This window comes from Rana temporaria, chromosome 4, assembly GCF_905171775.1.
Source record: "Rana temporaria chromosome 4, aRanTem1.1, whole genome shotgun sequence".
NCBI lineage: Eukaryota > Metazoa > Chordata > Amphibia > Anura > Ranidae > Rana > Rana temporaria.
Genome location: NC_053492.1, coordinates 440,772,306 through 440,916,484, shown reverse-complemented (window position 1 = coordinate 440,916,484; position 144,179 = coordinate 440,772,306). Strand labels below are relative to the sequence as shown.

At 45.0% G+C, this 144,179-nt stretch overlaps 2 protein-coding genes across 2 annotated transcripts; one reads left to right on the top strand and one right to left on the bottom strand.

Moving 5' to 3' along the window:
• Window positions 1-77,664: 77,664 nt before the first annotated feature.
• MRPS10 (mitochondrial ribosomal protein S10) lies at window positions 77,665-109,006 on the top strand. The gene is made up of 7 exons (XM_040351510.1): window positions 77,665-77,816; window positions 81,770-81,834; window positions 102,434-102,509; window positions 104,594-104,733; window positions 106,550-106,658; window positions 108,418-108,507; window positions 108,591-109,006. Exons 1-7 carry the CDS (start codon window positions 77,754-77,756, stop codon window positions 108,648-108,650), a joined length of 603 nt encoding a protein of 200 aa, XP_040207444.1. The 5' UTR covers window positions 77,665-77,753; the 3' UTR covers window positions 108,651-109,006.
• Window positions 109,007-116,251: 7,245 nt separating this feature from the next.
• LOC120937945 (formin-like protein 20) lies at window positions 116,252-137,568 on the bottom strand. Its single transcript, XM_040351511.1, has 6 exons — window positions 137,369-137,568; window positions 122,571-122,631; window positions 120,915-121,034; window positions 118,052-118,225; window positions 117,847-117,966; window positions 116,252-117,557 (listed from the first exon to the last, which is right to left on the bottom strand). The coding sequence occupies exons 2-6, from the start codon at window positions 122,615-122,617 to the stop codon at window positions 117,467-117,469; spliced, it is 552 nt and encodes a 183-aa protein (XP_040207445.1). The 5' UTR covers window positions 122,618-122,631; window positions 137,369-137,568; the 3' UTR covers window positions 116,252-117,466.
• Window positions 137,569-144,179: the final 6,611 nt, after the last annotated feature.

The following is a 144,179-nucleotide window of genomic DNA, read 5'->3' as shown; positions in this document are numbered from 1 at the left end:
GATGTCTTCGGGGCGCAGAGCACTGCACCCCGATCTCTCCCACTTTTGATTTTAGCGAATCAATATTCACCATCGTGTCTCTTCTGGTTTCTGGCTTCCCATCCCAGCCAATCAGGAGACTGAAGATTTGGAAGTGGAACCCGAAAAGAAGACTGGGTTAACATGAAAGCCGCCGGGTATCAGGGGATCCGTGACCATGGTGAGTGCGGACCTGGAGGGGTTTATTTGCACCCCTCTTTTTTTTTTAGCAACTGCCGCCTCTGCATGAGATTGATTTCAGCACTATACCCACAGTTCTGACAGTCCTGAAGAAGGGAACAGCACTGATTGGGCTGCATTGATGGGCACTGGTCGGGCTGCAATAAAGGGCACTGATGAGGCTGCGCTGATGGGCACTGATCAGGCAATAATGAGGCTGCACTGATGGGCACTTGTGAGGCTGCACTGATGGCATTTGGTGAGGCTGCATTGATGGGCACTGATGAGCCGACACTAATGGGCACTGATAAGCTGCACTGATATGTGGCACTAATAGGCTGCATTGATGGTCACTGATAGGCTGCATAATGGGCACTGATCGAGTTGTTGTTAGTGTCATTTCATGAGATATTTTATTGAGGACATGTTTAGGGGCGAAATTAAAGGCGGGCAGGGCAGGGGTTGGGTGGGGCAACTGGTAGTGAGTAACTCTTAAGGCCTGGCTAGTAACTCAGAACTTTTGAGCCCTGTGTACAGTATCTCACAAAAGTGAGTACAGCTCTCACATGTTTGTACATATTTTATTATATTTTTTCATGTGACAACACAGAAGAAATGGCACTTTGCTACAATGTAAAGTAGTGAGTGTACAGCTTGTATAACAGTGTACATTTTCTGTCCCCTCAAAATAACTCAACACACAGCCATTAATGTCTAAACCGCTGGCAACAAAAGTGAGTACATAAGTGAAAGTGTCAAAATTTTGTGTGGCCACCCTTATTTTGCGGCACTGCCTTAACCCTCTTGGGCATGGATTTCACCAGAGCTTCACAGGTTGTCACTGGAGTCCTCTTCCCCTCCTCCATGATGACATCACAGAGCTGGTGGATGGTAGAGACCTTGCGCTCCTCCGCTTTCCGTTTAAGGATGCCCCACAGATGATCAATAGGGTTTAGGTCTGTAGACATACTTGGCCAGTCCATCACCTTTACCCTCAGCTTCTTTAGCAAGGCAGTGGTCATCTTGGAGGTGTGTTTGGGGTTGTTTTCATGTTAGAATACTGCCCTGCGGCCCAGTCTCTGAAGGGAGGGGATCATGCTCTGCTTCAGTAGGTCACAGTACATGTTGGCATTTATGGTTCCCTCAATGAACTGTAGCTCCCCAGTGCCGTCAGCACTCATGCAGTCCCAGACCATGACAATCCCACCACCATGCTTGACTATAGGCAAGACACACTTGTCTTTGTACTCCTAATCTGGTTTCCGCCACACACGCTTGACACCATCCCATCTGAACCAAATAAGTTTATCTAAGTTTATGAGACCATCAGACTACAAGGCAAACTGTTTGCGGGCTTTCTTGTGCATCATCTTTAGAAAAGGCCTTCTGGGACAACAGCCATGCAGACCAATTTAATGCAGTGTGCGGCGTATGGTCTGAGCACTGACAGGCTGACCCCCCACCCCTTTAACCTCTGCAGCAGTGCTGACAACACTCATACGTCCATTTCCCAAAGACAACCTCTGGATATGACACTGAGCATGTGCACTCAACCTCTTTGGTCGACCATGGCGACACCTATTTTGAGTGTAACCTGTCCTGTTAAATCGCTGTATGGCTACTGTGCTGCAGCTGAGTTTGAGGCTTTTGTCATTCTTCTTATAGGCTAGGCCATCTTTATGTAGAGCAACAATTCTTTTTTCTGTTTCTCATAGAGTTCTTGAGGTGCCATGTTGAACTTCCAGTGACTAGTATGAGAGAGTGAGAGCAATAAAACCAAATTTAACACACCTCCCCATTCACCTCCCCATTCACACCTGAGACCTTGTAACACTAACGAGTCACATGTCACCGGGGAGGGAAAATGGCTAATTGGGCCCAATTAGAATATTTTCACTTAGGGGCGTACTCATTTTTGTTGCCAGCGGTTTAGACATTAATGGCTGTGTTTTGAGTTATGTTGAGGGGACAGCAAATTTACACTGTTAGGCTTCATGTACACTGCTGCTGTGGACATTTAGGAGCAGTTGGGCATTTTTTTCAGCTGCCCCTGAAATCTCCTCTATGTTATCTTATCAGTACATGTTCAGGACGGATGTTCAGAGGCATTTTAAACGCCAAATGCCTGTAACAGCTTGTAAACATGGTAACTCGCGTTTAGCCGAGTTTTGTTTACAGGCCTTTTTAATTGAGATACACCTATTTAAAAAAAAAAAAAAAAGCCTCTAAACGTAAACGCAGCTAAACATTGCTAAACGTGGCAAAACGGATGTTTTTAAACGTTGGTTACTATCTCTCAAATGAAATTGTCGAAAAAAATGTACCGTGTACATTAAGCCTTATACAAGCTGAACACTTACTACTTTACATTGTAGCAAAGTGTAATTTCTTCAGTGTTGTCACATGAAAAGATCTAATAAAATGTTTACAAAAATGTGAGGGGTGTACTATCTTTAGGCAGGCGTAGCATATCTAAGATACACCACGCCGCCGTAACTTACTTTTTTTTTGGAATCCTCAAAGAATTTGCGCCGTAAGGGCGCGCAATTCAAATGGATGTGATGGGGGCGTGTTTTATGTAAATACATCGTGACCCGACGTAAACAACGTTTTTTTGGAACGGCCGTCCGTGGGGGTATCCCAGTGCGCATGCTCGGAATTAAACCGGAACAAGCCAATGCTTACGACGGTGACGTCATTCTACGCAAATCCCTATTCGTGAACGACTTACGCAAACAACGTAAAAAATTCAAAACTCGACGCGGGAACGACGGCCATACTTAACATTGAGTACGCCTCATAATAGCAGGGGTAACTATACGCTGGAAAAAGCCGAACGCAAACGACGTAAAAAAATGCGCCGGGCGGACTTACGTTCGACGGAAACGCCACCTAGCGGCCGCCGAAAAAATGCACCTAAGATCCGACGCCGTACTTAGACGTACGCCTGTCGAATCGATCCCAGATGCAGTCGTATCTTGTTTTGTAGATACAAAACAAAGATACGACGCGGGAACTTTAAAATTACGCGGCGTATCAATAGGCGTAATTCTTTTGTGGATCTGCCCCAAAGTATATAAATATATACACAGATACAGTCTATAACAAGATATCCAAGTAATTTTCTTCAACAGCATTGTAAAACTTTTAATCTAAATAAAACAAGAAATGACAAACAGAAAAATATAAAAGGAACACTGTGGTCAAGATTGTATTTCCTATGTGACAAAAATAGTTCGAATTGCCAAATGCATTTTTTAAAGATATTCTAAAGGACCGCAAGAAAAATAAAATGGATGGGGGAGGGTTTAAAAAAACAAGTCATATTTTTCAATAATAATAAGCATAAATCTTATAAAAGCACATTAAATGTTAAACTGGAGTGTTCCCCTTCTCCTCTTGGCATCACACTAATCCCAGTGGCATGCTTACACTAATTAAAAACATTTTTTTCAAATGAAATCCCATAAATATCTGGAGGAATGGTAATACATGGACTGGGTTTCAGTGTACACAAAGCCTAAGTGTTGGAATATTATTAAAATGATTTTCTTTCACAAAGCCGCCTCACAGAATCCAAGGGAATCGCGGGGCCCGGTTACTTTTTACAGCGATAATGGGGCATTTCAGAATGACACATCCAATGAATGTGACGTGAAATATCAACTGGCCGGTCCTGGATATTAAAGAGCTATTTAGTCAAATGTTCACATTCAGTTTGGAAATATGTATAAAGCAATATTACAAGAATTAAGCTTTATGTCCACCCAAAATGGTTATTTCAGAGCTGGATGGACACCAGCCTGCCCTTTGTCAAACTGAGCGATGGCCAAAACCCTTGCTGCATTCATGTTACATTATTGGGCCAGATTCACGAACAATTACGGCGGCGTAACGTATCCCCTTTAAGTTACTCCGCCGCAAGTTTTCGTCGTAAGTGCTTGATTCACAAAGCACTTGCGTGTAAACTTGCGGCGGCGTAGCGTAAAGCAGTCCAGCGCAAGCCCACCTAATTCAAATGGGGCTTGTACCATTTAAATTAGGCGCGTTCCCGCGCCGAACGTTCTGCGCATGCTCCGTTAGGAAATTTCCCGCCGTGCTTTGCGCGAAATTACGGCGCCCCAACGTGTTTTTTGAACGGCGACGTGCGTTACGTCCTTTCGTATTCCCGGACGTCTTACGCAAAAAAAAAATTTGAAATTCGACGCGGGAACAACGGCCATACTTTAACATGGCTGGTCTAAATCTAAGCCATGAAATAGCAGGTTTAAGTTTGCGACGGGAAAAACCGACTAGCGACGACGTAAGAAAATGCGATGAACTCGCGTATCTTAGTGGATCGCCATAAACAGCTAATTTGCATACCCAACGCAGAAAACGACGCAAACTCCACCCAGCGGTCGCTGAAGTATTGCATCCTAAGATCCGAAGGCGTACGAAGCCGTACGCCTGTCGGATCTTAGCCAAAAGCCGTCGTATCTTTGTTTGTGAATTACAAATAAAGATACGACGCGGCAAATTTGAAAGTACGCCGGAGTATCAGCAGATACTCCGGCGTACTTTTTCTGTGAATCTGGCCCATTGTTTCTAATGCAACCCTAGATTTTTCTTTGTGTATCTGTGTTGTTGGGGGACTGACCAGGATGTCTTCAACAAACATTCAGTGTGCTAGATTCAGATAGCCCTGCGTAATTTAGTGCGGGCGTAACGTATCTCCGATACGTTACGCCGCTGTAAATTAGGGCGCAAGTTCCTTATTCATAAAGAACTTGCGCCCTAAGTTACGGCGGCGTAACGTATGTGGGCCGGCGTAAGCCCGCCTAATTCTAATGGGGATGATGTGGGCGTGTTTTATTTCAATTATTGTTGACCCCGCGTATTGTACGTTTTTTACGAACGGCGCATGCACCGTTCATGAAAGAATCCCAGTGCGCATGCTCGAAACACCATCGTCATTGCTTTCGACGTGAACGTAAATTACGTCCAGCCCTATTCGCGAACAACTTACGCAAACGACTTAAAAAATTCAAAATTCGACGCGGGAACGACGGCCATACTTAACATTGGTTGCTCCTCATATAGCAGGAGCAACGTTACGCCGGAAAAAGCCTTACGCAAAAGACGTAAAAAATTTCGCCGGGCGCGCGTACGTTTGTGAATCGGCGTATCTAGGTCATTTGCATATTCTACGCCGAAAACTACGGAAGCGCCACCTATCGGCCAGCGTAAATATGCACCCTAAGATACGACAGCGTAAGAGACTTACGCCAGTCGGATCTTAGCCTAATTTCGTCGTATCTTGCTTTCTGAATACAGAAAGAAGATACGGCGGCGCAGCTTTGAATTTACGCGGCGTATCTATAGATACGCCGGCGTAAATTCTTGCTGAATCTAGCCCAGTGTATGTAAATGTCTGCTTTCTCCTTGTGTTTTCATGGGTTATTATTATTATTAGTATACAGGATTTATATAGCGCCAGCAGTTTATGCAACACCATAGGTGTGCGCAGCCTTTGGCCTTAGGGTGTGCACCTCAAAGATCCAACACATATGCGTGTGTGACATTTTTACTGACCTCTTCCCTGTTCTCCATCCTGAAATAATGGGGGGAGCAAGGGAGTACACAGGGGGACCCGGGCAGCAGAAAGAAGGGGAACTGGGACAGGAGAGGAGGCAGGGGGGGTGTAATTAAATGGAACCCATCTGTATTTTCCTCCTGTGGCAGCTGAATGTCGGCGAGAGGGAGAGGAGGAGAAGCCTACTTTCAGCTGCTGCAGGAGGAAAATACAGATCGGTTCCACTAAATTCCATCCCCGCCACCTCTCCTGTCCAGGTTCTGGGGGTCGGCAAGGAAGGTTCACGGTTTGCCTATCACCTGCCTGCGATCAATGGGTAGATCAATAGATTGGCAAGTTTCCAACCCAGGATTAAAGGAGTTGTAAATTAAAACTTTTTTTTGCTGAAATGACTGTTTACAGGGTAAAGAGACATAACAGTCAACTGATTCCTTTTAAAAACTATTAAAAATAGATAAAAATCAATCATATAATGTACCTGTAGTTTCTAGTTTAGTTTTTGCATATTTCCTGCCTCTCTGCTGTACAGAGCCACAGAGCCAATAGAGGGCAGTGACGGTTTGGAAAACGAAACTGATTGGTGCTGTGGGGTTTTAGACACACAGTAATCACACCTCCTTGATTAGTGACCACAGAGAGAAAGCTCCCAGTACTGTGGTCATCAGGAAACAGACAACCAGGAAGTGTGGAGATCAGAGAAGAATTACAGCAACATGAGAGCAAAAACGAGCAATGAGGACATGAAAACAGCACTGCATTAAGGTAAAGAAAGCTATTAAGATAAAAAAAATCCTTTACAAACCCTTTAAGGTGTGCCCAGGCACACCTGGCACACCCCTTGCGCACGCCTATGTGCAGCACAATGTAAAAGGGAGACAATACACTTACAATACCATAAAATACGAGAGGGTTAAGAGGGCCCTGCTCAGAAGAACTTGCAATCTAGAGTCAGGCAAATGGTACAAAAGGTTGTAACTGAGTGGAAGGAGCTGATGGAAGTGATAGGAGATTAGTTGGAGGTGTGATAGGCTTCCCTGAACAGATGAGTTTTTAGGGATCGCCTGAAGGCAGCGAGAGTAGGAGATAGCCGGACAGATTGAGCTAAAGAGTTCTAGAGAATGGGAGAGGCTCTGGAGAAGTCCTGGAGACAAACATGGGAGAAGGAGACGAGCGAACTTGAGAGAAGGAGGTCTTGAGAGGAGCGGAGAGGACCGTTTGGGTGATATTTGGAGATAAGATTGGTAATGTAGCTTGGGGTAGAGTTGTGAATGGCTTTGTATGTTGTAGTTAGGATTTTGAATTTAATTCGCTGGGCGATGGGAAGCCAGTGGAGGGATTGGCAGAGAGGGGTGCCAGACACTGAGTGGTTGATAAGGTAGACGAGTCTGGCAGCAGCATTCATGATAGACTGAAGAGGGGATAGCCTATGGAGAGGTAAACCTATGAAGGCAAGAGATAACAAGGGAGTACTAACTATCCGTCGTTAGTACAGTGATCTCCCCCTAATGTGCTATTATGTTCTGACATTGTGTTCTGACAATTGGCTGAGATCGCTGATTGAGAGCCAATCGGCAGACTTTTTTCAGTCATGTCCCTTCAACAGAAGCCGGCCGGACAGCCGGCTTCTATCAGACCGACTCTAGTACACACGGGTCGAATGCCAGGCGGCTTCTATTAAAATGTGTGTACTAGGCTTAAAGCGGAGTTCTGGCCACAATTTCACTTTTTAAATATAAATACCCCTGTAATACACAAGCTTAATGTATTCTAGTAAAGTTAGTCTGTAAACTAAGGTCCGTTTGGTTAGGTTGTTACAGCATTTAGACACTTTATAAAATAGAAATTGACTGGGGCCATCTTAAGTGTGGGCATCATGAAGCCAGATTGTATGACTTCCTGGATTTCAGCCTTGCAAATCTCGCACATGCTCAGTGCTGCACAAGCAGTGTCAGATCAGGTTTCGGCACCTGTGCTGTCCAAGTCACATGATTCTTTGAGACTGGGGAATGCACAGACTCCTGGAAAGTTACACCCACTACATTCCCAGGAGTCTGTGCGGTGTAGGTTAGGAAGCATTAAGCACCTAGGTGCAGGAAGTGGGAAGATTAACTATTCTGCCTAGCAACAACACTTTGAAGGCATCTAAAAAAAAAATTGTAAAGGACTAATGACATTTTTTTAAAACTACTGATGTAATGTTATATTTATGGGTGGAACTCCACTTTAACTCTTCCTTTATACAAAGATACTACTCAACATATTCTTCATCACAAGTGATGCATTTACGCCATTGTTGAACCCAACTCTTCAATCCTCAAATTCAGGTGTGCACAATTGTCGCTGTTGATAGTCTCTCACTGCATGGTTTGTCTTCAATGCTGATTTTCCCTTCTTTGCACTTCTTTAGCCCTCTGTTAACATTAATCTTGTCAATGGTGTAAACATTCTGTAGCTTTCTATGGATGTTGGACAGCCTGCACTTCTCCTTAGTCAAGAGCTCAATGACAGCCAGGGGCGTCCCTAGGGGGGGGCCAGAGGGGGCCCTGACCCCCCCAACATCATGCTGTGCCCCACCATGTGCCCCCCCAAAAAAAAAATTTTTTTTTTTGCAATTTTTGTATTTTGCTCCCCGGGAGGGAAAGCGTCCCCAGTCAGCTCTGCGGGGGATTCCTCCCCCTCCCTCTGCTCGCCATCACTGCATAATGCGAGCGCTCACACAACCAGATATTCTAGCCTGGACCGTGTTTAAGTGTGTGCACTGCAGACTGCAGTACACTGTAATCACTGAACTACATTATCTCCATCCCTTCTCTCCCCCCCCATCTGTCTCCCTCCCCCTCTCCTGTTCTTTCAAAACATTCACAATTTACTTTCACTTTCAGTTAGGCAGATAATATACGGTGCAAATTTCTTTCCTGCTTCCACAGATTGCAGGAAAGAAACTTGCATGATTCCCCCATCAACAGACAGTGGTGACAGGGGAATATCCCTCCTGCCCAGCAATCATATTCTCCCAACAAACAGTGATTATCACCAGTGGCTATACAGCAACCACTAGTGATAATTATAAGAGAATCTGCTCATTAATGGTTCAAATCTCAGCCAGTTTCTGCTGAACCAGCTGAGATTTAAACTGTCTATGGCTGGTCTTAGCTCTTAGGCAGCTCATACATTGATTAGCACTGTGGAGTGTCGGCTTCCTGGCAGGATCGGGCATGTGGGATTTCAAACACACCCGAGCCCATCTCTATTGGTTGTAGACAGTTGAGCTCCCTGCAGGTTGCTTAGCAGCAGTGGACCCTTCTCTGACATGCTGATCGGGATGCAATCCAGGTGATGCTCTTAGTCAAATCCTAGTCATAAATATCAGAGATTTTATTGATCAAAGCCCACACTTTACAGGCATAGAGCCCACATGGCTGCTGATCATACGGTTGATTATATTTATGTGGTTGTACTCTTGATGCTAATAAATACTGTGTTTATTAGATCTGACTGGGAGCATCACCTGGATCACATGCCGATCAGCATGTCAACAGAGAAGGTTATACAGCATTACTGCTGCTAGGTGACCAGCTGGGGGCTCAGCTCTCTATAACCAATAGTGCCAGCCTTCCCCTGCATGCACCCATAAGGTCACCAGCACTAGGTCCTAATAGACTGCCGCCGCTGCCAAGGAGACAGATGCCAGACCAGCGCTGTAAATAGCAGGGACAGGACAGCTGGGGATCCCCACTGTGGCAGAACACCAGGGCCCGGTGGCAAGACAATCTTTGCAACAATGATAGTTCTCCCACTGCTTTGGACCCTTATATTTTCTTGGTGTGCTGGTGACATATATCTCTTGTTTTCTGCCACCCTGGGGGGCCCCAGTATAGTAGGAAGGGAGCTCACTGCAGAACATGTGAAAGGGCCCATAGTGGGATCGTAGTAAAGGGCCCCAGGATATATATATATATATAATTGCATTTTATAGTTGGCCCCCCTACTTTTGTCCCTGTCCCCCCATGTGCCCCCCTAAATATGAAGGCTGGAGACGCCACTGATGACAGCACTTTACTTCTGCTTGGAATCCATTATTTATCTGCAATGAAAAGAAGAAGAGTTATTATAGAGGAAGAGCTATGCCGCGTACACACGATCAGTCCATCCGATGAGAACGGACCGATGGACTGTTTTCATCGGTTAACCGATGAAGCTGACTGATGGTCCGTCGCGCCTACACACCATCGGTTAAAAAAACGATTGTGTCAGAACACGGTGTTGCTAAAAAAAACGTTGTTCAATGCTTCCAAGCATGCGTCGACTTGATTCTAAGCATGCGTGGATTTTTAATCGATGGTTGTGCCTACTAACGATCGTTTTTTTCCCATTGGTTAGGAATCCATCGGTTAAATTTAAAGCAAGTTGGCTTTTTTTTAACCGATGATTAAATAACCTATGGGGCCCACACACGATCGGTTTTGACCGATGAAAACGGTCCATCAGACCGTTGTCCTCTGTTTAACCTATTGTGTGTACGAGGCCTTACTCTACCAACATGTGAAGTTTGAATGACCTATGTAAGTTAATAAAAAAAGGTATGCCCACTTTTTCATTACTCGGCCGTCACTCAGCCAGTCCAGGCTCTCGAAAGATCCTGACTTTAGCCTGACTAGCATCTGTCTCAGCCTCTCATAGTGGCGATGAGAGCTTGATCCAGTCACGCCCACCCCCTCCACAGCCCGGTGCTCCAGTGAGCACTAGAGGGGCAGACAGGGCTGGACTGGGACAAAAATTTGGCCCTGGACTTCATCCAGACTGGCCCACTTTAATTCAATAAAATGCTGCCCCCACCCCCCCGAAAAATCACGGCCACCAAAAGGCCCCTACATCCATTATTGTATAACATGAGAGGGTGAGAGAGAGAGAGAGAGGGGGTGAGTGTAAGAAAAAGAGAGTGAGTGTAAAAGAGAGGGGGTGAGTGTAGGCCCCCTTTTTACACTGAGGCATTTTTTAGGCGCTTTTGGGCTAAAAATAGCGCCTGTAAAGCGACTGAAAAAAACGTTTCCGCTGCAGTCCCAATGTGAAAGCCTGAGTGCTTTCACAATGGGGCGCAGCCAGGGCGTTACAAAAAGTCCTCCAAGCAGCATCTCTGTTTTAAAAAAACGGCCCACTGAGCCATCGGCCCACCGGGAAACTCCCTGTAGTCCCTATGGCCAGTCCATCCCTGGGGGCAGAGCAGAGAGCCGGTGACTAATAAAAATTGTTTACGTTTAGATAGGGGTTAAAAATCCCCATCCAAGGCTTTTTTAGAGGGATTTCTCATCACTTCCTGTCCTGTTCACCAGAGAAGAGATGATAGAGATAGAAACTCTCCAACAGCAGCACGGATAGAAAAAAAAATACATTTTTAGTAGAGTATATTCCGTGTTGCAGATTTTCCTAGTCCATATTAAAAGTATCCCTGTTGCAGATTTTCCTTCAGTAGATAAGCCGACCTAACTCAGAATCTACGCCGACTTATGTTTAAGCGCTTAAACATATCTAAGATTCGACGGCTTGCGCCGTCCTATTTTAGATTGCAATATTTTGGATGGCCGCTAGGTGGCGCTTCCATTGCGGTCGGTGTAGAATATGTAAATGAGGAGATACGCCGATTCACGAACGTACGCCCGGCCGACGCAGTACTTTTACGCCGTTTACGTAAGAGATAGGCCGCGTAAAGTTAGAGCTTAGCCCTAGTGGAATAGTAATGTCAAGTATGGCCGCCGTTCCCGTGTCAAAATTCGAATTTTTTACGTCGTTTGCGTAAGTCGTCCGTGAATCTGGATTTACGTCGTTTACGTCCACGTCGAAATCAATAGGCCCGTACAGCATACTTAGCCGCAATGCACGCTGGAAAATGTAGGCGCCCGGCGCATGCGCAGTTAAAAAAAAAACGTAAAAAACGTGAGGTCAAGCGCCATTAACATAAAACACGCCCCCATCGAACACATTTGAATTAGGCGCCCTTGCGCCCGCCGATTCAGGCTACGCCGACGTAACTTAGCAGGCAAGTACATTGTGAATCATGTACTTGCCTCGCTAACTTATGGCGGCGTAGCTTAAATTCCTTAAGCTACGCCGCCGCAAAGTTACGCGAACGTACCTGAATCTACCTATGGATCCCCAAACAAATATTTTTGGCTTGACATACACTTTACCTTCACGTGTTTGTGCTTTTTGAGCTATTTTATTTTTTAATTTACAGTCCGGCATTTACCTGAAACCTGAAAAAGCAACGAAAAAAAGGGCACAAAGGAGGCAATTTTTTGTTGCATCTGTCATTAATATTCTTATCGGCTCGTCTCACCACACTGCAGCTAATTAACGTCCCCAGAAAGCTTTATGGATGGGGTGTTTCTTCCAATTCAAAATGCCTTTAATGTTCTTTTTTTTTCCCGGTACATTTTATGAATTCATATATTATTGTAAATTTCGTTATTTTCCCATGGCTGTGTCTAGGGACTGCGCAATTAGAAACTCGAAATCGGAGTGCGGATGAGTGGTGAAAATATTTGATGAGCAAAATTTTCAAATAAAAGTAGAAGGCAGTAAATCAGAGCGCCAGGGTTCCCTGTGCAGAGCGTACATTAATATATTCCCTAGATGATAGAGGTAAAGTGTGCCATGATGGCTCCTTTCTAGAGCTAGATGCAAAGATGGAGCCGTATGTCACTGCAAGTCAGGCCTCACCTTAGTAATTGTCATACGACTTGGGAGGAAATGAACTGGGGTGTCCTGCAAAGGTCACGTTTTCAGCCTTTCTAGAGGCCTCTACAAAGGTCCCAGAACACTATACCAGGCTGAAACTGTTCTGTAGAGGCTGAAGAGCAAATACTGCCACATATCACCAAAAAAAGAAGCTTTAAAGGGGTTGTAAAGGTTTGTTTTTTATTTTCTAAATACCGGCCCAGATTCAGGTAGCAATTGCGCCTGCGTAACTTACGCCTGACTTGCGCCGGCGTAACGAGTTCTCCTGATTCAGAGAACTCGTTACGCTGACTGCAGCCTAAAATCTGCGTGGCATAAGGCTCTTATGCCACGCAGATTTTAGGCTGCATTCTAGCGATGACCGCTAGGGGGCGCTCCCATTGTGATCTGTGTATAGTATGCAAATTGCATACTAACACCGATTCACAACGTTGCGCGAGCCCTGCGTACGCAAATTACGTAGTTTGCGTACGTCGGGTTTCGCGTAAGATTACACATCCTAATATCAGGCGCAGCCAATGCTATAGGATACCCGGCGTTCCCGCGTTGCGACGTTCGAATTTTACGTTGTTTGCGTAAGTGAATCGTGAATGGCGCTGGACGCCATTCACGTTCACTTTGAAGCAAATGACGTCCTTGCGACGTCATTTGCCGCAATGCACGTGGGGAAAGTTTCCCGAAGGAGCATGCGCTGTACGCTCGGCGCAGGAGCGCAGCTGATTTAAATGATTTCCCGCCCCCGGCGGGATCATTTACATTGCGCGCGCTTACGCCGGGCAATTTTGCCGGCGCGCCCTCGCAATTTACGGAGCTACTGCTCCGTGAATCGAGGGCAGCGCAAATTATTTGCGGGGGCGTAGGGCAAAATCGTTGCCCTGTGCCTTCGCAAATAATGCGCAAGTCGTACCTGAATCCGGGCCACCGTATTTATCGGCGTCAACCGCGCACTTTTTTCCTCTTAAAATCATGGGAAAAGCGTGGGTGCGCGATATACGCCAATACTGCTGTTCCCGGGCGCCGCCGAAATAGACCGAGCCGAGACGAGTGTACTCGGCTAGGCTTGGCCACGCTCAGCTCCGCGCCGCAGCCTAGAGTCGATCCGAGTGTACTGCGGCTAGGCTCGGCCACGCTCGGCTCCGCCCGCAGCCACGCGAGTGGAGCTGAGAGAAGCCGAGAGGAGCCGAACACACAGGAAATCCGTCTCCACTCTGCAAAAGCGCCAAATCCAAAAACGGACACTCACAACGCTGGACGGACTCCGCGAGGAAGCCGCAGACGGACACCTCCAAAGCCGCAGACGGACACCCACAAGGCTGGATGGACCCCGCGCAAGGCCGCAGACGGACCCCGCGCAAGGCCGCAGACGGACGCCGGACAAGGACGCCGATGGACGCAGGGCAAAAATGTACGTTTTTATTTTTTTCCTTAAACTACCTTTCTAGGTTTGGGGTGCGCGTTATACGCCGGCGCGCGGTATACCCCGATAAATACGGTAAGTTCCTTTAACCGTTTAGGACCGCCCACGCCATATATACGTCGGCAGAATGGCACAGACAGGCATTATCACGTACCTGTACGTGGCCCTTTAAATGCCTGCCGTGTGGTCGCGAGCAGCGCGCTGGCGACCCTATCACCTTCCCCGTGAATCGCACCGCGGGTCCCACGGATTCGATCGTTGCAGGGAACCCCACGATCGTCTCACGGAGGTATAGAGCAGGGAGATGCTTGTGTAAACAAGCATCTCCTTGCTCTGCCTAGTGAGAATGACACTGATCTCGGCTCCGTGTACTCGAAGGGGAGATTGGTGTCATGTGACAAAGAGCCCATCCCCCCTACAGTTAGAAACACAATGCAGTGAAGACTTAACCCCCAACAGCGCCACCTAGTGGTTAACCCCTTCACTGCCAGTGTAATTTTCACAGTAATAAGTGCATTTTTATAGAACTGATCGCTGTGAAAATGACAATGGTCCCAAAAATGTGTCAAAAGTGTCCGATGTGTCCGCCATAATGTCGCAGTTGCAAAAAAAATCACTGATCGCCGCCATTACTAGTAAAAAAATATTAATTAATAAATGCCATAAAACTATCCCCTATTTTGAAAAAATATAACTTTTGCGCAAACCAATCAATAATTATTGCGATTTTTTTTTACCAAAAATAGGTAGAAGAATATGTATCGGCCTAAACTGAGAAAAAAAAATGTTTTTTTATATATATTTTTTGGGGGATATTTATTATAGCAAAAAGTAAAAAATATAGATTTTTTTTCAAAATTGTCGCTCTATTTTTGTTTATAGCACAAAAAATAAAAACCGCAGAGGTGATCAAATACCACCAAAAGAAAGCTCTATTTGTGGGGAAAAAAAGAACGTCAACTTTGTTTAGGAGCCACGTCGCACGACCGCGCAATTGTCAGTTAAAGCGACGCAGTGCCGAATCGCAAAAAGTGACCTGGTCTTTGACCACCCAAATGGTCCGGGGCTAGTGGTTAAGTTAGTGCATTGTTGGTTCACTTGATTGATTTCCCTTTTAAATGTTTTTTTTTCTATGTCTGAATTTCTTACTTCCTGTTCCTCCTTAGTAAGCTTGCCCCCATCATCCGAGTCATTCTGGCTGGGGGTTAGTCAGCATGCCCGCCCCCTCCATTGGGACTACATTCCTGCGGGGAGACGCTGTGACGTTCTGGCTGGGGGTTAGTCAGCGTGCTCGCCCCCTCCCTTGGGACTACATCCTTGCGGGGAGACGCTGTGACGTTCTGGCTGGGGGTTAGTCAGCATGCTCGCCCCCTCCATTGGGACTACATTCCTGCGGAGAGACGCTGTGACGTTCTGGCTGGGGGTTAGTCAGCGTGCTCGCCCCCTCTCTTGGGACTACATCCACAGCATCTCCCCGCAGGGATGTAGTCCCAAGGGAGGGGGCGAGCACGCTGACTAACCCCCAGCCAGAACGGCTCAGATGATGGGGGCAAGCTTACTGAGGAGGAACAGGAAGTGAGAAATTCAGACAAAGAAAAAAAACATTTAGAAGGGAAATCGAAGGAAAAGGTAAGTGAACCAACAATGCACAAGCTTAAAGGAACCAATTTAGAAAATAAAAAATAAACCTTTACAACCCCTTTAAAGGGAATTTGGTTACGGGGTGTGGAAGCCTCGGCCATGAAGGGTACTGAATGTATTTGGAAAAGAAGCCCTACAAGGGTAACACACCGATTCACACTAAAGCTAAATTTTTATAACTACAAAGGCTAGCATTTCTGACCTCTCCTTCTGCTTGGCTTTCATGCTGATCCAACAGCTTCAATACTGGCTGTCTACCAGTTTTATTTCACTTCCAGCATTAGAAAAACACAATAAGCATCTCCAGCATTTAATTTCTTGGCCAGCTTGTCCACATCAAGAAACGTAATACATTAAATAAATCTTATGTCTGGTTGTAACTACAATAATACAATTCCCTTTTTCTTCTGATGTTATGTCCAGAGCCACACAAAAATAATGGTTTTTACTTGCCATAGCTGCCACCACACAGTGGCCTAGATTTACATACATGGCCACAACTTTGCGGCGGCGTAGCTTAAGGCATTTAAGCTACGCCGCCGTAAGTTAGCGAGGCAAGTACATGATTCACAGTGTACTTGCCTGCTAAGTTACGGCGGCGTAGCCTAAAGCGTGCGGGCGTAAGGGCGCCTAATTCAAATTTGTCTAAGGGGGCGTGTTTTATGTTAATGGGGCTTGACTTGACGTTTTTGACGTTTTTTTTCAACTGCGCATGCGCCGGGCGCCTACATTTCCCAGTGTGCATTGCGGCTAAGTATGCCGCACGGGCCTATTGATTTCGACGTGGACGTAAACGACGTAAATCCCTATTCATGGACGACTTAAGCAAACGACGTAAAAAATTTGAATTTCGACGCGGGAACGGCGGCCATACTTTTACATTGGCTACGCCACCTAGGGCCAAGCTCTAACTTTAGGTGGCCTATCTCTTACGTAAACGGCGTAAATGTACTGCGGCGGCCAGGCGTACGTTCGTGAATAGGCGTATCTAGTGATTTGCATATTCTACGCCAACCGCAATGGAAGCGCCACCTAGCAGCCAGCAGAAATATTGCAACCTAAGATAGGACGGCGCAAGCCATCGTATCTTAGATATGTTTAAGCGTATCTCTGTTTGAGAATACACTGAGGCCCCATACACACCATAGAATCTATCCGCAGATAAATCCCATCAAATGGGTTTCTGCGGATAGATCCTATGGTGTGTACACTCCGTCGGATATTTATCCGCAGATAAATCTCCCCTGGGATGGATTTCCAGCAGATGGATATTTGCTGACATGCTCAACAAATCCATCTGCTGGAATCCATTCCAACGGATGGATCCGCTCGTCTGTACAGACTTACCGGATCCATCCGTCCAAAGGGATTCCCCGCACGCGTCGTAATGATTTGACGCATGCGTGGAATTCCTTATATGACAGCGTCGCGCCCGTCGCCGCGTCATAATAGCGGCGACGGCGCGACACGTCATCGGCAGAGGATTTCAGCGCGGATTTCAATGCGATGGTGTGTACACGCCATCGCATTGAAATCTTCTGAAATCCTCGAGAGGATTTATCCGCGGATACGGTCCGCTGGACCGTATCTGCAGATAAATCCTCTCGTGTGTATGGGGCCTTAAACATAGGTCGGCACAGATTCTGAGTTAGGTCGGCTTATCTGTAGATAAGCTGGCCTAACTCTTTATGAATCTAGCTAAGTGTCTCTCTACAAAGCAAGGATCTAATTAAAACTAAATAACGATTTCCATAATGTGAATAAGTTGTCAGGAAAATGTGCTCCACTGGTTCCTGTGTAAAATGTGTTCCACTCTGAATAAAATCATATACCCACCCCTTGTCATTAATTGCTTTAAGTGTGTGAACACTATTAGTCGTGGCAGCTGCATTATTAGTTTGATTTTCTTATTTTAGCTTTGTTGTGCCCTTGTTGAGGTTGGTTTTGCGCATTAGTTCCCCCCCGTTTTTATCTCTACAAAGCAACATGCCTGACTTTCTTGGTATATTGAGAAAGACCCTTGTGATGGTAACTCCATAAAGAGCAGTCACAGCCAGGGCCATCTTATTGCAAGGGCACTCCAGGGGCCCCAGGTACATGGGGGCCCCACAATAATTTTGCATTACATCATACTTGCCAACTGTCCCAGATTTGCTGGGACAGTAATGCTTTTTACTAAACTGTCCCGGTATGGTCGTGTTTCGGGAAGCGGAACCTATACTGTAACCTCCTGATCCCAGTATTGTGCCCTCCTGACCCCCCTGTACTGTGCCCTTCTTTATTTCCCCCTGTACTGTGCCCTTCTGTATTCCCCCCTGTACTGTGCCCTTTGTGTTGACTAGTCTTTGTTTCATGGAATGTTTTCCTTTTGTAAAATCGATTTTATTGAAAGTACTAATGAATGAGGGGTAGATTCAGGTAAGAGATACAACGGCGTATCTCCAGATACGCCGTCGTATCTCTGAGTGTGCGGCGTCGTATCTATGCGCCTGATTCATAGAATCAGTTACGCATAGATTTGACTAAGATCTGACCGGCGTAAGTCTCTTACGCCGTCGTATCTTAGTTGCAATTTTAGGCTGGCCGCTAGGTGGCGCTTACGTATATTTACGCATCAAATATGCAAATTCGGTAGATACGCCGATTCAGAAACGCACGTTTGCCCGGTGCATTTTTTTACGTCGTTTACGTAAGCCTTTTTCCGGCGTAAAGTTACCCCTGCTATATGAGGCGTAACCTATGTTAAGTATGGACGCCGTTCCCGCGTCGAATTTTGGAAATTTTACGTCGTTTTCGTAAGTCGTTCGCGAATAGGGATTTGCGTAATTTACGTTCATGTCGAAAGCATTGGCTTTTTGTGGGTTAATTTGGAGCATGCGCACTGGGTTACATTCACGGACGGCGCATGCGCCGTTAGTCAAAAACGTCATTTACGCAGGGTCATGTTTTATTTACATAAAACACGCTCCCACCTCTTCACAATTTGAATTAGGCGCGATTACGCCGGCAGATTTACGCTACGCCGCCGTAACTTAGGGCGCAGGTTCTTGGTGAATACAGAACCTGCCTCACTAAGTTACGGCGGCGTAGTGTATCTGAGATACGCTACGCCCGCACAAAAATAAGCAATTATACCTCAATCTACCACTATATGTTTAATTCTATCAACTATTCATACTTTATTTCTTGAAAGTAGGTGTGCAAATTGGGGCAAGCTGGTAAGGGCCCCAGATCATTACTTTGCCCAGGGGCCCATGATGCTATTAAGACAGCCCTGGTCACAGCAGATGCCTACTTGCCCTGTTTACTCCAGTTCCTTAGGAACTAGGGTTGTCACCTTTTCTTCAAGTCAAACCCGAACACTTTAGTGGCGCACAGCAATTTTTTTATTGTCCTTCAGACTCTTGGAGGGCCGGACTTTGGCCAGCAGGAGTGGAAATTTTCCTGGCATCATTGTTAGTAAACAGCTGGTATTAGGGGTAGGAATAGTGCCCCATTGCTGGTATTATAGGGAGGAATAGTGCTCTATTAGTTGTGTCAGTGGGAGAAATGGTGCTCCATTGTTGGTGTCAGATGGCAGAATAGTGTCTCATATCAGTGGGAGGGATAGTGCCCCAAGGGCCGGATAAAGGCATGCAAAGGGCCGCATCCGGCCCTTGGGCCGCAGTTTGGAGACCACTGGTATAGAGTAACTATACATATATTTTGCAATTAAATAACATTTCTAATCATATGAAGTTAATCACAAGAGTCCCCCTTTACACCAGAGTCCACAGAGTCCCACTTTTACATCTGAATACGCAGAGTTCCCTTACACTGTAAAGCGAGACTCTGCAGACTCTGATGTAAGGGAGAACTCTGGGGACTCTGACATAGGGGATGCTCTGGGAACCCTGATTTAAGGGGGAACGCTGAGTACTTGGATGATGGGGGCAAGCTTACTGAGGAGGAACAGGAAGTGAGAAATTCAGACAGAAAAAAAACATTTAAGCCCCATACACACTATCAGTTTTCCTGCAGGTTTTTCTCTTCAGGTTTACCAAAACCATCTAATATGAGGTCAAACCTTAAGGCCCCGTACACACGAGAGGATCTATCCGCTGGAATTTATCCGCGGATCACTTTCAGCGGATAGATCCGCTGGTGTGTACAACCCAGCGGATATTTATCCGCGGATTTTTTTCGCACCGATGGTTTTCCAGCGGATCAAAATTTCTTAGCATGCTAAGAAATCGATCCGCTGGAATCCAGTCCAGCGGATTGATCCGATGGTCTGTACAGACTCACCGGATCAATCCGTCCGAATCCATCCCTTGCATGCGTCGTAATGATTCGACGCATGCGTGGAAGTCCTTATATTACAGCGTCGCGCACGTCGCCGCGTCATCATCGCGGCGATGGCGCGACACGTCACCGCGGAGGGAATTCCGCGCGGATTTTGATCTCATGGTTAGTACAACCATGAGATCAAAATCCCCCAGAGGATTTATCCGCGGAAACGGACCTCCGGACCGTTTCCGCGGATCGATCCTCTCGTGTGTACTAGGCCTAAGAGTTTTAATTCGTATGCAACCAGGCAGGTCCTTGTACTACATGGTTTTGGTAAACCTGAAGAGAAAAACCTGCCGGAAAACTGATAGTGTGTATGGAGCTTAAGAAGGGAAATGGAAGGAAAAGGTAAGTGAACCAACAATGCACTAGCTTAAAGGAACCTATTTAGAAAATAAAAAACAACCTTTACAACCCCTTTAATATTAGCAACAAACCTTGTTGACCACCTCAACGTTCAGGGACCAGGACCACCTCCCCAATAATCTGGCCTCAAACCCATGACCTACTGTAAGGTGAGCAGATTTTTTAAATGAAATCCGGGGAATTTTTTATTTTTTTTACTAGTAATGGCGGAAATCAGTGACTCTCTGCCCGTCGCCACCCGCCTCACAGCCTGTCAAGTCTCACTCTCCAGACCCCGGCTACTACTGGATGGGATGTGGAGGAAGATCACTCCACCAGGGAAGGCAAGGAGATAGGCAGGCAGGCGGCTTTCCGGGACTTGAGCCAAGGCAGAAGAACAGAAGTGGAGCGAAATGGGCATTTACCCCGAAACCGAATAAATATTCCCTCCACTCCGACCAGTATATGATCATCAGAAAGGGGCACAGATAATGGAAAAAAATACCCCCCCCCCCCCCCCAAGCTAGTAGAAGTGTGTAATTCAGAATTTCTTTTTTATTCTGCACTGAATGTCTTTGAAATTGCCCCAGCCCCTGTTCAAATCCAATCCAGGGACAAAACCAGGGACAGACTTGGTCCGGGGACATTGTCCTCAATCCTGAAACCGGGGATGTCTGGTCACCCTACCCTACTGCTGTATTAGTGAAGGAAGGTCCCAGCAAGTGTTTACATCGCTCACTCTCTTATCGTCTGGCTTAGTCATCTTTGACTTAAAGGGATTGTAAAGGTAAAACATTTTTTTTCATAAATAGCTTCCCTTACCTTAGTGCAGTCCTCCTTCACTTACCTCATCCTTCCATTTTGCTTTTAAATGTCTTTATTTCTTCTGAGAAATCCTCACTTCCTGTTCTTCTGTCTGTAACTCCACACCGTAATGCGAGGCTTTCTCCCTGGTGTGGAGTGTCGTGCTCGCCCCCTCCCTTGGACTACTGGAGAGTCAGGACTCTCTCTACATTGCAGATAGAGAAAGGAGCTGTGTGTTAGTGGGCGTCCTGACTCTCCTGTAGTCCAAGGGAGGGGGCAAGCACGACACTCCACACCAGGGAGAAAGCCTCACATTACTGTGTGGAGTTACAGACAGAAGAACAGGAAGTGAGGATTTCTCAGAAGAAATAAGGACATTTAAAAGCAAAATGGAAGGATGAGGTAAGTGAAGGAGGACTGCACTAAGGTAAAGGGGACTATTTAGAAAAAAAAATTGTACCTTTACAACCCCTTTAACACCTCATTTTGGCATTTTGGAAGTTATGCACGCTGATGTACATATAAACTAGAAGATTACCGGCTACCACAGTAATGGTAACTATCTTTTAGCTTATGCCACAAAATACCCAGGCAGTGACACATGACAAAAACACAGAGAAGGAAGACAGCTTCCTGCGGTCCTTGCCTTGCCACCCCACCAGGAGATGACCCAAAGGCAGCTATGCCCAGTCACAAAATTCCAAACATTCATTTTCATGAAGACAATGCATGTACCTCTTAAAGTTTTGTGTAATTGTGGTTTTCTATTGAAAATAAATATAGTATTACAGTTACGTTTACATTTATTCCATCCTGACAAACAGCAAAGGAAGCATCCAAATTACAACCTTCCTTTCCTCCCAAATCATACATTTCAGCTGTAACTGTCAGCTTTAAAATATTTCAGAGCACGATGGCGGCAAAATACTTTCCAGTAATAAAAATATATAGAGGATGGAAATTAGAACGTTATCGTTGTGCGCTCTTGGCGTGGATGTGAATAGTTGTGTGTGTGCCATGTTTCTTTCATTCTTCTCCCTTTTTCATGTTTGTGTTGGATGTATGCGCACAGAAAGGCATTCTGCTTAAAGAGCGGCGTTTCCTCCTGCGTTTGGCAAGGACAGCCAAGAAGCCAGGCTTTGAGCTTTATCAGCGGAGGAATCAGCTTCAGACTTTGGAGTTCATAAGAAAAAAGATGCTTTATCTCATATAGCACCCGATGTATAATGAAGGAGATTAATTGAATGGAGCATATGGTCTCCCTGCCTTATACAGACTTAATCAAGAGGACAGAGATTAAAGTCAAATAGTAGTCTTTTCAAACCACCCACCCTTTGCCACCTTCCACGCATGCACTCAATAAATTAAAAAGGATATATATATATATATATATACAGTATATATTATATGGCTGTTGGTGGTGACAATGATGGGACATTATTGCTCCCAATGACACCAAAAATGGGACATTGGGCCAGATTCTTGTAGAATCTGCGGCGGCGTAGCGTAAGCCATTTACACTACGCCGCCGCAACTTACTGGAGCAAGTGCCGTATTCTCCAAGCACTTGCTCTGTAATTTGCGTCGGCGTAGTGTAATTGGCCCGGCGTAAGGCCGCGTAATTCAAAGGGGGCGGCTTGTATTTAAATTAAGCGCGCCCCCGCGCTGATCGAACTGCGCATGCGCCGGGCCTAAAATAGCCCAGTGCGCATGCTCCAGTTCTCGACGGAAAACGTCAATGACGCCGATGTGGGCGTCATTGACGTAAAGTCGTATTCGCGGACGACTTAGGAAAACGACGTAACCGACGGAAGAAGCCGACGCTGACCCGACGCCATACTTAACATGGCATATGACGGACCTACGTAAACTTGCCCCTCATATTAGCAGGGGCAAGTTTACGCTTACGTAAACATCGTAAATTCTCTGCGTCGTTCGCGCGTACGTTCGGGAATCGTCGTAAATTGCAAATTTACATAAGCGACGGGAAAAACGACGTCGGCGACACCTAGCGGCGGGAAAAAAAATGCATTTAAGATCCAACAGCGTAAGAGCCTTACGCTTGTCAGATCTAAGGGATATCTATGCGTAACTGATTCTAAGAATCAGTCGCATAGATAGGCCGGGCCAGATTAGGACTTACGACGGCGCAAATGGCTTTGCGCCGTCGTGACGCCTTTGAGAATCTGGCCCATTGTTTTTTTTTTACTGATGTCAAGCCCCCTAAAGTCTATAGGACAGTAAACTGATCCTTTGTTTAGAAAGTTTGGAGATCCCTGCCATAGAGGGACACCCAGTAGAGGCATTGTTAGACTCCGGAAGCCTCATGAAATTGGTCCATGCCAACCTTGGCTCAGACCGTATGGAATTATTATGTTTACATGATGTTATCAAAGACTATCCTACTGTGGTACAGTGGAGATGCCTAGTGGAACTGTAAAGCATTTCATGATAGTGGTTAAGAGAACATGCCTCAGCGTGGAATAGTAGGCAATGGCTTTGGGAGCGAGTTTGGGGTAAGGGAACTTGACTGGCCTGCACAGAGCCCTGTCCTTAATCCGATAGAACACTTTTGGGATGAATTAGAGTGAAGACTGTGAGCCAGGCCTTTCCGTCCAACATCAGTGCCTGACCTTACAAATGCACTTCTGGAAGAATGGTCAAACATTCCCATAGACACACTCCTAAACCTTGTGGACAGCCTTCCCAGAAGAGTTGAAGCTGTTATAGTTGCAAAGGGTGAGCCAACCCAATATTGAACCTGACGGACTAGGATGCCATTAAAGTTCATGTGTGTGTAAAGGCAGGCGTCTCAATACTTTTGGTAATATAGGCCCGGATTCACAAAGCACTTGCGCCGACGTATCTCGAGATACGCTGCGTAAGTGCAAATATGCGCCGTCGTATCTGTGCGCCTGACTCAGAAACTTAGAGACGCCTGAAAATAGCCTTCATCCGACCGACGTAATTTGCCTAGAGTGGGCGCATATTTACGCTGGACGTATTTGGTGCTCCTATTGATTTTCTATTCACATATGCAAATGAGGGAGATACGCCGATTCACGAACGTACGTCCGTCCGACGCAGTGCGTGTAAAGTCATAAAGTCCGGCGTGAAGTTATGCCCCATAAAGGAGGTGTAACTCAGCAGCATCCATGCAAAGGGCTGCACCAGGGAACACAAGCCGACGTATTTTACGTAGGACGTGAATATGACTAGGCGTAGGTTACGTTCACGCCGTAGGCAGTGATCCGACGTATCTTAGGCAGTTGTTCCGACGTGATTGTGAGCATGCGCACTGAGATGCGCCCATGGGACGGCGCATGCGCAGTTGGCAATTCGTATCTGTCTGGCGCTCGGCCCATCATTTGCATGGGGTCACGCCTCATTAGCATGGCTCACGCCCACTATCACTTACGCCGACTTACGCCTTGGAAACCCAGCGCAGATTTGGGAGGAAGTGCTTTGTGAATTCAGTGCTTGCCTCTCTGCGCTGCGTCGGTGTAGCGTAAAGGAGATACGCTACGTCGGCATAAATATGCGCCAGTGTCTGTGAATCCGGGTCATAGTGTAGGCTCAGATAAAATTTTATATTTTGGTGAGAGAAAGACATATATAATATATATAATAGAATAAATGGAAGATATTCATTACAAATGCCCTAAAATTGTCCCTTTGAGTATTGTACTGAGAGATCCAGTTGAATATTTAATATTCATCAGTTACAGCCAGCAGATATAGCTCTTCCACTTTGTCAGCTTAAAGACTTTACTCCTTTGCAGCAAAAGTATAATAAGTATTGAAAAATGAGAATTAGCATGGCAGCCACACAACTGTCATTTTCAGAAAGAAGGGGAAGAACAGCAGCACAGGATTTTCTCTTTTTTTTTATATTCAGCTTAAAAATGTTATAATTGTTATTTTTTTATAATAATTTGTTTAATTACATCTTATTTTGTGTATACATTTTAAAAAAGGAATATGAAAGGTAATCACTACGAGAACAGTAGAAAGACCATCGTTAACAATGTGGAACACACCAAAGTTCTGTATTTGAAGTGACGTCAGTCCTGAGCTGAAATACCAGCAATGTCAAGGACAAGACAAATGACCTTTTTATGCTGGCTGCTTTAAAAAACACACTGAGCAGAACTAATCAATATAAATTAATTTAGAAAGACAACAAGTTCAGCGCAAAGCTCAACTTGTTAAGGTCATGGCAAAAGTTGCCGTGAGAAAGCCCAATCATGCTTGAAAACGAAAGAGAAAAAAAAAAAGGATAGAAAGATACTACAAAAAAGGAATAAACTGAGGGAATAAATAATGAGGCCAAGTATACAGACATGTATTATTTGCAAGGCTACACATAAAAAATAAATACATTGGCCCAGATTCAAGTAGAATTGCGCGATATTTGCGGGGGAGCAGGGCAACGATTTTGCCCTGCGCCCCCGCAAATATTTTGTGCTGCCCTCGATTCACGGAGCAGTAGCTCCGTGAATTGCGAGGGCGCGCTGGCAAATTTGCCCGGCGTAAGCACGCGCAAGTTAAATGATCCCGCCGGGGGCGTGAATCATTTAAATTAGGCGCGCTCCCGCGTCGAGCGTACAGCGCATGCTCCGTCGGGAAAATTTCCCGACGTGCATTGCGGCAAATGACGTCGCAAGGACGTCATTTGCTTCTAAGTGAACGTGAATGGCGTCCAGCGCCATTCACGTTTCACTTACGCAAGGAAGGCCGGCTATACTTTAGCATTGGCTGCCCCTACTATTAGAAGGGGCAGCCTTGCGCTAAAAGTAGCCGTACGGAAACTCCTTACCTGGCTTGCGCGGGGCCCGCGCAAGCTTGTGAATCAGTGGTAGTATGCAATTTGCATACTACACGCTGATACACAATGGGAGCGGCCCCCGCAAGAATGCAGCCTAAAATCTGCGAGGCATAAGAGTCTTATGCCGCGCAGATTTTAGCCTGCAGTCGGTGTAACGAGGTTCCTGAATCAGGAGCACTCGTTACACCGGAGCAAGTAAGCACTTGCGCTGCGTAACCTATGGTTGCGCGGGCGCAAGTGCTTCTTGAATCTGGGCCATTGTTTTAAAATATTTTCAAATAAATACATAGGCCCGGATTCACAAAGCACTTATGTTGAGATACGCTGCGTAAGTGTAACTATGCGCCGTCGTATCTGTGCGCCGTGCCCACAATCTGAGATACGCCTAAGAATAGGCTTCCTACGATCAACGTAACTTTCCTACGCCGTCGTATCGTGGGCGCATATTAACGCTGGGTGCATTTTCCGCTCCCATTGATTTTCTATGCACATATGCAAATGAGGGAGATACGCCGATTCACAAACGTAGTTGCGCCCAGCGCACAATATACGCGGTTTGCGTAAGTCGTACGTCCGGCGTAAAGTTATTCCCCATATAGGAGGCGCAACACATACAAAGGTATGGACCAGGGAACACAAGCCGGCGTATCTTTTATCGTTTACGTTGTACGTGAATATGACTAGGCGTAGGTTACGTTCACGTCGTAGGCAGTGATTTGACGTATCTTAGGCAGTTGTTTTGACGTGATTCTGAGCATGCGCACTGGGATGCGGCCACGGGACGGCGCATGCCCTGTTCATTTTAAGTACTTCTATGGCACTTGGCCCATCATTTGCATGGGGTCACGCCTCAGTAGCATGGCTCACGCCCACTTCCACCTACGGCCTGCAGTACCTCATTTTGCCTGAGGTATGGGGCGCAGAAGCCGAGCAGAGACGAAAATAGGCCTGCAGTACCTCATTTGGCCTGAGGTACGGGGGCGCAGGAGCCATGAAAAACCAAACATTGGCCTGCAGTACCTAATTTGGTCTGAGGTTCGGGGGCGCAGGAAACGAGCCAAAGTGTCTTTGGGCCTTTTTGGCCGTTATCGGTGCTTTCTGGCACCCCCCCACCTCTGGCCACATTCGGTATTGCATCCCATTGAAGTCATTGCGGAACAAGTTATTTTAGTTTCCATTGACTTCAATGGGAACACTCGCTTTGATATGCGAGTACTTTGGATTATGAGCATTCTCCTGGAATGGATTATGCTTGTAATGCGAGGTTCAACTGTGTGTGTGTGTGTGTATATATATATATATATATATATATATATATATATATATATACATATATACACATACACATACACATACACACACACACAGTGGGGATCGAAAATTTGGGCACCCCAGGTAAAAATTTGTATTAATGGGAATAACGAAGCCAAGGAAAGATGGAAAAATCTCCAAAAGGCATCAAATTACAGATTAGACATTCTTATAATATGTCAAAAAAAGTTTGATTTTATTTCCATCATTTACACTTTCAAAATGACAGAAAACAAAAAAATGGCGTCTGCAAAAGTTTGGGCACCCTGCAGAGTTAATATCTTGTACTGCCCCCTTTGGCAAGTATCACAGCTTGTAAACGCTTTTTGTAGCCAGCCAAGAGTCTCAATTCTTGTTTGAGGTATCTTTGCCCATTCTTCCTTACAAAAGTCTTCCAGTTCTTTGAGATCTCTGGGCTATCTGTCACGCACTGCTCTTTTAAGATCTATCCATAGATTTTCAATTATGTTGAGGTCAGGAGATTGTGAAAGCCATGGCAAAACCTTCAGTTTACGCCTCTTGATGTAATCCCCCGTGGATTTTGAGGTGTGTTTAGGATCATTATCCATTTGTAGAAGCCATCCTCTCTTCAACTTCAGCTTTTTCACAGATGGCATTAAGTTACCATCGAAAATTTGCTGAAATTTTATTGAATCCATTTTTCCTTCTACTCGTGAAATGTTCCCTGTGCCACTGGCTGCAATACAACCCCAAAGCATGATTGATCCACCCCCATGCTTAACAGTTGGACCGAGGTTATTTTCATTAAATTCTGTGCCCTTTCTTCTCCAAACGTACCTTTGCTCATTCCGGCCAAAAAGTTATATTTTAACCTCATCGGTCCACAGAACTTGTTTCCAAAATGCATCAGGCTTGTCTATGTTCATTTGCAAAGTTCAAACGCTGATTTTTGTGGTGAGGACGTAGAAGAGGTTTTCTTCTGATGACTCTTCCATGAAGACCATATTTGTACAAGTATCTCTTTATAGTGGAATAGTGTACCACAACTCCAGTGTCTGCCAGATCTTTCTGGAGGGATCGCGCAGTCAAACGTGGGTTTTGAATTGCTTTTCTCACAATCCTGCGAGCTGTTCTGTCTGATATTTTTCTTGGTCTTCCAGATCTTGCTTTAACTTCCACTGTTCCTGATGACTGCCATTTCTTAATTACATTCCGAACAGAGGATATTGACATCTGAAAATGCTTTGCTATCTTCTTATAGCCTTCTCCAGCTTTGTGAGCGTCAACTATTTTCAGTTTCAGTTTTCTAGACAACTGCTTAGAAGAACCCATGGTGCTGATTGTTGGGGCTAGGTCAGATGAGTCTGGGCATTTAAAACCTTTGAGATTGACATCATCTGGTCTTTCCAGACGGTGATTGAGAACAATCCATGACACTGGCAGGTCTCAGCTTTGCAAAGGGGGCAGTGCATGCTATAAATTCTGCAGGGTGCCCAAACTTTTGCAGACGCCATTTTTTTGTTTTCTAAAAATTTTGAAAGTGTAAATGATGGAAATAAAATCTAACTTTTTTTTGACATATTATAAGAATGTCTAATCTGTAATTTGATGCCTTTTGGAGATCTTTCCTTGGCTTCGTTATGGACATTAATACAAATTTTTACCTGGGGTGCCCAAACTTTCAATCCCCACTGTATATATAAAAAATTTATGAATATAAAACAACATCTTCTTCAATATTAAGCCAGGGTTTGGTTTTGAGGGACGCACAGCAGCTGTTGGAAATCCATGTTTGTAGGCTTTATAAAGAGAAGCACACGCACACAGCCACACTTTGCCTGACCCGAGAGCTGAGGCAAGGAAGTTGGTCCAGCTGCGCATTAAATAGTGTGGATAATATGTCTATATTTGGTGTAAAATTTCACATATGTGGACGACTAACCTAATTATAATCCTATGGAGTTTTGCATTTGTCAAACATCAGTCTGATGTGTCATAAATATTTCTGTTTGAGGGCTTTCTTTAAATTAATTAATAGTATGACAGAGTGATTCATTTCCATCGGTGTTAAGTAATGTTCTTGTAGAATGATTGTGAAGTTCAGAAAGCAGATGGGAAGACATGAGATCCCGCGTCCTGTGTGTGTTTTTCTTATTACACTCTGCACAATACAGGGAGCCTGCCAAGGAAATGTTAACACATAAGAGGACTTATAGTTAAAGCTGAACTCCAGGCAAACAGTTAAAGAAATGGTTGAGCTACTTATACGAGAACTGTTTTTCCTGCCAAAGGATTTGTAATTCTGCCCACCCAGTTTTGTGGACGAGAAAACATGCCAAACAGCACAGCCAGGACCTGCGCCCCCCTGAGACCTCTCTGCAAACTACACTGCAGATAAGAAATATGGTACAGTGCTTCTCACAACTTTTATCAGTCATGGTACCCTTTGAAAGCATGGAAAATCTCAAGGTACCTTGGTCTAAAATGGGGTAACCCATCCCATCAGAGTTCTCAGCCCCCCGTTCCTTTTTATATCAGAGTGCTCAATCCCCCCCCCCTTTTTCACATAGGACTCCTCAGTCCCCCCCCATTTTCACATCAGAGTCCTCACTTACCCCCTCTTTCACATTAGAGTCCTTAGACTAGGGTTCACACTGGTATGACACGACAGTCGTAACTACATGGGATCCGACTTTGCCCTGCAACTTGAAGTCCGACATGCGTCAATATAAGTAGTGTCACACCGCGCACTGGTCATTAGAGCAGGAGAGAGCGTCGAGTCAACATTGGAAGAAGAACAAAGGAAGAAGACAGCGAAGAAGACCGGGCAAGAGCGAGCAAAAGAACAGAAGACAGCGGAGGAGGCCCGGCAGAAGACAGCGGACAGAGGGAGAGGAACCGGAGAGAGAGCGGAGAAGAGCCTGGAGAGGGGAGAAGAACCGGAGAGAGAGAGCGGAGAAGAGCCTGGAGAGGGGAGAAGAAGCGGAGAGAGCGGAGAGGGGAGAAGAATCGGAGAGAGCGGAGAGGGGAGAAGAATCGGAGAGAGCGGAGAAGAGCCAGAATGGGTAGCGGTACAATGTACCCCATACTCATTTACATGGGGGGCCGGGATCTGAGGGCCCCCTTGTTAAAGGGGGCTTCCAGATTTCGATAAGACCCCCACCCGCAGACCCTGACAACCAACAGCCAGGGTTGTCGGAAAGAGGCCCTTGTCCTCATCAACATGTAGACAAGGTGTTTTGGGGTGTTGAGGGCATGCGGCCTGGTATGGTTCAGGAGGGAGGGGGCCGCTCACCCTTTCCTGACCTGCTGGGCTGCGTGCTCCAATAAGGGTCTGGTATTAATTTTGGGGGACCTTCACGCCATTTTTTCAGCGTAGGGGTTCCCCTTAAAATCCATACCAGACCGAAGGACCTGGTGTGCTCTTGGAGGAGGAACTGATTAGACAGTATGGCAAAAATATTTCCTTTGATAAAATTTACACTCTTAAAAAATTATTCTAATGCCGTGTACACATGACCATTTTTCGGGTTCTAAAAAATGAAGTTTTTTTTTAATGTCGTTAAAAACGATCGTGTGTGGGCTTCAGAGCATTTTTCGGGTTCTAAAAATTTGCCAATTTTTTTTTCGAACATGCTGTATATTTTCACAACGTTTTTAACTTTGTCGTTTTTAAGGTTGTAAAAAATGGTCGTGTATGGGTTTTAACAACGTGAAAAATCCGCGCATGCTCAGAACCAAGTTATGAGATGGGAGCGCTCGTTCTGGTAAAACTACCGTTCGTAATGGAGTAAGCACAATAATCACGCTGTAACAGACAGAAAAGCGCAAATCGTCTTTTACTAACACGGAATCGGCTAAAGCAGCCCAAAGGGTGGCGTCATCCGAATGGAACGTCCCCTTTATAGTGCCGTCGTATGTGTTGCACGTCACTGCGCTTTGCTAGACCATTTTTTTTTTCACAATCGTGTGTAGGCAAGGCCGTTTTAATGATCGGGTTGAAAAAAACGTTGTTTTTTTCTAGAGCATGAAAAACTTCATTTTTTACAACCCGAAAAATGATCGTGTGTACGCGGCATTAGGTTCACTACACATTTGCAGTGAGTTGCACTGATAACAATGGGCCAGATTCACGTAGAATCGCGGCGGCGTAACGTATCGTAGATACGTTACACCGCCGCAAGTTTTCATCGCAAGTGCCTGATTCACCAAGCACTTGTGATGAAAACTACGCCCGCGGCCTCCGGCGCAAGGCAGGCCAATTCAAATGGGCGTGTGCCATTTAAATTAGGCGCGCTCCCGCGCCGGACCTACTGCGCATGCTCCGTTTTCTAACTCCCGCCGTGCTTTGCTCGCCGTGACGTCATTTTTTCGAACGGCGAAGCGCGTAGCGTACTTCCGTATTCCCGGACGTGTTACGCAAACGACGTTAAATTTTAAATTTCGACGCGGGAACGATGGCCATACTTTAGACAGCAATACGTTTGCTGACTAAAGTTAGGGCACCCAAAACGACGACTAACTTTGCGACGGGAAACTAGACTAGCGGCGACGTAGCGAACGCGAAAATCCGTCGGGGATCCGCCGTAACTCCTAATTTGCATACCCGACGCTGGTTTACGACGCGAACTCCCCCCAGCGGCGGCCGCGGTATTGCATCCTAAGACCCGACAGTGTAAAACTATTACACCTGTCGGATCTTAGGGCTATCTATGCGTAACTGATTCTATGAATCAGTCGCATAGATAGAAACAGGGATACGACGGCGTATCAGGAGATACGCCGTCGTATCCCTTTTGTGAATCTGGCCCAATGATCTTAGAATTCACGTATTTTCATGTAGAATGACAGTACATTGCAGGCTTGCGAAGTGATTCACACTGCATGAAAGAGACACGGGATTATGATTAGGGATAAACACTTAAGCTTTCATTTTTTGGCTGGTAACTTTCTCTTGTTTGGCTCAAATTAAACAACCGTCATTTTGACACAAATAATCCACAGAAAAAGATGTGGGATTCTTTGAAGTGGAATCAAATCAAAGTGGAGCGGTAATTAGCAGCAGATAATTGAAGCTCGCTATTTATTTGTATGCTGAGCCTTCTTGTGTGGCTGCATTAAAACAATCCTAATAGGCTGCATAGGATGATATTCAGGATTTATCTGTCTACAACTGACAGCTCAAAGTAATTAGGGAAAGGAATTTATAAAAAAAAAGCCAGTCCCATCTTCCAAAATGTGATAAGGCAGTGCAATGCCATTCTTATCTTGTGTGGACTTAAAGCCCAACTGTGGGAAACGTGGAAATTCCTCCTTGCAGTGGGGCTGTGCCTGTACTACGAGGATTACCTGCTTGTTTAGGTCTACGACGAGCCATAAGGCTACTTTCACACTGAAGCGCTGGGTGCGTCGGCGCTATTTTTAGCGGCGCTTTACCGTGGTTTTTGACGCAATTTTCAACTGCTAGCATTGCGGTTTTAACCCCCGCTAGCGGCCGGAAAAGGGTTAAACCCACCCGCAAAAACACTGCTTTGTGGGCATTTTGGAGGCGCTGCCCCATTGATTTCAATGGACAGGGGTGCTGTAGGAGCGGTATATTCACCGCTCCTACAGCGCCTCAAAGATGCGGCTGGCAAGACTTTTTTTACCGTCCTGCCAGCACAACGATCCAGTGTGAAAGCCCTCAGGCTTTCACACTGGATATAAAGGAGTGGCTCTTTCAGGGTGCTTTGTAGGCGCTATTTTTAGCGCAATAGCGCCTGCAAAGCGCCTCAGTGTGAAAGCAGCCTTAATGATTTGATTTTCTTTCCTTCCACCAAGAGTAGAAGGTAAACAAAATGATTCTCAAAAATGACACATTCAGTGTTGATAGGGGAACCCCTCTCACAATGCTATTGTATTCTGACGAAAGGGTCGGGCAGGGCTGTCTTTTCCATTGGGCACGCTGGGAAGTTGCCCGGGGCCCCACTTGTCTGGGGGACCCCATCAGCTGCCCAGCAACCCCAGTAAAAAAAATGGTGGAGAGCAGCGGGTCAGAACTGTAGAACTGTATCGTGTCTACAGTCTCTGAGGAAGAGTCTGAAGAGGAGTCAAGAGTGGGAGCGCCTCCACGATGGGGGTCACGGGAGAAGTCAGACATGAGGAGACTGTAGGATAAAACCAGAGCAGCCAAGCTGGAGCCATCTGACTGAGCCGTGCATGTTGCACCTGAGAGGAGATCAGTGATAGCGCCGCCAGGCCAGTCTAAGGGGCAGGTGGTTGCTGATGTAAGGGGGGAGTGAATACAAAAATATTAGTGACCCCCCCTTACCTTAGTGTATTTACTCTACAAGAGGTGTCCTCTGGTCACCAGAGTGCCCCACACATCAGAGTTCCTGGTGTTCCCCTTTACATCAGAGTCTGCAGGATTCCCCCTTACAGTGCACGGACCCTGATGTAAGTGGGAACTCTGATGTAAAGAGAAAGCAGTGAACTCTGATATAAGGTAGTCTCTGGTCACCAGAGTCCCCCTCTACATCAGAGTTCCCCCTTACATCATGATCTGCAGCGTTCCCCTTTACATAAGAGTTCCCTTTCACTGTAAGGGGGAATCCTGCAGACTCTGATGTAAGAGGAAACTCTGAGAAGGCTGGGTTATAGTAACCTAACCTTCATGTCAATGAAGAAATTTGTAAAACTGTAATTTTAGGTACTTTTTTTTTGCAGTGCCAGTAAAATAAATGTGGTTCTACCAGTAAATTTCATGATTTTTGTCAGTAAATTCTCGTGCACGATTGTGTAGACAGGGCCCCAGTGCACTGTATTGCTGGGGGCCTATAATTCTCTTAAGATGCCACTGGGTTGGGGAGTCTTCCTGGCCAGCAGAACTCAATGATTACTGCTAGCAGCTATAGCTTAATTGTATGTAAAAAATCCAACAGGCTAGTTGTACCCAAGTCGATTAATGGATCAACTTGGCTACAACCAGACAGCCCATAGATGGTTCCAATCTTCTTTTAACAGTAAAGTGTATTGAATTTCAACAAAAAGAAACTCCAATAATGGTAACAGAAAAACAGTCGGGACACACATATGCACAGCCATGAAAGGTCATCACATAATATACGGGTGACATAAAAATCTGGAAAGGTACTCTAAAATCAAAAAAGAAAGCAGAGAAGATGCAGTAGCACATATGCCAGTGTTAGCCATTCACGTCAACCATAGTGTCCTAACCTCAGCCATCCACTCTACTTCTCAAAAAAATCAACCCTCAAACGGAATAGGGAGAGGACCAGGAATAAAGTTGAGGGAGAGGACTAGGAACAGAGTCAAGTCCTGGAAAAAAAAGTGTGGTAACTCACCCAAGATCCCCCCACCTCAAAAATAAAAAAGTGCTTTTACTCAGGGCCCGTCCTCTGGCTGTCCCACCAAATGGCCGTCCCACCGAATCCACCCACAATGTATCCCCAATCCTGCCCAGAATTATCCGCAACCCCTTCCACAATGTATCCCCATCCCCGCCCAGAATTATCCGTTACCATTATACATTATAACAAATGGAAAGGAACAATAATATATATTTTTAATTAATGTGAATATGTAATATGAGAAATAGATATAGAAAATATATAGAAAATATTTTTTCTGATAATAAATAAAAAATGCATATATATAATATATTTCTAATAATGCCAATGTGTAATATATGAAATGGAAAACATATATAACATATACACACAGTATATAGATGTAGCCATGAGCTGGATATATACATATTCCTGCAATCAGGAGACACTGCGTGGTGTTGCTGCAGGGGGAGCCGTTTCCCTCTAGTGTTGAGTGTGACGAGGCAGAGCAAAGCATCTTGGGATATGTAATCCATATGGATGGGATTTGCCCTCTAGCTGAATCGATAGGAACTACAACTACCAGCTGTCTGATGGGGAAGAACAGACCACTGGGAGAGACTATAAGAGGGAGTGATTGAGGCCTAACGCACTCTCTTGGGACCCAGCATGGATCTGTGTGCAGGGATTCTATGATAGTGTGAGCTGCAGCTGAGTTGCAGCCTGCACCAACAGAACTATCCAGCAGATATCCGGAGGGACATCAACGGGCCGCTCCCCTTAGCTGCCCGGCACCAGCCTGGAGGCTGCTCCTGTTCCATTCATCATGCATCCATTCATTATCATCTCTTGTTCCAGTGTGGTGAGTGGGTGATAGCCCAATCTTATAGACACTGTATATAGACACCATTGTCTCCTGCACAATTTATCATCTTTAGTGCCAAGGATCTAAACCAAATATCATAGACACTATATACAGACATCTTTACTTCCTATTGTCCTGCTGAAGTTCCATAGAGAGCAACATCTTTAAGTCAGTGATCACAGTGAATCCAGTGATAATTTGCTTTACACAGGAAGATTGTTCGCTGTTCATTCACAATTTATTAATTCAGTTTGCTTTGTCATTCAAAAACCCCTCGCATGCAATTAAATCAAGGGCTAGCTGAAGATTAGAGATGAGCTTCGTATTCGAGTCGAACTCATGTTCGACTCGAACATCGTATGTTCGATCGTTCGTCGAAATACGAACAAAACGGGTCGTTCGCGCCAAATTCGAGTTACGTTTCACGGACCATAATTCACTGCGGCATCGCTGGCTGATGATTGGCCAAGCATGCACTATGACCATAGTGCATGCTTGGCCAATCACAGCTTGCAAAAAACGGAGAGCCATAATTGGCCAAAGCCAGGGTGGCTTTGGCCAATTATGGCTCAGGGGGTTTAGTACACGCCCCACACTATAAAAAGCCGCCTGCAAGGCGGCCTTGTGTAGTGTGTTGCGGTGGTTAATAGAGGACAGAGAGAGTGTCATTTTTTGCAGGTAGATAGAGCAGGCAGGCAGGCTAGTCAGTTAATGTTACAGTGTGTAGAGGATATATATGCATCCCAGGTGTTGTACATATATTTATACACTGTATAGTTTAGCTAGATCAGTTCTTCCTAATTTACTGGCAGGCAGGTGATTGTGCTAGCTGCAGTATTCTTACGTGGTTTATTGCCTGTGTCCTCTGTAGTTTGCACCTAAAACTACTTGGTGTGTACTGGAGTGGCCGTGTGCTCTGTAGTTTGCACCTAAAGCTGCTTGGTGTTACTGGCCGTGTGCTCTGTAGTTTGCACCTAAAGATTCAGGAGCAGTGATTTTAATGACATTAAATATTGTACCTGCTGGGTGTCTATAGTATGCCGGTGAAAACGTCTTTGAGAACCCGGGTCTTGCCCAAGAGAACATGTATTAATGGAAAAAAAGTTTTAAAAACGGTGAGTCCAAACGACCGTTTTTACAACTTTTTTTTTCATTGATACATGTTCCCTGGGGCAAGACCCGGGTTCTCAAAGACGTTTTACAACAATAACTTGCATATTAGGCTTTAAAATGAGCACTTTTAAATTCGAACGTTCGAGTCCCGTCAATGGGGTTCTAAATGTTTGCGCGAACGTTCGGTCCGTTCTAAGGTTCGGCTCATCCCTACTGAAGATCAACTGGACTGCCGCACAGTGATACCAGACTACCTTCCCCACATCAGGGATTTGTTTTACTGAGCTCTTAGACCTATAATTCACTAAGAACTCTCTGAAAGAGCTGGTTGAATTTGAATACAGTTAATTTATTGCTAAAAATGATAACTTGTTACTTACTGTTCTGATTTATGTGTGGAGGGGCAGTATAGAGGGGTCTGACACTCATAAGGGCCCTTCTCCTGCTCTCCTGTAGCCTGATCACATAGGCATTGAATGTGCTTGGTCATGTACACAAATTATAGTATTCATTGATAAATGTTTAAACCTGATTGGTGGTTGTCATTTAGTTGATTCCTACAGGAAATAGCTGTTTAAAGTGTAAACTTGAATTGACTCTCTAATTTCTTTTTCATTAAGTAAACAAGTTTTTTAATCCATTCTGGTGTGTTACTTCCTTCTTGTTGTCATTTAAGGAAAGAAAATGTACAAACCCAGAGTGTCAGGAGTGTCAGAGGACTCACAGGGGGGTACTGATATATCTTGTGACCCTCAAGAGGGCAGCGCTACATATATATAATATTGTTATTACATTTCCAATATCATTATACAACATAAGTTTACAAATAAACACATTATCACACCTGAATTAATGTAAAAAATTTAAACTGGGAAAAAGGGGGGGGGGGAATACAATTTCTAATAAATGTCAACATGTGATATAAAAAAAATTTAAATGTCCAAATTGGGCCCAAAGTGTCAATATTTTGTGTGGCCACCATTATTTTCCAGCACTGCCTTAACCCTCATGGGCATGGAGTTCACCAGAGCTTCACAGGTTGCCACTGGAGTCCTCTTCCCCTCCTCCATGATGACATCACGGAGCTGGTGGATGTTAGAGACCTTGCACTCCTCCACCTTCCGTTTAAGGATGCCCCACAGATGATCAATAGGGTTTCGGGCTGGAGACATGCTTGGCCAGTCCATCACCTTTACCCTCAGCTTCTTTGGAAAGGCAGTGCCCGTCTTGGAGGTGTGTTTGGAGTCGTTATCATGTTGGAATACTGCCCTGCAGCCCAGTGGGAGGGGATCGTGTTCTTCTTTATTATGTCACAGTACATGTTGGCATTCATGGTTCCCTCAATGAACTGTAGCTCCCCAGTGCCGGCAGCACTCATGCAGCCCCAGACCATGACACTCCCATCACCATGCTTGACTGTAGGCAAGACACACTTGTCTTTGTACTTCTCACCTGGTTGCCGCCACACACGCTTGACACCATCTGAACCAAAAAAGTTTATCTTGGTCTCATCTGATCACAGGACATGGTTCCAGTAATCCGTGTCCTTAGTCTGCTTGTCTTCAGCAAACTGTTTGCTGGATTTCTTGAGCATCATCTTTAGAAGAGGTTTCCTTCTGGGATGACAGCCATGCAGACCAATTTGATGCAGTGTGTGGCGTATGGTCTGAGCACTGACAGGCTGACCCCCCACCCCTTCAACCTCTGCAGCAATGCTGGCAGCACTAATACGTCTATTTCCCAAAGACAACCTCTGGATATGATGCTGAGCACGTGCACTCAACTTCTTTGGTCGACCATGGCAAGGCCTGTTCTGAGTTGAACCTGTCCCGTTAAACTGCTGTATGATCTTGGCCACCTAGCCTATGCCATCTTTATGTAGAGCAATAATTTTTTTTTTCAGATCCTCAGAGTTCTTGAGGTGCCATGTTGAACTTGCAGTGACCAGTATAAGAGTGATAACACCAAATTTAACACACCTGCTCCCCATTCACACCTGAGACCTTGTAACACTAAGAAGTCACATGACACCAGGAAGGGAAAATGGCTAATTGGGCCCAGATTTGATATTTTCATTTAGACATTAATGGCTGTGTGTTGAGTTATTTTGAGGGGACAGCAAATGATTGACTGTAGGCAAGACACACTTGTCTTTGTACTCCTCACCTGGTTGCTGCCACACACGCTTGACACCATCTGAACCAAAAAAGTTTACCTTGGTCTCATCAGACGACAGGACATGGTTCCAGTAATCCATGTCCGTAGTCTGCTTGTCTTCAGCAAACTGTTTGCGGGCTTTCTTGTGCATCATCTTTAGAAGAGGCTTCCTTCTGAGACGACAGCCATGCAGACCAATTTGATGCCGTGTGTGGCGTATGGTCTGAGCACTGACAGGCTGACCCCCCCACCCCTTCAACCTCTGCAGTAATGCTGGCAGAACTCATGTTTCCCTAAGACAGACTCTGTATATGAAGCTGAGCACGTGCACTCAACTTCTTTGGTCGACCATGGCAAGGCCTGTCCTTTTAAACCGCTGTATGGTCTTGGCCACCGTGCTGCAGCTCAGTTTTAGGGTCTTGGCAATCTTCTTATAGCCTAGGCCATCTGTATGTAAAGCAACAATTATTATTTTTTCAGATCCTCAGAGAGTTCTTTGCCATGAGGTGCCATGTTGACCTTCCAGTGACCAGTATGAGAGAGTGAGAGCGATAACACCAAATTTAACACACTTGCTCCCCATTCACACCTATAACACTAATGAGTCACATGACACTGGGGAGGGAAAATGGCTAATTGGGCCCAATTTGGACAATTTCACTTAGGGATGTACTCTTTTTTGTTGCCAGCGGTTTAGACATTAATGGTTGTGTGTTGAATGTACACTGTTATACAAGCTGTACACCCACTAATTTACATTGTAGTAAAGTGTAATTTCTTTAGTGTTGTCACATGAAAATATATAATAAAATATTTACAAAAATGTCAGGGGTGTACTCACTTTTGTGAGATACGGTATATATACACAATATATTTCTAATTAATACCAAGATTTAATACAAGAAAAATGAAAAAATAACCCAAGCTAATCATTTAAACCAGTTTAAAATGTATAATGGATATGCTGAAAAATCTATCCGTTGAAGGACACGGGCTGCTTACAAGATGTACAATGCTCTTTCTCCCCCATGTGGCTGTTATGAGAACTGCAGCCTTGCAGCCAATAGATTTCCAACCAAGCCCCACTGTTTCTGTAACACTAAATCCTAATGCATTTCAAGTGTAACAAATGAATGTTAAACAAGGGAAAAGAAACAGTAATACCTAAATAAATATTCCAAGCCAAATATTGTGTGCACGAGGGCTTGAAAATAAAAAATAAAATCTAGGAACTGATTTTACGTTTTGTTTTCCTTTTTTCTCTCTCTCTTCACCGCAAAGTCGAAAGTAGACGATGGGAATTTGTTATTGTTTCTGTTTTTAATTAGTGATATGAGGCTTTGAGTGGGATTTAAGCAGAAATTCTCCTAGCAAGTCTGGTGTTATTGACCCGGTGACCTCCCCGAGTTGAGTTACTCAGAGTCAAGTTACATTAGAAAAGCAACGCTACGCCATTGGTTTGAATGGTAATTCAGCCTTGTATCCTTGTGGCCAAACCAAAAGGATTTTGCGGTAGGCTACTGTATTCGGGAAAAGTCCGGCACTAAAACACGCTCACGTGATTAACGTAATCACCATTAAACGGAAAACTCCACTTCTGACTGTATTTTCCATAACCCATCTCTCACACTTACCATGAAATCTGAAATCCAGGCAGAGATCAAAAATACCTACACTTTGTTTTTGGATTTTTTTTTCTTTTTAGTACATTTTTATTATTATTTTAAATTATTATTTTAAGTGCAACTAGTGTAGATAACTGAATTTGAGATGATTTCACTTTTGCACAATCCCCTGTACAGCAGTCCTAAAGCCCTGTACACACGATCAGTCCATCCGATGAGAACGGACCGATGGACCGTTTTCATAGGTTAACCGATGAAGCTGACTGATGGTCCGTCGCGCCTACACCCCATCGGTTAAAAAAACGATCGTGTCAGAACACGGTGACGTAAAACACAATGACATGCTGAAAAAAATGAAGTTCAATGCTTCCAAGCATGCGTCGACTTGATTCTGAGCATATGTGGATTTTTAACCGATGGTTGTGCCTACTAATGATCGTTTTTTTTTCCATCGGTTAGGAATCCATCGGTTAAATTTAAAACAAGTTGGGGCAGATCCACAGACATCTGCACCGGGCGCAGCGTATCTAAGATACACTACGCCGCCGTAACTTATCTTTTTTAGTTTGAATCCTCAACGAATCCCCGCCATAAGTTACGGCGGCGTAGCGTATCTCTCGCGGCGTAAGGGCGCGGAATTCAAATGGATCTAATGGGGGCGTGTTTTATGTTAATACGTCGTGACCCGACGTAAACAACGTTTTTTTGGAACTGCGCATGCGTCGTCCCTGGGGGTATCCCAGTGCGCATGCTCGAAATTAAACCGGAACCAGCCAATGCTTACGACGGTGACGTCATTCTACGCAAATTCCTATTCGCGAACGACTTACGCAAACGACATAAAAAATTCAAAATTGTACGCGGGAAGGACGGCCATACTTAACATTAAGTACGCCTCAGTATAGCAGCTTTAACTATACGCCGGAAAAAGCCGAACGCAAACGACGGGAAAAAAAGCGACGGGCCGACGTACGTTCGTGGATCGCCGTAAATTGCTCATTTGCATACTCAAGGCGGATTTCGACGGGAACGCCACCTAGAGGCCGCCGAAAAATTGCATCTTAGATCCGACGGCGTACGAAGACGTACGCCTGTCAGATCTAGTCGAGATGCCGTTGTATCTTGTTTTGAGGATTCAAAACAAAGATACGACGCAGGAATTTTGAAATTACGCCGGTGTAATTTCTTTGTGGATCTGCCCCGTTGGCTTTTTTTTAACCGATGGTTAAATAACCTATGGGGCGCACACACGATCGGTTTTGACCAATGAAAACGGTCCATCAGACCGCTGTCCTCTGTTTAACCTATCGTGTGTACAAGGTCTTAGACTGGACGAGAGAGAGGCGGGAATTGGGCCAATCGGGTGACCTGACAGGGACCATGATGACAGGAGAAGATGAAAACAAAGCGATGACCTCATCAGTCTCCTGCTAATCCCTCTTTGTCCAATCATAGGCTGGAGCAAGGAGGTGAACAAGCTGTGTTGCATAACTACGGCACAGAAAAGTCAGATCACCAGGCTGGCTGCGCTGTATGGCACGTAAAGATGGCTTCCATATATAGATTTCAAATGGATGTTTAAAGGGGTTGTAAATGTAAAAAAAAAATTCACCTTAATGCATTCTATGCATTAAAGTGAAAAAACATTTTATTTACCTGACCCTTCGAAAGTCCAGCGCTCGTCCCCATCATCCCATCATAGTTGAAGCCTGGCCGTTGATTGGCTGCAGTGGATGGATTGAAAGCAGCGCAGCCATTGGCTGGCGCCGCTGTCAATCACATCCAATGACGCGGCGCGCTGGGGGGGCGGGGCAGAGTGATACAGCTGCGGTTATGGCCACTGTTGTATCACGGAAGCGTGCCCGCAACAGCTCCACACTATGCAAGCTCGCTCGCATATCTGTGTGGAGTTGTTGCGGGGAGGAGCCGAGACAGTCGCCGGACCCCAGAAGACGAGGATCGGGGCCACTGTGTGAAAAACGAACTGCACAGTGGAGGTAAGTATGACATGTTTGTTATTTTAAAAAAAATAAAAAAAAACCTTTAGTGACCCTTTAACTGTTTGCTGGAGTTCAGTTTTAACCGCTTGCCGACTGTATAACTTACATATACGGCAGTAAGGTGGCTCTCCTGCGCCAGATCTCATACTAGGTACATGATTCAGCACTGTATATACAGTGGAACCAGGGACAGTGCTACCACTAGGGAAACTAGGTAGCCGCCTAGGGTGCCCAGCCACTGATGTTTCTTCTCTGAATAGAAGCTAGCAAACATTAATTGATGGTCACTGGTAGGCTGCATTGATGGGCACTGGTAGGCTGCATTTGATGGGCGCTAATGAGGCTACATATGATGGGCGCTGGTGAGGTTGCATTGATGGGTGCTGGTGAGGCTGCATTGATTGGCGCTGGTGAGGCTGCATTGATGGGCGCTGGTAGGCTGCATTTGATGAACGCTGGTGAGGCTGCATTTGATGGGCACTGGTGAGGCTGCATTTGATGGGCGCTTCATTAAAACGGTGGGTTTTACATGGGCAGGGAAAAGGGGGTGGAGTCAGGGGTGGAGCCAGGGGGCGGCAAAATGAGGTTTCGCCTAGGGTGTCAAATAACCTTGCACCAGCCCTGAGTGGAACCTCGGATTACGAGTATAATCCATTCCAGGAGAATGCTTGTAATCCAAAGCACTCGCATATCAAAGCGAGTTTCCCCATAGAAGTCAATGGAAACAAAGATAATTAGTTCCACATTGACTTCTATTGTATGCAGTACCGCATGTGGCCAGAGGTGGGGGGCGCCGGAGAGATTCGAAAACACTCGGAGACTGCTGGGATGCACTCGAAAACCCTTGGAAAAGCTTGAAAACACTAGAGAATTGAGTATTTCCGAGTATTTAAGAGTGTTTCAAAGCAGCTCTGACCGGCTCAGAGTGTCACCGGCGCCCCCTCACCTCTGGCCAAATGCGGTACTGCACACAGCAGAGGCTTGAATCCTGTTCATTTTGAGAGACAACACTCGCAGACCGAGTCAGGATTTGCTCGTATTGCGAAACAATTTCTCTTCTTTCTCCGCAAAGCAGGGAATAAAATTCATTACTTCCCGTAGTAAATGCACCTCACTTAATACACCAAAACACTGGCTAGGCATACATTTAACCCTTTGATCACCCCTGATGTTAGCCCCTTCCCAGCCAGTGTTATTAGTACAGTGACAGTGCATATTTTTAGCACTGATCACTGTACTAGTGTCACTGGTTCCCAAAAGATGTAAAAAGTGTCAGTTAATGTCAGATTGTTCCGCCGCAATATCACAGTCCTTACTAGTAATTAAAAAAAAATTACAAATTTCAGTATACAGTAGATATAAAAAGTCTACACACCCCTGTTAAAATGTCAGGTTTCTGTTATGTAAAAAAATGAGACAAAGATAAATCATTTCAGAACTTTTTCCACCTTTAATGAGACCTATAAACTGTACAGCTCAGTTGAACAACAAACTGAAATATTTTAGGTGGAGAGAAGTAGAAATAAAAAAATGTAATAATATGGCTGCATAAATTTGCACACCCTTAAACTAATACTTTGTTGAAGCACCTTTTGATTTTATTGCAGCACTTAATCTTTTTGGGTATGAGTCTACCAGCATGGCACATCTTGACTTGGTAATATTTGCCCACTCTTCTTTCCAAAAACCCTCCAAATCTGTCAGATTGTGAGGGCATCTTCTGTGCACAGCCCTCTTCAGATCACCCCACAGATTTTCAATAGGATTCAGGTCTGGGCTCTGGCTGGGCCATTCCAAAACTTTAACTTCTTCTGGTGAAGCCATTCCTTTGTTGATTTGGATGTACGCTTTGGGTCGTTATCATACTGAAAGCCTGAAGGTTCTGTGCCAATATTGACTGGTATTTGGAACTGTACATAATTCCCTCTACCTTGACTAAGGCCCCTGTTCCAGCTGAGAAAAAGCAGCCCCAAAGCATGATGCTACAACCACCATGCTTCACGGTGGGTATGGTGTTCTTTTGTTGAGCTGAAGTGTTGTTTTTGCACCAAACATATCTTTTGGAATTATGTCCAAAAAGTTCAACCTTGGATTCATCAGACCAGAACACATTTTCCCACATTATTTTGGGAGACTTTAGATGTGTTTTTGAAAAATTTAGCCGGGCTTGGATGTTTTTCTACGTAAGAAAAGGCTTCCGTCTTGCCACTCTACCCCATAGCCCAGACATAGGAAGAATACGGGAGATTGTTGTCACATGTACCACACAGCCAGTACTAATGTTGCTGTAGGCCTCTTGGCAGCCTCCCTGACCAGTTTTCTTCTCGTTTTTTCATCAATTTGGGAGGGACGTCCAGTTCTTGGTAGTTTGTAGACGCTAAAACGTTTGCGCAAACCAATCAATATACTCTTATTGGGATTTTTGTTTACCAAAAATATCTTGCAGAATACGTAATGGCCTAAATTGATGAAGGAGTTAGTTTTTTTTTTGTTTTATGTTTATTTTATTACATATGTTTTATAACAGAAAGTAAAAAAAAATATATTTTTTTTTAATTGATTTTCTTTTTGTTTTGTTTTGTTTTTTTGTTTATAGCGCAAAAAATAAAAAATGTATAGGTGATCAAATACAACCAAAAGAAAGCTCTATTTGTGGGGGGAAATGTTTTTTTTATTTGTGTACAGAGTTGCATACAAGTGTCAGTTAAAGTAATGCAGTGCCATAACACAAAAAAATGGCCTGGTCATGAAGGGGGGCAAATCTTACAAGGGTCAAGTGTTTAAGGCAGAACTAAAGACATTTAAAAAAATGTAAAGGCACAGAAAAGAGAGAAAATTTTTTTTAAAAACGCAGACTATTGCCCTGTACACGCGATCGGTCCATCCGATTAAAGCAGTCTGATGGACCGTTGTCATCGGTTAACCGATGAAGCTGACTGATGGTCAGTCGTGCCTACACACCATCGGTTAAAAAAACGATCGTGTCAGAACGCGGTGACATAAAACACAACGACGTGCTGAAAAAAATGAAGTTCAATGCTTCCAAGCATGCGTCGACTTGATTCTGAGCATGCGTGGATTTTTGGTTAAATTTAAAACAAGATTGCTTTTTTTTAACCTATGGATAAATAACCGATGGGGCGCACACACGATCGGTTTGATCCGATGAAAACGGTCAATCAGACGGTTCTCGTCGCTTTTACCCATTCGCATAAGTGTGGTAAATTTTGTTGAAAATAAAGAGTAAAAAAACAAATATACACTTAAAAAAGATGTATTTCAAACAGGACTTTAATATCAGGCCAGTAGATGGCAGCCTCTCCCCAGACAAGGCAGATCCTGCAAGTATACTGCAAGCAGCCTCTGTAAAGAAACAGTATCCAGCTAAGAACTCTACAGGAACTCATAACCGAAGCTTGACAATGGGGCAGCTCTGCACCTGAAATGCATAGCCACGCCCCCTGTGACATCACCACAGCCTCCGGACACCAAATTCTGCCCTGACTTTTAACTAGCAATAGTTGGTTTATAAAAAAAAAGCACAAAAGTTTATAAAAAAATTAACTTCAATAAGATTAACACCCTAAAAATATTTGTTTAATGCCCCCCTGCCCCTATACTAGGTATGTATGTAAATGCAAACGTCTGGCACCATTATTCACTGTTAGCTCTTAAATGAACAAGCGGCAAAAGCTTTAATAGCATCGTCTATGGACAATATGGGGTTCCGTAGGTTTTTACATTTTACGGGAGTTCTGAAGCTTTGACATATTTGGTATCTACTCAACACAGCCTCATTTCGTTTTAGAGAGATCTGGTCACTTTTTCCATCCCAGATTTTCAGGGTGACGGGGTGCTACCCAAAAATAGGATTATGTGCAGGCAATGGCAGATAGATATCTATGAAATATCCCTCTGGTGGATGGCTGGGAGTGAACTTCTTTCGGCGCTGCAGCAGCTGGGGCAGGGAAATTTGCCTGGTACAATCTGCCGTCAGTATACCAATAGTAGATTGCCCGCAAGTACTTGGCTGTGACACACCTGAATCTACACGTTCATTCCTCTCAGTGCAGGTTTCAGAGAGGACTAAGTGGAAAAGTGGGGTTGGAGATCCCAGCTGATGAGGAGCAAGGGGAGGTCCGCTTTGTTCTTTGGTGTGGGTCTTTGAGGTACGCTTGCCAACAAACTGCATGGCAGGTCGACATATGTCTGGTCAAGCATGTGGTGTCCAAGTGGCTGATGTTTTGGCCACGCGAGATACCCTTGAGACATATGTTGCAAATAGCACAGGTGCTATCTGATCCACTCATCTCAAAAAAGGCCCACACCAAAGAACTTTTGGAATACCGCTTAGAAACAGCAGTGCCCTGCACATGCGGAGCTCTGCGGTGTGATGCAGTCTGTGTGCTGCCCTTAAGCTGGCCCCTGAAGGGCATCCTGTCTCTTTGGAAATGTGTCTGAGCCTGGGTGAGAGAAGATGAGGAGGATGAGGACGGCTTGGTCATCCACTCTACCAAGTCTTCGACATGTTGCGGCTCAACACGGCCAGCTGCCGAAAAAAAGGACAAGCGGCCACGTGCTGATGAGGATGCACCGTGTCCACGACCAGCACTGTTTCCACTAGACGCAGAGCCTGCTTGCCCTCTTTTATCGGCTCGTGACTGTCTGCCTCTCCTTGTTGTCCTTACAGACATACTAATGGCCTGCAGGGAGATGTAGCTGCACAAAGCTGGGATGTATATATATATACTGATTATACTGCAGCTAGCAGAATCAACTGCCTGCCTGTAGTATTATTAGTAAAAGAACACCAGCAATTGTATTCAGATAGCTTTAGGTGCACACTGTGCAAAGGACACAGTACACTAACTGACAATACTTGCAGATCCCTGCCTGTGGTATTAGTTTGAGAACACCAGCAGTTGTAGTCAGGTAGCTTTAGGTGCACACTGTGCAGAGGACACAGTGCACCAAGTGAAAATACTTGCAGATCCCTGCCTGTGGTATTAGTTTGAGAACACCAGCAATTGTATTCAGGTAAGCTTTAAGTGCACACTGTGCAAAGGACACAGTACACTAACTGTACTGCAGATCCCTGCCTGTGGTATTAGTATGAGAACACCAGCAATTGTATTCAGTTAAGCTTTAGGTGCACACTGTGCAGAGGACACTAAATCAAAATACTGCAAGTCCCTGCCTGTATTTGTATGAGAACACCAGCAATTGTCTTCAGGTAAGCTTTAGGTGCACACTGTGCAAGGGACACTAAAACAAAATACCGGAGGTCCCCGTCTGGAGTTGTATGAGAACCCTGGCTTTGGCCAATTATGGCTCTCCATTTTTTCCGCGCTGTGATTGGCCAAAGCATGCGGTTCATAGTGCATGCTTGGCCAATCATCAGCCAGCAATCCACTGCAATGCCGCAGTGAATTAAGGGCCGTGACGCGCCACTCGAATTTGGCGCGAACGGCCCATAACGTTCGAAATTCGGCGAACGATCGAACATGCGATGTTGAAGTCGAACATGGGTTCGACTCAAACTCAAAGCTCATCCTTACTACCTAGGTAGAGGGTGCTACATCAGTTTTGCTGCAGTAGGTTTTATACATGGTGTAGATGCACCAGTTCGCTGGCAGGTTCAGGGCATCCTCCAGGCTTTAAAGGAATTTTGCATTTTTTTTTGTTTCCCAGACATATTTAAAGTGCTGCGCCCTGCATAACTTATTTTTATTTTTATTTATTTTTTTCCTTTATTACATGTTCCCCAGGGAAGTGCCAGACCTCATGCCATTTGTTTGACAACCCCTCTATTAGCCTAGAACAGGGGTCTAAACAATGGGCCACTTTATTGTCCTTCAGACTTTAGGAGGGCCGGATTGTTGCCAGCAGGGGCAGAAAATGTCACAGGCTCAGCATCAGTGAGCATAAATATGGCCTCAGGGTTGGTGGTCAATAGGAGGAGGAGTATTCCCCCCTATTAGTAGAAGGAATAGTATCCCATTATTGGTATCGGTGGAAAATATAGAACCCCATTGTTGGTGTCAGTTGGAGGAAGAGTTCCTCATATCAGTGGAAGGAATTGTGCCCCAAGGGCCGGATAAAAGCTGGCAAAGGGCCACATCTGGCCCTCGGGCCGCAGTTTAGAGACCCCTGGCCTAGAAAATGGGCATTACTTATTTTTTTAATTCGGCTCCCATTGACTTTAATAGGGTTCGGATTTGGAACCCAAATTTTTGTAATGTTTTCCGCACCCGCCTTAAACTGAAACAAGGTACTTTCAGCTCATGCCTACTAGCAAGCATAGTAGGGTTGCCACCTTTTCTTCAAGCCAAACCCGAACACTTTAGCGGCCTGGCACACTTTGGAGAGTAGTAATGCAGTGCACATAGTGTGCCGCAGAGAACAGTGGGTGTAGCCAAATTGCTCTTGCTGATTTCATTGCCCTGCCCCTCAGTGATCCCAAACCAGCCCGCAGACAGCCACCCGCAGCTCCCGGGCGGCAACAGATTTGTGTGTGACTATCTTGGTTATTTGGGGAGCCACAGCCTGGTCTGAATAATGTGTCCGGGTTTCAGTCCGCCTGAAACCTGGACACGCGATTCAAAACCCGGACTGTCCGGGTGAATCCTTTAGCAACCCTAAAGCATAGGCCTATACTTCTCTGAGCTCAGAGAGTTCTGGCATGTACCCTCCACCACTGCTGCCAATGCACCTCATAAAGAGGAGTCCTATTGGACAGCAGAATCAAGCATGACGGGTTCACTTTAACCACTTGAGATCCACGCTATAGACAAAAGACATCCACAGTGCGGCTCTCAAGTGCCGAGTGGACGTCTTTAGACATCTTTTTCTGTGCATTACCCGCCCGCGCCACTGGGGGGCGAGCAGCGGGTAAACACTGTGCCGGCGCATCGCTGGGAAGCCGATGCGTGTACCTGGCGGCCGCGCTGTCCGCCAGGTACACGCGATCGGCGGTGACAGCAGGGACCGTGGAGCTCTGTGTGTAAACACAGGGCTCCACGTGCTGTCAGAGGAGAGGAGACCGATCTGTGTCTCTTGTACATAGGGACACAGCATCGGTCACCTCCCCCAGTCACCCCCCTTCCCACCACACAGTTAGAACACACCAAGGGAATACATTTAACCCCTTCCTCACCCCCTAGTGTTAACCCCTTCCCTGCCAGTCACATTTATACAGTAATTAGTGCATTTTTATAGCACTGATCGCTGTATAAATGTGAATGGTCCCAAAATTGTGTCAAAAGTGTCCGATATGTCCATCGCAATATCGCAGGCCTGACAAAAAAAAAAGCGCAGATCGCCGCCATTACTAGTAAAAAATAAAAAAATAAATCATAAATCTATCCCCTATTTTGTAGGTGCTATAACTTTTGCGCAAACCGATCAAATACGCTTATTGCGATTTTTTTTTTAACAAAAATATGTAGAAGAATACGTATCGGCCTAAACCGAGGAAAATGTATTTATTTATTTATTATAACAAAAAGTAAAAAATATTGTGTTTTTTTTCCAAATTTTCTTTTGTTTATAGCGCAAAACAATAAAAAATGCAGAGATGATCAAATACCACCAAAAAAAAGCTCTTTTTGTGGGGAAAAAATGATAAAAATATAATTTGGGTACAGTGTTGTATGACCGCGCAATTGTCATTCAAAATGCGTCAGCGCTGAAAGCTGAAAATTGGTCTGGGCACGAAGGGGGTTTAAGTGCCCAGTAATGAAGTGGTTAATTTTAAAAGTATGTAAGAAAGTGTTTGAGGAAGGGATTAGAAAAGGGGATAAAATGATCACTGTTATGGATATTCCTCGCTAAGAAAAGTCGGCTGAACGCCACTAACTACAGTGCCAGGTTCACGGAGGTCTCCTTGTAATCCCCAGGCAGGGAAGCGTATTTTTTTTTTGCCATGTGTTTAAGCCTCTATAAAAACCACCCTGGCTGTTTTATGGAGCTCTGCAAAAATAACTGCTCTGTTGTGGAAATCCTGTCTCTAAGCATCTTCTTTATATGCTTACAGCTTCCATGTAAGTGGCAGCTCCGGATAGCTTTTCCTTGGATGATGTATGTTACATTGTCTCACACCTGTGTTATGTGCCAAGACACATTTGGAAGACGGTGGCCAGACCAATTTTTCAGTTAAATTTAGACTTTGTCTTTTTTTTTTCAAACCTGTAGATCTGCCCAGATTATGTTATAACTTTCATATAAAAAAAATAAAAAACAGATCACGTATCAAAAATCACATCCTAAAAATCGTAAGACCTTTAGTTATCCAAATAGGTGGGGCTTTAAAAAAGGAGGTGTGGCCTGAAAGACAAACTATTTCTGTTCCAAGACATTACAGTGTTGCTGTATCGAGTCCAATACTTCATGATCTCATTTGGCACACAAGACACAACTGTCTGTAGATGTTTCTCTGATCTCTTGCAGGTCCGTGTTCATTGCTTTATCCACCTCGGCCTCTGTCATCCCATTCTACCTTGGTTTTCTTTTTCCAGCATCAGGGTCTTCTTAGAGTAGGGTGACCAGACATCCCCGGTTTCAGGGGACAGTCCCCGGATTGAGGACACTGTCCCCGGACCAAGTCTGTCCCCGGTTTTGTCCCCGGATTGGATTTGAACAGGGGCAGGGGCATAGGTGTGCATAGCCTATTGCATTAGGGTGTGCACCCCCAAAGCTCAAACACACCCTGCTGATCACTCTCAATGTTCATTCAGAAAGGGAAGGGACCGGTAAATTACATATTTAATGGCCCCTTCCCCCACTCATCCTAAAACATCCTGGCAGCAACAGCATTTTGCCGCCATTTTCTCTGCGCCAGCGCCAATTTTTTGTAGCCTGCTGCTTCCACTAGGAAGAGGAGAGGTGGGAAGCCTGCAGCGCTGTGGAGTAAAGGGGGTGGGGGCAAGGCCACAGGGCAAATCTGCGCTGCACAGGGTGATTAGGGTGTGCCCGGGCACACCTGGCACACCCTGTGCGCACGCCTATGGGCAGGGGCAATTTCAAAGACTTCCACACCCTCACTCCTCCGCTTCTACTAGCTTAGGGGGGTGTATTCTTTTCACTATCTGTGCCCGTTTCTGATGATCATGTGCTGGTCAAAGGGAAGGGAATATTTCTTCAGTTTCGGGTGCATGCCCATTCAGCTCCTCTCGCATTTCTTCTGCCTTGGCTCAAGTCCTGGCCAGCCGCCTGCCTGCTTATCTCCTTGTCTTCCCTGGCGGAGTGATCTTCCTCCGCTCCCCACCCAGTAGTAGCCGGGGGGTCAGAAAGTAAGACGTGACAGGCTGTGAGGCGGGCGGCGGCAGGGATGGGCAGAGAGTCGCTAATTGCCGCCATTACTGGTAAAAAAAAATTTCCCCGGATTTCATTTTAAAAATCTGGTCATCTTATCTTAGACCCCTTTCACACTGGGGCGTTTTTCAGGCGATTTAGCGTTAAAAAAAGCGCCTGTAAAGTGCCTGAAAGAAGCCACATCTGCAATCCCAACGTGAAAGCCTGAGTGCTTTCACACTGAAGCGCTGCGCTGGCAGGGCGTCAAAAAAAGTCCTGCAAGCAGCTTCTTTGCAGCGCTTTAGGATACACCGCTCCTAAAGCGCCCCTTCCCATTGAGGGTGCTTTTGGTTTTTTTTTTAACGCCAAAGCGCATGGAAAACGCCCCAGTGTAAAAGGGGTCTTAGCGGCGCTTTACCGGCGTTTTTCGGGCACTGGCAGTGTGAAAGGGCTCTGACAGCACTCGGACTTTCACATTGGGAATGAGGATGAGGCTTCTTTCAGGCGCTTTACATGCTTTTTATTAACGTCAAAGCACCTGAAAAACGCACGAAAAACGCCCAGTGTGAAAGGGGTCTAAAAAAGAGGAACTGCCCACTTATCATAAATATTACAAAAAGGCACTTTTTAAATGTTTAGTAATGGTGATCTACAAAAAAATACTTAGACAGGTCTATTTTTCTCAGAGAATAGGTGCAGGTACTCCCCCCTTTCCGAGTCACCACTTGTCCCCACCCCCTACCCACCTCCGTCCCTTGGTTCCTTCGAACCCACCTCCCAGTACTGCCGTTTTAGGGAATACAGAACCAAGTAAGCTAAGTAATTTGTATAGAATTTGGTAATCATAGATGTGCGCACAGGGTGTGCTGGTGTGCCTGGGCACACCCTAATCACCCCATGTACATTTACATTATCCAGGAATGGTGCCAGGTGGGTGGTTTGGGGTGCCAGTGGCCAGTGTAAATGCCCCCATTATATTAAAGGCTAGGTTCAACTATAGTACTTAGAGTGTAGCATAATATGCTCCCAATCAATTGTCTTCCACCATCAGAGCCTCCTCCATGTGGCAGCAGGTGGCATTCATGTGTGTTTGAGCTTTGGGATGCAATGCAATAGGCTGCGCACACCTATGTTGGTAATGATTACAAGAAAAGCAGTCAAATAGATCCCCTTCAGCCATCAACAATGGACCACCAGTAACAATTGACCCCCTGCAACAAAAAAGACCCCAACAACAGACTATTCAGTAGCTAGCAACAATAGACCCATTCCTCAAAAGTAGATTCTTCCCAGATTCTTCCCAGCAATATCAGACCCCCTACCAGCAACAATAGACCCATTCCTCAAAAGTAGATTCTTCCCAGATTCTTCCCAGCAATATCAGACCCCCTACCAGCAACAATAGACCCATTCCTCAAAAGTAGATTCTTCCCAGATTCTTCCCAGCAATATCAGACCCCCTACCAGCAACAATAGACCTCCTCAGAAACAAAAGACTCCTGCGGGCAACAGTAGATCTCCCAGTAGGCAGCATCAATAGACTCTTCAGTAGCTAGCAACAATAGACCCCTTCCTCAACAATATATCCCTGCTAGCAACAACAGATCCCCCACCAGCAACAATAGACCTCCACAGAAACAATAGATTTCCCCCCAGTGACAATAGATCTCTATATCCCCCCCTTCTCATAGCCGGCATCAATGGACCTCCACGTTTCCGCTGAAAAAGAGAGATAATTGCAGGTTTTTTTATTGTTTACATATCCTATTTTTCTTTTCCTCCCCATTTTTTTCACATTGGCCATTTTCACTAGGGTTGTCCCGATACCATTTTTTTAGGACCGAGTACAAGTACCGATACTTTTTTTCATGTACTCACCGATACCGAATACTGATACTTTTTTTTAAATGTGTCCCCAAATGCAGCCATGTCCCCCACATATGCAGCCATGTCCCCCACATATTCCAGCCATGTCCCCCACATATTCCAGCCATGTCCCCCACATATTCCAGCCATGTCCCCCACATAATGCAGCCATGTCCCCCACATAATGCAGCCATGTCCCCCACATATTCCAGCCATGTCCCCCACATAATGCAGCCATGTCCCCCACATAATGCAGCCATGTCCCCCACATATTCCAGCCATGTCCCCCACATAATGCAGCCATGTCCCCCACATATTGCAGCCATGTCCCCCACATATTGCAGCCATGTCCCCCACATATTGCAGCCATGTCCCCCACATAATGCAGCCATGTCCCCCACATATTGCAGCCATGTCCCCCCCACATATTCCAGCCATGTCCCCCCACATATTCCAGCCATGTCCCCCCACATATTCCAGCCATGTCCCCCACATATTCCAGCCATGTCCCCCACATATTGCAGCCATGTCCCCCACATATTGCAGCCATGTCCCCCACATAATGCAGCCATGTCCCCCACATATTGCAGCCATGTCCCCCACATATTCCAGCCATGTCCCCCACATATTGCAGCCATGTCCCCCACATATTCCAGCCATGTCCCCCACATATTCCAGCCATGTCCCCCACATATTCCAGCCATGTCCCCCACATAATGCAGCCATGTCCCCCACATAATGCAGCCATGTCCCCCACATATTCCAGCCATGTCCCCCACATAATGCAGCCATGTCCCCCACATAATGCAGCCATGTCCCCCACATATTCCAGCCATGTCCCCCACATAATGCAGCCATGTCCCCCACATATTGCAGCCATGTCCCCCACATATTGCAGCCATGTCCCCCACATATTGCAGCCATGTCCCCCACATAATGCAGCCATGTCCCCCACATATTGCAGCCATGTCCCCCCCACATATTCCAGCCATGTCCCCCCACATATTCCAGCCATGTCCCCCACATATTCCAGCCATGTCCCCCACATATTGCAGCCATGTCCCCCACATATTGCAGCCATGTCCCCCACATAATGCAGCCATGTCCCCCACATATTGCAGCCATGTCCCCCACATATTCCAGCCATGTCCCCCACATATTGCAGCCATGTCCCCCACATATTGCAGCCATGTCCCCCACATATTGCAGCCATGTCCCCCACATAATGCAGCCATGTCCCCCACATAATGCAGCCATGTCCCCCACATATTCCAGCCATGTCCCCCACATAATGCAGCCATGTCCCCCACATAATGCAGCCATGTTCCCCCACATATTGCAGCCATGTCCCCCACATAATGCAGCCATGTCCCCCACATATTGCAGCCATGTCCCCCACATATTGCAGCCATGTCCCCCACATATTGCAGCCATGTCCCCCACATATTGCAGCCATGTCCCCCACATATTCCAGCCATGTCCCCCACATAATGCAGCCATGTTCCCCCACATATTGCAGCCATGTCCCCCACATAATGCAGCCATGTCCCCCACATATTGCAGCCATGTCCCCCACATATTCCAGCCATGTCCCCCACATATTGCAGCCATGTCCCCCACATATTGCAGCCATGTCCCCCACATATTCCAGCCATGTCCCCTACATAATGCAGCCATGTTCCCCCACATATTGCAGCCATGTCCCACATACCTTGATGATGCCGCACGTGCCGCGTTAATCAGCGTGCGGGGAACATTACAGCTTTCGTTTGAATTGCTGTATCCCCGCCTTGCATAGACACTCCCCCTTGCTCGGGATTGGACAGATCATCCGTCCAATCCCGCGCAAGGGGGAGTGTCTATACGCGGCGGGGATACAGCTATTCAAACGAAAGCTGTAATGTTCCCCGCACGCTGATTAACGGCGGCGGCGGTTTGCGGCGGCGGCGGGGGGGGGGGGGCAAGTATTCTATTTCCGTATCGGGGGTATTTGCGGGAGTACGAGTACTCCCGCAATTACTCGGTATCGGTCCCGATACCGATACTGGTATCGGTATCGAGACAACCCTGATTTTCACTAAGGATAGTTAACCCCGTTTCCATTTAATTCCTGGTACGCTGGGTCTGCTTCCCGGGATCATGTGACAGGAACTTCCCAGGATGCATCTGTGAGGTCAGGGTTACATCACCAGTGCCTCACTCAACTAGGAAGTGGGAAAACAGTAATTGTAAGTAAAAGCAAAATATGTTTGTTTAAAGTGGTAGTAAAGGATACCTATAAATATTCCTAAAAATGCTGCCCCCTCCTCCTACCTATGCTGCATAGCCTGTATAAAAAAAGCCGTGTATATACAGTGCCTTGAAAAAGTATTCATACCCCTTGAAATTTTCCACATTTTGTCATGTTACAACCAAAAACATAAATGTATTTTATTGGGATTTTATGAGATAGACCAACACAGAGTGGAACATAATTGTAAAGTGGAAGGAAAATGATAAATGGTTTTAAAAAATGTTTACAAATAAATGTCTGAAAAGTGTGGCGTGGATTTGTATTCAGCCCCATTTACTCTGATACCAATAACTAAAATCTAGTGGAACCAATTACCTTCAAAAGTCACCTAATTAGTAAATAGAGTCTACCTGTGTGCATCCTAATCTCAGTGTAAAAATAGCTGTTCTGTAAAGCCCTCAGAGGTTTGTTAGAGAACCTTATGCCGCGTACACATGACTGTTTTTCGGGATGTAAAAAATTACATTTTTAATGGTCTAGAAAAAACTATTTTTTTTTCAACCCGATTATTGTTTAACCGGCCTTGCCTACACACGATCGTGAAAAAAAAAAAGCTCTAGCAAAGCGCGGAGACGTACAACACGTAAGACGGCACTATAAAGGGGAAGTTCCATTCGGATGGCGCCACCCTTGGGGCTGCTTTTGCTGATTCTGTGTTAGTAAAAGACGATTCGCGCTTTTCTGTCTGTTACAGCGTGATGAATGTGCTATCTCCATTACGAACACTAGTTTTACCAGAACGAGCGCTCCCGTCTCATAACTTGCTTCTGAGCATGCGCATTTTTTTCATGTCGTTAAAGCCTACACACGACCATTTAAAAACGACAATGTTAATAACGACGTGAAAATTTAGAGCATGTTCTAAATTTTTAATGGCCATTTTTTACGTCGTGAGCCCACACACGATCGTTTTTAATGACATAAAAGAAAACGTCATTTTTTACAACCCGAAAAACGGTCGTGTGTACGCGGCATTAGTGAACAAACAGCATCATGAAGACCAAGGAACACACCAGACAGGCCAGGGATAAAGTTGTGGAGACGTATAAAGCAGGGTTAGGTTATAAAAACACATACCAAGCTTTGAACATTCCACAGAGCTCTGTTCAATCCATCATCCGATAACGGAAGGCGTATGGCACAACTGCAAACCTACCAAGACATGGCCATCCACCTAAACTGACAGGCTGGTTAAGAAAATCATTATTCAGAGCAGGGGCGGATCCAGAGTCTAATCTCGGGAGGGGCACTGACAACATTTCTGCAGGCAATTTGTAGGGGCAATGGCTGGTGTTGGCGCTTCAATCATCACGGCACCGTGGTTAATATGGTGTCAGGATGATTGAAGCGCATAATTTCAATTATTACTGTGTGGGAGCAGCCAGGTGGAGGGAGGGGACAGAGGGATTGCAGCCAGGTGGAAGGGAGGACAGGGGGGTTGCAGCTAGGTGAAGGGGAGGACAGAGGGGTTGCAGCCAGGTGAAAGGGAGGACAGGGGGGTTGCAGCCAGGTGAAGGGGAGGACTGGGGGGTTGCAGCCAGGTGAAGGGGAGGACAGGGGGGTTGCAGCCAGGTGAAGGGGAGGACTGGGGGGTTGCAGCCAGGTGAAGGGGAGGACTGGGGGGTTGCAGCCAGGTGAAGGGGAGGACAGGGGGGTTGCCGCCAGGTGAAGGGGAGGACAGGGGGGTTGCCGCCAGCTGGAAGGGAGGACAGGGGGGTTGCAGCCAGGTGGGAGGGGAGGACAGGGGGGTTGCAGCCAGGTGGAAGGGAGGACAGGGGGGTTGCAGCCAGGTGGGAGGGGAGGACAGGGGGGTTGCAGCCAGGTGGAGGGGAGGACAGGGGTGTTGCAGCCAGGTGGAGGGGAGGACAGTGGGTTGCAGCCAGGTGAAGGGAAGGACAGAGGGGTTGCAGCCAGGTGGAAGGGAGGACAGAGGGGTTGCAGCCAGGTGAAGGGAAGGACAGAGGGGTTGCAGCCAGGTGGAGGGGAGGACAGGGGGGTTGCAGCCAGGTGAAGGGGAGGACAAGGGGTTGCAGCCAGGTGGAAGGGAGGACAGGGGGTTGCAGCCAGGTGGAAGGGAGGACAGGGGGGTTGCAGCCAGGTAAAGGGGAGGACAGAGGGGTTGCAGCCAGGTGGAAGGGAGGACAGAGGGGTTGCAGCCAGGTAAAGGGGAGGACAGAGGGGTTGCAGCCAGGTGGAAGGGAGGACAGGGGGTTGCAGCCAGGTGGAAGGGAGGACAGGGGGGTTGCAGCCAGGTGAAGGGGAGGACAGAGGGGTTGCAGCCAGGTGGAAGGGAGGATAGGGGGGTTGCAGCCAGGTGGAAGGGGAGGACAGAGGGGGTTGCAGCCAGGTGAAGGGGAGGACAGAGGGGTTGCAGCCAGGTGGAAGGGAGGACAGGTCGCCGAACTACGACCCTCTAAGCTCAATAGTTTTTCTTTCTTTTTTTATTTGTTTATTTTTTGTTCATGGCAAGTGAGGCTGTGCCTCACCTCACCTGCCTCCCCTGACTGCATGTCCCTGGCCTATAGCAGTGAGTGGGTTTATATTATCTAGGACTGTCCATAGGTGGTGCAGTTTTCTTTTCTGCTCAGTGTCCTTCTCCTGTAGGTGGCGCTATAAACCTTTTGTTATGACTCAGAATAAGCTGTGGCCATCAATGGAGAAAAATAATTTTGATGTATTAATGATTGCAGAGCGGCAATAATTTGTGTCTTTTATATCTGCCTAGAGTTCAGCTTTAATGTCATTCCTGTTGTTCCTTTTGTATTTTATTTGGCATGATAACTCCATCTTTCCAAGGGGTCTGTTTTTCCTAAAAGGAAACAGGTGACCGGTATGTACACGCGGTCTGCGTTGTGTTATTCGCACCCAGACCTCACATCGATAGAAACGTTTCCAGTCTAGAGTTTGTTTTCCAGAGGGATACGCCAAAACAGTCAGACACAAATGTCCGTGCCGTGCCAGCTCCAAATGGTTATCTTATTTCTGCAAAGTATGAGGCCACAGCCAACTGACTGTTCCCACCTTCAGCTTGTCAGCGCCCAAACAAGCAAGCTAGTAATGGATAGTTTAGTGACAGGTTAATCAATCTCATTAGTCATTTGCATTACAGCCCATTACGCTATTAAACTAATAGGATTAGCCAGAGACTCTGACATTGGAAAGTTTGCAGCACTCATGAAATGGCATCACTTCAAACAGTGTGAAAGTTATCTTGTATTCTACTTTGAAAAGCATCCATCGAATGAAAGACGATCTACATTCCACAGACTTTCATTCCAATCAAGTGAAACATAGAACTCCCTTTTTTTTTTTTTTTTTTTTTTTTTTTAGGGGAAATTATAGATGTTTTGGGTAAATTTTGAAGTAGAACGCAGCAAAAAATAATAATAATTGCAGACCCCTTTTCCCAGTATATACTGCTTGTTTAATCTCAGCAGTACTTACCTTACCCCTTGGTTCCTTTCTACATCCAGGCCCGGATTTCCCACAAGGCCACCAAGGCCAGGCCTCGGGGCGGCAGGGCACAGAGGGGCGGCAGCGGCATGGAGTCCCCCGACGGCCGGAACATACAGTTAAGGGCGGTAAGTTGCTTTCTAGCAGGGCTAAATGTAGTGTGGGCAAATCCGCTCGCTCGTTAACAAGTGATTGTGGTAATGTCGCCAAAATCACTTGTAAAATGTGTGCTGCCATCCGTCCCCGTCCCCCCCCCCCCCACATACCTCTCTCTGCTGGCTCTGTCTTCGGGACTCCGTTTTCCCCCTAGCCGCCGAGTCCGTCTCCTGTCCCTCCCCCGATGTACACAGTGAGAGGGGTGAGCTGTGCTCTTCCCATCTCAGCTGTGACAGGAGTTCTAGCACAGTGCTAGGACTCCTGTTTTGGAGGTAACAGTGTCAATAAAGAGAACCTGTCACCTCCAATTGCTATCACACAGGGAATTGTTTTCTCCTCTGTGATAGCAATAAAGTTAGGTGGAAAAAAATAATAATAATTCAATTAATAAAATAAAAAAGTAATTAAAAAGTAAAGAATAAGAAAAATAATATATATATAAGAAAAGTATACAAAAAAAAAGTAAACGACAAGCTAAAAAAAAAAAAGAAACAAAATATATTTGAACTAACCGTGCCGCCCCTGCCATCCGGTTACCATTCTCCGTTGATTTGGGGGGGGGTACATTGCGGAACCTGGCCTTGGGGCGGCAGGAAGAGCAAATCCGGCCCTGTCTACATCCAATGCAGGGCTGGTATGGGGGGGGCATAAGGAACAGATGCCCTGGGTGGTACAATTTGCTGAAGGGAGGGGGCGCAGGTGAAGTGTCGGCAGTGTGCTTCACAACTCTGTGTCACTAAACACACTAGCCGGCGCTGCTGTACCTGTTAGGCCTTGTACACACGGTCGGACCAAACCGATGTGACTGGTCCGTCGGACCGTTTTCATCAATTCACCTCTGAAGTGGCCGTACGGCCTGATATGTGTACACACCGTGGGCCAGATTCACAAAGAGATACGACGGCGTATCTCCTGATACGCCGTCGTATCTCTGAGATCCGACGGTCGGATCTATGCGACTGATTCATAAGAATCAGTTACGCATAGATCTCCCTTAGATCCGACAGGTGTAAGTGACTTACACCGTCGGATCTTAGGCTGCAATCTTCCGCTGTCCGCTAGGTGGCGTTTCGTGTTTTACTCGCGCCGAATATGCAAATGAGGAGATACGCCGATTCAGAAACGCCCGTCGCTTTTTTTTACTTTGTTTGCGTTCGGCTTTTTCCGGCGGATAGTTACCCCTGCTATATGAGGGGTAGCTAATGTTAAGTATGGCCGTCGTTCCCGTGCCGAGTTTTGAATTTTTACGTTGTTTACGTAAGTCCGTTGCAAATACGGATGGCCGTAATTTCCATTAACGCAAAACAAAACAATGACCTCCTAGCGACGTCATTTGGAGCATGCACACTGGGAAATTTCGCCGGCGGCGCATGCGCAGTTAAATCGGCGCGGGGACGCGCCTGATTTAAATTGTACACTCCCCCTAGCCGCGGAATTTGAATTCCGCCGGGGGAGTTACGATCCGCCGGCGCAAGTTTGGAGGTAAGTGCTTTGTGAATACTGCACTAGCCTCGCAAAATTGCACCGGCAGATCGTAAATCACATAGATTACGCGGATCTAAAGATCCGCTAATCTATGTGAATCTAGCCCCGTCAGTCCAAAATCCGATCGGGTCAGAACGCGGTGACGTCAAACACACGACGTGCTGAATAAAACGAAGTTCAATGCTTCCAAGCATGCGTCGACTTGATTCTGAGCATGCACGGGTTTTGAACCGATGCTTTTCTGTACTAACCATCGGTTTGGTCCGATAGGGCAGCGGTCCATCGGTTCGGTTTTGAAGCATGTTTTAAAATTTTAGACCAAAGGAAAACAGACCGATAACCTATACACATGGTCGGTTTGGTCCGATGAAACTGAACTTCGTTTCATTCTCATCGGTTCGGTCCGACCGTGTGTACGGGGCCTAAGACTGTCTGTAAGATGTGCCGATCGCTCTCCTGTGCCTTTCACCGCCCTTCTCTGTCAGAGTGCAGCGCATCACTCCCCTAGAGAGGCACCTCGTAGGCCCGGCGGCGAGACATCACACGCGGCCGGAGGCGGTGTGGGAGAACTCAGAGGAGCGCAGAGAGCTGCTGCCGATGTTCTGTCAAAATACTCAATTCAAAAAGATCTCCAATCACGTCACTTCCGGGTTCTTGTAAACCATCATTAATTGGAGATTTCGATGACTTGCCATTTTGACTACACTCAAAGACTTTGCTTTTTTGACACAACAGTGGGTAACGAGGAAAAAGTGGTTGCCGCTGCGGAGGTGGCCATTTTGTTGGCTAGTATCGGAGTGGGCTAACATCCGCTCATAATACCGTACATTGGGCCAGATTCAGGTAGAAATGCGGTGGCGTAACGTATCGTAGATACGTTACACCGCCGCAAGTTTTCATCGCAAGTGCCTGATTCACCAAGCACTTGCGATGAAAACTACGCCGGCGGCCTCCGGCGTAAGCCCGCGTAATTTAAATGGGCGTGTGCCATTTAAATTAGGCGCGCTCCCGCACCGGACCTACTGCGCATGCTCCGTTTCGTAACTCCCGCCGTGCTTTGCGCAAAGTGACGTAATTTTTTTGAACGGCGACGCGCGTAGCGTAATTCCGTATTCCCGGACGGCTTACGCAAACGACGTGAATTTTAAAATTTCGACGCGGGAACGACGGCCATACTTTATACAGCAATACGATTGCTGTGTAAAGTTAAGGCACCAAAAACGACGACTAACTTTGCGACGGGAAACTAGACTAGCGGCGACGTAGCGAACGCGAAAATCCGTCGTGGATCGCCGTAACTCCTAATTTGCATACCCGACGCTGGTTTACGACGCGAACTCCCCCCAGCGGCGGCCGCGGTACTGCATCCTAAGATCCGACAGTGTAAAACAATTACACCTGTCGGATCTTAGTGATATCTAGGCGTAACTGATTCTATGAATCAGTCGCATAGATACTCTGAGAGATACTCCGTCGTATCTCCGCTGTGAATCTGGCCCATACCTCCCAACTGTTTGAGATGGGAATGTGGGACACCTATCAGCAAAAGTATGTAGTCATAGGACACACCCCCAGCCACGCCCCCTTAAAGGAGAATTGTACAAAAAAAACAAGATTGGTTAAACCCACACTTTTGGTAGATAAAAAGTGCATTTTATACACATCTATATAGATTGAACCTAAATGAGGGACCGAGGGACATTGCTTCAAATCAGGGACAGTCCCTCGAAATCAGGGACAGTTGGGAGCCGTGTACCGGAGCGTATACGGTTGACGGTGTTGTTTCAAAACAGTAAGTTGTCAAACTCCAATTACTGGTGGTTTACAGTAACCGGAAGTGACATAATTGGAGATCTTGATGAATTGGCTATTTTGACGTAACACCGGCGCTGCGACCTGGAGGAGCCTGGCTCTAGCTGGAGGGTACACACACGGTGTGTACTTTCTCTGCAAGTAAGCAGAATAGCAGATATTTTTGATTGCATCTCAGATTAATAAATGACCTGGCTGTGTTGGGGGAGGGGAAAATGCTGAGGGGAGGTTAAAGGGTCACTAAAGGAATTTTTTTTTTTTTGCTAAATAGCTTCCTTTACCTTACTGCAGTACTGGTTTCATGTCCTCATTGTTCGTTTTTGCTTTGAAGTAGCTGTAATTCTGCTGTGATCTCCACACTTCCTGGTTGCCTGTTTCCTTATAACCATCATACTGGGAGATTTTCACGGTGGTCTAAGCTGTCATTACTGTGTGTCTAAAACTCCTCAGAACCAATCAGATTCATTTTAAAAACAAAACACTGCCCTGGATTTGTTTGTTTTTGTTCTGTGAGTCTTCCCGACTCACCTCTCACCCGGAACTTCATGTATGTCCTTTAAAACCGAAAGTGAAACTAGAGGCACATTACATGATAGATTAAATTAAATTTTTAATCATTTTTAAAAGCAATCAGTTAACTTTTATGTCTCTATACCCAATAAACAGTAATTTCAGCAAAAACAATTTTTTCCTTTAGTGACCCTTTAATAAACAATGTTATTTAAAGGAGAAGTCCAGCCTGAGCTTGTTTGGCTGTACTTCTCCTATGGATCACAGGAATGCAATTTGTTTTGCACTCCTGTGACCCGTTTTCAGAAAAAAGCGGGCTGAAGTACACGCTCTGTTGACGCCACCAATGTCAGGCTAGGCACCGCATTATCCCGACCACGGCATCTGGATCCGCCAGGTGCCTGGACTGACACCTGGCTCAGCCTCTCAGAAAGCCACCGAGAGCCTGAGACGGCCGCTCTGCCCCCTCCACAGCTCATTGCTCCAAAGAGCGAGGAGGGAGATAAGCAGAGAGATGTGACTGAGCATGCAGCTCTGCTCATGGAGCTGTGAAAACCGTGCAATCAGCGATGTTTGATCGTTCAGTTTTCAGTGCAGAGGCGGCATGGGACAGATGCAACATCAGGCCGATGCTGCATCCACCTAGGTAAGTATAAATCTGCCAAAAAATCTTTTAATTTCTGTAAAATGCAGCATGGACAGGGAATAGCAAGGTGTCCGCACATGGACACTGGTGTCTGTAAGCGGTCCCTGCAATGTCCCAGCCGCCTCTAACTTTTTTTTTTTTATAATAACTTGATTCTTGATGACTCACTGCTCTCTCCTCCTGTACGTGTGTACTGTATTTATTGTAGATCCGCCCAGGGTGTGGCGCTAGCACCGCCCACTAGACCTGCTGCGCGCAGAGTGATCTCTCTGTTGGAGGGAGGGATTGGTATTTTCTTGTTTTGAAATTACACTGACTCTTTCTTTACACCTGGTGGGGGGCGCAGTTTGCTATCTTCGCTCTGGGCACCAAATGACCTTGTCATGGCACTGACCCAATGCCTTTCCACTTCGTCAATCGTTTTGCCACCTCTAATGTCAACATGAACAATGCAGGACTAGCAGCAATGATGTTAAGGGACCATCCACATTCTGGGCCAGTAGAGGAGAAGACCAGAGATATGACTATTGCTGAATCAAGGTGTAAGGCAGCGCTTGACAAATTTGCTTTGAATCTAGGAGCCAGCTAAAAAAGTTAGGCGTCATTTTGATTATTCACTTGCCTACCGGGCGCTTTCACCCCCTTACTGCCCAGTCCAATTTTCAGCTTTCAGCGCTGTCACACTTTGAATGACAAGAAAAAAAAAAAAAAATTTTTTCACACAAATGCTTTCTTTTGGTGGTATTTAATCAACCCTGGGGTAGATTCAGAGAGCAATTGCACCTGCGTAACCATAGTTACGCAGCGCAATTGCTTACTTGCCCCGGCGTAACGAGTGTTCTGTATTCAGAAAGCTTGTTACGCCGACTGCAGCCTAAGATATGCGTGGCATAAGGCTCTTATGCCCTCATATCTTAGGCTGCATTCTTACGCAGGCCGCTAGGTGGCGTTCCCGTTGTGGTCAGCGTATAGTATGAAAAACGCGAGCCCTGCATACGCAGTTTACGTCGTTTGCGTACGGCGGTTTTTGCGTAAGGCTGCCCATGCTATTAGCAGGGGCAGCCAATGTTACGTATACCCGTCGTTCCCGCGTCGCAAAATTTGAAATTTACGTAGTTTGCGTAAGTGAATCGTGAATGTCGCTGGACGCCATTCACGTTCACTTTGAAGCAAATGACGTCCTTGCGACGTCATTTACCGCAATGCACGTCGGGAAAGTTTCCAGACGGAGCATGCGCTCTGCGCTCGACGCGGGAACGCGCCTAATTTAAATGATTCCCGCCCCCTACGGGATCATTTACATTACGCAGGGCATTTTTGAAGAGCGCCCACGCAAATTACCTGGCTACTGCTTCATGAATGAAGCGTAGCGCAAATAATTTGCGTGGGCGCAGGGTAAAAAGGGTACACTGCGCCTCCGTAAGGAGCGCGCAGCTGTACCTGAATCTACCCCCCTGGGATTTTCTTCTTGACTGATGTGCACTGATAAGACTGCACTTATGGGCACTGGTAGGCTGCACTAATGGAGTTGCACTGATGGGCACTGATGAGGCTGCACTGATGAGCACTAATGAGGCAGCACTGATGAGGCTGCACTGATAAGGCAGCATTGATGGGTACTGATAGGCACTGATGGGCACTGATAATCAGTGCAAATGTCCCCTGTCACAGGATAGCCTGTCATAGTCGCCCTCACAGAACTGTACGGCTATAGCATGGTCAGCAAGTGGGAGGCAGATGCGGGTGGCTGACAAAAGCCCCTAATTTCGAGTTGCCATGGCGACCTGGCAAATGGGATTTTTCAAGCCCTGGTGTAAGGTCTTTGTAAAAATGCATATACAAGCAAAAGAGAAGGCCTTCAAAAAATACAAGGTTGAGGATCAAGTATGTAAACAGTAAAAAAGAGAGGACAGACCATATTGGCCCCATAAAGAATGAGGAAGGACATCTTGTTACAAAGGATAGGAAGATGGCAAACGTATTGAATTTATTCTTCTCCTCAGGCTTCAAGGGAATCGGGGGGCTTCAGTAACCAGAACTACAGTGTTTATCCTCATGACACATCACAGGATGCACCCCAATGGTGAACAGAGCACGGAATTAAAATTGGGGACTTGGGGAAACTTAACAGTAATAAATCACCGGGACCAGATGGCTTGCACCCGAGGGTACTTAGGGGACTCAAGTAATTGCCAGACCATTGTTTCAAATTTTTACTGGCAGTCTACTGACTGGAATGGTACCAGCTGATTGGAGAAAAGACAATGTAGCACCAATATTTATAAATTGGCCCAAAATACATACTTGGGAATTACAGACCAGTTAGCCTAACATCAATAGTATGTAAGCTCTTGGAGGGCATGATAAGGGACTATATACAAGTTTTTAGTAAGGAGAACGATATCATTAGCAGTAATCGGCATGGATTCATGAAGAATTGTTATTGCCAAACCAATCTATTAACCTTCTATGAGGAGGTGAGTTGCCATCTAGATAAAGGAAGGTCCGTAGACGTGGTGTATCTGGATTTTGCAAAAGCATTTGACACAGTTCCCCATAAATGTTTACTGTACAAAATAAGGTCCGTTGGCATGGACCATAGGGTGAGTACATGGATTGAAAACTGGCTACAAGGGCGGGTTCAGAGGGTGATGATAAATGGGGAGTACTCAGAATGGTCAGGGGTGGGTAGTGGGGTCCTCCAGGGTTCTGTGCTGCGACCAATCCTGTTTAATTTGTTCATAAACAACCTGGAGGATGGGGTAAGCAGTGCAATCTCTGTACAATACTAAGCTAAGCAGGGCAATAACTTCTCTGCAGGATGTGGAAACCTTGCAAAAAGATCTGAACAAATTAATAGGGTGGGCAACTAGGTTTAATGTAGAAAAATGTAAAAAAAATACATTTGGGTGGCAAAAATACGAATGCAATTTATACACTGGGAAGAGAACCTCTGGGGGAATCTAGGATGGAAAAGGACCTGGGGGTCCTAGTAGATGATAGGCTCAGCAATGACATGCAATGCCAGGCTGCTGCTAACAAAGCAAACAGAATATTGGCATGCATTAAAACGGGGATTAACTCCAGAGATAAATAGATAATTCTTCCGCTCTACAAGACTCTGGTTCAGCCGCACCTAGAGTATGCTGTCCAGTTCTGAGCACCAGTCCTCAGGAAGGATGTACTGGAAATGGAGCGAGTACAAAGAAGGGAAACAAAGCTAATAAAGGGTCTGGCGGATATTACTTATGAGGAAAGGTTGCGAGCACTGAACTTATTCTCTCTGGAAAAGAGACGCTTAAGAGAGGATATGATTTAAATTTACAAATACCGTACTGGTGACCCCACAATAGGGATAAAACTTGTTCGCGGAAGGAAGTTTAACAAGACACGTGGCCACACATTAAAATTAGAAGAAAAGAGGTTTAACCTTAAAGTGGAGGTTCCATCAAAAAAAAATGTTGCTTTAAACTGTAGCTTACGACTAAAAAAGAAAAAAAAAAACGTTTTTTTTTTTTTTTACTCATCTGGAAATGCCTGTTGCTATGCGGTCCCACGAAATCTGCCTTTGAAACCACCTAGGATTCTGACATCATCTCCCTCTAATGCTCCTGGGAAATGTGTGTCATAATTTCCCAGGATGCAGTGCGCTGTCCAATTATCACTCCCTATCCAAGACTTCCAGGAAGTAAGTGCCTGTAGGCTTCACAATGCCCACAAGCAAAATGATAACGGTGTAGATATAGTTTTATAAACTATCTTTTTTTAATATCTATGGATCGGCGGCGGATTGTAAAATAGTGAGTGACCAGATTTATATTATAAAAAAGCAGCATGAAAGGACATAAATTAAAAAAATGCTAATTGTGGTTGGAACTCCGCTTTAAACTACGTAGAGTTCTTTACTGTAAGAGCGGCAAGGATGTGGAATTTCCTTCCACAGGCGGTGGTCTCAGTGGGAGGCATTGATGGTTTCAAAAAAACTATTAGATAGGCACCTGAACGACCACAACATACAGGGATATAAAATGTAATACTGACATATAATCAATACGTAGAAGAATATATATTGGCCTAAACTGATGGAGACATTTGTATTTTTTATTTTTATTTTTCGATAGTTATTATAGTAAAAAATTATTATTATTATTATCTTTTTACAAAATTGTCGCTCTTTTTTTGTTTATAACGCAAAAAATTAAAACAGCAGAGGTGATCAAATACCACCTAAGGAAATCTCTGTTTGTGGGGAAAAAAAGAACATTGATTTTGTTTGGGTACAATGTTGCACGACCGCGCAATTGTCAGTTAAAGCGACGCAGCGCCGTATTGCAAAAAATGGCCTGGTCATTAAGGGGGGAAATCTTCCGTAACTAAAGTTCTTAAAGGAATACCCTCAATTTTATTATTGAGACCTAAAGGGAACAGAGCTCCTAAGGTATAAATCCAGCAGCAGGATGGTAATGTTCTGTATTAATCCAAACAGCAAGCAGTGACGGGGCAGTGACACATCCATGGCCATGCAGCCACAGAGCACTGCAGGGGGGTTAAATCTTAAAATGAATGTATTACTTTTTTGACAGGTAGAGCAGTTCCAGTTTCTATGTGTTTAGATGTTAGACTGGAGTTGATATTTGACAAGAATATTTGGTTGATTAACAAAGGATTTGAAGTCACTTAGTAGAACTTTGGCTCGGACATAAACTTTGAATTTGTTTCTTTAGTCACAGGGTGACTTATCACAACCCAAATAAACATTTTCTCTCACATCCCTATTAGATGTGAAGGCAATCGGGGAAGATGAATTAACACAGATGTGGGTTCACTCAAAGGTTAGCGTCGATGGAAAATAATAAATTTGATGTTTACTTATAATAAAGTACCAGATAACAATCAAAGTATAACAGACACAAGGCCAATGTGATTTCTGCCCCTTGTACTCTGTAGATTTTCCCACGTGCCGATAATCGGAGAACTTCTAGACTCTTATAGCCAGATTCACGTAGTCCGGCGTATTTTTAGGCGGGCGTAGCGCATCTCATTTGCACTACGCCGACGTAAAATAGAGAGGCAAGGCCAGTATTCACAAAGCACTTGCTCCCTAAGTCACGTTGGCGTAGCGCGAATGGCCCAGCGTAACCCCGCCTAATTCAAAATAGGCAGGTAGGGGGCGTGCTCCATGTAAATTACCCGTGACCCCATGTACATGAGGGCCGTTGGTACGGCGCATGCGCGCGCATGCTCAGAATCACGTCGCAAATACTCCTTGCTTTCTACGTGAACGTAACCTACGCACAGCCCCATTTACGTACGCTTACGCAAACGACGTAAAATACGACGGCAGTTCCGACGTCCATACTTTGCATGGGCTGCGCCACCTACATAGGTGTTTTATCTTTATGCTGGCGTAAGTCTTACGTAAACGGCGTAGCTTACTGTGACGGGCATACGTACGTTTGTGAATCGGCGTATATTGCTCATTTACATATTCGACGTGTAAATCAACGTACACGTCCCTAGCGGCCAGCGTAAATATGCAGCTAAGATACGATCGCGTAGGAGACTTACGCTGGTCATATCTTAGCAACAGTGAAGCGTATCTCAGTTTGAGAATACGCTTAAAGATACGACGGCGCTCATTCGGACTTACGACGGCGTATCTACTGATACGCTGTCGTAAGTCTTTATGAATCAGGCTATTAATTTTGAATTCTCCATTGCAGCACATTTCATTCACGTGTTGTAAGAGAAGTCCGGCTAACAGACGCGCATTTGCGCACAAGCACGGGCACACCAGTGTGTGTACAAAGAGGGACTTGTATTGGCGCAGGCGCGTGCCAATACCAGCACGCACCAATGCACGCGCACGTGCACATATGGGCGCCAAGTAAGCCAATTTAAACTGAACCCGGACACATGAACATTGCTGAGTGGTCTTTCAGCTAGTGCCTGTTTACCTAATCTGTTCCAGCTTCCTGTGTTTTGACCCGGCTTCACCTGAACCTGCTCCTTGACCTCCGCCTGCCTACCTGATCCTGACTTGTGTTTGACTCCACTTCTGTCTGATGCTCCTGTACCTTGCAGCCCGTCTGTGTACGGAACCTTGCCTGTGTCCCGTCTCTGCCTCTCGTCTCGGTACCTGCTCTGTCCGGCTGTTGATGACCCCCTGGCTTACGTCCCGGCTATGCATCCATCTGCTGACCCAGCGATACAGAGCTCCAGTTCTCAGAGCCTGCCCAGCACTAGGGTGACCACATTTCCAAACTGCCATTCAGGGACACACCACCTCTCTCACCTTCCCCAAAAAAAGATAAGGGGGGGGAGCGGGGGGTAATGTAGTCTTAGGTTGATGGGGAATTTGGCGGGTTATTTGTCAGGTGAATGTTCTAACTTGCCACCAGATGCACTGCCGCTTGCCACTCATAGCCTGCCACCAGATGCAGTGCTGCTGTCACTCCCTCTGCATGAGCCACGTGCGTAGAAGGAAAGGGGTGCTTGCCGCTGGGTGCCGGAGAAGAAGGAGGAGGTGCCGAGGTGGGTGGGGACAGCAGTGCTGCACTAGGCACAGGCCTCGCTCCCGGTCTCACCGTCTGAGAGTAAATTGTCACTGGTTGCAAGATGCCTGGCAGTGCTGGCCCTAGCAACCAGTTACGGAAATGTAGTTATTAGTTAGTAGGGGGTGGCAGTGCCTTCTATTTCATTCCGGGACATTCTATCGTCCCGAAATTGCGGGACAGTCAATTGCGGGACAGTCCCGGGCAATCCGTGACACGTGGGCACCCTACCCAGCACTCTTCAGCCACCTGGTTCCTGCCAAGGCCCAGCCAGTTCCATCCAGAGCATCGGCCCTCGTGCCACTCTGTGTCCTTCACTCCCTGTCATCACTATCAGGGGTGTTGGACAGGAGGTGCAAGAGAAGACCTCTCTCCAGCTCGATCTCCACCAGGTACGTGACACGTGTATTCTTGGATAACGTCTAACTGAATAATCTTTCCTTTTTTTATTGTTTGTATTCTTGATAAACTCAATAATACTTGGTATAAAACTGTATGTATGAACCTCTTCCCTTAGTTATGTTCCTGTGCAATTCCATATGGGAGCTCCAACCCATTCCATTTGTAGTCAAAGCTGATCATAGATGCCTCAAATTTCAACCAATTCAGCAATTCAAGCCATGGCTGAACATGCAAGCACCACCCAGCCTAACAAAAGTCAATTAAAAAATTGGCTGATCGGGGTGGAGAATTGTTGGTGGAATCGTGACCTATCAGATGTACTCGCTGTTCAGGTAGCCGTCAGTGCTGCAGTTGCTGAATACAAAAACTCCATCCAGGGTAATTTCTACTGTCCTAATAGACATAGGGCATACAGAATAAAATGATGAGCGGCTGGTAGGCCACACTGTACCAAATCGAATCCCGCGTACACACGACCGTTATTCATGTCTTGCAAAAAAACAAAGTTTTTCTCAACGCGATTCCTCTCAAGCCTGCCTTGCATACACACATTCGTGAAAAAAAAATGCTCGAGCAAAGCGCGGTGACGTACAACACGTACGACTGCACTATTAGAATGGCTTCTCATAACTTGCTTCTGAGCATGCACGTTTTTTTCCCCCTCGTTAAAGTGTACACACGACCGTTTTTTCACAACGTGAAAAACAACGAGAAAAAATAGAGCAGGTTCTAAATGAAAATCAGCATTTTTCTCGTCGAGAAGAATGCCCTGGAGCCTACACAGGGCCATTTTTCACAAGCAATTTAAAAAATGTAATTTTTCTCATCATGAAAAACGGTCGCGTGTACGTGGCATAAGCAGGGCCGCTGATAAGCCAGTACAACTGGCCCTGTTGTAGGGGGCCCCGGGCCAGCAGGGGCCCGGATGGCAACCCCCTTTATAAAAAATATACCGTATATATTTTTTTAAATATATTTTTATTTTAATTTTTATTAAAGGGCCATTTTTTTTTTTTAGAGGTCCGGGGGTCCCCAGGGGTCCGAAGGCCCCCAGGGCCCCGGATGGCAACCCCCCTTTTTTTTACTTATTTTTTATAAAAAAATATATATTTTTTCTAATATATATATTTGTTTATTTTTTATTAAAGGGACAATTTTTTTTTCTTAGGGGTACGGGGGTCCCCAGGGGCCCGGAGATCCCCAGGGCCCGGGATGAAAACACCCCTTTTTTTTATAAAAAAATAAATACATTTTTATATATTTTTTTATTTCATATATATATATATATATATATATATATATATATATGTATATATATATATTATTATTAAAGGTCCCCAGGGCCCCGGATGGCAATCCCCCTTTTTTTATAAATTCTTTTTTTTTTTCATATTATTTTATTTCATTTTTTTTCTTTTTATTCCTTATATATATATATATATATATATATATATATATATATATATATATATATATATATATATATATATATATATATATATATATATATATATATATAATATATTAAAGGGCTCATGAGGTCTCCATGTGGCAAACCCCCTTTTTTTTTTTATAAATGTTTTTTTTTTTTTTTAATTAAAGGGCCCAGAGGTCCAGTTTCACGGCGGGGCCAGGGGTGGAGCTAAAGGCGGGACCAGGGGTGGAGCTGAAGGGGGCCCCGTCAGGTAGGCTGTACGGGGCCCCATGATTTCTATCAGCGGCCCTGGGCATAAGACTAATATAATTTTTGTAATTAAAGTGGTAGTAAACCGCTGCAGAATAAATAAAAAAAAGAGGAACAGAGAAAACACAAATATTGTAGTAAGTTAAAAACAATGCAGGTTTATTGAAAAAGCTACAAATGCAAAAGTGAGGCGGCAATGGACAGGGGGGGCGGCGCCCGTGCACCCTTAATGGAAGGGCCGCCCCTGCTGTGGAGTCTAGAAAAGGGAAGCCGCGTCTCAGGTATGTGTTTTGGGGAATCTAGCCCCTTCATTAGCTTGCCCAAGGGCTAACTGCTTGCATTTATCTAGGGGATTGAAGAACAGAGATATACTTACCAAATCTTCTGATCCTCCCTGTACAAAATCGATCCCTGTGGCTCCAGCTCCCCCGCGGTCTAGCGGTCTTGTGTGGTGGACTGATTTTGATGTCATCACGCCTATAGACCTGCTCTGCACGTGAGGAAGTCAGGAACAGTCCAACACTGGATCACGGGGGAGTGCAGTTTGCCAGTGAAGCGGAGGTTCAGATAAGTATACAGCTTTCTTCTCTCCCCTGGACAAAAAGAGCAGTTGACCTGTGCAGTGCGGGCACAGGCTCACTGAATGGGAAAAAACATTTTAGGCTTTAAATATCGTCTCTTTGGGGGGGGGGGGGGGGCTGTGATCAGGTAAGTATAGATTAATGCTGCAGTTATGGTGCAGGTGTTACATGCCAATGTTATATAAGAGTGGGGTCATCTCTGGGATAGGGTGCTGTGGGTAGGGTGACCACGTGTCTCCCGGATTGCCTGCATTTTGCAGGTCTGTCCCGGGTAGGGTGACCACGTGTCCCAGATTGCCCGGGCATTTTGCAGGTCTGTCCCAGGCACATTCATTCCAGGACAATACAGTGTCCCGGAATGAAACTGACACAGCCACCCCCCGGGCCAATCTGATGCCTCCAAAAAAGGCCGCCGCATCACCGCTTTACTCACTGACCTGGTGGTAAATGCCTGGAGGAGCACAATCCCCGCCCCCTGCTTCTGCTTGTGATTGGAGAAATCATAAATCCCACCTCTTGTGTCCAGCCACTTTGCTGCGATTCGTTACAGCACAAGCTAATTTTTGGGAAGGGAGGGTGTCCCTGAATGGTAGGTTGGAAATGTGGTCACCCTAGTCCCGGGCACCTTCATTCCAGGACAATACAGTGTCCCGGAATGAAACTACTGACACAACCCCCCCCCCCCCCCCGGGCCAATCTGATGCCCCCAAAAAAGGCCACCACATCACCACCGCTTTACTCACGACAGTACTTGTCCTGCCCGGGAATGCCTGGAAGAGCACAGTCCCCGCCCCTTGCTTGTGATTGGAGATATCATAAATCCCGCTTCTTGTGTCCAATCACTGTGCTGTGATTCGTTACAGCACAAGCTGATTTTTGGGAGGGGGGGTGTCCCTGAATGGTAGTTTGGAAATGTGGTCACCCTAGCTGTGGGTGATTGAAGCCCCCTTATTCATAGCGCTGGGGAAACAGCATCCAGCTCCTTAAAGGGTCACTAAAGGAATTTTTTTTTTAGCTAAATAGCTTCCTTTACCTTACTGCAGTACTGGTTTCATGTCCTCATTGTTCGTTTTTGCTTTGAAGTAGCTGTAATTCTGCTGTGATCTCCACACTTCCTGGTTGTCTTTTTCCTTATAATTATCGTACTGGGAGCTTTTCACTGTAGGTCTAAGCTGTCATTACTGTGTGTCTAAAACTCCTCAGAACCAATCAGATTCATTTTAAAAACAAAACACTGCCCTGGATTTGTTTGTTTTTGTTCTGTGAGTCTTCCCGACTCACCTCTCACCCGGAACTTCATTTATGTACATTTAAAACCAAAGTGAAACTAGAGGCACATTATATGATAGATTAAATTCAATTTGTAATCAATTTTAAAAGGAATCAGTTAACTTTTATGTCTCTATACCCAATAAACAGTAATTTCAGCAAAAAAAATGTTTTCCTTTAGTGACCCTTTAAGGCCTGGTAAAACCGGTATCTATAATGAGGCCCCTATGGGGGGAAGTCATCCTAAGAAGATGGGAGGGGTGACCACTGAGTGAGTGAGAAACTTATATAGCGCAACACATGCGAACTGAATCGCCTCTGGACGCTTCACTATACAATGTATTGGTCTAACTGTGAACCTTATTTTGATGTCATGCTCAGCTGTTGCAATTCTTACTTATGCCTCTGGGTGGTGCTAATGGCATGGAAAACACTTCTATATAGTTAAAAAAAAAAAAGAGAGAGAGAGAAATATAGAAAGTGAATTATGGGAGGACTACAAAATTCTGCAAAGATGAGAAACAAGCCATATGGATGCCTTAGTGACCCCCGTATTCAATATACTAGTACCAACCATCACTGCCGGCATATTGAAGGAAACTTTTACTGAGAAATTACTGGTTGTCTCTTCAATGGCTTCAATGGTTTGGGAGTCACTGAGCTGGAAGGAGTGGAGTTTCAGCTCAGTAACTCATGAAAAGTAAAGCTGTTGGATTAACATTAACAGCCAGGCAGCTAGCATTTTCAAAAACAGAGGTCAGCAATGACAGCCCAAGCAGGTTATCAGTACACATTTTCTTTAAAACCTATTATTCATGGATACCTTGCTGATGGGTTTAAGAATGTGATCTCATTGCACACAACATAATCCTTGAAGAATATGAAACACTTCAGTAATGTTTCTCAACCAGGGTGTCGCAGCAGCCAGGGGTGCCATATGGTTTTCAGCAGAGTGTCACAAGCACAAGACTCAGTTTGTCCTGAATTAGAGATGGATGAGAAGATTCTGTGATGAGAGGGGGGGGGGGACTTTGATGTGATGGGGGACTCTGACGGATAGCGGAGGATTTTGATGTGATGAGGGACTCTGATGGATAGGGGAGGACATTCATGTGATGGGGGACTCTGATGGATAGGGGAGGATTTTGATGTGATGGGGGACTCTGATGGATAGGGGAGGACATTCATGTGATGGGGGACTCTGATGGATAGGGGAGGACATTTGTGTGATGGGGGACTCTGATGGATAGGGGAGGACATTCATGTGATGGGGGACTCTGATGGATAGGGGAGGACATTCGTGTGATGGGGGACTCTGATGGATAGGGGAGGACATTCATGTGATGGGGGACTCTGATGGATAGGGGAGGACTTTGATGTGATGGGGGACTCTGATGGATAGGGGAGGACATTCATGTGATGGGGGACTCTGATGGATAGGGGAGGACATTCGTGTGATGGGGGACTCTGATGGATAGGGGAGGACATTCATGTGATGGGGGACTCTGATGGATAGGGGAGGATTTTGATGTGATGGGGGACTCTGATGGATAGGGGAAGACTTTGATGTGAAAGGGAGACTGATGTATAGGGGAAGACTTTAATGTGATAGGGAGACTCTGATGGATAGGAGAGGACTTTGATGTGATGGGGGGAATTTGATGTGATGGGGAGACTCTGATGCATAGGGAGGTTTGCTGTAATGGGGGGGACTCTGATGGATAGTGGAGGACTTTGATGTGATGGGGGGAATTTGATGTGATGGGGGGACTCTGATGCATAGGGGAAGACTTTAATGTGATAGGGAGACTCTGATGGATAGGAGAGGACTTTGATGTGATGGGGGGAATTTGATGTGATGGGGGGACTCTGATTCATAGGGAGGTTTGATGTAATGGGGGGGACTCTGATGGATAGTGGAGGACTTTGATGTGATGGGGGAATTTGATGTGATGGGGGGACTCTGATGCATAGGGAGGTTTGATGTGATGGGGGGACTCTGATGGATAGTAGAGGACTTTGATGTGATGGGGGAATTTGATGTGATGGGGGGACTCTGATGCATAGGGAGGTTTGATGTAATGGGGGGGACTCTGATGGATAGTGGAGGACTTTGATGTGATGGGGGAATTTGATGTGATGGGGGGACTCTGATGCATAGGGAGGTTTGATGTAATGGGGGGGACTCTGATGGATAGTAGAGGACTTTGATGTGATGGGGGAATTTGATGTGATGGGGGGACTCTGATGCATAGGGAGGTTTGATGTAATGGGGGGGGGACTCTGATGGATAGTGGAGGACTTTGATGTGATGGGGGGAATTTGATGTGATGGGGAGCCTTCCTATAGACTTCTATTAGATCGGGCATTTATGGTACATTTCCTGAAAGCGCACCAAAGATGCAGCATGCTGGACTTTTGGTTCAGTTTTCAGAAAACGCACCAAAACTGGCCAATTGAATAGAAGTCTTGGGGAACCCACAAGAAAACCATGGGTACACTGCGCTGCACCCGCGCTGCGGTTCGGCAGTGTGTTAACCGACCTAAATCAATTTGATTATGGGCAGATTCAATTGATTGACTTAATCACACATCGATCAGATAATAAAATGAAAGTGTGTGTGTGACCGCCATTAGACTATGATGTTTGTGATCGCTGCAGCCGTCTTCTCGATGTGCGACAAATAAAGTTTATTTACGCTAGGTTCACACCTATGCGTTTTTGCAGGCCATGTTTGCCCGTCAAATGAATGCATTGCCTTGCCTGCATTTCCTGGGGGGAAAAAAAGGTGCATGCGCCTTTTTAAAAACACGGTGGCAGGGAAATCACGTGGTCTTTTTGACCATGCAATTTTCCTGCAGTACCCACACACATACTGCGATTTTAAATGCGCGGGGGTGCGCGTTATTTCAGAGCAGTGTGTTTCCCCTGCGGGTGGTTGCACGTGTGGGAATTGCTGCGATTTCCACAGCCACACACAGAAGTGTGAACCGAGCCCAGAAGACAACTGTTATAGAATGCAGAAGGGGAAATTCTTTAGCCCCCCCCCCCCCTCCTCTTTCTATCTACACAACTATTAGTGAGAGAAAATATCTGCAAACTGAGACAGCTACCACCTGAAATGGAGGATTTTCCATCTATTCCTATCTCAGTGACAACTATACCATATTAGATATGACATCCCTTTCTGTTCTGCCAACAAGTTACCAGGAAAAGAAGAAACAGAGAGTACCTCCCCCCAAAAAACTAAATGGGTACAGTAGCTTCAGCTAGCCTCTGCCCGAAACAAATATGGCCGCCCTCACACAGAGTGTAAGGGCAGTGTGTTGTCACATTCTTCTCCCCATCACAGAATGCTCCGGACGTCACGTTTCGTCGCACACTGCAGGGGAATAGGAGGGCGGTGTGGGTCATATTTGTTTTGGATCCATCTTGCGCTCTGACACCAGAAGGTGACAGCTACGTGATGACGTCGTAATGTGCGCCGGAAGTGACCGCGGCGCTGCACAGGAGGGAAGATGAATGTGTGCCGGGGATTTGCCCTTCTGAGCCGCGGTGTCCGGGATGTGAGCCGCTGTCAGGTGAAGGGAGACACCGGGCACAGCAGATAACGAGGAGTCTGTCTACATTTGTGCAGTCAGCTTCCTTCATATGTACCTTTGTGCTGCCAGAGCCGTGTGCCTGAGAATGTCCTCTCTGTATATTCTGTGCAATGGAATTCCAGGCGGCTAGAGATCAGACATACAATTACCTGTGTGCAGGCACTGGGGGGCGCTGTGTGTAAACACTAGCTCTGTTACTATCTGCAGTGTCCTGGCTCTGGAAGGCTTCTCCTGGGGAGATATGGGGGGTATAGATTGGTCAGAACATTCTTGGCTCCTTGGTTGCTACATAAAATTGCCCCCAGGCTTCCAATGGTGCTTTCTATTGATTCCAGAATCTGTAGTGGCTGTTTGGGATGGGGGGGGGTGCAAATGTTTTATGCAGGTGTGGGAAAAAAATGCTTTAAATTAAAGCAGAGTTCCACCCAAAAGTGAAACTTCCGCTTTAAGCACCCCTTACATGCCACATATGACTTGTAATTTTTTTTGAGGGGGGGGGGCAGGTACCTGGTTTTAACAGGTACCCAGCTCCCACTTCTCTCTCTCCTCCCTGCAATCTTCTGGGACACTTCACAGGTCCCAAAGATTGTCCGGCCACGAAAAGGCGCAGCGCGACTGTGAAGCCGCAAGCTCTTACAGTTGGGTGCCTACACTAGTGATGCCGGCGCGCAAGGAGAGGAGCGAGGTTTCAACTGGCCGCATCGCTGGATCGTGGGACAGGTAAGTGTCTGTTTTATAAAAATCAGCACTTACACTTTTTGTAGTGGCTGTTTTTTAAAAACGAATGCAACACTGCTTTAAGAACACTTTCAGAAATGAAAGTGTTAATTTGTATCATTTAACAAAATGAAAAGTGAATGAAGAGAAATCCAAATCAAATACTTGGAGTGATCACCCTTTACCTTCAAAAGACCATCAATTCTTTTAGGTACACTCACTCGGGAGGTAGGTTGTTCCAAACATCTTGGAGGACTAGCCACAGAAAGCTCTATGTGTGACAATAAAAAAAATTATAAAACGTAATTTGGGTACAGTGCTGCACGACCGCGCAATTGTCAAAGTGCAACAGCGTTGAAAGCTGAAAATTGGCCTGGGCAGAAAGGGGGTGAAAGTGTCCAGTATTGAAGCAGTTAAAGCAGAGTTCCGCCTAAAAATGGAGCTTCTGCTTATCCGGTTCCCCACCCAACCCCCCCTCCGGTGTCACATGTAGCACCTTTCAGGGGGCAGGGGGAGCAGATACCTGTCCAGGGGCGGACTGACAACTTATGGGGCCCCCGGGCAATAGAAGATTATGGGGCCCCTCTGGCTTACAGATGGCCACCATGCCAGGAGGCAGTGCAGAGGCAGGGCAGCTAAAATCTTGGGATATTCACATTAAAAGCATGTCAGTTTCGGACATATCAGGGACAGATCTAAAAAAAACACAGATTTTTACATACTGTCCCTGGTTTTACTGAGCCTGGCAACCCTGATGGGGCCCCCTAGTGGCATGAGGCCCTCGGGCAGTGCCCGAGTGACTCAATGGTCAGTCCGCCCCTGTACCTGTCTAATACAGGTATTTGCTCCCACTTCCGGCGATAGATCGACGCAGATTCTGCACTGATCTATGCCATGTCCGGCTCCTCCTCTGTCCCCTTTGCTGTGTTCTGGGAGACACACAGGTCCCAGAAGACAGCAGGGACCATTGAGGACGCACATCGTGACTCGCGCATGCACAGTAGGGAACCAGGCTGTGAAGCCGCAAGGCTTTACTTCCTGATTCCCTTACTGAAGATGCCAGTGCCTCCACCCGGGAGCCGTGGGACAGATTGGCTTTGGGTGAGGACATCGCAGGCGCCCTGGACAGGTAAGTGGACTAATATTAAAAGGCAGCAGCTGCAGTATTTGGAGCTGCTGATTTTTTATTTTTCGGCGGAACTCTGCTTTAAGAACTTTCTTCAGTGTAAAGAAGAACAATAGTCCTGGAAGTAATGGTTTGGCCCCCACAGAGCCCTGATCTCAACATCATGGAGTCTGTCTGGGATTACATGAAGAGACATGAATTTGCTGCAGCCAAATATTTCACATTTTGCCTCATCAGTCCAGAGCAATGGCTGCCATTTTTTTTGCACCCCAGTTCCTATGTTCTTGTGCATAGTTGAGTCGCTTAGCCTTGTTTCCATGTCAGAGATATGGCTCTTCGGCCGCAGAGTTGGCACAGCAGATGGGTGTACCTGGGTCCCACTGGTTTCTGCCAGTTCTGTGCTGATGGCAGTGCTGACATCTTCTGATGTGGAATGTACTATGTAAGCATGATGTGTCTTTAATTTGCTGCATTTGGCCGACCACTGTGTCTACGGTCCCTCAACATTGGTTGGTCAACAGTGTCCTCAATGCTGAGAAACGCAAGCAGATACATATTCCTCGTGTCATACTATCAGGGAGGTGTTTGATTGGTCCCGAAATTATACAATTTTACAACGACCCCACACATACAACCAATACCATGAAGAACTATCTTCAGTGTAATGAAGCTGGAAATGGTGGTTTGACCCCCACAAAGCCCTAATCTGAACATCATGGAGTCTGCCTGGGATTCCATGAAGAGACAGAAGGATCTGAGGCAGCCTACATTCACAGGAGATCTGTGGTTAGTTATCCAAGATGTTTGGAACAACCTACCTGCTGGGGGCCTTAAAAAAAACTGTGTGCAAGTGTACCTAGAAGAATTGATGCTGTTTTGAAGGCAAAGAGTGATCACAACAAATATTGATTTGATTTAGATTTTTCTTCTATTCGCTCATTTTGTAATTTAATAAAAATAAACGATTAACAACTTGCCGACCAGCCGCCGTCGTTTTACGGCGGCAAGTCGGCTCCCCTGCGCGAGAGCATGTAGCTATACGTCGGCTCTCGCGCAGGCCACTAGGGGCTCGTGCGCGCTCTCCCCCCGACTCCCGTGCGTGTGCCCGGCGGGCGGGATCGTCGCCGGGCACACGCGATCGCTCGTTACAGAGCGGGGACCGGGAGCTGTGTGTGTAAACACACAGCTCCCGGTCCTGTCAGGGAGAGAAATGCTGATCTTCTGTTCATACAATGTATGAACAGAAGATCAGTCATATCCCCTAGTGAGGCCACCCCCCTACAGTTAGAACACACCCAGGGAACATACTTAACCCCTTCCCTGCCCCCTAGTGTTAATCCCTTCCCTGCCAGTGGCATTTTTATAGTAATCCAATGTATTTTTATAGCACTAATCGCTATAAAAATGCCAATGGTGTCCGAAGTGTCCGCCATAATGTCGCAGTACCGAAAAAAAATCGCTGATCGCCGCCATTACTAGTAAAAAAAAATATTAATAAAAATACCCCCTATTTTGTAAACGCTAGAACTTTTGCGCAAACCAATCAATAAACGCTAATTGCGATTTTTTTTTTTACTAAAAATATGTAGAAGAATACGTATCGGCCTAAACTGAGGAAAAAATGTTTTTTTTAATGTAATTTTGTGGGATATTTATTACAGCAAAAAGTAAAAAATATTCATTTTTTTTTTCAAAATTGTCGCTCTATTTTTGTTTATAGCGCAAAAACTAAAAACCGCAGAGGTGATCAAATACCACCAAAAGAAAGCTCTATTTCTGGGGAAAAAAGTACGCCAATTTTGTTTGGGAGCCACGTCGCACGACCGCGCAATTGTCAGTTAAAGCGACGCAGTGCCAAATCGCAAAAAGTGCTCTGGTCTTTGACCAGCAATATGGTCCGGGGGTTAAGTGGTTAAAATGTATATTTCTGAAAGCAATCTTACTTTACAGCATTCTCACAACGTTTGCATAGTACTGCATTATATCACAAATGAAGGGGACACTTTTCTCTTCCATTGTCTAATATTTTACTTGGGTTTTAGGGGGTAATTAATGCATTCATATTGTGATGTGTTTTTTTTTTTTGCAGGTGCTCAGAACAAGACTGTTTCCTTCTTGTGCTTGTGCCATCACACAGACATATCGCCATGTTGCGTAAGTATTACTACCTTGTTCACTCAGGGGCAAAGAGACTGATCGTGTGTGTACAATAGTCAGTCCCATCCCCCCTTCAGTTAGAACGGACATTGGGGAACACATTTAACCCCTTGATCGTCCCCTAGTGTTAACCCCTTCCCTGACAATGATTTTTTTACAGTAAACAGTGCATTTTTTATAGCACCAATCACTGTATACTGTATACACAATTGTCCGTTAAAGCAACGCAGTGGCAAATTGCAAAAAATGGCCTGATCTTTGGGCAGCCAATTCTTCCAAGACTGAAGTGGTTAAATGTGCTTTTTTTATTGAGCCATAAGAATACAAATAGGTCACTTACATTACAGTCCCAAAAGAGTTGGGACGCTGTGTAAAATCTACATAAAAACAGAATGCAATCCTCTACAAACTTTATAAACCCATAGTTTATTAACCACTTAAGCCCCGGACCAATAGTGATTTTCCTGAGCCCATGCAGTTATGTCCGTCACAGAATCACGCCTGTTTTTAATGAGGGCTGTCCGAGGACCCGAAGATCATGGGCATCCAATATTGCATTTCGGTCTTGTCCCTTGCGCACAAAGATTTCTCCAGATTCCCTGAATGTTTTGATGATATTATGTATTGCAGATGATGGTATATTTGCAGTTTTTGCAACTTTACATTGAGGAACATTATTCTGAAACTTTTCAGAGATTGGTGAACCTTGTCTCATCTTTACTTCTGAGACACTCTGACTCGCTACGATTCTCTTTATACCCAATCATGTTACTGACCTGTTGCCAATCAACCTAATTAGTTGCAAAATGTTCCTCCAGCTCTTCCTTGTTAGTACCACTTAAGCTGGCCATACACCATACAATTTTCTAATGACATTTTCTTTAGATTTACCTTCAACTATATAGTGTAAGGGCCTGCCTGATTGCATGCAAATGGAAAGTGTTTAGGTTTGACCTCATATTATATGGTTTTGGTAAATCTAAAGGAAAATTGTATAATGTATGGCCAGCCTTACTTTGCCAGCTTTTTATTGCCCTGTCTTAAGGGTTTTTTTTTTTTTTGGAACATGTTGCTGCCATCAATTTAACCACTTGCTTACTGGGCACATATACCCCCTTCCTGACCAGAGGACTTTATGCGATTCGGCACTGTTTCGCTTTAACTGACAATTGCGCGGTCGTGTGACGTGGCTCCCAAACAAAATTGACGTCCTTTTTTTTTTTCCCCACAAATAGAGCTTTCTTTTGGTGGTATTTGATCACATCTGCGGTTTATAGTTTTTGCGCTATAAACAAAAATAGAGCGACAATTTTGAAAAAAAAGCAATATTTTTTACTTTTTGCTGTAATAAATATCCCCCAAAAACATATATAAAAACATTTTTTTTCCTCAGTTTAGGCCGATACGTATTCTTCTACCTATTTTTAGTAAAAAAATCGCAATAAGCGTTTATCGATTGGTTTGCGCAAAATTTATAGTGTTTACAAAATAGGGGATAGTTTTATTGCATTTTTATTATTTTTTACTACTAATGGCGGCGATCAGCAATTTTTTTCGTGACTGCGACATTATGGCGGACACTTCGGACAATTTTGACACATTTTTGGGACCATTGTCATTTTCACAGCAAAAAATACATTTAAATTGCATTCTTTATTGTGAAAATGACAGTTGCAGTTTGGGAGTTAACCACAGGTGGCGCTGTAGGAGTTAGGGTGCACCTAGTATGTGTTTACAACTGTTTGGGGGTGTGGCTGTAGGAATGACGTCATCGATCGTGTCTTCCCTATAAAGGGAATGACGCGATCGATGCGCCGACACAGTGAAGCACGGGGAAGCCGTGTTTACACACGGCTCTCCCCGTTCTTCAGCTCCGGGGAGCGATCGCGACGGAGCGGCTATAAACAAATAGCCGCGCCGTGGTCCCGGATCGCTCCCCGAGCGGACCCGACCTCCGCATGTAGCGGGGGGGGGTCCCGATCGGACCCCCCACCCGCTAATAGGCGAGGACGTACGTGTACGCCCATGTGCCTGTACGTGCCATATTGTGGACGTATATGTACATGCGGGGGTCGGGAACTGGTTAACATAAGAAAATATATCAAATGTTTAAACTGAGAAATGTACAGGCATACCCCGCTTTAAGTACACTCACTTTACATACACTCGCGAGTAAGGACAAACCCGTGAGTGTATGTAAAGTGCCTTACAAGTACTGTACAGACATTTTGCAGCCGCAGTAGAAGGATCTGAAGCTCCGAGAGCATAGCCTGCCCTGTTCCAGTGTGCCCCTGACACCACTACAGCCCCTGAGACCTCAACTACAGCTCCTGACACCCTCACTACAGCCCCTGACCCCCCCCCCCCCCCACTACACCCTAGAAGTGAAAAAAGGTATTGTTTTACTTTAAGTACATTTTCGTTTTACATACATGCTCTGGTCCCACTGTGTACCTAAAAGTGGGGTATGCCTGTAATTTTGAAATTGGTGGTGGCAAACTTTTTAAAGAAGTTGAGACATGGCAAAAAAGCTGGCAAAGTAAATAATATTAACAAGGAAGAACATTTTACAACTAGTTAGATTAATTGGCAACAGGTCAGTAACACGATTGGGTAAAAAAAATGCATTTTAGAAAGTCAGAGCAACCAGTTGCTGGAGTTTTGGGAGAGGAATGTTCCCGTCCCGTTCTTGCCTGAGCATATGCTGCTCTAAAACTTAAATATATCATTCAGTATTGATGATGCTTTTCCAGATGTGGAAGCTGCCCATTCCATATGCAGGCAATTAAACTGAGCTCTGATTAAGAGGTTATAATAATATTAAGGTCCTTCTCTTTAGTCCAGAGGACACGGTGCCCATTATTGCCAAAAAAAAACATTGATTTGTGTGACCACTGAACTGTTTTCCACTTTGCAACAGACCATTTTAAATGAGCTTTGAAAAAAAAAAAAAAGCATTTCTGGATCATGTTCAGATACGGGTGCTTTACCTTGAATATTTGGATGGCACAGCTACAGTGAGGAAAATAAGTATTTGAACACCCTGCTATTTTGCAAGTTCTCCCACTTGGAAATCATGGAGGGGTCTGAAATTGTTATCGTAGGTGCATGTCCACTGTGAGAGACATAATCAAAAAAAATAAATCCAGAAATCACAATGTATGATTTTTTTAACTATTTATTTGTATGATACAGCTGCAAATAAGTATTTGAACACCTGAGAAAAACAATGTTAATATTTGGTACAGTAGCCTTTGTTTGCAATTACAGAGGTCAAACGTTTCTTTTTTTTTTTATAATTCTTTATTTTATATATCTTTCTCTCATCACCTTCCAGGACGGCACCCGAGAGATGATGGCTCCTCCCCACAGGAAACACAATCACTTAACAATTTAAAAGTCCCCACCCTTCCCCTTGATCCTCAGTATTGATTGTGTTTCTCCGAACACATCGTCACGTTTGTTTTGTTTGAAAACCTAGAGACCGGGGAGGGTCGAAGGTACCCCTGTTGAGACAGGTCTTAGGGAGGCCGGGGAGGGCTGAACTAACCTGTAGGCCTTCGGGTCTAACTCACAGGTCGCCCCAGGCGTGCACCAGCGCTCTGAGCTGCGGGGAGGCTTGCCATCGCTAGGGTGCAGAAGAAACGCCGCCATTTGAAGAGCTCTCTCTTCCCGGGTACTGCTTCCTACTTTTGGAAACATGGCGCTCCAAGCCTCTCTGAGTGAAGGTGGGCTTTTGCCTCACAGCGCAACCCGGAAGGGACGCCGGAGAGAAGCATGGCGGTGGAAGGGTCGGCTTGCGAATAGCCCTTACAAGAGGTACCGACAGCCGGGGACCCAGCCAAACCTCCTCATGGACAGGAGGAGATGAAGGCAAATGTGACTGCAGGCAGATCCAGGTCGGGGCGCAGTGAGTACATTCCCCCTTGGAAAGGGAGGAGGAAAGGGAGTGAGAGTCCTGGTCTTCAGGGTCTGAGTCTCTGGGGCCAGCCAGCCAGCACAGGACTGGTTTTTTACTTCTCACCCTTTCACCTCCCCAGTACAAACCTGCAGTCCTGGGGGAGGACAAAGTAATATTATGCATATATGTATATCTCTTGTCTTGCAAAAACCCCCCAGCGGATCCCAGGAGACCCCAAATAAACAGTCTCCTACCGCTACAGGGCATAGCTCCTCATAACTTGGCAGAGAAAGGAAAGACTTTCCATGAAGCCGCCAGGCAGTCCGTAACTTAAGGTCTGACATAGAGGAGCTTATCCCTAGAGAAGACATATCCTCCCAAGAAGGCCTCGTCTGAACGGAACCTAGTGCCCTTCCCCCGCCCTCACAGTCATTCCCTCTAGTCCAGGTAGAGGAAGCTTAAGGAGGACAGGGAGGATATGGTAAGCCAAGCTAAACAGGAGCCATTCACCCTAGAGGGTCTGGTTGGACTCCTGCAGGCAAATACAGGCCTCTGAGGAGATTATAAAATCCCTAGAATAATCTCATAAAAGGGGGCTGAGCAAGGCTCAATCCAGTTAGGGCCAGCCTGCCATGAATCTGACAGGCAGATCACAAGGGTGCAGTTAGGTTTTTTAGCCAAAAAACTGACCGCCTAAACTCTTAGGATAGGCCCAACAGGGGGCATACTAGTGGGTTTATTACCCTTGTGGGGGTTGTTTATTGGTTACAATATCTCCCAAGTTCCAACCGATCACTTCCTCCTTACACTGCTGGTATATCTGTCAGTGTGTTAGAGTTGATCTAAACCTCTTGTGGCTCAGGCAACAAACCATTTAGGTGGTGTGAGAAGCATAAAATGCTAGCCTGCAACCCTTAGTTGGGAGTTTCTCTGGTACAAACCCCTGTGTTAAAACTATGAAAATCAGCCATACAGGTGTCTGATTGCCTCCAGCCTGAGACTATGGTCACCTCTTCATGAGAGACCTAATTGATTTCTGAGTCTGTGCTCGTTAAGACCTTAAAGGCTTGGACTAGCTCCCACCTGTGTGTGGACCAGCTACACCTACTCAGACCTTTGCAATAGCAGGATAGCAGCTACCACTATTGTGGTATAGTCACTCACCTCGGATTTCCAGTATTTGGAACTACCATGTTCCTTCACTGGGATGAAGGATCAATATCTGAAACTCAGGTTATGCTAGGATAGAGCGTTGGTCTGTCCGCACATCAGAAATGCACAACATGGGTTTATCTTGGGTCATTTCTGAGATATATGTGTGTGTGTGTATGTATATATATATATATATATATATATATATATATATATATATATATATTTGTGTGTGTATATATGTAGACTGATGATCAAGGGATATCCTATGACTCACCAGAAATGCCTAAAATTGATTAGATAACGGTACTCTGTTCCTTATCAAACGCATAACACTGAATGGTGGTGACGCCTCTATGCTATATTCGCACACTATTGTTATTCAGAAACATACCACATTGAGTTACTGTCGGTGTAATTTCTGTCGGATACATGCATGTATATTATTGCTTATCAGAGAAGCATGACATTGATTTGTCGGTGACACCTCTATTATATAAACCGCACACTATGGTTATTCAGAAATATACCACATTGAGTTACTGTCGGTGTAATTTCTGTCGGATACAGGAATGTATATTATTGCTTATCAGAGAAGCATGACATTGATTTGTCGGTGACACCTCTATTATATAAACCGCACACTAGGGTTATTCAGAAACATACCACACTGAGTTACTGTTGGTAAAAATTTCTGGAGGTTACATGTTGGTACACTATTACTTATCAGAAACGCATGATGCTGAGTTACTGATAGCGACACTTCTGCTGGTTATATGACTATGCAATTTTGCTGATTAGAAACGCATAGCATTGTATTATTGTTAAGGATATTTATAAATTCAGATATGCACTGCTTTAAGGGTCCTTTTTTGCTAGTGACATTTCTGTTGATTAGATGACCCGACAAGGTTGCATTAAGTAACACATTGGGTTGCTGACAACATGCTGTTGGTCATATAAACTTTCCAAGTTTTTTTTTTTTTTTTCTAATCAAAATAATGCACCACTGGTATTGTGGGTTCATGACGGTATACTGTTACTATCCAGAAACGCACAGCATTGAGTGTTCTTGCTAGTGACGTTTCTATCAGGTATATGACTGTGGGTGTTGGAATACACAATGTTACTGTCTGTAACATTTCGGTCCCTTGTCCTATACCCTATTGTTTATCTGAAGTATGCTAATACCACTCTCTGCTAGTTATGACTGCAGGGAGTATAACACCAGCAATACACGGTTGAGGCCGCATATGTCCTTTTGGTCATACTGGCCATGCGACTGTTTGTTTTTTTCTATGATCATCAGAGATATACTATAGGTGCTAGTATTATTTTCTGTTGATTGGAAGACCGTACTGCGGTCAGTCAGGAATAGACAACACTATAGTGGTTCTTGTCCTCCTGTCCTGAATCTATTACCTTGGGTCGCTGCACATAAATAAAACACAGCAGTAGAAGGTGTCTGTGTCCTCTGCGTTCTTTATTACTCAGAAAAAACACCATATTGGCTAGTGGCCTCTCTGTTGAATGTAGGACCTATAAACCTATTAAGCATCAGAAGCTCACACTTGGAGCTTCTGTCCTTTCTCTGGGCTTAGGTTATATGGTATCTTACTACATATGAGAAATACACACCTAAGGTTGGTTGTGTCTTCTCTATTCTACAGGTGTCTGTATATCAGAAAACACAGCAGTGGAGGCTGGGGGTGTTTATCTGTCTTTCCATATTAAGTCTGAGCTTGCTGTCCTTCGGAGATACAAGATCTAGGACCTGTATATCTGGGACATTTTGGTCACTTCATTTCGGTCACTTTATTTCAGACCTTATTTTCCATTCACATGGAAGGAACAGGATTTCTGATTGCGGGCCTTTACTTCTAGGCATGCCAGAGACATTCCCTAGACCTGAACCCAGTAGGGTTATAGGACACTGGAAGGAGGTCATAAAATCACCTAGTAGGTTCTTTTTAGTAGGAAAGGGGTTACGCTGTTAGGGGCTGTTTGCCTAAAAAATTCAGCATCAGGATTCTTTCTGACTGGTTCTCCCGATCCGATCCGAGCTTTATAGCTCAGTGTATGTCCTTCATGTCACCCCCTTGGACGAACTGGATATGAATAACCAATATTCATCTTTTACTCCTACTATGGCATTGGTCCCTTGTGGTAGGGATCTGCTTAACTTAACACTCCTTGGTGCGTGGAGTGGATCATGACCTCAAACACTGGATTTTTACAGAATACTGTATTCTGTTGGCGTGTGGCACTCATGGGTTTACCCTGAGATTATAGGGTAAAATGTATCTGCATATTATACGCGGGGGGCGGTGAAAAGTTTTCTTTCCCCGACACCTTTGTTCTTTTCTGTTATATACCAATGAATGCAGTGGTTACTCGCAATTTCGTAACAGGCTCCTTTCTGCGTAGTTTAATGATCGACTCGCAGGGTTATAAGGAGCCTAGGGTATATAGAACAATCTCACATCTGACATGTCGGTATTCAGATGGGAAGGAACCCAGAAATGGGGAATGACCAGGATGGGACCTGCTTGTCAACCGGCTTGCAGAGCAGCTGTTTTTGTCCGGTCTAGCAGTGTACGTTGGAGACAGGAGTTTGTCCACGCGTATTGGCGGACGCACGAACGAGCCACGCCAAGGCATCCTGTGGTCCAGACACTGACCAATAAGTGTCCTCGCTATAAAGTCACATGCATTCCAATGAATGGAGGTGGACAGGTGGACTGAAGGGAGTGCAGGAGCACACCAAACGCCCTGCTTGGTCACATACCTGTCCAGTCATTTGAGTGAAGGGAATAGACTTCCCTTAATCTAGTATCCTTGAGTGGGTTTATTTCCCTGTTTCACCAGGACTATGGCAAACAAAAAGGGGGACCCACAAGGATTGTACGTCGGGAGACCCTGTTTCTTTCTAAACCATTCTCCTGTACAGACTAGTGGCTTAAAACCACATGTTGTTTTTTTCTGGGTTCGTCAAAGTAGGTCTTTGTTTCACAGAACAAATCTCTGACTAAACTTTGGATGGTCTTATGCAGCTTTGCAGACACTATCAACCACGATGGCTAGAATATTGGCGCAGCCAACCTTTCTATCCTAAAGAATACTCAAGCTCTCAGAATTTTTTTCTTTAAGAGCACGTGCCACCTAGACTCTGCATCCAAAGAGGAGACAGGAGCATAGGTGGAGCAAACCTGCAGGTCATTTTCATGATCCAGCTAGGATACCCTCATCACACACTAGGAAGTGGAAGTGGTGAAATAAAATTAGATTCTGACATCTAGCAAAAGACCTTGCAGGCAAGGGTCCCACCCTAAAGTAGGCCTGTTGGTTACTCGTCTATCCTCTCGGGTGCCGTCCTGGAAGGTGATGAGAGAAAACGGACGTTACTTACCGGTAACGGTGTTTCTATGAACCTTCCAGGACGGCAGGCCTACTTCCCGCCCTATGTGGAGGGAAAAGATAAGCTAAACGCTAGGTGGTAAGTACCTATACGGAACAATGTCCCTTGTGAACCAGTTCAGGACTACTCTAATTCATACTGAGGATCAAGGGGAAGGGTGGGGACTTTTAAATTGTTAAGTGATTGTGTTTCCTGTGGGGAGGAGCCATCATCTCTCGGGTGCCGTCCTGGAAGGTTCATAGAAACACCGTTACCGGTAAGTAACGTCCGTTTTTTCTTTTATCATATACAGAAAATAAAATACAGCCATTTCAATTTCCTCAATGACATATCAACCATGTTTAACATTAACTAAATATCTCACATTCCATATTTTTGAATATCTGCATTTTATATCATATCAATTTTTCCTTTCCTTAATTGTAGTGCATTCTTTTACCTATTCTTACTACCCTCCACTACAATCTTCGAGAGAGCATCTTTACCATCAAAGAGCAATAGTTTCCCCCCCCCCCACAAAAAAACAAAAAAAAAAAGGAACAGATTCTCCCCCCTCTCTCCAGCCCCTCCCGCCCCCTCTAGTTATCACAACCCCCATATTCAATATATGGGGTCCAAGTCCTCAAATACTCCTCCTCTCGCTCCCTGAGTCCCATGGTAAGATTTTCCATCAATTGAATCTCATTTATTCTGCTAAACCATTGTGTTTTTGTTGGAGGGATCGTGCTCTTCCATAAGATTGGTATGCACGCCTTAGCTGCCGTTAATAAATGTCTTAATAAGGATTGTTTATACTTTTCCAGAGACAGTGAAATATCGAAGAGCAAAAATGCTTCTGGTCTATCACCTAAATTTACCCCAGTAATCTCTCGAATCGTCTCCGAGACCATATCCCAGAATTCCTTTAATTTTTGACAGCTCCAAAAAATGTGTATCATGGTCCCTTCTTCTTTCTGGCATCTCCAGCACAAACTTGATGTATTCGGGAAGATCCGATTCAATAACTTCGGTGTCCTGTACCACCTGGTCAGTACTTTGTAACCCCCCTCCTGGTATCTGGATGCAATTGACGCTTTATGTATAAATGAAAAGATCTTGTTTTTCTGTTTCTCTGAAAACTTTATGCCCAAGTCCCTTTCCCATGCCTGTATAAAAACTAATTCTTGGGGTGCACTAGAGTCAATCAATAGATTGTACATATATGATAACATATGTCTCTTTGGTTCTTTCTTTAAGCAGATTTCTTCAAATTTCGACGGTGGTCCTATCTCCTCCTCTCGGATTTTTAGAGAACCTATGAAGGTTCTCAGCTGATTTCGTCTCCATAAGTCTAAATCCTCACCGTATGCTTGTTCCATTTGATCGTTATGCATCACATGATTATTGGTCATAAAGTGTGTCAGTCTGCTAATTCCCTTCCGTCTCAGATTGTTAAAACATCGGTCTTTAAGACCTGGCTCAAAGCTTGGGTTGCCCAAAATGGGTGTCATTGGACCGATGTGTTTCAGCAAATTTGTTTTCTTAGCGATCTTTCTGATCACTCTAAGAGTGGCATTTATCGTTGGGTGTTTTTTTATACTCTGAGGAATCTTGCTTTCTGCTATCCATGCCAATCCTTCTAATGGAATGTTGCACATCTCACGTTCCATATTAACCCATGGTTTGTCTTCCTGATGTGTGCACCAGTCTGCTATACGTGCTAGGTGCGAGGCGTCATAGTAGCCTATGGGGTCTGGAAGTCCAACTCCCCCCCTTTCTTTCGGTAAACTCGGTATGTTCCTCCGCACTCTTGCAGATTTACCTGCCCAAATAAATTTCATAAATCTGACTCTCATATCTCTTAGAAATCCCGTCGGTATTTTTATTGGTAAGGTCTGGAACAGATATAGTATTCTTGGCATTAAATTCATTTTTACTATATTAATTCTGCCGAACCAAGAAAAAATTTCTTTGTCCCACTTTTGTAGGTCAAGTTTAATTTGTTTTATCAAAGGAGCAAAATTTAATTCAAAGATCCTACTTATCTTCTTTGGTATCTTAGTCCCTAAATACTCTACATGAGAATCTGTCCATCTAAGGGAGAAATTAGCTGTTAATTGTTGTTTCATCCGACTCTCTACCTCCACTCCCATAGCTTCCGACTTGTTGTAATTTACTTTAAAGTTAGATATGTCTCCATATCTTTTTATTTCTGCAAATAGGCATGGTAACGATGTTATTGGGGCGGTTATTGTGAACAGTAGATCATCGGCGTACGCTGCTACCTTGTATTCTTCTCCCTTACCTCGTATACCTTTTATATCTGTGTTTGCTCTAACAACTCTCAGAAATGGTTCCAGTGAGAGGATAAATATAATAGGGGAGAGGGGGCATCCCTGTCGGGTTCCGTTCTGAATGGAAAAGCTATCCGATTTTATCCCATTTATTTTTACCCTTGCAGTAGGGCAAGAGTAAAGACTCATAATCCAATTCTGTAATCCCCTTCCTAATCCTATATGTTGCAGTGTCGCTTTTAAAAATCCCCAATCCACTTTGTCAAAAGCTTTTTCCGCATCCGCCGAAATAATGATTAGTGGCTTATTAAGTTGTTGGGCTAGATGTATTGTACTTAAAACTCTTTGGGTATTTTCTCTACCTGGCGTGAACCCAACCTGGTCTGCGTGTATCAGGGCGGGAATATACGTCAGAATTCTATCGGCCAATATCCTTGCGAAAATTTTTAAGTCCACATTTAGCAAGGATATTGGGCGGTAGCTCGCGCACTGAGCAGGGTCCTTACCATCCTTGGGAATTACTGCTATTTCTGCCATTAGAGTTTCCGCCAGCATCCTATGTCCGTCACGAATTGAATTGTAAGCCGAGATAAACTTAGGCGCAAGCTTTTCTGCGAATATTTTATAATATCGTAGTGTGTATCCGTCAGGGCCTGGGGCCTTTCCCAGTTTTAATGATCTGAGGGCACCTAAAAACTCCTCTCAAACGTTTCTTGTAGTTTTTCACCAGGTTTGCACACACTGGAGGAGGGATTTTGGCCCACTCCTCCACACAGATCTTCTCTAGATCAGTCAGGTTTCTGGGCTGTCGCTGAGAAACACGGAGTTTGAGCTCCCTCCAAAGATTCTCTATTGGGTTTAGGTCTGGAGACTGGCTAGGCCACGCCAGAACCTTGATATGGTTCTTACAGAGCCACTCCTTGGTTATCCTGGCTGTGTGCTTCGGGTCATTGTCATGTTGTGGAAGACCCAGCCTCGACCCATCTTCAAAGCTCTAACTGAGGGAAGGAGGTTGTTGCCCAAAATCTCGCAATACATGGCCCCGGTCATCCTCTCCTTAATACAGTGCAGTCGCCCTGTCCCATGTGCAGAACAACACCCCCAAAGCATGATGCTACCACCCCCATGCTTCACAGTAGGGATGGTGTTCTTGGGATGGTACTCATCATTCTTCTTCCTCCAAACACGGTTAGTGGAATTATGACCAAAAAGTTCTATTTTGGTCTCATCTGACCACATGACTTTCTCCCATGACTCCTCTGGATCATCCAAATGGTCATTGGCAAACTTAAGACGGGCCTTGACATGTGCTGGTTGAACCTTCCGTGCCATGCATGATTTCAAACCATGACGTCTTAGTGTATTACCAACAGTAACCTTGGAAACGGTGGTCCCAGCTCTTTTCAGGTCATTGACCAGCTCCTCCCGTGTAGTCCTGGGCTGATTTCTCACCTTTCTTAGGATCATTGAGACCACACGAGGTGAGATTTTGCATGGAGCCCCAGTCCGAGGGAGATTGACAGTCATGTTTAGCTTCTTCCATTTTCTAATGATTGCTCCAACAGTGGACCTTTTCTTTATCGTACATCACGGGACACAGAGCGGCATTCATTACTATATGGGTTATATGGAGTACCTTCAGGTGTAGACACTGGCAATCTCAAACAGGAAATGCCCCTCCCTATATAACCCCCTCCCATAGGAGGAGTACCTCAGTTTTTACGCCAGTGTCTTAGGTGTTAGTCATGGTTTAGCTTGCCTCCGCATCCTTGGGATTAGGTGAGCTACCGGTTCTGTCCAAAAAAGCCTCAGCGCTAAAGTGGTCAGTAACCGGACCCCAAACCCTTGGGGTATAGCCCATAATGCTTTTCTTTTTAGAGAGCTGGACCCTGGGCCCAGAACTTAGAAACCTTTGCGTACCTAAAGTTTTCTGTTGCCAGGGTGCTATATGGGCCCAGGACAGTGGATCCTTCATAGGAACCCAGGGCCTGAAGGTCTAGACATCCCCACGGAGATGGGGGAAGATTGGGCCTCTTGCTTGGCAAAGTCCTGCGGCATGGAGCAGGTAAGTGAGGGGAAAACTTGCGGAACTTGGTTCTTAGCAGGTTTTTTTCTGGGGGGTCACAGGGGACATGCCTAAAGTTATGCACTGCATCTGGCAAACTAGTCACATATCATAAAGATAGGATGGCTCTCTATGTATTATTCCCCATAAGATGTGACCTCCCTTGTAGTGTTGGAAAAGCATTGAGTGGGGCCTGTGTTATATAAAAATATATGTGTGTGTCAGAGAGCTTTGCTTACCTGCAGGCCTCCAGGCGATGCTCCATTCAGTCTTCCTCCTCAGAGCCTGCAAGCAGGCAAAACGCTGGCCTCCTCATGGTTCCAGGCTGCAGGCTGCAGTTTGCTGGAACAGAGAGGTCCCTTCCTCCCAAAATCCCCCCCCCCCTCCCCCTGTCGGGAGGGGCATTTCCTGTTTGAGGTTGCTGGGGGGGAAGGGCGGGTCAGTGGCTTAAAGGAAGGGGCGGCCCTTCCTTGTTTGTTCCATCAATACTTTGGAACTGAGGAGAAAGACCAGAGCGGTAGCACGGGGCGCATAGGACACACAGTGGCCAGAAAGGATATTGCAGTCTTCAGAGGACTGTTTTGTCAAGCCTAGAAATAGGCTGTTTCTTTTCCATCTCATAGTTTTTCTTTGCAATACTACTCAGGGGGACAGAATGTTTTTTCTTTCCTGGATTTGAAACAAAAACGAAAAAAAAAAAAAAGTCATCTAGGGGAGAGGAAGCATTTTTTTATCCCCCAAACAGGTGTTTGGACAATTAACTTTTATAGTTCCAAATACCAATAGGTAGCAGGTGTACCTCGGTATTGTACCATGGTATGCCGCTGTTTTCCCTACAGGGAGCCTTGGGGCCATCGGGATCTGGGGCTGGAGCTGACGCGGGTCAGTCCAACCCTAAGATGGTCACGGAGGAGGTATTACTCACCTCTTTAAAAGAGATGCAGAAAAGCATGGGAAAAATGATATCCGCAGCTATGCGGGGCAGTAAGCGGAATAGATCTCCGTCGCCCGAGCGTGGACCCTCAGAAGAGGAGGTCCTTTCCTCAGGGGAATTGGACGACCTCTTGGACACGGACCAAGTAGGTTCAGGGATCGAAGACCCGGATACAGAGGAGTCTGGGGCAGTCTCCCTGAGGGAGAGCTGGTGGATTCAAGGATTGTCGGACTTGGTCCATAGGACATTCAACTTGCCAGTACCAGATCTCCAGGTATCGACGGTTTCAGCTTTGGGCTCACTGAGGGCGCCTCAAAGCAATGCTGTGTTTCCGATCCATCCTCTATTAGAGGGAATTTTGTTCCAAGATTGGAACAAGCCAGATAAGATCTTCTTACCACCTAAAAGGTTCTCTGTCCTATATCCTATGGAAGAAAAATTTTCCAAAAGATGGGCTACTCCTGCAGTGGACGCAGCCATCTCATGTGTTAACAGATCGTTAACATGCCCTGTAGAAAACATACAGGTGTTCAAGGATCCAGTTGATAAGCGCTTGGAAGCACTACTTAAGAACTCCTTCACTACTGCAGGGGCAGTAGTACAGCCAGCTGTGGCTGCGATTGGGGTCGCTCAAGCATTATCGGATCAATTTAAGCAGATGCTTAAACTTATTCCGGCCCAGCAGGCAGAAAAATTTTCGGATGTCCCTAAGGCCATATGTTTTACGGTAGACGCAATCAAGGATTCTATCCAGCAAGCGTCACGTTTATCGTTATCCCTTATCCATATGAGAAGACTCTTATGGTTAAAAAGCTGGGAGGCTGAGCCCCCATGCAAGAAGCTCCTGGTAGGGTTCCCCTTCCATGGAGGACGACTCTTCGGAGAAGACCTAGATAAATACATTCAGACCATTTCAAACGGCAAGAGTACTCTCTTGCCAACTAAGAAGAAGGTTCAGGGACCTGCGTTTAAACGACAGTATTCCCCTGGGCAGGGGCCCTCTAATGCCAAGCAGTATCGACGGCCTCCTGCAAAAGCAAACTTCGGCTTCAACAGCAGATCACAAGGACAGGCTGTTAGAGGCAAAAGGCAGTGGTTTCGCAAACCAGCAAGACCAGCCCCCAAGCCAACCTTATGAAGGGGCGCCCCCACCCACGAAGGTGGGGGGAAGGCTGCGACTCTTTTCAGAGATTTGGGAAGCCAGCATTCCCGACGAGTGGGTACGGTCTTCCGTGGCCACAGGCTACAAATTAGATTTCCTAAGGTTTCCTCCTCCTCATTTCCAGAAGTCGAGGATTCCAAACGATCCGGAAAAGGGAGCCGCATTAAGATCGGCATTAGATCATCTACTTTCCCAGGAAGTAATAGTAGAGGTACCAGTCCTGGAACAGGGGCTGGGTTTCTACTCCAACCTATTCATCATCCCAAAATCCAATGGAGATGTCAGGCCAATTTTGGACCTAAAGATGGTAAATGCATATCTAAAGATCCGCTCATTTCGGATGGAATCCGTGCGGTCAGCAGCTGCCACACTCCAGAAGGACGACTTCATGGCGTCCATAGACATAAAGGATGCCTACCTTCATGTTCCAATTTATCAGCCACATCAAAGATATCTACGCTTCATGGTGGCTTCGCGTCACTTCCAATTCGTGGCGCTTCCCTTCGGGTTGGCTACGGCCCCCCGGGTGTTCACGAAGGTCCTAGCTCCAATCCTAGCCAAACTAAGGATCCAAGGGGTCACGATCCTAGCATACCTGGACGACCTCCTAGTCATAGATCACTCGTCTCCCGGCTTGGAGCGAGCAGTGGCCCTCACGGTCCAATACCTCGAGAGGTTCGGCTGGGTCCTAAATCGAGAAAAGTCAGCTTTCCAGCCCACAAGCAGTTGGAATATCTCGGCATGAGATTAGACACAGAACAACAAGGAGTGTTCCTACCTCTGAGGAAGGTAAAAGCCATCAAGGAATTAATCCTACTGGTTCTAAGCAAGAAAGAACCGACTATTCGCCTATGTATGAGGTTACTAGGCAAGATGGTGGCCACATTCGAGGCGGTACCATACGCCCAGAGCCACACTCGCATCCTACAGGCAGCCATCCTGTCAGCATGGAGCAGAAGGCCACAGGCCTTGGATATCCCGTTGCCGCTCTCATCAAGAGTCCGACAAAGTCTGTGTTGGTGGTTAGACCCTCAGAATCTACTGAAGGGGAGGTCTTTCAGCCCAGTGGCTTGGAAGATAGTGACCACAGACGCCAGCCTGACGGGCTGGGGAGCAATTTTGGATGGTTGCACTCGCCAAGGTACTTGGGCAAAGCCAGAGAAGCAGTTGCCCATCAACATCTTGGAGCTCAGAGCTGCTCGACTAGCCCTCAGGGCTTGGACGTCAAAATTGCAGGGGTTCCCGGTGAGAATTCAATCAGACAATGCCACGGCCGTGGCACACATAAATCACCAAGGGGGAACCAGGAGTCAAGCCGCTCAGAGAGAGGTGAGCTTGATTCTTCTATGGGCAGAGGCTCATGTGCCCTGCATATCGGCAATATTCATTCCAGGAGTGGACAACTTTCAGGCGGACTTCTTAAGCCGCCAGACTCTATGGCCGGGGGAATGGTCTCTGCATCCACTAGTCTTTCAAGCACTCTGCCAAAGATGGGGAGTGCCGGACGTGGATATCATGGCATCGAGACTCAACAAGAAACTAGACAGGTTCATGTCCCACTCAAGGGATCCGATGGCCTGCGGAACCGATGCGTTGGTTTGCCCTTGGCATCAGTTCAAACTTCTTTATGCGTTTCCCCCGCTCCAGTTACTACCCCGCCTGCTCCGCAGGATCCGGGTGGAGCACATACCAGTCATCCTGGTAGCTCCAGCATGGCCCAGAAGGGCATGGTACTCACTAATCTTAAGGATGGTAGTGGGAGACCCTTGGACTCTTCCTCTACGGCCAGACCTGCTATCGCAAGGTCCGATCCTCCACCCTGCCTTACGGCATCTAAATTTGACGGCCTGGAAGCTGAATCCCTGATTCTCAGGGGTAGAGGTCTGTCTCAGAAAGTAATCTCTACCCTAATTAGAGCCAGGAAACCGGTCTCTAGGGTGATTTATTACAGGGTCTGGAAGGCCTATGTAGGCTGGTGTGAGTCCAAGCGATGGCTTTCTCGCAAATTTACCATCGATAGAGTATTAAGTTTTCTCCAGCTAGGAGTGGATAAAGGATTGGCATTAAGCACAATCAAAGGACAGATTTCTGCTCTGTCAGTGTGGTTTCAGCGGCCGCTGGCCACCCACTCGCTGGTTAAGACCTTCCTTCAAGGGGTCTTACGTATTAGACCTCCAGTTAAATCCCCGCTTTGTCCGTGGGATTTAAATCTTGTTCTGTCAAGTTTACAGAAACAACCGTTTGAGCCGTTGGCTGATATTCCTTTGGTTCTACTGACAAGGAAGTTAGTATTTTTGGTTGCCATAGTTTCCGCAAGAAGAGTTTCGGAGCTGGCAGCCTTATCCTGTAAGGAACCATATCTTGTTTTTCATAAGGACAGGGTCGTTCTCCGCCCTCATCCTTCCTTCCTTCCGAAGGTCATATCCAGTTTTCATTTGAACCAGGATTTGGTATTACCATCCTTCTTCCCTAAACCTACTTCCAGAAAGGAAGGGTTGCTGCATACCTTGGATATTGTCAGGGCCATGAAGGCCTATCTTAAAGCTACAAAGAAGATCCGGAAGACAGATGTGCTGTTCATTCTACCGGATGGGCCCAAGAAGGGGCAGGCAGCTGCAAAGTCCACCATTTCTAGGTGGATTAAGCAATTAATCACTCAGGCCTACGGCTTGAAAGGGTTGCCTCCTCCAGTATCATTAAAGGCTCATTCTACTAGAGCCATGGGCGCCTCCTGGGCAGCACACCACCAGATCTCTATGGCTCAAGTTTGCAAGGCGGCAACCTGGTCTTCTGTCCACACGTTTACAAAATTCTACAAGTTGGACGTAAGAAGGAATACTGATACTGCCTTCGGGCAGGCAGTGCTGCAGGCTGCAGTTTGAGACCCTCGGATTCCGGGGGCTCCTCTTGTTCGAGTTAAATTTAAAAATTTTATTTTTCTCAACTAAGTTGGATTTATTATGATTTGAGTATATCTCTAAATTAAATCCTTTTTGTCTTGGAGATGTTCTCCCTCCCCTCATTGTAAGCATTGCTTTGGGACATCCCATATAGTAATGAATGCCGCTCTGTGTCCCGTGATGTACGATAAAGAAAAAGAGATTTTTAATACAGCTTACCTGTAAAATCTTTTTCTTGGAGTACATCACGGGACACAGAGCTCCCACCCCTCTTTTTTGAGGACCATTTTGGGAGGCATACTGCTTGCTACAAAACTGAGGTACTCCTCCTATGGGAGGGGGTTATATAGGGAGGGGCATTTCCTGTTTGAGATTGCCAGTGTCTACACCTGAAGGTACTCCATATAACCCATATAGTAATGAATGCCGCTCTGTGTCCCGTGATGTACTCCAAGAAAAAGATTTTACAGGTAAGCTGTATTAAAAATCTCTTTTTTTCACCAAGCTGCTTGGCAATTTCCCCGTAGCCCTTTCCAGCTTTGTGGAGGTGTACAATTGTGTCTCTAGTGTCTTTGGACAGCTCTTTGGTCTTGGCCATGTTAGTAGTTGGATTCTTACTGATTGTATGGGGTGGACAGGTGTCTTTATGCAGCTAATGACCTCAAACAGGTGCATCTAATTTAGGATAATAAATGGAGTGGAGGTGGACATTTTAAAGGCGGACTAACAGGTCTTTGAGGGTCAGAATTCTAGCTGATAGACAGGTGTTCAAATACTTATTTGCAGCTGTATCATACAAATAAATAGTTAAAAAATCATAAATTGTGATTTCTGGAATTTTTTTTTTGATTATGTCTCTCACAGTGGACATGCACCTACGATGACAATTTCAGACCCCTCCATGATTTCCAAGTGGGAGAACTTGCAAAATAGCAGGGTGTTCAAATACTTATTTTCCTCACTGTAACTGTATTAACAGGCGGTGATTTTCCTGAGCCCATGCAGTTATGTCCGTCACAGAATCACGCCTGTTTTTAATGAGGGCTGTCCGAGGACCCGAAGATCATGGGCATCCAATATTGCATTTCGGTCTTGTCCCTTGCGCACAAAGATTTCTCCAGATTCCCTGAATGTTTTGATGATATTATGTATTGCAGATGATGGTATATTTGCAGTTTTTGCAACTTTACATTGAGGAACATTATTCTGAAACTTTTCAGAGATTGGTGAACCTTGTCTCATCTTTACTTCTGAGACACTCTGACTCGCTACGATTCTCTTTATACCCAATCATGTTACTGACCTGTTGCCAATCAACCTAATTAGTTGCAAAATGTTCCTCCAGCTCTTCCTTGTTAGTACCACTTAAGCTGGCCATACACCATACAATTTTCTAATGACATTTTCTTTAGATTTACCTTCAACTATATAGTGTAAGGGCCTGCCTGATTGCATGCAAATGGAAAGTGTTTAGGTTTGACCTCATATTATATGGTTTTGGTAAATCTAAAGGAAAATTGTATAATGTATGGCCAGCCTTACTTTGCCAGCTTTTTATTGCCCTGTCCTAAGGGTTTTTTTTTTTTTGGAACATGTTGCTGCCATCAATTTAACCACTTGCTTACTGGGCACATATACCCCCTTCCTGACCAGAGGACTTTATGCGATTCGGCACTGTTTCGCTTTAACTGACAATTGCGCGGTCGTGTGACGTGGCTCCCAAACAAAATTGACGTCCTTTTTTTTTTTTTCCCACAAATTGAGCTTTATTTTGGTGGTATTTGATCACCTCTGCGGTTTTTATTTTTTTGCGTTATAGACAAAAATAGAGCGACAATTTAGAAAAAAAAAATTTTTTTACTTGTTGCTGTAATAAATAGCTCAATTTTTTTTTTTTTTTTTTTTTTTTTTTTTTTTCAGTCTAGGCCGATACGTATTCTACATATTTTTGGTTAAAAAAATAAAAATAAAAATCGCAATAAGCGACTGGTTTGCGCAAAAGTTTTAGCGCCTACAAAATAGGGGACAGAATTATTATTATTATTTTTTACTAGTAATGGGGCGATCTGCGATTTTTATCGGTACTGCGACATTATGGCGGACACTTCTGACACATTTTTGGCAACCATTCACATTTATACTGCGATCAGTGCTATACATATGCACTAATTACAGTATAAATGTGACTGGCATTGAAGGGGTTAACACTAGGGGGTGCGGGAGGGGTTAAATGTGTACCTTAGTGAGTGTTACTAACTGTGGGGGAAGGGGACTGACTGGGGGAGGTGACCGATCTGTGTCCCTATGTACAAGAGACACAGATCGGTCTCCTCTCTCCCTGATAGGATGTGGATCTGTGTGTTTGCGGGAGCTTGGTGGACATCGCGGCCACCAGGCACGCGCATCGGCCACCCAGTGATGCGGCGGGCACGCGCCGCGCTCGTGCCCCCCAGTGGCCAGGAGGAGTGGAGGCCGTAAAAACACGGCGGCTCAGAGAATTAGAACCACCCTGCGGCCGTATAAAGTCGTACGGCCATCGGGAAGTGGTTAAAAATTATCTTGGTACATTTGATTTGTTTTCTATTTTGAATAAAATATAGGTTTATGAGATTTGCAAATCTTTGCATTCCGTTGTTTTATGTAGATTTTACACAGCGTCCCAACTTTTTTGGAGTTGTATATCAAGCAGGTTAGTCAGACTATCCAATAAGGATGAAAAGAAAAAACACTCAGGTTGTGTGATACAATATTCTCCAATCTGTTTTCAACCGATGGTTCTCTTTGTAAACAGGGATACAACCACCGCTGGAAGTGCACCGCCTGCTGTCCCCCAAGCAAATGACATACATGCCAATGTCCGGAAGCTGGTAAGTTGCCGCCATTCCCCTGTAAATGATGTTCCTTGTGTTATGCAATACACGGCTAATGCATTGCTATATACGCTAGCGATAATCATTGTGTTCTGCTGGCCTGGAGGAACCCCATGACCCTCCACCAGCAGAACATAATTGCGCTGCAGAAGGCATTCCTCCATCAGTGCTGCCTGTGTAAATGGGGGAATTAAGAAATCTTGTTACCTTTCACCTGTGATGGAAGGAAAGAAAGTCGAGTAATCTATACGCTGCCTTAGACCTAGGGTTGTCACCTCATCCCTTTAAAACAGAACACATATTAATTACACAGGTTCTGTGGCTAATTAAGGTGGTAATTAGACTCATTTGGTGCCTTACCTGCATTAAATTAGCCTCAGAACCTGTGGAATTCATATGTGTTCTGTTTTAAAGGGATGAGGTGGCAACCCTACTTAGACCCCATACACACTATTAGATTTTCTGCAGATTTTTGTCTTCGGATTTACCAAAACCATGTAGTGCAAGGGCCTGCCTGATTGCATACAAATTGAAACTCTTAAGGTTTGACCTCATATAAGGTTTTGGTAAATCTGAAGACAAACATCTGCAGAACATCTAATAGTGTGTATGGGGCTTTAGTTTGATTATATTGTCCTGGGCTCCTCCTCAGACTTTCCTGTTCTGTTGATTGGATGGATCAGAATGATGTAGTTCCTGTGTGTACTTAAGTAGTGGGAGCTGTGTAGGTGTGGTTCAGTGTACAGTGGAACCTCGGATTATGAGCATAATCCGTTCAAGGATAATGCTAGTAATCCAAAGTACTCCGCATATAAAGCGAGTTTCCCCATTGAAGTCAATAGAAACGAAAATAATTAGTTGTGCATTGACTTCAATGGCATGCAATACCGCATGCAGCCAGAGGTGGAGGGCGCCGGAGAGCCTCAGAAACGGCCCGAGGACACCTCAGCAAACCTCGGATAGACTCCGTTCCCGAGGTCAGCTGAGCTGTCCTCGGGCCTTTCCGTGCATTTTTGAACGGCGCCGTTCGGCTCCAGCGCCCCCCACCTCAGGCCAAACACGGTACTGCACCGCTTTGGCTTGAATCGTGTTTGTTTCACGAGACAACATTCGCAACCAATTTAAGATTTTTAAAAATACAGTGCTCGTATTGCGAAACACTCGTTAACCGCGTTACTCAAGTCAAAGGTTCCACTGTATATGGTTTGCAAGCTTGTGAGGAGGAAGCTTTTATTGTCGCAATTTTTTGTTTTTAAAGTTCCACTTCAAAGATCGTATCCTATTTACCATTTCCTTTTTAATTCAATAAAAAATAAAATGAAGAGTTGTTTCCCAGAATCCCTGGGGTGAGAACTGAGTGCAGAGAGGGTTACCGATTGGCTGCCTCTGCCTGAGCATCCAATCAATAAGACTTCCTGCACACAGACTCCACCCTGTGCTGTGTACTGAGAAGGGACATGAGCTGAAGAAAACCCATCCTAGAGATACTTTTAAGTGAGTGTAAAACAGGTAATCATTGGGATTGGCGACACTTAAGTTAACTTTCCTGAAATAGCTGGACTGTCTCTGATGGCCATATACTGTATGGGTACATATAGTTGGTACAAGAATCTGTAATCTAGAAATAAGTCAAACAGTTCCTCTTATGTAGATTGGGTGGGTCTACTTCCTGAATCTGTGTTGTCACCAGTCGGTTACAAACATCCAAAGCAGGTTTGAATTTGATTTATGCCCAAAAAGCATTGCAGACACTTCTATATGCAGTGGGTGAGTGTGGAAATGCCCATCCTGCATTACTCACAGGAAGGCAAAAGTGTTTCCAGTCTAACTCACTAATGGCTGAATTAAAAGCTGGAGCACTGAGCAAGAAGGCCGTGTTTGCTGTATGCAGATCAAGGTGTAGTATTTAACTGGAATGTACCTTTACAATGATTAGGAGGTGCTGTTTGTGCCCTTCTCGGTGTGTGGCGTTCTGAAATTGCACCAGGGTTATATAGACTCTTTCATCTCATACTGCTTGCAAATGAAGACGGCAGGACACCATAAAATTGTTTCAGAATCATTTATTTTTCTATGTACAGATAAGCAGAACTGATGAACCAGACATCCTGTATAAGAAGATAGAAGTGTTAGCAAAAGGCCATGACAAAACTGTTCTGGACAGCTATGAGCAGTTTACAGTCCTCGCAGCTAAAGAACTTGGCATCGGTGTGGAAAGGGTGTAAGTATTGCAGTTAAATAAAGCTTTTTGCTATAAAGCCTGTGCAGGTTAAGTGCTTTACTGTAGACTTCAGTAGCTTTAAATAAAGAGGTTGTAACCCCCCCCCCCCCCCCCCCAAAAAAGGTCCTGTTCCTTTAAAGCAGGTTAAACAGCACAGTGCTTGTGCTGTCTAATCTGTCCCATTCTATGCTGTAAAAAAAAAAGGGGGGGGTAATCCTGCCTGTTCCTGTGTCCCCCTAGGTGAAATGACCACGATAATCATGGCTGCTGATCCATGATACAGTGGTCAGTTTATGTGCCTCCATCATCCTGCTGTATTCGTCTCTCCCCCTCCTTCCCTCCCTGCCTGTCAGCTCTTGGTGTGTTGGCAATCTCCTCACCGTCCCTCCTGTCTCTTAGTAGCTGGCAGTAAAGTGAGAAAGTAGGATTTTTGACAGTCCCATGTTCTAATAAGGAATACTAAACAGTGTTAATGTTTTTTATATATATATATATATATATATATATATATATATATATATATATATATATATATATATATATAAAAATTATGCTACTAAATGCCTTATTTCAGATTGCCTATGTGCAGTCAGGTGACCTCCAGCCGCTCTCCTCCCCTGATCGAAGGGCTGCATGGACATCACAGGGATCATGTGACCTCCCAGCTCATGTCAGAGGGAAATCTCAGCACCTACTGCTGTAGCCCTTAGACCACTGACCTAATAATATGATCGAGTTCCCAAAAGAAAAAATCAGGTACCAGTAACAAATTTAAACGAAATTAAGCAAGCATCCTTTGGTGTCTTCACTTAGACAGGACTTGAGAATTAAGTTTAAGGCTAGACTTGCATTCTACAACTCCCTAGATTGGCATAAGCCCTCATTCATACTGAACACGGGTTTTAAACCTGCGATTTAAAAAGACATCTCTGCGGGTCCATGCACAGATGTCTATTGAAATCGCCAAAAGTAGTGCAGGAACTACTTTCAGAAATCGGTGCACCGTTTGAGACAGTGCTATTGCCAAGAATAGGCTGCGATTAGACATGTCAAATCACGCCAATGTGAACGGGGGCCAATAGACATATCTGAGTGACAACTAAAACATTTTTCGAGTCCTTTTTAACAGCTTTAGTTTGTGTGTTAACTGTAATTCAGGAACCCAAATGGTGACACAAAATAAAGATCAATGGTCCACAGTTTGATAAGAATATTCATTTATAAAGGTCCCAAAATAATGGCCAATAGTTGAGGTGACCGATTGAACACCTCTGATCTACACTGATATTGGTAAAACACCTTTCCTCTAAAGATGGATGTTGCCTGCACTGCTATGACTTTAGCCAGTATTCTTCCTCTTTTTAAAGCTATCTTTTGGATGTTTAGAAGTCTTTGAGTTTTAATGTGCATGATTTTCAGATAATTTTATTTTTTTTAAATGTAAGGAGAAAATGTCGATGCTCCAAAAACAGCAATTGCAGTTAATTAGATATCAGTCAGCCAATATAATTGTCAGTTTAAATCTGTTTTTTGCCCGATACGTTTTCTTAACGGAAGAAAAATAGAGCTTTGATCAGTTTCAAAAAACTGATGGCGGATGTAAATGGATGATCATCCATTTACATCTGTTTTTCCAGAGAGATGCATTGATGTCCAACTTTTTTCATCCATCAGCATGTGTGAAAGAGGCCTAAGGGTTGCATTCTTCTTTTCTACTTATTAAATGTCTTTCTCTGTCTGGCTTTTACTGTTGCTTGAAGTTGTGTTGAGCCTTACTTAATTAAAAACACTTTTTTTTGGGATGTGTGTTTTTAAGGTATGAACCGAAAAGAAAAATGGAGAGATTCACTCTCTTAAAATCCATACACATTTTCAAAAAGCACAGAGTGCAGTATGAAATGAGGACACATTACAGGTGCTTAGAGGTGAGAATTGTCTATTGTAAATTTATAAAGAAAAACTAAAAATTTAAATGTGAAATTACCACAAAATTCTGTTTTTAAAACCATCATTTACTCTGAGGTAGACAACACCCAGCATCCTTTTTTAATTGTGTATATCCGCTAACTTGATTGTGCATATTCAGTAAATGATCTTGCTGCTCCCCGAAAAAAAATGTTTTTTTGCAGCCTCTAATTTAGTTTATTGGCAGGAAGAGACTTTATAGCCTAGGCAGAATTCCCACCGGTGTGAATGACAGTGGCAGGAATCTGCTGATTTCTGGCACCTGTGAGCAACTAGCTGCAGCCACCAAGCCCTGTACATGTTACACTTCAATGGCAGATCTCTGACAGCAACAGCTAGCCATCATCAATCACTGCAGGTAATAGCTGGCTATGCAAACAGCCGCGGATAACTGCAGCTGCCAGAGGCCAGTCATTGAAGTGTACAGGGCTCAGCGGCCGCAGCTAGCCATTCACAGGTGGCAATAACATCAGCAGATCCCAGCTGCATCCAAAAATGCTGCCCTAAAACCTGGCAGCAATGCCATACAGAGCAGATCCCAAAAAAATGTACCACTTTGGTTCCAAACCTGTATATACGTGGTAATGGGGCTTTACTCCCGAATGGGTTTGAGACATGAAACTTCCTGTATGTTTTCAAATATTTGATTTGACACGTTTGTGTTGAAGTGTGATATAAGCCAAAGGGCCCCTTTCACACAGGCGCTTCCACTAAGTAGAATCCGCTTGCTCATGGGGGGGATTTGTCCACTGGGCAGGTAGATCACAGGTCTGTGTCTGCTCTGCAGGACCACCATGCGTTTGTTTTTATCGGATCAGATGGTGGCAGGTGTTGGCAGACATCCACCGCTCTATAGAAGAGACTGAAAGGTCCGATCAGGTCCACCTGAAAAACTGACAGGCGGACCTGATCAGACAACCTGTGTGAAAGGGGCCAAACTTTGACGAAACCATGTATACTTTTTTTTTTTTTTAAGGCCACAATGAAAAGTATGCCAGTTCTTCCTGATTGTACTGACCATCCTGTTGGGGCCCTAGAAACATGTTTTTTGTGCCCCATATTGCCGTGTTGTTACTGCTGCAGAGCAAAATCTCATGCATCTTCAAAGAAAAACTGCTACATGCGCTCTCCCCCCCCCCCCCCCCCCCCCCCCCCCTTTTTTTTTATGTGTCTGCATCATCATGGCAATGGCCATGCGACGCTTTGCAGAAAGCACGCTGTAAACACAGAAGTGGCAGTGGAGGAGGGGTTAGTGCATCACAGAAGGAGGAGCAAGGCAAATCACTAACCCTAATGTGATGGGTTTCCTTAAGTTTTAAACCCCACTGCTGCCCAAAAATATACATTGCAAGACAAAAAAATGGTCTTTAAATATGTATCTTAAAAACTGTGATGTTAACAGGATGTTTTTTCAGCAGTGACAGGGTCTCTTTAAATGTACTTATAGTATTATATACGGTGACCTCTGCTAGTTGCCTGGCTGTCATGTATGGTTTCAATATTTTCTTGATTGCTGCCCCAGAACCAGCATGGGCAGTAACTTGAGCCTACTGGATACACTGAATTAACACAACAGCCAGTAAACTAGCATCTTCAGGAAATTTCACCAGTGGCATATTTTGACACAGGTTTACTTTTATGATGCTCTGTGCATGTATATTAAACAGTTCTTAGTGCTTCTCTCCTGCTGTTATATGGTTTCCTCTTCCCTTATTTCAGCTGAAACACCTGACTGGGAGCACCGCCAATCTTTACTTAGAATATATAGAGCGCAATGTCCCAGAAGGAGTTGCTTTAGAAATCACAAAAGTGAGTATTGATGTTTTTATATGAACAAGACTTGTCAGAATCGGTAGAAGTGCACTAAATGTATGTATTGTTTTCACCCACAGACTAAGATCGAGAAGATACCAGATCATCTGAAAAGTCCAGTATGGGATACAGTGAACTGAAGAGTAGGAAGATCAGTATTGAGTTTGTGAAGTTGTATTTATATTGTAATAATAAATCTTTTCCCATTTATTTATTTTTGCAAGTTTTATTTATTTTTAAAAGGCCACAGTTCTACTTTAAAGAGGAGGTCCATCACTTTCAAGTGCAGCGAAAAGATTTTACAAATGTGACCTGCACAACAAATGAGGACTTTCATTCAGTCACAGGAGACCATGATCCCTTTTGGTGTTGCAAACTAACCCCTCTTCATCAAGGCCTGTCACTGTTGGCTTGATGAATGGGTCCTTATATGTCAGATCGTCTTCTCCAGAGACATTAAAGTGGATGTAAAACTGATTCATGAAATTTGACCTGAGCACATATTTGTAGTGTTTTCTTATCCCTCTCCAAAGCACTGTGTCCCGTGTCTTTCTGCTGTTTCATTCCTCTGTTAGCATAATAACCTCTGACAAGTTCTCCTACAACTAAGATAAAACCAACCCAAATTTGTGTTGGGGTGGGTGCTATAAATAGATTAGCAGAGAGCTTGTCTGTTCACAGCACATTTCTTCCTTCCTTTGCCTATGTGGAGGAGGGTGGGGGTGTCTTTTCTCCAATCAGCTCTTACAGTGTATGTCAAGAATCCACTCCTACTGCTGAACGAGGAAGTAAAAATTCTAACACGGTGTTAGAACTTTAAAGAATATACAAAGCTTAACAGATTTTCATGTAAAACTTATGTAGGGAGATTTGTTTTATCTCTGTGTATCATCTGAGGCTGTTCACTTCACTGGGGTAATCCATTTCTTAAAAGATCTTCCAGTATGGCTGATGATGAGAAAACCGCTGTAGAAGCAGCACTCGCCTTCCCAAAAAAGTCAAGTTTATTTGTTTTTAACAACAACGTCAAATACTCAGATTTTATTGTTTATGCTCAACTCCTTTAGGCCCCATGCACACGAGACGCTATTACAAACGCCTCTAATCTCAGCTTTTCAAAGGCAAAAACCGGCATTTAAAACGCCCGTTTTTGCCGCGAATTGCGCGGCGTTTTACCGCGATTTGCGGCTGTCAGCGTTTATCTCAAACACTGTAGACCCTCCCCAAGCTCAGAATCAAACTATTTGTGCCGCGTTTTGCGTCTAAAACGCAAAAGCTGAAAGCTTCTGAACCCAAAATTTTGGGTTTGGAAAAACGGCCCTAAACCCAACTGCTTTGAAACGCCAAAAAAACGTGATCGTGTGCATGGACACATAGGATAACATTAAAATGCCCAAATGCCTCTGAACTCGAGTTTAGCAGCATCTCGTGTGCATGGGGCCTTAACCCATGATGGTATACGTGTTTTATTATGGTGTTATTTTTTAAATTGCAGTGTCAAGCTTTTAAATCCTATATCCTATACCTATACCAGCTGCTGGACACGTCTCAATGGGAGCTAAAATGCACTATATTTAATCTAGAGGATGCCATCTATAATGATATGTATGGCTAAGCCACCTTGTATTCAGAAAAACTGTGAATGCGATTGAAATGCAAGCTAAAAGCCATTCTGATGCTCTCAAGTTGTTTTAAGTAAAGGCAGCCTACAGACAAGCGTTATCACCTTTTGCAAAGCTTAAAGGAAACCTGTAGTGAGAAAAGTATGGCGGATGCCGTTGCTAATGAGAGGTTGGCAATGCAGCTCTTGCACTTTTCTCAGCCCAGGTTTCTTTTTAACACAGGGGGAAGAATCACACATTGGAGGCATACATTAAGAGTTGACAGCAAGTCTCTGATCGCGAAGCCTTACCTGATAGTGAAAGCCCAGAGGATGAGCACACAGATTAAAAGAAAACAAATTAGTCACTCTCACCTTAAAAAAAAATGTCTCTGGCAAAGATCTTCAATGGTCTGCATAATATCTTCAATGTGCTTCAAAGGGTGACAATAATAGCAACAATAGCATCATTTTTTTTTCATGTTGACAGGGTACTAACAATAAGGCTTGATATCAATTTGCACAGCAGAGTGGGGGACACCACAGAAGCTAAGGCAGCCTACTGCAATAGGGACACGGCTGGCTCTATTTATTCTTATTGTAGATTAGCGTATGCCCACACAAGAGGCAGCCAGTCATGATAATGCCCTCTTTTTACTTCACCAGGAACATGACTGAGACATTCAGCTGGGTATTCTATAAAAGTGGCACAAAGAAAACAAAGTGTGCCCATTGCATTTTTATCGTGTTTACTCTTAAAGAGCAACTCCCCTCCTCTGCCCACAGCCCTGACCATAATCAGTAGTTGTGCTCATGGCAGCCCCCCCCCTCCCTCCCTCATATTGCTTGGAGTACAAGTCTCCCTATGAGGATGAACGGGTCACAATGAGTATTGTACAAAATGAAAAGGTAAAAAGGAGCCAATTGGGGTCAATGTTTGAGGTATGATTGCCGGATCATGCCTGAAGTGTGGGTGCAGGCAGTCTGCACTCAAGACTTAAAGCGGATCTTCAGTTTTTTTTTTTTTTCAACTCTCCATTAAGGCTGCATTCACACCTTAGCGCGGCGTTTTTTACCGCGATTTGCCACAACAAAACGTGGCGTTTTTCGCTGGAGGGGTGATTTACACATTGTCGGCTATGCCGAACGCCGCAGCCGTCTGAAAGAAAGGGTCAGGGACTTGTTTTGAGCTTCAGGCGTACGGCGTGGAGATGTGAACCATCTCCATAGAGAACAATGTTAAATCACCCCTCCAGCGTATTTTAGGCTGCAATAGCGTCGGGCTTCAGGCGTTAAAACGCCTAGGTGTGAATGGAGCCTAAATCTTCTGCCCTTGTTTATTTAACTTGGGATAGTAAAACTATTTTTTTCCAGTAAATACCTTTTATACAGCCCACTTCCTGTTTCTTGTCTGGCCCAGAGGCGATTTAATTTGCATGTGCTGCACTATATAAGTTCTTCACTCACTCACTCATTAGCCCAGGCCTTATAACATCATGCATAGCTCTCTCACTCTTGTGAGAGTTTGGCAAGAAGGGGGGTAAGTCATAAGAGGGCAAATGAAAGCTGGAGGGTTGCCTCTTTGTAAATCCAGGAAGTGAACAGAACAGGCAGCCGCTTCAGCCAGACTCAGTGGAGGGAGATTTCTGCAGCATATTTGGCAAGTACAGAATCACAGTATATATAAAATCTGCAAAGTGGTTGGAGGGAAGCTTCAGAATGGCAAGGGTGGGGTGTTTTTATTACAAATTGTGAGCAGACTGCAGTTACTCTTTAACCAATGGTAATGTTAGACCCAACATTCCTATTCCTGATATGTACCTGCTGTACAAAGCAGCATCCCATTCCTTTGTGTGAAATTGCTGTTGTTCCTGACCAGGCCTCCGCTTTCCAATTAATAATGTTTACCTTTCAATTCTATTTTAAACAGAATGGGTTGTTTTACAAGGTGAGGTTTTTTAATGTTTGTACCATGTTTCCTTAATGGTTTATATACACTATCTTTAAAGAAGTTACCCTAGAGGGTCATCTGTATTTCACTGTAGTCATTGAGCCTGCTGTGAGTAGCACAATAAGGACTAATGTCTGATCTGCTTATGTAATAAGATGATATTGCTGCCGCCACCTACAGTTATAATTGTAATACTATAAGTAGAAACAAGACATTAAAGGGGTTGTACAGATAAAAAAAAAATGTTTTCCTAAATAGCTTCCTTTACCCTAGTGCAGTCCTCCTTCACTTACCTCATCCTTCCATTTTGCTTTTAAATGTCCTTCTTTCTTCTGAGAAATCCTCACTTCCTGTTCTTCTGTCTGTAACTCCACACAGTAATGCAAGGCTTTCTCCCTGGTGTGGAGTGTTGTGCTCGCTCCCTCGGACTACGGGAGAGTCAGGACACCCACTAACACACAGCTCCTTTCTCCATCTGCAATGTAGAGAGCGTCCTGACTCTCCTGTAGTCCAAGGGAGGGGGCGAGCATGACACTTCACACCAGGGAGAAAGCCTCGCATTACTGTGTGGAGTTACAGACAGAAGAACAGGAAGTGAGGATTTCTCAGAAGAAATAAGGACATTTAAAAGCAAAATGGAAGGATGAGGTAAGTGAAGGAGGACTGCACTAAGGTAAAAGAAGCTATTTAGGAGGGAAAAAAATTACCTTTACAATCCCTTTAAGGCCTCATGTACATAGCATGTTTTTTTTTTTTTTCCCCCTCCCCTGGCCGCTTATGTTCCAGGGGGGAAAAAAAACACATTTAGGCACAGTAAACACTTGGGCATTCATTCCATTGGATGGAATAATAATTTATTCTGAGCACTGGAATAAACCCCCTAAGAGCTTGACATGCCTAATACTAAAGCACATTTAAGCACATCAAACACGCTTTGATGCTGGAATGCTCCTCTCCTGAAAGTGCTGGCCCTGGGGGGGGGGGGTATTTCTGCCTCTATATGCCTGTGTGCGAATCTGACAGGCTGGTTGTACCCAAGTAAATTGATGGATTAACTTGGGTACACTTAGCCGGTAATACATGGTTTGAATCCTGACTGGTTCCTGCTGAATTCTCCCACACCAAGACTGTGATAAAGGCATGGGCCAAACACTAACATTCTAATCACTACAAGCTTCCCTTGCCATAAGAAATGGTGGTGTTTTCACCTGGAATTACTTCTATAAGTAGGGAAAAATAAAAAAAATTGAATGTAAACACATTTTAGTTAATCAGATTTAAATCTCTCTCTGTCCCCAAGTTCCTTCATTGTTAGTAGTGAAAGGTCAAATCTACTGTTAGGTTATTCATGGAATGCTGTGTGCGAGATTACTCCGAGCTGAATGTCCTCTTTCCCCTCAAGGGAATGCTTCTGCTTAGAGGTCGACTGATATGGGTTTTTCTCTGGCCGCTGCTGCTATTTAGAAATCAGGCGGCCGATATATGATGCCGATTTTTGCAGCTGATATTTTGGACCAATTTTTGAATGGGGATGCATTGTGGAGAGGGATGGATGGTGCTGAGGATGCGTTGGGGAATGGGGATGAAGATGAGAGTTCCACCTAGAGTCATCCTCATCCATTTTCTCAATGCCAGCTTGTCAGCCTCAGACAGGTTTCCCTTTAAAAAGAGATTCAATAAAGTCTGCAGGGGTGCACAGTAGCACATAGGGTTGTCCCGATACAATTTTTTTTTTTTTTTTTAAGACCAAGTACAAGTACCGATACTTTTATTTAAACACGTGTCAGTATTTTTTTTTTTTTTTTTTTTTAACAATGCTTTTAGTTTTTTAAGGGAGTTGGTGGGGACAGTGTCAGTGGTTTTTTATTTTATTATTTATTGGAACTATTTTTTTTTTTTATATCAGCCCTGCTGTGGGGGCGCTATGGTGAGCTCTTTTTCTCAGCAGCCTCAGCTGAACTGAAAATGAATGGAGAGAAGACATTCATTAACTGATACATTGTAATCACAGCAGGTTACAATGTTTCAGTTATGTGAATGGACAGAGTCCGTAAAAACACTGACTCTGTCCATTCAGAAAACAAAGGAGCCGGGTTTACTGGCTCCTACCTCCGCTCTCCATCCTGGCAGATCTAGGGGGACGGCAGCACAGAGGGGACAGCCGCATGGAGAATTACACAGCAGAACGGAGGGGGACTGGAGGAGGATAGGGGACAGTCAGCCGTGATCCTGTGTGGAAGCGAAGCACCGATCACCGCTGAAAGCCGTGGGGGTTGAGAGAAAGGACCGGCTGTCAGACTTTTAAATCTATACAGGGTGATCAGTGCTTGTAACTCCCCCACCGCACTGATCACCCTAACTGCCCAAGTATCGGGTGAAGCATCGGAGCATTTGCCCGAGTACAAGTACTCGGGCAAATGCTCGGTATCTTTACCGATACTAGTATCAGGACAACCCTAGTAGCACACATTAAATCTTTGCGACTTACGCTCCATCCATGCTGGTATCTATCTGCATGCACCCGATAGGGCTAGATGCATGCAGATAGACACTGATCAGCCAATCACATAACAAGAAAAATAGACGCAGCCAGCCAACTCCTCCTTAGCAGGGAAGGAAGCGCTAGCTAGTGTTGGCCACAATCACCTGCTGGGGGGAGTTACTAGTCGGCTTTTGACATGCTAATGAAGTATTATTGTTCCTCTGCTACAGGCCGCCGGGGGAGGGGGGGCAGCACGGTGCCAGTGAAACTTTCCCCTTCCCTTTGATATAGTGACTGGCATTGTGCGGGTGAAGAATTAATTTCACATGCGGGAGCGGGGCCCTGGTCAGTACTGCTGGCAGCCCTGCGGGCCGGGTAAAGCCGCAAATCGGCCTGGTTTACACAAAAATCAGCCAATGCCGATTTCTTCAAAACGGCCAAATATCGGCCGATACTTCTGCTATATATTTATTTGCAGAATCCATCAGACCAGGGGTGTATTTAGGTTTTGTGCTGCCCTAGGCCTGACTTAACTCGTGCACCCCCTAATTTAAATATGACCCACCCCTTCCTGTCAAGGCCACACCCCTTGCATTTTAAGACCGACCCTGAAATTTTCAAGTGGGGACATTAGTTCTGATTGCCTGGGGGGGGGCAGGCAATGGATTCCCTTAATTTGCATAAATTCCTCTCACTTCATGTTTGGCTTTGGGATAGGGACTCCCCCAAATGAATGTAGAATGCACTTCAGAGAAAAAAACAGAAGAGTTCCAATGTAAGTGACATTTGAAAAAATAAGTATTTATAGGCCCTGTCACAACATTTTTCCAACAGAATACACAGAGGCTCTGTCGATCCCTTTAATGCCAAGTTCAAATTGTGTGTGTGTTTTTTTTTTATATATAAAAATATATTAGTGTGCATTATCCCCCCCCCCCCCCTAAGGATCCTGCAGAGCATTTCATCCAAAATCAGCAGATCATAGTTGCAACATCTGCCAAACTCAAGTTACCTGAGAAGCTGTCAGATGCAATGGTTGAAGGTACTTTTCTATTCATTCACAGGAAACTGAATGAATGATGTGGCTGTGTTGGTGGAGCCCCACTGTTTTCAAATTGTGACAGTGGGTATGGGTAGAGATTTGATGAAGCCACGGGGACTGGAGCACAGTAACATGTTACACCTTATATAGCATTTTTATGTCAAGAAATTACCACTTTTATAAAATACCCATGTGTCCCACACAGAACAATGAAATCTGCCTTGCTAGCCTATTGCGCTGCCTGTTACTTTACGAACACTCTTGTACCTTAGTCATATCACAGGATGCAAGTGAATACCCAGGCTGCATTCTCATGGCAGTGTAAATCTGACCAGAATACATCTGCATCCGTTTTGTGTAGACTGCAGGGCCACTTTATATGGGGCCCGAACTGTGAAGCCAGTTTCCATACAAATCAGCAGTTATGCTACAGATTAGTTTCTTTACAAATAAGCTTGTAAAATACAAATTTACATATCTCTAGACCTGTATTGATGATAATAACATGACCATTCTTAAAATTTTCTGTCAGCGGTGTATTGGTAGAAGCTTGCAACACAAAAATCTCAGACACACATCAGTAAAATGCTATTAAAAAAAAAAAATGATATATAAACTTGCTAGTTGAAGAAAAAAAAAATAAAAACTAAAAACACGGAGTCCAAACAGTTTTACATTTGTATTGGTGTAAAAAGAAAAAAAAATATATGAAAAAAGGTATTAAAACATGAAATAAATACTGTTTTCGGCAGGAGCATACATTAGTGTTACAATGTAAACATTGATTGTTAACTGCAGGACTAAAGAAATTTTCTTTTAAGAAATATCAAGTCTTTTATTCATGTGAACGGCTTATATCTGCTTCTCTCAAATTTTATTATTCTGATCGCAGTCTATGATCTGTTTATCGGCTTTGGAAATATAAGAACAAAGCCAAACTAAACGGCCTTCACCTGCGGTTCAGCCCTCGGCATTACGTATAAAGTGGGGCTCCCTTCAGAACAATGTACAGTTTACAATTTAACAGTACTGCTAAAATAAATTACATTTAAAAAAAAACAACTTAACACGTTTTATCTTGCTTTTTTGCTCACATTATAAAAAAAAACTACTAGAGGCAGTTTTACAAGCATACAAATAACTCTGTGTGAACGATTTTAACTTTAGCAACAAATGTTCACTCTTCCCAATAGTTGGAAGTAATGCAAATAAATAAAACATGACAGAGCCACTGTAGTATTATTACAGGTTACAGTTACACTACCCTATACAGTCAACCAGGTCAAGCTTTGTATACATTAAATTAGGAAGAGTTCTTTTGTTCTACTCCTAAAAATTGCTCACAACATTCCAGATAGTTTTCACATAGCTTAGCGTTAACATTTATCATTACATTTAAAAAAAAAACTTATATATGACAAGTGTAGGTTTTGGAGTGCTTAGTTCACAAATAAAAACAATGAAAGCAACCATTAAAAAAAGTTGCAGAGAAGTCCAATATTTAATTAAAATTACATTAAAAAGCTTGACCCATCCTGTGAAGTCCGATATTTAATTATAATTACATTAAAAGCTTGACCCATCTTGTGAGTTCTTTTCCCGTTGTGCAGTCAACGTCCACACTTTTAATTATGAAATACGTTTGGTGAATTGTCCAAAAGAGAAAAAACTTATATAATGCCGTTTGGCCTTTTTTTTTTTTTTTTTTGTATGCCGTTTTAACATATGAGGGCTGTTGTAAAAAAACAAATGTTCCTTTCCGAAACTCAACTAAAAATGCTCATTTGGCAATAAAAAAAAGACAAAAGCAAAAAAAAAAAAAAAACTGTCTCGCTCTCCGATCAGTTAAAATCTGTAATTCATTCTACAAAGTGTGTCTCTTTAAAAGCGTCTGCCACCTGGCGGAACGGGCCATCGCTGGCCCCGGCCAGGTGGCGGAGGATGTGCTGCAGCACCGCGTCCATTGGGAAAGCTGTGTGGGAGGATACAAAAATCACAAGTGTTTGCTATATAGGAAACTGGATTAAATAGGAATAGAGATAGAAATAAAAACAAACTGAAATGTGTACTATGTATTATATAGATATATATTTTATCAAAAATGGCATGCAAGGTTAATATGGCATCTATACAGTTATCTAAATCTGTGCCTATAAATATAAAACTAAATATAGCATCATATAAAAAAGGTAATAGTAAAGGAAATATAATTTAAGTATGGGAAGGGGGGTGTGGGGGGGGGGGGCATAGTGTGTTCTTACCCTCTGGGTGGGCCGAAGTTTCCTCTCGGAGGTGGTGGCAACATACCCCGGCCACGTGGAGGTGGTGGCATCCCTCTAAATCCCATAAGTCCTGGTGGGGGAGGTGGATGATGGCCGCGCCTATACAAACACAAAAGAAAAAAGTTGCTAAAATGCATAAGAAACCATTAGCAACCATGAAAACAAGGAAGTGAACTCGGAGAACCTCATTGGATGGAAATGCGGAGGAGGAAGTGGAGGTGGAGGTGGTGGTGATGGTGGAAAGGGGTCTCCCATGTCCCTTGGAGGAAGTGGTGGTGGCATAAATCCTGGAGGTCGTCCTCTGATTCCGCCACGTCCTCTGGGGTCCATATATGGATGCATCCGTCCCATGCCACGTCTGCAAATAGACATAAATACGTCATAGTGGTCAACGTACAATTTAATGTAATGATCCTAATTTTTATCTCCAGTGCTGGTAAAGGTTTATTATATGCAATTACTACACAAGCTGTTGCCCATTTTAGTCTGGTCTAAAATGCTCATTTGAAAGTCTGTAAAACTTAAAGGATCACATTTCATAACATGTTACACTCTACACTTCTTTCATCGCTAGCTGCCACAATAAAAAAAAAAGGGGGCCGCTCCACTCATTCAGTGTTCTGGGAATGCAAAACTACAAGTCCTGACAGCCTTAGCGGCTGTCTGCTTGTAGTTCTCAATGATATACCACGGCGCTGTGAGCGCTGTGGTAGTTCATCGATTCTTCCTGTCAGCGTGTATGTGCTTGCTTGTATGAGGTTACAAGCAAGCCCATACACTGAGGTGATTGCATGGCATCAGTGATCTGCTGATTGTAGAAGCCTGTAAAGCATTACACCTGCAACAACAACAAAAATAAAATAATAAATGTGCATTTATTGTTTTTTATCAAAAGGTAAAACTTCTCCTTTAAATGTCACATTGCAGGCATCTTATTGTATGGCATATGGCAGGGATTTGCAATTAGCAGACCTCCAGCTGTTTGCAAAACTACAAGTCCCATGAGGCATAGCAAGACTGACAACCACAAACACGACACCCAGAGGTAGAGGCATGATAGGACTTGTAGTTTTGCAACAGCTGGAGGTCCGCTAATTGCATATCCCTGGGATTTTGGCATTCCTGGCAATCTCTTTAGGTTAACAGCAATGGGGAAAATTAAAAAAAAAAAAATCTGAAAGCACATCATTTAGTGACAATTAGCGACCAAGCTGCAAATGAGAGCAAAGATATTGATAACAAACCTAAGGGCCCTTTTATACAGGCTTTTCAATCAGGTCCGCTTGTCAGTTTTTCAGATGGACCTGATCAGACACTTCATTCGCCTCTATGGAGCGGCGGATGTCAGTGGTGACATGTCCGCTGACATCCACTGTGAGCCGATCCGTAAAATCCAGACAGATGGTGACCCTATTTTCCAACCATCCAGCGGGTCGGATGGGATTGGATGAAAACGGACAGGGGGTCCGTTTTCATCCGATCTCCCCATAGAGGGGAGAGGGGCTCTGACAGGTCCATCTCTGCACAGTGAGCAGAGAGGGACCTGTCATCCGCCTGCTCAGCGGATCAACCCCCGCTGAGCAAACAGGATTCCACGGGCAGACCGCCGTGTGAAAGGACCCTAAGCCCTGGTTCACATTGCAGCGATTTGACATGTCAAATCGCATTCCAAACCGGAGGCGATTGCCAGCAATGGCACGGTGTGATACCGCATTTGCGGCGCCGCACGGATTCCCAAAAGTAGTTTCTGTACTACTTTTGACGACTTCAGGGTGCGATTTCAATAGACATCTGTGCAGAAACCCGCACAGATGTCTCTGAAATCGCCCCCGAAGTCGGGACTGACATGTGGGAATGAAACCTGTGCGAGTTAAACTCGCACAATTTCATTCCCGATGTCAGTGTGAACCTAGGCTAAGACCCTTTTCACAGATACAGACCGTTTGTCTGTTTTTTTTATCAATCTGTTGACAGATGAAAACAGACATCGATGCATCTCTATGGAAAAATGGATGATCATCCATTTACATCTGCATCTCTCAACATCCATTTTTGGAAATTGATCAAAGCTCTATTTTTGTTCCGTTAAAAAAACGGAATGGACTAAAAAAAACAAAAAAAGGGGACGTACGTAAAACGGACAAATGGTCAGTTTTTTATGTTGAGAAACGTTATTCATTTTTTCTTTGGGCCCTTTCACACAGGCTTTTCCATCAGCTCCATCTGTCAGTTTTTCAGGCGGACCTAATCGGATGCTCCATGTACCTCTGTGGAGCGGCGGATGTCAGCGGTGACAAGTCCGCTAACATCCGCCGATATCCGATCCTGTCAGTGAAATCCAGATGGATGGAAATCCTATTTTGCATATGTCTGGAGGATCGGATCAGATCAGATGAAAAACGGATAGGCGGTCCGTTTTCATCCAATCTCCATAGACAGTGGGGCTCTGACAGACTCATCTCTGCATAGTGAGCGGAGACGGACCGGTCATCTACCTGCTCAGCAGAGCAATCCCTGCTAAACAAAGCAGAGTCCATACACGGACAAGCCCCTGTGAAAGGGGCCTTTGTAAAAAAAATACATGACTGAACTGATGAAATGAACAGTCAACACGTGTGAAAGGAGCCTGTGTTTCTTTGCTCCAGTCTTCCCAACAGGTCATGTTTTCAGGTTTTCTTTCAGCATCCACAGGAGACAATCAGTATCAAGCTGCATATGGATCAAAAATTCAGCCGGTTCAGCATTTTAACAAATCGATTTCAACCGAACGGGAATGTTGGAAAACGTATCAATCAGCACATGCAGCCAATTGGCTGCAGCTGCTAATCACTGAATTTTGACAGATGTCCTGCTGTCAGAATACAATGGCACAGTGGGGAGGATTCCTCCATCCACCTCGCATGTGTAAATGGGGGAGTTAGATTTTATTTGAACCGGAAAAAAAAAGTAAGCCATTTATGGCCAGCCTTCATTACAGAGGGCCAGCTCTACAAAAAAAAAAAAAAAAGGAATAAGGGGTAGGAGACAGTTACTTTAGCTAAGATTACCTCATTGGTATAATTCCATTCATTGGTTTATCTTGCATCTTCCCTCGGCCAAAGGGCATCTGTCCTTTCATCCCACGATTCCCTCTTCCAAAATTGCCTCTGCCACGATGTCCTCGCCCCCTTATAAAAAGGATTTCAAAGAACAAGTTAATTATCTGTATCAATAATAAAGCTGCTTCCTCTACACATTTCCCTAATTTGTCTATTTAACCACTTGCTTACTGGGCACTTAAACAACCCCCCCCCCCCCCCCCCCCCCCTGCCCAGACCAATTTTCAGGTTTCAGTGCTGATGCACTTTGAATGACAATTGCGCACTGTACAACACTGTACCCAAATTACATTTTTATCATTTTTTCCCCACAAATAGAGCTTTCTTTTGGTGGTATTTGATCACCTCTGCAGTTTTTTATTTTTTGCTAAAATAAATAAAAAGACCCAATTTAAAAAATAAAAAATAATTTGTTTTAATAAAATTTTGCAAACACGTCATTTTTCTCCTTCATTGATGTACGCTGATGAGGCTGCACTGATGGGCTGCATTTATGGGCACCGATAAGGCAGCACTGAGAAGTGGCACTGCTAGGTGGCACTGATGAGGCACCACTGGTGGGCATTGATAGGTGGCCCTGGTGGGCATTATGGGCACTGGCAGGTGGCACGGATTGCACAGATGAGGCAGAAATGCCTCTTCCTCTTCGGGAACAATATCCCTTGCACTTAAGCTGGTGATCAGCTTTTTTTTTCTCCTCACGCTGTCAGCTTGAGGAGAAGAAAAAAAACGATTACCGAGCTCTTGTTTACATCACATGATCAGCTGTCATTGGCTGACAGCTGATCACGTGGCAAGGGGCCAGTGGTGATCTGTAATCACCCGAGTCTCAGTGACTCGGGTGATCGCAGGGGCACGCGAAGGGGAGGACGTCTATTGACGGTCTCCCGGCAATTGGGGTCCGTGCTGTGGGCGTAATCTGGTTCACACCAGTGCGGCTATCAGTGCGATTTCATGTGCAGCTTGACTTTGCAAATTGTGGGAAAAAAATGACAACTTCAAAAAACTCACCATGCCTCTTACTGAATACTTTGGAATGTCGAATTCCAAAAAAGGGGTCATTTGGGGGGTATTTGTACTTTCCTGGCTTGTCTCAAGAAATGATAGGCCATCAGTACATGAGGTGCAGTCAGTTTTCAATGATTGGTACCATAGATTGTAGACTCTAGAATTTTCACAAAGACCAAATAATATACTTGGATTTGGGTTATTTTTACCAAAGATATGTAGCAGTATACATTTTGGGCAAAATTTATGAAGAAAATATTACCAAAATGTTATAGCAGAAATGAAGAAAGTTTTTTTTTTTTATTATTATTATTATTATTATTATTATTATTATTATTAACAGAATTTTCAATCTTTTTTCATTTAAAGCGCAAAAAAAAAAAAAAAACAGCAGTGATTAAATACCACCAAAAGAAAGCTCTATGTGTGAAAAAAAATACAAAATATGGGTACAGTGCTGCATGACTGAGTAATTGTCATTCAAAATGTGAGAGCACTGAAATCTGAAAATTGGTCTGGTTAGGAAGGGGGTTTAGGTGCCCAGTGTGTAAGTGGTTAAAGGTGCAGGGTCTCATTAAGCAACAGTTTAAACAATACCTTGGTCTTCGGGGCTCTGTAGCATATTCATAATGGTCTCCTCGCATCTTTTGATCAGCTTCTAAGAATAAGAATAAATAAATAGATTAAACCCTTTGCCACTGACAACTGATTTTTTTACCTGTGAAGTTGCCTAAAGTGTAAAAGATAATAGTCATTCTTCCCTTCACAAACCCCTTGGGCTAAAAGCCAGAACAACCTCATATAAATATGCATTTCACTACTACTAGGGATTCCCTTCTAACCATGCCCTCACTTACAGCAGATCATAAACTGACTGTGGATGAGGAATAAAACGAGGAAGATCACAAGCTGATCATGACTGGAAGGGAGAAGGGACTAGAAGACTGGATAAAGAAGGTGGCGATAGTGGCCTGAGAAAGGGGGGGAAAGGGTGTGGGGCCTTCATGTTTCAGGATAGGCAAAGTGAAAACTGTGTGATGGAGAGAGACAAAGCAGGGACTAATCATGACAAGTTAATTGTAGCATGGGATGGCAGAGGGGGAACAGATAATCTGTGTGGTGTGGATTGAGGGTTAGCAAAGGAAAATTCTGTTATCTCCATTTGTGACACACAAAGTGGACAGGGAGGACATTTTAGGCTGGGTTCCCAGCATGGGGTCCGATGCGCGTCTGTTCACTGGTTCAGGCGCAATTCAGGTCTGAATTTGCACCTGAACTGGACCCAAGGGGACTCTTTTGAAATGCAGACCGTGGCCGGCCCAGACATGCGAGAACTGGCTCCATTAAAGTGAATGGGACTGTCGGTGAGTCAACAGGAGGAGGAGGAGCCGCTGCAGGACAGAGATGACAGTTGCTCTTTAAAAACTAGGATTTAAATCGAGTTGATTTAAATTAGGGATGTCCAGATACTAGTATTGGTACTGAGCATTTCCCGAGTACTTGTACTCATGGGAAATGCTATGATGCTTCACCCGATACCTGGGCAGTCAGGTATCGGGTGGTGGAGGGAGTTACAAGTCTTCCCCGTGCTGTCTTCTCCCCCCTCCGTGCCACTCTCCCCCGTGCCATCTTCTCCCCCCTCCGTGCCACTCTCCCCCCATGCCGCTCCCCCCCCCCCCCCCGTGCAATTCATTCACAGCGGGACTAGTACATTGATGTTAATCATTCCATCACAGGACTCTCATTGTGGACTTGTTTTATAATAATTTTTTATATACATGAACATGATATTCAAATTTTTATATTTGCATGTGCCAATACCTCTGTTCTTTTTCATTTTAGACTATAAAGTGTGTTAATAATTTTACCCATTGTGCGCTGCTTCATTGTTGTTTTTTTCACAATCTGAGAGGCAGCTTCTATGTCTTCCAGTTTCTCAGACTCCTATTAGCCTCCCCCAGCTGTGAAAACAAAGCTTGCAATCTGTCTATGCTACACAGAAGGATTGAAGCTCACATGTGTCATGAGCAGCTGGTCAGGGTGGAGACTAACATGTGCTGTGAGCAGCTGGTTGGAGATCATCATCGAGATCCAGGCTAAAGCCGGCCATACATGGGCCGAATTCGGAACTTTTGAAAATTGCAATTATGAATCTTCTTTTGAATTTCGCACTATAAGGGTACTTTGCACACTGTAGCCACTTCGCGTTAGCAGTAAAGCGCCACTAGTTTTAGCTGCGTTTTTTGGACGCTTTCAACCTCCGCTAGCGGCTGAAGAAAGGGTTAAAAGCGTCCATGTTGCAGCGCTGCCCATTCATTTCAATGAGCAGGGCGTTTTGGGAGCATGTATACAGTAGGGTTGTCCCGATACCACTTTTTTAAGACCGAGTGCAAGTACCGATACTTTTTTTCAAGTACTCGCCGATACCGAATACCGATACTTTTTTTTAATCTCATGTGACAGCAGCACATGTGTCAGTAGATTTTTTTTTTTTTTTTTTAATCTTTAACAATTTGTTTTACATTTTTTACAATATTTTTTTTTACAATTTTTATTTTATTTTATTTATTCCTTTTCTTTAAAGGGGGGGGGGGGTGGACCGTGTCAGTGTGTTTTTTATTTTATTTTTTTATTTTCTACAATCATTTTTTTTTATTCCCTTTTTTTTTATTATTCTTTATTTATTTTTTTCAGCCCTCTGACATCTCCCCTTTGAGACAGAGAAAGGGACTAGGGACACATGTTCCCCTGTCCCTTTCTCAGCAGCATCAGCTGCGCTGAAAATGAATGAAGTGAAGACAGCGTCTTCTCTCTTCATTCATAAACTGAAACATTGTAATCACAGTTTACGATGTTTCAGTTATGTGAATGGACCGAGTCAGTGATCACTGACTCTGTCCATTCGGAGCAGTAAGGAGCTGGATTTACCGGCTCCTACCCCGCTCTCCATCCTGACAGTTCCAGGAGGTGGAGGAGGAGCACGGAAGGGGAGAGAAACACGGCGGGAATACACTATATAGCGGTGATTGGTGCCTGTAACTTCCCCATGCACTGATCACCCCTGACAGTACAAGTATCGGGTGAAGCATCGGGAGCATTTGCCCGAGTACAAGTACTCGGGCAAATGCTTGGAATCAGTCCCGATACCGATACTAGTATCGGGACAACCCTAGTATACAGCGCTCCCAAACCGCCCCAAAGATGCTGCTTGCAGAACTTTTCAGAACGTCCCGCAAGCGCACCGCTCCAGTGTGAAAGCACTTGGTCTTTCTCACTGGGGAGACATGAGCGGTGCTCATCAGGTGCTATTTTTAGTGCTAAAAGGCCAGAAAAGCGCTTTTAGTGTAAAAGAGGTTTTAGTGGGGCAGCAGCAACAGCAGATTTTGGTGCGGCCATCAAATGAGTGATCGGGCATGTTGGAATTTTTTTGAAAAACTAACAAACTTCTAATCAATGATTTGAGAATCATGCTAGGAATATAAATCGAAAAAGAGCTGTGACCTAAAAAGAAGATTCCCCACAAAATGTATTTTCTGTAGCAACACGAGGTGAAATTGAAGGCTTGGTTGGTCGAATTTCGAAATCAATGGTGTCACCATCTGATAACAAAAATCTGAAATCTTGCTTGTTTTGTTATCGACAAATCGCCTGCATAAGCACCAACAGGCAACAGAGGTATAAGCCTCATATGGGAGAAGCATCATACAGTCACAATAATGTTTTAATACCAATGAGATGAGATAAAGTTTACTGACGATTTCTGTGTTGTGGTCCATCATTTGTACCAATATGGCACTTCACTTTTGGACATCATTTTACATGACCATACAGTGAGCCATCAGGGATAGATGATATATGATATATGATAGTGATAGATGAGCAGTGACTGGAGGCATAGGCCCACATTATAGTAGTGCAGGGATATTCAATTAGCGGACCTCCAGCTGTTGCAGAACTACAAGTCCCATGAGGCATAGCAAGACTCTGACAGCCACAAGCATGACACCTAGAGGCAGAGGCATGATGGGATTTGTAGTTTTGCAACATCTGGAGGTCTGCTAATTGCATATTCCTGTAGTAGAGGAATGCCATCACTGAAAACTGTCCGGGCCCTTTGTGAAGTTCAACTGTTAGATCTCGTCATAGGAGGTCCTTGAGCTTAGCAGAATCTTCAATACACATGACAGTGCAGACACCCGGGCCCAATTATTCATAAAAAAAAAAAAAATACAGAGGAAAAGAAGCATAAAACGATTGGAGTGGAGCTGCTTAGCAATAATATTCCAGCTACTGTAGTAAAGTCAGAAAATAAAAGCTAGCATCTGACAGGCTGTCATGAGCAATGCTCACTCACAATTCTTCTCCACATGTTAAAATATGGATCTCACAAACCGCACTGACACATTTCTTGGGACGGGCTTCTTTTAACAAGATCTCATTGACCAATCCCAAGTGGAGAAACTGGCTACTTCATATATCTGTAGATACCCCTGACCTGTGATTACACCTGCAGTTGGAACAATTGCTTGTAATGGATTTTTCTGGACAATCTCCAATAAGCCAAGAGTAGGCCAGCACCAGGGCTCGACAAAATCCGGGCGCCAGGTCGCAATTGCGACAAGAAATTGTGACCTGGTGCCCGCCGGTAATTGAGGCCGCGGCCTCAGTTACCAGCTGTCGTGGGCCCGCCGATTGCGGCGATCGGGCGGCGGGGACACACGGAGACACAGTGTGCCCCCACCTCCCCCGCCGCGGCTTTGCGAAGTGCCAAGCTTCCTTCTGTGACCTTGCGCCATCTGGTGGTGGCCGTTGGCATTGCAAGTAAAACAGCAGTTCGAATATGTCATTTTTCACTGCCATCTCCTTCCCTCTAATTAGAACCCCCAAACATTATATATATTTTTTTATTCTAACACCCTAGAGAATAAAGTGGCGATCGTTGAAATACCTTCTGTCACACCGTATTTGCGCAGCGGTCTTACAAGCGCACTTTTTTGGGGGGAAAATACACTTTTTTTAATAAAAAATTAAAAACAGTAAAGTTAGCCCAATTTTTTTTATATTGTGAAAGATAATGTTACGCCGAGTAAATTGATACCCAACATGTCACGCTTCAAAATTGTTTCCGCTCGTGGAATGCCGACAAACTTTTACCCTTTAAAATTTCCATAGGCGACGTTTAAAAAATTCTACAGGTTGCATGTTTTGAGTTACAGAGAAGGTCTAGGCCTAGAATTATTGCTCTCGCTCTACCAATTGCAGCAATACCTCACATTTTGAATACCGTTTACATATGCGGGCGCTACTCAGGTATGTGTTCGCTTCTGCGCACAAGCTCGTCGGGACAGGGCGCATTTTCTGGCTCCTAACTTTTTTAGGTGGCTCCTAGATTCCAAGCAAATTTGTCAAACCCTGTCCAGCACCATTGGTGTTGGAACATAAAACATGCATGTTCAGGGCACCTGGCCACATACATGCACCATGGCATCGCATTTCGCTTTGCAGCTTGTCTACCTGCATCCAAGCAAACAGGGACACATGGTGTGACCTGGCCACCTGTGCCCTAGGAGCCAAAGATGCTGTGTGACCCATCCACCTTCAACCTAGTAACTAAAAGTATATATAATATTGCGCAGACAAAAGTTGATCTAGGCTGCCAGCATAACAAAAGGATGGTTTGTGAAGAATATGTGAATAAATGTAGCGCCTAATAAATGAAAAAAAGAAAACCTTAATAAAGGATCTTTAAAAAAGAAAGAAAGAAGGAATCCAATGGTGGATGTTCTTTCATCCACTCAGAGAATATGTAAAGTGCACAACCATATGAGGTGAGTCTTTAAACCCTGTATATAGTGGTGAGTAGATGATTGAGCTGAGTGTTTAATGTGAGCACCAGGTTATAATATTTAATCCAGTGGTCCGGGACTGGAAGCCTTCCCTGACCAAAAGGGGGGGGGGCAATAGTATAAATGTCCCAAAAAAATCCGCCCTAGTGGTGACAATCAAGTGATAAGTGAATGCATCAGCTGTTAGCCGACAAGACTAAAGGTGAATAAAGGAAAAAGAAAAACTCTTATCCACGAGGGTGATAATGTAATAACATATACAGTCCTAAGCTTACATGACACTCGTGCAACTTATTTGAAAGTTCAGAATATGGCAATTCTTTACCCAAAAAATTATATATACATTGATCTGGGTTCAAACAATTATAATGAACAGAGTCTTTGTAAAAACAAGTCCAGTGTAGACAAAACAAAAGTGTCTGTATGGCTAACATACACACAGCAAAGGTCCTTGTGAGTGATATATGGTGAATATATATAAAAATCCTTCCAATGTGAGATAGAGCAGATATCTTCAACCCGGCAACTTATCAAGAGATATTTCGATAAATAGAATAGGTGGGTACTCTTACCAGAGCAGTTGGACCCTCTACTCACCATACGGTGGGAGGGTCGTCAAGGCTTGTACAGACCGATTGTCTGAATCCAGAAAGAGGTCACTTCTATATTCAAGGATGACTTGGTTGTTCAAAGATATCGTGCCAGACTTCTCACTGTCAGCAATGGCTCAAAACACATGCGGAAGAAAAGAATATAGAGGTGCTCCTCATGGTGTAAAACTATTATATTTAATAGTATAAAAAAAAATTCCAATTTTCAAATAAAATCATAAAAGAGGCTGACACAGCCACACGTGATGAAAAAACAGCACACCAGAAAAATTGCTGACAGTGAGAAGTCTGGCACGATATCTTTGAACAACCAAGTCATCCTTGAATATAGAAGTGACCTCTTTCTGGATTCAGACAATCGGTCTGTACAAGCCTTGACGACTCTCCCACCGTATGGTGAGTAGAGGGTCCAACTGCTCTGGTAAGAGTACCCACCTATTCTATTTATCGAAATATCTCTTGATAAGTTGCCGGGTTGAAGATATCTGCTCTATCTCACATTGGAAGGATTTTTATATATATTCACCATATATCACTCACAAGGACCTTTGCTGTGTGTATGTTAGCCATACAGACACTTTTGTTTTGTCTACACTGGACTTGTTTTTACAAAGACTCTGTTCATTATAATTGTTTGAACCCAGATCAATGTATATATAATTTTTTGGGTAAAGAATTGCCATATTCTGAACTTTCAAATAAGTTGCACGAGTGTCATGTAAGCTTAGGACTGTATATGTTATTACATTATCACCCTCGTGGATAAGAGTTTTTCTTTTTCCTTTATTCACCTTTAGTCTTGTCGGCTAACAGCTGATGCATTCACTTATCACTTGATTGTCACCACTAGGGCGGATTTTTTTGGGACATTTATACTATTGCCCCCCCCCCCTTTTGGTCAGGGAAGGCTTCCAGTCCCGGACCACTGGATTAAATATTATAACCTGGTGCTCACATTAAACACTCAGCTCAATCATCTACTCACCACTATATACAGGGTTTAAAGACTCACCTCATATGGTTGTGCACTTTACATATTCTTTGAGTGGATGAAAGAACATCCACCATTGGATTCCTTCTTTCTTTCTTTTTTAAAGATCCTTTATTAAGGTTTTATTTTTTTCATTTATTAGGCGCTACATTTATTCACATAGTAACTAAAGACATTGTGCGACCTGGCCACAAGGCGCGATGCGACCCAGCTGCCCGCATCCTAGAAATCAAAGACACTGTGCCACGCAGCCACCCTCAACTTTGCAACCAAAGACTCTGTGCAACCCAGCAACCACAAAAGCTGTGTAGCCTGCATCCTAGCAGCTGTTGACACTGGTGACCAGGTGGCAGATCCAGCTGAGCCTATCCTGCTTGGAAAAAACAGAGAGTGGGGGGTTAAAACAGGAGGACTGACACCCTCCTCCCACTGCATACCTAGTGGCAGTGCCTATCTCAGGAAAGCAACTATTGACTGACAGGTGCTGTCATTCACTGCCAAGCCTTACTAAATGGGGGAGGGGGTTGTAGGGCACAGGGAATGGCGAGCACGCTGTCAACCAAGAATCTTGGGAAAACCCCCACGTAGGAAAACAGGAAAGTGCTACTAGCACTGTCACCTGAGAGGACCAAAGCAACAAACATGTTAATGAGATAGGAAGAAGTTCTGGAAAGCTGCACTCACTCCAAAAATTGCCGTTTATTTAAAAAACGGGATCAAAAATACATGCCACAGCTGAACAAACAGAAGATCTGACGCGTTTCACACTACGAAACAGTGCTTAATCATAGCCAAGGCAAGACTTCTTCAAAGATCACCTTCTTAGAACAAGCTATTGTAAGAAATAGTTCAGCAGCTGCAAGTTACTGGAATGAGTGTGTGAAGGCCATTGGAGAAGGTGGCATAATCCGGAGCTTGGCCGTCTGTACAGAAGAAATGCAGATAGTTGTTACATAAAGCAATTAACAGTTATCTTATAGGAAATACCATCTGGTGTGAATGCCAAATGTGTAGTCAGAAATAAAGAAGTGATAAACACAAATGTGTTTTCAGAGAGCATGTAAGCACAACCCAATACTAACACTCATCTGAAATGAGCAAACATATTTTAGCTCCCTACAAACAATGTAAGTTTCCAGCAACTGATTAGGCAAATATCTGTGTGCTGTGTGGAGAATGGTAAGAAGAGCCGGCAAGACTGGAATCCTTGACGTGTCGTCTATTGGTACATCAGAGAGACAGTGCTGTGTGGATACATTTAGGTCCCTTTCACACAGGGCTGTGGAGTCGGAGTCGAGGAGTCGGAGGAAATTTTGGGTACCTGGAGTCGGAGTCGGCAAACAATGCACCGACTCCGACTAAATTTAGATTGGAATAAAAAAATAAAAAAAAGCAAGTTTAAATGTCCCAATTCACAAAAAGTTATAATTAATGACTTCTCTACTGTAAGAATAAAGACCAATGCATGCAGTGCCTCACGTAACCGCAAAACGAACACGTTAAGTGACCGTGAAGAAGCATGCTTTTCATGTGCTTCACTATATGGCACGCAACGCACAATTAGGAGCTGCAATACTTATACTTTCCATAGTGTTGTGTTCTGCTTTTACAGGGAACGCATGTTAGAGAACCAGTAAGTGTCCAAATAAAAAAATTCCAACAGGAGTTTTATAAAGCACTAAAAGAAGTTGAAAAGTATGATCGCTCATCAAAACTTACTGTTGAAGAAGCCATCCTTGTTTATCCAGAGATCGTTAGTGATGTGGCCAGAATAGTTACTGCAATGCCACCCACCCAAGTCAGTGTCGAAAGATTATTTTCAGCCCTAAAAATAATAAAGTCTGACTTAAGAGCCTCTATGAAAGAGGATCTGGCAAAGGCAATTCTCTTCCTTAGAACTCTACATTGAATTGATTTGCATTTGCTAAGCCTATAACTACATTTCAAGATTAATATAAACCATTTCTAGGTTTTACAGATTTTGTTTTTGGTTCATTATAGATAAGCTTTGTTTTTGTTCTAAAACAACCAAATAATGTGGTTTGTATTTTTGAACTGGTAAAGATCCTGTTCCTGATGTTTATTTCTGCTGCTACTATCCAGCCACTTGATTGTTTTCATTGTGTTTGTCTTTTGCTTAAACTGTGCAATACAGTAGACTGTTGGCTTCCCAGCCAGTAGTCCTGTGGTAGGTTGCGTTTCTTTCCCTCAAGGAATGTATAAAATACATTCGCATATTAATACAGAGGAGTCGGAGTCGGAAGTACATAAAACTGAGGAGTCGGAGTCGGAACACTTATCTACCGACTCCACAGCCCTGCTTTCACACTGGGGCGGGAGGTGCGGTGGCGGTATAGCGGCGCTATTTTTAGCGGCGGTATACCAGTGGTGTCCCATTGTTTTCAATGGGAAGGAGCGGTAAACACACCGCTCCAAAGATGCTGCTAGCAGGACGTTTGGAGAGGTCCCGCCAGCGCATCGCCTCAGTGTGAAAGCACTCGTGCTTTTACACTGAAGACTGCAGGAGTTTTTCAGGCGGTATTTATGCGCCATTTTTAGCGCTAAAACGCTTGAAAAACTCCTCAGTGTGAAAGGGTTCTTACTTTCCACAGTTACACAAAGTGACAAGACCACACAGATATATTCCTAGACACAATAAGGCTTCATGTACTCGGGACGTTTTTACAACCTCTCCTGAAAGATTTATTTTGACAGATAGTAACTCACATTTAAAATGTCAGTTTGCCGCATTTACATGCAACGCTTAGCAGCGTTTTGCCGCGTTTGCATTTAGACGCGTTTTCAAAATAGCCAAAAATGAAATGCCTGTAAACGTAATGTGGCTAAAACGTGAGTTACTGCGCTTAGCGATTGAAATGCCTCTAAACTCAACTTCTGAACTCATTTTTTGCATTCCAAAAAAAGCCTCTAAACTCGACTGCCTAGAAACTACTGTAAACGACCCTGTGTACATGTACTGAGAAGATAAGAGAGAGGAGAGTTCAGGGCAGGCTTCACTCACGGAGGGTGGGGCGCCGGGCTGACATCCCCCCTAATGTGTGGCATCCAGTGCAGAAAGCACCCTTGCCCCCCTCTTGGTACGCTGGCCGGGCTGTGTGGGCGGAAGTGCGGCAGGGCTGTGTGGGCGGAAGTGCGGCAGGGCTGTGTGGGCGGAAAGTGCGGTGATGGCGGTGTGTTGTCATATTCTGCTCCCTATCGGCGATCTCTCTGCTTGCCCGCCACCGCCGCACTGCATGCTTCGCGGCCCGCCAGTAAACAGGCTGCTGCCCGGTAGTGGGCCACGTACCGGGGGTTGGAGACTTCTGCATTATAGTACTGAGGAGCTAGAGCTGCCTGGAGAGCCTTCAGAATCCTACACTTCCAGTAATGACGTAGGGGCCAGCGGATTAAACCATTAAGTGCAACAGGGGGAGTGGCATCTGACATTCCCAGAAGAGTCAGATTCTGAAGATTCTTTACAACACTGTGCTACTACTGGCCACTTGTATTTCTATTTCTGGACCTTTCTTCAAAATAAAACAAAGATCATGTTGCTAGAAAGAGAGGAGGATAAAGATCAAGAGAGTAGGTGTGGACCTCTGGGAACAGATGGTCTTCTAATTGTTTTTGTCCTGGCCCCTTCCTGCACATTTCTTCTGGTAAGTAAGGCAACCCATTAAAGTATAATATATTTTTTAGAATTTTATTTATATTTGAGTTTTGTATTGCAGACTTTTTGTGCTAGTAGCTTTTTTTCACTACATGCACAGCGTTGACTTTTTTTTTTTTTTTTTAACATAACCCATTATAGGGATGGGACCATGAAAAAGTGTGGCGGTGGAGTGGTAGCGAAAAGCTCTTACACCACCTGAAGTATCAGAGCTCTGTCAGACATGACCACAGGGTGCCAACCACTTCTAGTAACAATTATGGCAGAATGTTGGCCCTTTCCTTGATAGTCCTCATTCACACGGGCCTATGAAAATCAGCAGCATTTTTTCTGCTAGAATTTGGTAGAAAGAAATGCTTCTCACACAATATGAATGCAAGTTTTTACGTGGAAGGTGTTTGAGAATAAATCCATGCCGCTGTCCAGAGTATTAAAGTGGTTCTAAAGGAGAACAAAACCAGGTGCCCCCCCCCCCCCAAAAGTGTCAGTGGAAGGTAGGGGGAGGGAGGCAGACAAGTGGCGCATTCCCTTTTGGGTGGAGCTTGGCTTTCAGCCGATTCCTGATGAATTTCTTTCCGTCTATGGCTAGCTTTTGCAACATCTCTGGGATTTTTTCTGCCAAGCTTCATGAGGTATGTACAGTACATGGCCTACACCTATAGCAAGGGCATTGTTTGACTTTAGTTAGACCAGTGTAGTTTATATATTTACACACACCCCTTATCTGCATTGGCAGTTTTTGGTAAAGGTGAACAAACCCTAAGTGCCCATTCACACCTAGGCGTATATACGCCTGTAGCGCGACGCCACAGCAGCCCCTGATACGCTGCTGGAGGGGTGAGTTTACATTGTCGGCTATGGAGATGGTTCACATCTCCACGCCGAACGCCTGCCGCCTGAAAACAAGTCCCGGACCTTTTTTTCAGGCGGCTTTCGGCGTTCGGCCATAGCTGACAATGTTGTCACCCCTCCTGTGTATGTTACTGCGGCGTATTTTACCGCGTTTTGTTGCGGCAAATCGCAAGACAAAACGCCGCAATTTGTCGCGGCAAAATACGCCGCGGTAACATACGTCTAGGTGTGAATGCAGCCTTAAAGCTGAACCAAAATTAAGGGAGATATACTCACCTCTTCATTCCAGCGATAAGGCAGTTAACCTCCCTGGCGGTATGATTCTGTCTGGAATTACGTACCAAAAGCGGTACATTTATTTTGCAAGGAAATTGGCGTTTTATACTGTAGGCCTGTAATTTTTAGAAATAACTCACTTAAATCTGACCAAGCAAGAGTCTTGTAGGCATCCCGGGTATGATTTTTTTTTTTAAAACAAAATTATAAATTATAATATAATAAATAATTATAAATAATTATAACAAATAATAATATAATTATAATAAAAATTATTCAATAATGTAATCAACTCAAAATCACTGAAATTTGCAGTTGCAGAATTGTCGCTGTCATTATTTTATTTTTTTTATGACGAATTTCCCCGCAAATCGCTATCGCACATTTCTGCAAGTGATTATAATTTATTATCGCTGTTTTCTAGCTGATCTAAAACCATTTTTGACATAAAGGGACACTTTTGGACAATCTACAGTTTTTAGGCAGAAATGACATTTTTTATTATATAAAAGTACATGCAGGACACTGGGCAGATCACTAGGGACAAGGGGGGTGTGTATTTTTTACATACAGTACTGTAATCTATAAGATTACAGTATACTGTATGTAATGTGTTTGTTTACTTTCTTGAATTTGGCGCCGTTCTCCGTCCCCGTGCGTCGTAGCGTCGCAGGGAACGGAGATCGGCGTCACACGGGGACTGTGAATCGAGCGAGGAGGTCCCGCTCGCTCACACAGCGGGTGGCATCGCTGGATCCAGGGACAAGGTGAGTAAACCAAGCCTGTGGATCCAGCGAAAGGTAAGCCCGTCCAGCCCGAGCGTGACTCGGGTTTGCCGATCCTAACATGTAAAACCAACCCCGAGTCACGCTCGTGTTTACCGTCAGGGGGGTTAAAGGACAAGTTCACCGTTGGAATATGTTACACATTCCACCCTCCACCCGTATTTACCCACATTCCTCCTCAACCAACGCACCGGTCCGCCCTCCCTGTGACAGCAGGCAGGGCATTTTCTGTCCCCACACGAGGAAAGAATAGGAGAAGAGAGGGAAGAAGAGGAGGAGAGGGAAGAAGAGGAGGAGAGGGAAGAAGAGGAGGAGAGGGAAGAAGAGGAGGAGAGGGAAGAAGAGGAGGAGAGGGAAGAAGAGGAGGAGAGGGAAGAAGAGGAGGAGAGGGAAGAAGAGGAGGAGAGGGAAGAAGAGGAGAAGAGAAGAGGGAAAGGGAAGAAGAGAAGAGGAGAGGGAAGTAGAGAAGAAGAGGAGAGGGAAGAAGAAGAAGAGAAGAAGAAGAGGAGAGGGAAGAAGAAGAAGAAGAGAAGAAGAGGAGAGGGAAGAAGAAGAAGAGAAGAAGAGGAGAGGGAAGAAGAAGAGGAGAGGGAAGAAGAAGAAGAGAAGAAGAGGAGAGGGAAGAAGAAGAGGAGAGGGAAGAAGAAGAGAAGAAGAGGAGAGGGAAGAAGAAGAGGAGAGGGAAGAAGAAGAAGAGAGGGAAGAAGAAGAAGAGAGGGAAGAAGAAGAGGAGAGGGAAGAAGAAGAGGAGAGGGAAGAAGAAGAAGAGAGGGAAGAAGAAGAAGAGAGGGAAGAAGAAGAAGAAGAAGAGGAGAAGAAGAGGAGAGGGAAGAAGAAGAAGAAGAGAAGAAGAGGAGAGGGAAGAAGAAGATGAGAAGAAGAGGAGAGGGAAGAAGAAGAGAAGAAGAGGAGAGGGAAGAAGAAGAGAAGAAGAGGAGAGGGAAGAAGAAGAGAAGAAGAGGAGAGGGAAGAAGAAGAGAAGAAGAGGAGAGGGAAGAAGAAGAAGAAGAGAAGAAGAGGAGAGGGAAGAAGAAGAAGATGAGAAGAAGAGGAGAGGGAAGAAGAAGAAGATGAGAAGAAGAGGAGAGGGAAGAAGAAGATGAGAAGAAGAGGAGAGGGAAGAAGAAGATGAGAAGAAGAGGAGAGGGAAGAAGAAGATGAGAAGAAGAGGAGAGGGAAGAAGAAGAGAAGAAGAGGAGAGGGAAGAAGAAGAGAAGAAGAGGAGAGGGAAGAAGAAGAGGAGAGGGAAGAAGAAGAGAAGAAGAGAGGGAAGAAGAGAAGAGGGACAAAGGAAGAAGGGGAGAGGGACAAAGGAAGAAGAGGAAAGAAGAAGAAGAAGAAGAAGAAGAGAGGAAAGAAGAAGAGAAGAGAAGAGGAAAGAAGAAGAGAAGAGAAGAGGAAAGAAGAAGAGAAGAGGAAAGAAGAAGAGAAGAGGAAAGAAGAGAAAGAAGAGAAGAGAAGAGAAAGAAGAGGAAAGAAGAGAAAGAAGAGAAGAGCAGAGAAAGAAGAGAAGAGAAGAGAAAGAAGAGAAGAGAAGAGAAGAGAAAGAAGAGAAGAGGAAAGAAGAGAAAGAAGAGAAGAGGAAAGAAGAGAAAAGAAGAGAAGAGAAGAGAAAGAAGAGGAAAGAAGAGAAAGAAGAGAAAGAAGAGAAGAGGAAAGAAGAGAAAGAAGAGAAGAGGAAAGAAGAGAAAAGAAGAGAAAAGAAGAGAAAAGAGAGAAAAGAAGAGAAAAGAAGAGAAGAGGCATGAAGAGAGGAGAGGCAATGAAAGGAAGAGGGGGGAAGGAAGAGGGAGGAGAGGGAGAAGGAGAAAGGGGGAGGGAGGGGGAGAGGGAGAGAGAGGGAGGGGGGGAGAGGGAGAGAGGGGAATCCCCATGGGATTACATGGGCGGGGCAGTACCCTCCATTGAAAGCAATGACAGGCTGCCAGCTGTCCTTTCATTCATTCACTCACATACGATTGGTTCACAGAGCAATTACCTGCAAATGAATAGCCCTAAACACAGATTATTTGCACCCAAAGTCGGCCAATCACAGATACACGGTGTGCACAGTGGCGAATTCCTGGGGTCAACACACAGCCTTGGAGGGGACATTACTGGGGCAGCCAATCACAGGGCCCTTAGTACATGTACTGATGGATTTGTGAGTGATTGGTAGATTATGGGATGCTATGGAGGTCCCCAGGCCCAGTCACATCCATCTCCCTGGAAACCATTCCCCATCCTATGAGGAGCCTGAGGCGGCCCAACAATAGTACCCTGTCACGTGATCCGGAGCCAGGACCACACCAGCCGCCATTTCCATTCATAGATAGCGGCCTGACCTTGAAGGAGGACTGCCTGTCACCGGGACGGAACACTTACCCCTCAATGTACCGTCTACAAAACGAGCCCCGGCCGCCGCTCTCCGTTCTCTCAGTCCAATGAGTGAAAATGGCGGCCCTTTCTCGTCAGGAAGACCGCCCGGTGACGTCTTTCGAGATCTCTCCGCTCGTATTGGCTGAACTTAGTGGGGGAAACCTTCCGAAGCCCGATTGGCCGAAACGCTTGCAGCCCCCACCAGCAGGAGGTCAGAGAGCGTGTGTACGTACAGGGGGCGGGGCCGCAAGGCCAGCGGGGCGCCATGTTTGAGACATTCCGTACATCGATTAAAGGGACAGCAGCGCTTGTCTGATCAGAGGACCTGATGCGATCTGTCACATGACCTGCTGCTTTAAAGTGACCCTGTCACTGCAAAACTAAATCTGAAAGCTTGATTACGTGTAAAATAAAAAGTGCAAGACTTACCTTTCCCGCAACCAGAGTCATAGGCGCCCGGGGCAGAATCCCCCCCCCTTATATAAACATGATGGGCCAGATTCACATAGAGATACGACGGTGTATCTCCTGATACACCGCCGTATCTCAGAGTTGCGACGGTCGTATCTATGCGCCTGATTCATAGAATCAGTTACGCATAGATATGCCTAAGATCCGACAGGTGTAACTGTGTTACACCATCGGATCTTAACTGCAATTTTAAAATGGCCACTGGGGGCGTTCTCGCTGATTTACGCGGAGGATATGTAAATCAGCGAGATACGCCAATTCACGAACGTACGCGGGCCCGACGCAGTCACTTTACGTTGTTTACGTAAGGTTTTTCCTGGCGTATAGTTACCCCTGCTTCTATGAGGCGCAGCCAATGTTAAGTATGGCTGTCCTTCCCGTGTCGAAATTTGAATTTTTTACGCTGTTTGCGTAAGTCGATCGCGAATACGGATGGACGTAATTTACGTAAACGTCGAAACCAATGACGTCCTTGCGACGTCATTTGGAGCAATGCACGCTGGGAAAATTTCCGGATGGCGCATGCGCTATTCGATCGATGCTGGGACGCGCCTGATTTGAATAGTACATTCCCCCTAGCCGCGGAATTTGAATTCCGCCGGGGGATTTACGATACGCTGCCGCAAGTTTTGAGGTAAGTGTTTTGTGAATTACCCACTTGCCTCAAAAACTTGCGCCGGCGGATCTTAAATCAAGAAAGTCCACGTGAGTGAAAAGTTCATAAGGAGTGATAAATCCAAACATCCAATCTGTATATCGGCATAAGGTGCAAGTGCAAACAAAGTGACCACAGCAATCTCCTCCACCTTATAAGATGACCTCCCAGGCTCTCACCTTAAGAAATCGACCTTAACCACTTCCATACCAGGCACATATACCCCCCTCCTGACCAGGTGAAATTTCAGCTTCCGGCACTGCGTCGCTTTAACTGACAATTGCGCAGTCGTGCGACGTGGCTCCCAAACAAAATTGGCGTCCTTTTTTCACCACAAATAGAGCTTTCTTTTGGTGGTATTTGATCACCTCTGCGGTTTTTATTTTTTGCGCTATAAAACAAAAAAAGCAACAATTTTGAAAAAAAAATCAATATTTTTTACTTGTTGCTATAATAAATAGCCAAAAATTTTTTTTCCCAAATTTTTTTTCTCAGTTTAGGTGGATACGTATTCTTCTACATATTTTTGGTAAAAAAAAAAAAAAAAAAAAAAAAAAATCGCAATAAGCGCTTACAAAATATGGGACAGAATTATTATTTTTATTATTATTATTTTATTTTTTATTTTTAAAGTAATGGCGGTGATCTGCGATTTTTTTTATTGGGACTGCGACATTATGGCGGACACATCGGACACTTTTGACACATTTTTGGCGCCATTCACATTTATACAGCGATTAATGCGATAAATATAATACTAATTACTGTATAAATGTGACTGGCATTCAAGGGGTTAACACTAGGGGGTGAGGGAGGGGTTAATATGTATACCTGTATTGTGTTCTAACTGTGGGGGAAGGGGGGTGACTGGGGGGGGTGACCGATGCTGTGTCCCTATGTACAAGGGACACAGATCGGTCTCCTCTCTCCCCTGACAGGACGTGGAGCTCTGTGTTTACACACAGAGCTCCACGTCCCTGCTCTGTCGTTACCGATCGCGGGTACCTGGCGGACATCGCGACCGCCAGGCACGCGCATCGGCATCTCGGGGACGCGCCGGGCTTGCGCGCCCCCCAGTGGCCGGAGCAATCCAGGACGTCAATTGACGTCCTGTTGAGTTTCCAGAGCCACTGTGAAGCCGTCATTTTACATGCGGCGGTATTCTAGTGGTTAAAAGGTCACAGGGCATGTCAGCAAATACCATGGGCCAAATTCACAAAGAGATACGACGGTGTATCTACAGATACACCATCGTATCTCTGACTTACACTGGTCCTATCTATGCGCCCGATTCATAGAATCAGATACGCATAGATAGGGCTAAGATCTGACAGTGTTACACTGTCGGATCTTTTTTTCCATTTAAAAATGGCGCCGGGGGCGTTCCCGCTGATTTACGATAAATAATATGTAAATCAGCGAGATACGCAAATTCACGAACGTACGCGGACCCGACGCAGTCTTCTTATGACGTTTCCGTAGCGGCTTTCCCGGCGTATACTTACCCCTTCTTTTATCAGGCGCAGCCAATGTTAAGTATAGCCGGCGTTCCCGCGTCGAATTTGAATTTTTTAACGTCGTTTGCGTAAGTCGTTCTCGAATACGGACGGACGTCGTTTACATAAGCGTCGAAACCACTGACGTCCTAGCGACGTCAGTGGGAGCAATGCACGCCGGGAAATTTCGCGGACGGCGCATGCGCATTTAAATCGGCGCGGGAACGCGCCTGATTTAAATAGTACACTCCCCCCAGCCGCGGAATTTGAATTCCGCCGGGGGATTTAGGATCCGCCGCCGCAAGTTTGGAGGTAAGTGGTTTGTGAATTCCTCTCAAACTTGCGGGAGCGGATCTTAAATCACGTAGATCGAGCGGATCTATAGATAGATCCGCTGATCTACGTGAATCTGGCCCCATAGGTTCAAAATGAGATGTCCATAGGAAAGAAACTGGCAACTCAAGATAGCAAACTAGTAGGTAGATTCAGAAAGAGTTAGGCCGGCTTATCTACAGATAAGCCGACCTAACTCTGAATCTAAGCCGACCTATGTTTAAGTGTATTCTCTAACAGAGATACACTTAAACATATCTAAGATACGACGGCTTGCGTCATCCTATCTTAGATTGCAATGTTTTGATTGACCACTAGGTGGCGCTTCCATTGCGGCCGGCGTAGATTATGTAAATGAGCTTGTACGCCGATTCACGAACGTACGCGCGGCCGCCGCAGTCGAATTGCGTCGTTTCCGTAAGGGATAGGCCGCCTAAAGTTAGAGCTATGCTCTAGTGGCCTAGCCAATGTTAAGTATGGCCGCCGTTCCCGCCGCGAAATTCGAAATTGTAACGTCGTTTGCGTAAGTCGTCTGCGAATCGGGATTTACGTAGTTTACGTCCACGTCAAAATCAATAGGCCTGTACGGCGTACTTAGCCGCAATGCGCACTGGGAAATGTAGTCGCCCGGCGCATGCGCAGTGTCAAAAATAGTCAAAAAACGTGAGGTCAAGCCTCATTTCCATACAACACGCCCCCCTCCAATTAATTTGAATCAGGCGCCCTTACGCCTGCTCGTTTTAGGCTACGCCGCCGAAAATTAGCAGGTAAGTTGATTTAGAATCACTACTAGCCTAACTAATTTACGGCGGTGTAGCCTAAACAGGCTAGGCTACGCCACCCTAAAGTAAGGCCAATGTACCTGAATCTACCTATAGGTCTTTTTCAAAACAATTCCCAGCGGTGTCAACAGCCATATAGGAAAAAGAAGATGAAATCTAGTGCTCTCTGGTGCAAGAACGTTTAATTGAGAACATAAAAACAAATGAAAACTCACATGTTGAGACACTCTGAGGGCAGAATCGCCTCTGCTGCAAAGAGCCGGTGCCTGAGTCTACCCTCCCCCGAGCACCAGCAAGCCAACACTCTACTCCAGCAGAGTCCCAGCCTCAGCCTGTGGCAGAGGCAGGGTGTGCTCTGGGGAAGACCTGGGACAGGCAGCCTGTCCCAGGTCTTCCCCAGCGCACACTCTGCCTCTGCTAAACCAATCTCCCCCACCCGGCATCACATCCCAGCGACACTTACTTGCTTGGCTGAGCAGGAGTCCCTGCAGGCGCCGCCAGACTGCAGCGCGCGCCGGTGTTATGCCAAACAGGGATGCCCATGCCGGCCGCTGGGAGGTACCGGCGGGGGGGCTGTGCACTCAGTGAAGGAGCAACTTCACTATACTATCAGCAGAGCTGCCGGTCGCCGGCGCCCCCCCTCAGTTCAGCGCCCGGGGCAGACACACCCCCTGCCCCCCCGGTTGTTACGCCACTGCAGCAACCTGTGTGTGGAAACACACCGCTCCTCGTATTCCACCTTCTGGGCTCTTTTTGTGAGATGGGGATGAGGGACACCTATTAGAAAAATTATACAGATATAGGACACACCCTCTGTCGCCCCCTTAAAGGGGAATTATACAAAAAAGAAATAAAAGATTAGTTAAACCCACAAGTGGTTTTTTTTTTTTTTTTTACAACTACTATTTCTTTATATTGGCTTTTGGAATTTACAAATGGAGCAATTTAGAAAATGGATGAAAACTTTTGCTCCGGGAAACACTTTTTGATAGATAAGAAGTGCATTTTATACAGGGCTTTTTTTCAGTTTGAACGCAGTTTCCGGCACCTCCAGCACTGAATGTATGTAATGGAAAGGGGTGCCGAGGTGTGCTTGAGGGTTTAACCTCCTGGGACCCGCGCTATAGTCAAATGACGGCTACAGCGCGGATCCCAAAATCCAAGTGGACGTCAATTGACGTCCGCCCTTTTGCGCGTTCCCCGCGCGCGCTCCAGAGCGCGCAGCGGGGAACTGCTGTGCTGGCTGTGTCCCTTGGACACAGCCAATCACAGATCGCCGCGAACGGCCAATCAGAGTGGCCGTTTGCGATGCGATCTGTGCGGCCAATGAGAGATGATCTCATATGTAAACATATGAGATCATCTCTCATTGCCATTTTACACAGAGACAGCGGTGCTGTCTCTGGAGAGGAGACCGATCTGTGTCCCTTGTACATAGGGACACAGATCGGTCACCCCCCCCCCCCACACCTACAGTTAGAACACTATATAGGGAACATATTTAACCCCTTCCTCACCCCCTAGTGTTAACCCCTTCAAAGCCAGTCACATTTATACTGTAATTAGTGCATATTTATAGCACTGATTGCAGTATAAATGTGAATGGCGCCAAAAATGTGTCAAAAGTGTCCGATGTGTCCGCCATAACGTCGCAGTCCCAATAAAAATCGCAGATCGCCGCCATTTCTAGTAAAAAAAAAAATGATAAAAAATAATAATTCTGTCCCTTATTTTGTAGGCGCTATAACTTTTGCGCAAACCAGTTGCTTATTGCGATTTTTTTTTTTACCAAAAATATGTAGAAGAATACGTATCGGCCTAAACTGAGAAAAAAAAATTGTTTTTGTTTTTTTAAATTGGGATATTTATTATAGCAACAAGTAAAAAATATTGTATTTTTTTCCAAATTGTCGCTCTTTTTTGTTTACAGCGCACAAAATAAAAACCGCACAGGCGATCAAATACCACCAAAAGAAAGCTCTATTTGTGGGGAAAAAAGGACGTCAATTTTGTTTGGGAGCCACGTCGCACGACTGCGCAATTGTTAGTTAAAACGACGCAGTGCCAAAAGCTGAAATTTCACCTGGGCAGGAGGGGGGTATATGTGCCCAGTAAGCAAGTGGTTAATAACCACTTAACCCTCCTCTTATGTTAGCTTTCTGTTACTATCCATGATGTTAACGGGTCGGTTTTGACCCGTGTCTTAAATCAGCCATAAAATACCCTCTGAACAATTATTTATCATCCAATTTGTTTCTTACCTCTTGGTTACCTTGTTAGGCTTCTTTATCCTTGAAAAGATTGGTTTTAATATTTTTGGTGTGACCCTTTAGACCAGGCATGTCCAAAGCCTGGCCCGGGGGCCAATTGCAGCCCCCCTGGTGATTTAATATGGCCCCCCTGGGGATTTGGATATATATATAGCCATTGCAGCCTCACATGTGTCCTGTGCCTTGGGGGCCACAAAAGATATATACCGTATTTATCTGAGCTGCCTCGGAGGGGACAGGACGTGCGCTGTCTGATTACATGAAGAGAATCTCCCATTTACTCGGCGGCGTCTTGTAATAGGAAGTCCCGTTTCCTGGGATGCTATTGGATTACTGTTCTGTTTATCATAGGAGGCGGGACTTTGTATTAAGGAGGCCACGAGTAAACAAGAAATTCTCCTGTTTGTAATCTGATGGGCACTTGTCCCTCCCCCTTCCTGTCCCCTCCGAGGCTGCAGATGGGCATCGATCAGGCTGCACTGATGGCAATGGTAAGGCTGCATTGATGACAATGGTGAGGCTGCATTCATGTGCGTGTTATACGCTGATAAATACGGTATATCCAAATAACACGCCCAAGCTCACCCTTAGTCCTGAGCAGCGCTCGGGATTTGTTGGGGCCACAAAAGAGATATATACAGTGAATCCAAATAATACACCCAAGCTCATCTCTTCACCACACACAGCCACAAAGGCAAGAGAATTCTTGTTGGGCAGTGTATAAGTGCTCGGATGAACACACTTGGATCAAATTTTAATGGTTCAAAGAATGTCGGGCCAAATAGTCGGCCCTCAAGCATGTTCACTTCA

What these genes read in the sequence shown, in the direction of transcription:
- MRPS10 (XM_040351510.1), top strand. Translation starts at nt 77,754, where the DNA reads ATGAATGTGTGCCGGGGATTTGCCCTTCTGAGCCGCGGTGTCCGGGAT. An exon ending in GGGATGTGAGCCGCTGTCAG is followed by an intron (nt 77,817 to 81,769) that starts GTGAAGGGAGAC and finishes TTTTTTTTGCAG; the next exon opens with GTGCTCAGAACAAGACTGTT. An exon ending in CACATTACAGGTGCTTAGAG is followed by an intron (nt 106,659 to 108,417) that starts GTGAGAATTGTC and finishes CCCTTATTTCAG; the next exon opens with CTGAAACACCTGACTGGGAG.
- LOC120937945 (XM_040351511.1), bottom strand. Translation starts at nt 122,617, where the DNA reads ATGCGAGGAGACCATTATGAATATGCTACAGAGCCCCGAAGACCAAG. An exon ending in AATGGAATTATACCAATGAG is followed by an intron (nt 118,226 to 120,914) that starts GTAATCTTAGCT and finishes GTCTATTTGCAG; the next exon opens with ACGTGGCATGGGACGGATGC. An exon ending in AACTTCGGCCCACCCAGAGG is followed by an intron (nt 117,558 to 117,846) that starts GTAAGAACACAC and finishes CCTCCCACACAG; the next exon opens with CTTTCCCAATGGACGCGGTG.